General features: G+C 47.4%; 2 protein-coding genes across 4 annotated transcripts; one reads left to right on the forward strand and one right to left on the reverse strand.

The window, feature by feature from the left end:
- Positions 1 to 11,437: 11,437 nt before the first annotated feature.
- DPYSL2 (dihydropyrimidinase like 2) lies at positions 11,438 to 102,689 on the reverse strand. 3 transcript variants are annotated; one of them, XM_069485109.1, is made up of 14 exons: positions 102,336 to 102,689; positions 69,423 to 69,511; positions 67,542 to 67,726; positions 35,170 to 35,334; positions 32,873 to 32,934; positions 32,244 to 32,324; positions 31,624 to 31,692; positions 28,288 to 28,408; positions 20,050 to 20,206; positions 19,559 to 19,700; positions 18,377 to 18,547; positions 13,744 to 13,923; positions 12,844 to 13,009; positions 11,438 to 11,945 (listed from the first exon to the last, which is right to left on the reverse strand). In XM_069485109.1, the coding sequence occupies exons 1-14, from the start codon at positions 102,687 to 102,689 to the stop codon at positions 11,854 to 11,856; spliced, it is 2,034 nt and encodes a 677-aa protein (XP_069341210.1). In that variant the 3' UTR covers positions 11,438 to 11,853. The 3 variants fall into 3 exon arrangements, with proteins under 3 accessions (XP_069341210.1, XP_069341211.1, XP_069341212.1); XM_069485110.1 differs by lacking the exon at positions 102,336 to 102,689 and adding an exon at positions 72,813 to 73,164; XM_069485111.1 differs by lacking the exon at positions 102,336 to 102,689 and adding an exon at positions 72,813 to 73,164 and having other exon boundaries at positions 12,844 to 13,000; positions 13,732 to 13,923.
- Positions 102,690 to 106,716: 4,027 nt separating this feature from the next.
- On the forward strand, positions 106,717 to 107,811 carry PNMA2 (PNMA family member 2). Its single transcript, XM_069485327.1, has one exon. It carries the CDS (start codon positions 106,717 to 106,719, stop codon positions 107,809 to 107,811), a length of 1,095 nt encoding a protein of 364 aa, XP_069341428.1.
- Positions 107,812 to 144,179: the final 36,368 nt, after the last annotated feature.

Below are 144,179 nucleotides of genomic sequence, written 5' to 3' on the forward strand. Positions count from 1 at the left end.
AATGCATATATTTTTTTTCTAGATAGGGCTGTGGCCCTACACCCTCCTGCCCTGGTGAGTTGGGCTGCACGAAGTATCAGCTGCAAGGACTGGGCATCAGGTGGACTCAAGTCCGAGGCGGACAGGCGATTCCAACAGCAGGAGGCAGCAGGGCACACGTGGAAAGAGCCCCCGCCACGGAATCAGGCACACCTGGTTTCAATCCTAATCACGACCCTCGTTGCATGAGAAAGCAAATCGATACCTTACACTTTCCTCCTCCCTAAAATAAGAACACTAATATTTACAGCATTTTTATGGATGGAATGGTTGTCTTCCTCCAGAATTCGTGTGCTGAAGCCCTAACTGTATTCAGGTGCTATATTTGGGAGCGTCTAGGGAAGTAATTAAGGCTACATGAGGTCATAAGGGGCGGATTCTGATCTGACAGGATTAGTGCCCTTAAAGAAGAGACATTAGATCTCTCTCCCTCTCTCTGTCCCCCCCCCACCCCCCGCCACACACAGGGAAGGCAGTCAGCTACCAGCCAGGAAGACAGACCTCACCAGAGATCAAATCAGCTAGAACATTGATCTTGGACTTCTAGCCTCCAAAACTGTGAGAAAATAAATTGTTGTTTTGAGCCAGCCAATTCATACTATTCTGCTATGGTAGCCTGAGCTGACTAATGCACCTCTAGAGGTACATTAGGAAATTAAATAACACCCAAACCAGCTCTCAGTGTTCAAGAAATACTAGCAATAAGTATTTTAAAATCTAAGTATTTTAAAATCTGGATAGAAATAAATATGCCTTTATTTATTTATAGTAATAAATATGACTTTACTTATTAACTAGGGGATAGAAATAAATAGGACTTTATACTAGTGGGTAGAAATAAATATAACCACTGGAAATAAAGTTACCCAGGATGGAAGCGGATGCCTTGGAGGTACCATTGGCACCACAAAGAATTCAAGCAGGGTCCAGATAACCTCTGGAGAGCTTGTCACAGGGATGGTTCAAGCATCAAAAATTGGATGGAGAATGTGCCTTTTAAGCTCCCTTCAATCCCTAGCGTCTTTGAAAATATGCACTGGGATCTTAAATTCTCTCCACGCTGCTCTAATATTCATTTTCTCTGAATATATCCTCAAATCTACAAAGTGATAATGAATGCTATAAAAAATTATCAGAAAAGCATCCTTATTGAACTAGCTTCATTACTTTTCAATGTGTATTCTTGTAGTAGAGCAGATTTTGCACATCTGCCTGGTGATACAATACACACACACACACAAAATGCCAATGAAAGAGTTTTTCTGTGGCTTTGCCCAACTGTCTCCAACATAGTGTAACAGCCCTTCCAAATCCCATCCTTTTTGGCTTATCACGGGAAACTTCTTCCCCATCTGAGGCACTGAACAGGCATTGAGGATTTATTTGATTAAATGACAACTGAGGGGTCTTAGCGGAAGGGCAGAAACAGATCCTAACGTGTTCCGCATGCAGGGAGCCCCCAGCTTCCCGGCTTTGCGGTGCCTGTGGGACGTCCCACTTAGGACCTCACTCTGGGATCCCCCTCACGGGACACAAGATTCATCAGACTTCTGTGTCCTCCCTTGCCTGGTTTCCTCTGTTTGAGAAAAGCCACAAACAAAACCCTCTGGGGAGCAGAACTACTTCAGTTTTAGCGTCTCTCGCATCTGTAAACTATTTGGAAGTAGCAACGCCTTTGCGCATGTTTGAGTACCTTCGAATTTTGCCAGAGATGAACGACTGTCTGTGTGGGGTCGGCCACTGCCGTGGACAGGTAACTGCACAGGCCCCAGCCTCCCCTGCTAGGTCCACTGGAGGCTGAGAACCATGAACGTGAACCAAAGAACCAAAGAACATGAGCTCCAACACCGAAAAGTCCTAACCAACAGTTCAAAATAGAAGTGCACCGTTGGGAAATTTGAAACCCAGCCTCAGAGAGGAGAATGGTCTACCTGGGAGAGAGAAGCCAACCCGGAGATGCCCGATTCCCGAGAGCAGATTAGTCCCGTTCTCAAGGAGCCCGGCTGTGTCTCATTTGCTCACCTTGGCGTCCTAGGAGAACAGGGGCTTCAAAATCAGCTTCCTCATAGCGAGGGGCGTCCAGGAACACTCAGCTGTCGACCCGGAGTGGAGCGCTAGTGAATTTCTCCCCCTTCCCCCTGGGGCGCTCCTTCCACCCACCCCCACCCACACCAAGGTGGAGGCGCAGGGGAACACCTCATAGATCAGATGCCCCCGTAGGGAGAGAACAGGCCTCCCCACTGCCTGGGTAATTGCTAAGCCGTGAGGATTTACAGCGCTCACATCTGCTGCCTATCTGCTTGTATCAAAGCAGAGCACAATAGAGAACACCTGGTGTGACATGACACGTGTCCCTCAAAGTTTAAGGGATGCATGAAACATGGAGACACGTGCGTGTGTCTCAACTAAATATTTCTGACGTGGGAGGCTGTCCAGAGCCACCCACAGCCGCAGGGAAAAGGAGATAGCAGTGTCCAGGGATGTGTGACTTTCCTAAGGTCCAGTGGACACTGCAGAAGGTACCCAGCCCTTGAGGGGACAGCTGGCATGAAGAGACTACCAGGTGCACTCCAGAAAACAGGAGGTTGGGCATGCAAGATGCTAGCCAGGCAGCACGTCCCTCAGGCCGGGGACATGGAGATAACATTTAAGATTTAAAAAATACTTTTTGATCCCTTTATCTAACCTCTTTTCCCTTCCTCTGTCCCTGAAAACAACAGAAACAAAAAGAAGTGAGAGAAGAAAGAAGAAATAGAGAAAGAAGTGACCATACCCCATTCCCCACCGGGTCCCTGAGAGCGGGCTGAATGGTGCTCTCCCAAAATTCGTATGTTGAAATCCTAACTCTCAGTACCTTGGAATGGGACTGTATGTGGAGATTGGACCTTTAAAAGAGAAACTAATGGGGGAAAAAATGTGAATTATCTGTTCAAATCTGGACAGCAGAATACTCTTGGCCATGGAAAAAAATATTTTCAAGGCATATTATCTCATAAGAACTTGAATCAGAACAGTTTTAAAATCAAAAATCAATAATAAAACAACCCGACTAAAAAATGAACAAAAGGCTTGAACAGACACGTCACCAAAGAAGTTATACAGATGACAAGCCCATGAAAAGTTGTTCAACATCATTTGTCCTTAGGGAAACGCAAATTAAAAGTTAAAAAGGCTGACCTACTAAGCGTAGGTTAGGGAGGAAGTAACTGGAACTCTCTCTCGTACGCTGCTGGTGGGAAAGTATGATGGTACAACCACTTTAGAAAACAGTTTGGCAATTTATTTTAAAAAGTGAAACATACATTTACTATCTGATCTCACCATTCCATTCCACTCCTAGGTATTTATATATGAAGGCCTATGTCCTTGCAAAGACTGTTCAGCAGTTTTTGTTACAATAGCCAAACCTGAAAATAATGCAGATGACTATCAAGTGAATAGATAAACAACTTATCCATGCAATGTAACACTCACCCGGCAAAGAAAAAGGAATGAAGTATTAGTACATGCAACAAATTGGGTGAATATAGAAATAATTATACTGAGAGAAAGCAGCCATCCAGAAAAGAAAGAAGGCTGGCAAAATGAATTATAAATACTGCATTATTCCACCTACATAGAATTCTAGAAAATCCTAGTTAATTAATAATGACACAAAACAAATCAACGGTTGCCTGGGATGGGATGGAAGGTGGGGGAGTGTAATTACATAGAAGTATAATGAAACTTTTTGGGGTGATTGATGTGCTCATTATCTTTATTGTGATGATGGTTTCATAAAAGCATACATATGTGAAAGCCTATCAAATTGTAATATGTATAGTTTATTGTATGTCAATTATACAAAGCTTTTGAATACTAACACATTTTTTAAATCTTTCAAAAATCAAATGACAAATTGGGGAAATATTTGCAAATACATTACAAAAAAAAAAGATAAATATAACCCGTATTACAAAGAGTTCATACAAATCAATGAGGAGATAATCAGTATAATTTTTAAATGAACAAATGGCATGAATACACAATTCATAAAGAATAAGCACATATGGCTGATAAAGAGAAGAAACAACCACCAAATAAATAGGTGACACAAAAATATAATATCCTTGTCTGTCAAATTGGCAAATATTATTTAAAAGTTATTATATTCAGTGTTAGAATACAAGGACAATTGTATACAGACTTTCTGAAAGTCATTTTGAAAATGCAAATAAACGTCTTAAAATGCACATAGCTTTTTACCTAACAATTCAACTTCTAGCAATTTGTAGTAAGGATTAAATCATGAAGGAATTATCTGTAAGTGTGTTCATTAAAAAACTAATTAGAATAGATAAAATGAAAACCATTATAACTACCCCAAAACAGGGAACTGGTCAAATAAGTTATGCTTCCTTAGAATGGAATACTAACCAGCCATTAAAAATGATATTACTAAAAATATCCTTGTACAGTATATATAGAATTCCATCAGCTGGGGAGAGGGAGTATATATATGAGTATATGAATATACATACCAAAATGTGTTTCTTCCCTTGTGTTTTTACTTTTCAAATATCTTTTTTACATTTCACGTATATTACTTTTGTTTTTAAATAGTTATTTGAAAAAGCTTATATGGCCTCTGTTCCATTCACCTGGGGTGCCAATGCTTAATTAGTACAGGTAAATGAACTGGCTTTAGCAGTACACAAGCAGCCAATGTATCACCTGTCCCAGTTACTATAGCGCCTTGACTCACAATACAAACGTACAGAGAATACCTTTCTAACGCGTGACTCTGTAGTGGAAAGGCAGCGCCTTCTGGAGTGTTCTCAACGGCCTTGCACAACCTCATTCTCCCTCCATCAGGCATAAGAAATTCAGGCTTGGGCGTGGGGAGCCAGAGCCAGGGATGGGAAGGAAGGAGGTGAGGCATGGTGAGCAGTTGGAGCAGCCACAGGTAACTTTACAGCACCTGTGTTGACAGAGAGAGGAGGGGTCTGGCGGGGTGGGGGGCAGGGAGAGAGACAGATGCTCTGACTTTAGGACATCAACATAAAGTACCAGAACAGGGGGCACGAGGGAAGCAAGAGCCTGACCCCTATTGTATCTGATTGGCTAATTGACAACACCGCTACAAACCCTGTTAGAAAACAGGCTGCCCCTCCCAGAACACCATCTCCCTCTGAGACTTTGGCCCCTAGGAATCAACTTTTTTAGTGACTCTTGCTAAATCTACACGCCTCTTTGTAGGAATAACTCTCTAAACTCAGAGGCATCCTCATGGACACAGACAAGCCCATACCCAGCCACAGCCGGCTGGTGCTGGTTTAGGGAGGAGTGTTGCATCCTGTTCCCAGGCGGATTCCAGGGCTCCGGAACTTGCTCGCACATAGCACGGGCTCTGCTGCCACCTCGTGGACACACCGCGCGCAGCCGGCCAAAGCCGAGTTTTTCACAGGTTACATTGCAAACTGCTCCACCAGTCTTGCATCCACCAAGACCAGCATTCGGTCTTCCTTCTGTCACCCAGGAAGAAACGGACGTGGGCAGACAGAACCCCTTATGAAAGTGGAATTAAGCAATTAAAGGCAACCAGGCAAAGGGCTATTTTTCCAAGTAAGGACGTGTAGGACAGGATGCCCACTCGGGAACGGCTGGAAACTGCGTGGCGGGGTGGGGTGTGGTGGCGAAGATGGCGATCTGGGAAGGAGGAAGACGAAGGGCGATAACGATTCCAACGGAGTGACCGTTTGTGAATATGATCACATTGCAATAAGCAGCCCAGATCAGATTTGCACACAGTGACTCGCGGTCAGGTCATCAGGGGATGAAAGGCAGGATGAGGATCAGCTGGTCCTCACATACTTTACATAAAAACCTTAAGTCCGAGGATCAGATCGATGCCCTTGGAGATGAAGCTGGTCTGAGATACACATGGGAAGGGCCCGTGGGTCACCTCTCTGCCGTAGCAGGCGTCCCCATTTTTTTATTCTTGGCAAGTCTTGCTTGTGTAATCCTGTGGTTTATAATTTGTCACAACACTGATCACAATCATCTGTTTCCAAGTCTGCCTTCTCCTCTGGACTGAGACCAAATGTGACGGGCCACCTGGGTCCACCTGGGAGCAGTCAAGCGACAGTCAGAAGGTCCTTCACCGTGACGGGCTGTGCCTGTCCTTTGGAGGGGGCGCTCTGGGTTAAGACCGGGTGGTGCGGGGGGTGGTGCGGGGGCTGCTGGCTGCCGGGCTGCTGTGGCGGGGGTCGTTCGATAGGCAATTGAAGGGACTAGCAGGAAAGTCAAAGCGTCTGCCGTGGGGTCCTGGTGGGGTGTAGGGGACAGGCCAGGGAGGCTAAGAGCAGACAACAGAGGGGAGGTGGGGCTGAAGGTGCCGGACGTCAAAAGTGGGTGCAGTGGGGGGCAGGGGATGAGCAGACTGGTCGCAGAGTGGAACCAGCAGACGGCTTGCCCTTCTGTTGTTCTCCGGAGAGACGAAGCTGCATTCTGGGCTGAAACACGCAATGAAAGGTAAACCATGCGTGTCTCCAGCAGAGGGCGCTCAACGCCACGAGTGACTGGCACAGAGCAGGTCTCCCTCCCCCCCGACTGGGGACAGGCTTGCCCCCAGGACTCAGAGGCCTCTTTAGGAGCCGAGGGAAACCTCTGGACTGATAGAAAAATCAAGGGACGTGAGCATCAGAAACGGGAGGCCTCAGTGCCAAGGCCACTGTCCACCTGGACTTCGCTGACTGATCCTAAAAAGCTGTGAGCAGCAGGACAGTCCGTTCTCCCCTCCCTGCCCGCTTCCTCCCAGGGGTCCACACTTGGTTTCCATGAAGAGTCCCTGGGGCTCCCAGAGTCGTAAGATAAAGCTTACGAAAATGAATTATATACATCTTTGTGTGTGTACACACATCTGTAGTTTGTCACCACACCAACACTATTTCCCCAAATCTTGTCCCTGAAGCTTAATACATTCAAATTGTTCTTGTTTTTCCTTCACACTTTCTGTCCCCCCGGGGCCATTTTTCTCCCGGCTCTTTGGGGGTCCTTTGTAGGCTGTCTTGGTTCTTTTTCACCAGCGCCCACGGATTTCCAAATTAGCGTTGGTTTCCTGATGCCACTGTTTTCCTTTTCATCTGCCCACATTTTTCCTCCCTGGGCCTAACTACCTGCTCAATCCCATTCGCCAGTGCTCTCCACCTCTCTGTCGCCCACGCCCTTCTAAACAGGGGCTTTCTCGGGAGAGATGGTGGAATAACAGCACTTAGAAATGTACCTGGACTGCATGGATCCAAAGCCTGGTTCTGGCGAGTTACTTAACTCTCTGAACTTCTGTCTCCTCATCTGAACAGCAGCAGAAACGATGGTACCCTCTGCACGGGTTGCTGCAAAGGTTCACTGAGCTAATAGGCTCGAAGCCCTTGGAACGGTGCCTGGTACATGACAATAAATGTTAGCTATTATCATTGTGACTTCAACCAGCAGGTTGTTCTGTTAATTAGTTGACCACCTCTCTGATGTCTCAGTTCTACGATCGCTGCAGTTCACCAAAGACCTCTGCAATCATCAGTCTGCATCTTCTACTCTATTTCCACTTTGCAAGGAGAGACATTTAGGACAGTTTCCAACAGCTTCCCATTGTTGCTTTGTAGTGCCCTGCTCTGCCCATATTAGCACCTTCAGGACTTGGCCCCAACTCAGTTGGTGGGAGGAGGACTAGATCAGCCTTTGCTTATGGAATGTATGCTACAAACACTTCCCAGAGAATATAACTTTCAACTCACAGCGATGCAAGACCAAACCACTTCCGGAAGGATATGCATTCCACTTACTTTTTCTAGATGCTCTAAAATTTGTCTTTGGAGTAAATCACACCAACCAAGAGTTCTACAGCTGGGCCCAGTGTTTAGCCACGTGGCACTAGCTGTCCTCATCCGTCTTTAGAGACCAGCTTTCTGGGCCCCCCCAGCAAGCCTCTCGCCAGAGGGTGAGGAGTTACTAAGGGGCAGTGAGATGTCCCTAAAGCCCTGGCTGCTCCTTCGAAATGAGCTTTTGCATCTGGGTCCCTGCTGTCCCCTCCTGGTACCTTCATGGGCCTCTGTGCTGGCTCTTGTCCTTCAGAGAGCAGATCTCACAGCTGCTGTGGACACTCCGTGGGGCCGCTGTCGGCTGGGGGTTGGGAAGAACTTGGACATGTGGGCCGGGGTGTCCACAGGCGAGGGCAGGACGCCTGTCTCAGGATGGGTGAAGCCAGGGTGGGAGTAAGAGGAGGGTAAGGCTGTGGGCCTGGGGTCTCCACTTTAACTCTTGTCCCAGGTCCCATCAATGTTAGGGGGAGACTTTTTGCCCCCTCTCCTAGACGGATGCGATTTCACGGGATCACAGTGCTCTGCCGTTGCCAGGCAAGGTAAGGGCTGGTCTAGACACTCAACACTGCGGTTACTGGGAGCCCCAGGACCTGCCCTCAGGGCTGAAGACCAGGATTCTTCTGAAGGACTGATTATTTTTAACTTGTCATTCTAAATGTTTTGTGTATTTGTTGCTAGAACACTCCGGGCTCCCCAGCAAGTCCCCAGCCTCATGGCTGGCGTTTTGCACTAACCCCCGTGGGCCTTATCTTATTTATCCTACTTATTTCCCCTTCGCCCACACACTCTTTGTTTATAAAACCTGGGTATCATGTATATGTTTCTGTAGGCCACCTCATATCCTGTTAGACGTGGGGCTGGGTAGAAAACAAAAAGGGAAGGAAGGAATGGAGGAGGGATGGAAAAAAAGGAAAAGACTTTGTCAGCCTCAAGACTGGCCTGGGGCGCTGGAAGCACACACCCTCCTCGCTCATTGTCTTCAGAACCAATAAGGCTAGTGCCGGCTGACACGGTAACCATGGAAACCAAGCAGCCAGGGCTGGGGCGGGGCGTGGCTCCTGCCCTGGCTGCATTCTTGACAGTTGGTTGAGCATGGAAGCCGAAGCCTGGGCATCCCAGTTTCCTGGGAGCTCCTTGACTGCGGTATGGATCCTCAGCCTCATCTGCATGCGCCAATGCTTGAGGATTTTCCAGGGTGAATATTCTGGAAGGAAGCAGAGAGCCCACAGGGGTCACCCACATAACCTCTGAGGTCCCACCTAATTCCCGGTTTCAAACTTCGGTTTGCAGCCTGACCCCGGAGGCTCGCACGGCCTCTCCAGGGCGGAGCCTGTGGATTCCCCACACTCAGCTTGCCATGCACCTGACTGGACCTCACCCTATGGCGTGGACACAGCAACCTGCGACATGGAGTTAAAGATTCTCGAATCGGTGCAGCCACCAAACCGGAGCTCCGTGAATGCTTCTGGAGAGGGAGTTTTGTCGGAGCCCCGAGCCAAGCAGCCACCTCCAGAACATCTCAATACAGACACAGCCCTGAAACAACCACATTTTGCTTTATTAGGCGTTCCATGGTAATATAACACAGAGTTTTTAAGGAATAATAAACACGAGACTTGTTTTTTACCATAATTATTTTGCCATTAAGACAGTGGTTACAAAAAAAAAAAAACAACAACAGAAGTATTCTGGCTACACACTTTATCAGCTTTAGAACTGAAAGTTCCTCCACTCATGGGTCACGATCACAATTTCAAGGATTAAAAACCATCTATTCTTAAATCCTACACTGTTTTAGAGCATCAAGTCACTGCAGTTATTCAGTTCTGAGACACTGTCGATTTATTTTAGCATTTACATATGACATTCATTTAACAGACACACAAAGCAAGCCAACAGGTAAACATGCTTACACAGCCTGCAGAAATCATCAGGTTTTAAATTTTTTTTTTTTTTTTTACCAAAACAATCAAAACAACCAAAATGACCATGACCTGGTACAGGAAAAACAGGAAGACTCAAGTGAATACTAAAGAGCTGCAAGTGTTTCTTAGAATTGAAACAAAAAAAAAAAAAAATTTTTTTTTCCAACTTGTTCAGATTTCCTCTAAGTGCAGGTGAAAAAAAAAAAAAAGCAAATATATTAAGTCAACCAATTATTTTTTAAAAGTGCAATTTACCTTTAAAATAACAAATAAACAACAACAACATAAACCCGAAACCCCAACCATAACCCCAAAGGCAAAACGTGTGGAGAGAGCAGGGTGATGGTGTGATGAACTACTTTTCTGATGTTAGGCTTTACAGAAACAGATTTGGTTTTATAAAAGCCTTGCAAACACAACATTGCTTAAGAGAATCTGTAAACACGTTCGGAATGAAATGCGACACGAGTTAGCAAGGACAGGAACGGGCACAAAGGAGCCAGCCCGTCAGTGAGACGAGCAGAGGGAGGGATGGGGACACAAGGTCACCTGTGGTCTCTGAGGTGGCCACATGTTTAACTTGTAAGGTTTTTGCCCCACGACAGCTCTGACATATCATTCATAAAACAGATTTTTTTCCTCTTGCAAAGTAAAATGGACTTTAAGTCAAATTTCCCAATGATTTTCTGAGTTTACAGGGCCTCCCTATATTGCATTACATCTCTTGAAATAATTGGATGAGAAAAAAAATATGGATTTTTTGCCCCAAAGTGAGAAGCCCCAGTGTGTTCTAGAATCCCAAAGACCCAAAAAGAGCAGGCACTCGGGCCAGTTGGCCTGCTAGGGTGACGGGGGCGCGACTGACAGGTTGGACTGTGTCTTTACCCAGACAGCCCGGCCCAGGGGAAGTCTCCTGCTCGGCAGCCTCAGACTTCTTCAACATCTCAGCACTGTTTGCGGGCCCATGCTGGGCCCACGTGTGACAGTGTGGGTGACACCGCTCAGCCCGCCCCTGCACCTGGCAAGAGTGCACAAGCTCAGGATGGGTGGGCAGCACCAGTCCCACACACGCAAGGACAACACACCGCCATGGTTGCGATGGCGACGCTCGAATCCTTTGGGCGGGTCCTGTGACCACGGTGAAATGGCAGACCTGGCAATCTGAAAAGACGACAGGGGAAGGTGGGAAAAACCCCACTGTCTCAGAGACAAGGGCTGGAGGGAACACAAAGAAAGAGGCAGACACTTGAAAATATTCATGAGCTAAAGAGAGAGAGAAAGAGTGTGCAGAAAAACGGTGAAGCGATTTCACCTCCAGAGATTTCATCTGCAATAAAATCTAGGTCAAAAAAAGCAACTCTGCCCTTTATCGACAGGTGACCCGGAAGGCTACGGAATGGCTGTGACGTGGGCATTTTGGAGCCTCTCAGGATGGATGTGATGAGTTTGCCAACCACCCTGAATCAGCGTGACGGCTACAGAATTGCATCATTAGGATGTCCAGTTCAAACCCCTTGTATTAATAATGAGTTAGACTTTCCAATTTAGTATTAAAAAAAAAAAAAAAAAACTCTCCCCCGCCCCCGACCCCTCCCCAGCCCCCACGAAGAAAACTTGTTTAAAAAATTTAAGAAGAAAAGAAAAAGGCAGCTCTGGGCAATTCACTTTCTCTTCCCCGCATGAAAAGGAAGATGCTAACGAGCACAGAGGTTGGAGATGAAGAACACCCTCGCTGTGGTCTGCTGTTGGCATGTCTGGGTGTTGCGTGCGGTCCGTGTGTGCGGTTGGTGGACAGACTCGGGTGTGGTGTTCGCAGATGTGTAGGGAAGTGGGTGAACAAAATCAGTAACTCTCGGTGAGAGACGGAGTGCGAGGCCCAGGAGGGGACCCCGTCGTGAACTGGTTGCCCCACAGTAACTATCACAGGCTCTTAAAAAAAAAAAAAAAAAAAGGAAGGAAGGAAGAAAGGAAGTCTCAGAATGTCCTCAGCTGTCTCATCCCCCGTCCCTAAGTGCACGGCGGGGCCGGGAGCTCTAGCCCAGGCTGGTGATGTTGGCACGGCCACCAGGGGGAGCCACGATGCGCTGCGTGGTGCGGCGGGGAATGTTGTCATCGATCTGAGCGCCTGCAGGAAGGAGAGGAGAGAGGGTCAGGGACTGCCACGTGGTCACAGCAGCTCCTGCTTCAAATCAGAATCACAAAACCAAAGTTCGTTGTTTTTAAATTTCTTGAAAACTGGCAATCCATGCATGTCATATACGGTAACTTTCTAAAATCCGGTACATCTGACAAGACAAAAACTGTCTGATGAACTATTCCGTCAACAGGCCGCAGGAATGTGGGTACCCAGCTGTGGCTGTGGAGGCTGGAAAAGTGGGATATTCTAGACACGGACCAGATGAGATATGGGAGGTTTCAAGGCAGGAAACTGAAAAATGTGGACCCTTTCTTCTCACCAAGGGGACATCACGTATTTTATCCAGGAGAAAAGCTAACAGTTCTCAACTGTAAAGTTCTAAGCACTTTACAGAGTATTAGCTCATTTAATCCTCACAGTCAACCTGATGAGGGAGCTACTGCTATTATCCCCATTCTACAGGTGAGGAAACTGAGGCACGGCTAGGGCTGAGCTCCGAAGTTGGGCTGTTCAAACGCCAGACTCCACAAGCTGAACTATTATGATATACTGTAGGCAGAAGAGAAGTCCTGAAATACGACTATGCCCTTTTTCACAAGGGACATAACAAACTGAAAAAATGTCTTAATATATTAGGTATCACACAGAGGAAGGGCATCACAGTGTTATATGTGATGTAAACTGATGTCAAGATTCTGAAGCCCAAGTGGTCATTTCCTGTGAAAACACATCCCTGGTGGCATCAGAATACGGTACTTCCCACTTTGGGGAGAATGAGAATGTCATTCCCTTCCGTGTCTGTCCCCTTCCCAAATGCCACTGCAGGCTCCCCGGCTCCAGTGAGCTGGTCCCGCAGGACGGGGCCCCGGCCATGCCACAGGCGTACCAGACAAGCTGAATCCAGACTGGTGCAGGTTCCGGACGGGTGGGGCCTGCTGCTTGGCAGGAGACGTCTTGGCCGAGGAGGCTGGAGTGACTGTCTTGGGCGTCACAGATACCTCGCACACGGGTCCGTCGTACAGGCCGCGAGGAACCCCTCTCAGCTCGGCCAGCTGCAAAACACAGGAGCCCCCCGAATCAGACCACAGCCATGGAGGACACCTCCTGATGGGGAAGGACCAGAGGCCAGGACGAGCCTGTGAGATTTGGGGACGGAGGGCTTTCCTTATAGACAGGTATGGCAGGGACAGGTGGTGTGGGGCCAGCTCCCTTGGCCCTAAGCCAAAGCTCCCCACAAGATGGGTCACTGATAACTGATTCCTCCCCCAAAACTAACATTTCTTACCATTTTTCTCCCAAGGAACTTCAACTTTAAACCCTACTAAGATCCCCTAAACACACTGTGAGGAAGACCTGGTATCAGGTTTAAGATCTGGCCCCAAACTTTCTATCCAATCTCCCTTTAATTCCCTTATAGCCCAACCCTTCTTTGCCTTACAGTCCCCATACCAGGGATGTGGACTGTTCACCATGCCCTGAACACACTGCACGTTTTCTATGCTCATGACATTCTTTCTACCTAGTTCCCCATCTTCCTTCTTTGACTTGACAAACTCCTACTTAACCTTCAAAACCCAACTCAAAATGCCCTCTCCCCATGATACTCCCCCCCCACCCCCCGACTCTGAAGCAGTGGTTCCCTCCTCTGGGTCCTCACCCCACCCCTTACCCTTGTCATCCCCTGTATTCACCTCCATTATTCTGATTCAAAGTGCTTAGTAAGTGTTTGTGGCATTGAACTCAATCCATGATTTAAAAAACAACTCATAAGAACAAAACCACTCACCCTGCTCCTTGCCTTGATACGCTTGTAAACAAAATCAGGAAAGGGCTTCCGGGGGATGTAGCGCCCAGAGCCTTCGGTGACATGCAGGGTGCCATCCTCCAGGACAATCTTCCCCTGGCTGATGACCACCAGCGGAGAGCCGCGGCACTCCATGCCTTCGAAGATGTTGTACTCGAGAGCCTGGAGGAAGAGAGCACAGGAGACTCAAGAGAGGCCCTGCCACCTTGCGGGACCTAATCAGCCCGGCAGCACCACTGCTCTAACCTTCTGTGGACAGAGGAGAGGCCCAGGGACAGGGCTCCTGTCCTGGCTGGCCACCCCAGCAGGCACTTCATTTCCTGTGTCTTCATATGGAATATCCTTTCCTCCCTCTCCAAATTTAGAAGAACAATAATTGAACAGAAGAGTTGCATTTGAAGTGTGCATAAATGCTACACAAATATAAAGAAAAGGATCCCTCCTGTGAGAAGGGGCGGGGCTCCCACCAATTCAAGCGCCACTCAGGTTGAACTCCAAAGGCCTTCTCTGACCAAGTTCTAAATTGCACCTTGAAAGGGGCCATCCACAGGTAGGTTCTCCTACTGCCCTGCCTGGTTCTCCAAGCTGTCAGCCGTGTGGCTAGACCGCAGTCCCTAAATGAAAGGGACTGTGGTATGTGAAGAGACATGCCTGGGGTGAAACGCCCGAGGGTTGGTTAATTTCCAAAACTACGCAGCTATCCTTTTGGTGTCAGATTTTCCAGGAGAAACAGTGTGAACTCTGGATGCCGTCCTGGGAAACAGGTGGGGTCCCTGTACGAGTTTGAGTTTGTTGTCGGGAATAAGGTGACAGAACAGAGGGGGCATCGTAGCCTGACAGTAAAAACTCTACGTGTCGGCGTCACATCTTGTAGCTTCGGCTGCCCCAGATCCCGAGTGCCTCCGCTTCCTCCCGCCTGCCCCGTTCCCGGCACCAGTGGCCGAGGCCGAGCCCAGGAATGGAGGATTAAGAGGCGGCTCTGGCCACAAACAGCAGCTTGGGCTTCTGGTGCGATTCGGACCAGGTTGCCAGCACTCAGGGAGCCGGGCCCGAGCAGAGAGCTGCGCCAGGGCCCCGCAGGCCGGGAGAGCACCTGCTTGGTGCGGCGGTGGGCAGCACAGAGCGGCCACGGCCAGCCTGCCAGCACGCACTCCGCGAGGAAACGCAGCGCCGCCGGACGGACGCGGCGTCGACTGAAACAGCAGTGAGGGCTGTCAGCGGGCTGCTCTCATCTCAAAGGAGTAATTCCGAAGCTACCAAAGGAACCGCAGCGGAGCGGCACCTGGGGGCAGGGAAGAGGCCTCTACACGTGGATTCTCATCCGAGACCAGTGTGGGTGGAGTGCACAACTCTTACAACTGTCCTTCGTCCATTCTGAGACACTCGTCCCTGAAATCAATGTGTCTCACAGCAGCCAGAGCTGTGCCACTGCTGTCAGCCTGGACTGAAGTCAAGCTCTTCCAGGGGGATCTGGGTTTGCTTTGGCCCCTGGCCCAGAGGGTGGGGGCCTTTCACATGAAACCCTCAGCTTAAAGCTGTTCCAGACCATCCGGGCAGTGTGAATTCAGACCACAAAGGTGCAGAAGCACCAGCATTTGGTTCGAATTCTCGGGAGAGACATTTTTCCCTCCCGGCACCCAATGCCAAAGTTGAGGCATGGAAGATTTCCTGCCACTCCTTTCTGCACAGAAGTTCACTTCCCACTGGGCCCTTGGTGGCCCTGCACATTTTTACAGGAGTCTCCTATGAGATGCCTCATCTTGGGGTGTTCTCTTTCATCGCAGTGTCTGATCTAATGGAAAAGCTTAAAATCGATGGCATCTCAGATATGGTATAAGCCAGACGTTGTGTGACTCTGGGCAGGTCACCCTAATCCTGCCGCAGAGCTTTGGTTTCTTCATCTGGCACCTTCCTGAGGCTTATGTGAGGATGACAATACAAAAAGTATCATCCCCTGTCATCTCCGAGGTAACCTTTGGAAGGGAGTGAGTCGGCCCTCAAGACCTGGGTCAAGCCTCAACTCCTCCACGTCACCCACGGCTCTGCCCCGACAACTTCCTCTTGGACCTCCTGGGGAGAGCACAGGGCGTGGCCTTGGCCACGGAGCTGTCTGCCCTGGGTTCACAGCCCAGGTCTGCGATTCACCAGCTGCGTGTCCTGGGACAAGTCCCTTACACTCCACTGAGCCTCAGTTTCCTCTTTTATAAGAGGATAAGTAGAGCCCACTCCGCAGGACTGATGCCAGGATTAAATGAAATAAAAGGAACGAACGCATCTGGCACCCTCCTCGGCACACAGCAGGCATTTAGCAAATGTTCGCTCATTCACTGTCCGGCTTTTTACTGCACTTGCTGACAAGACTGCAGGGTCTGAGGCATCTTGCCGTGCGTAAACTGAGTCTAGCTGCCTGCAGATGAACACCCGCTGAGCTCTGGGGCTACCTCCCGTGTTAGAAAGACGGAGGAACCAGCCCCCGACTCTTAGGTGACTTAAAATCGAGAAGTCCAAGGGTCGGATCACAGCCCAGGGCACTCAGAGCCGACCCTCTGGCAAACCGTGAGGCAGGGAGGCTCGTGGCTCACCACGTATAGACATTTTTAACCTACATCCACACGGGCTCCCCAAAATTACTCATCTGGCTGGATGCCTGGAAAATGCTAGCAAAGGCTTAGCAACAGGGCTGTCAGTACTAGTTAGCTGGATGCCCCAGATTAGAGCCAATTAGCAGGAAACACTATTCCACAGGGAAAGCCTCCTGTGTGCATCTTCCCGGATGATGAAAGCACAGGCATGCTTAGTGCTGGCTCTTCAGAACAGGTGAGGACGGAAAAGCAGCACTTTGAAAGTCAGCATTTCTTACAGGGGTCACCCGGAGTTAAAGGCAGGGCAGGTCTGGGTGGAAATGTCTTCCCGAATCTCCACTCCTTCCCGTCTTCTCTTTTTCTAGTCTAAGAGGTCCAAATGCAGGCTCCCCGGCTAGGTCACGTGCTGCTCAAATAAGGAGCCCAGTCTGCCCTTAATGTTAGTATTTCCTCGGAGGGGGGAGGGGACCCTGCAAGGAGGGAAAGCGTTTTCTCCACCCGGCCCTGACCGGGAAGCTGCAGGCTGGCAGGGAGGAGCTCTGAACAATTTTGGGTTCTAATTCGGGCTTGACCGCAAAATCGCTATGTAACATTAGACTGGTTACTTAAGCTTTCTAAGCCTCCGTTTATTTATCTGCCCAATTGGGATAATAATACCAGTCCCTTTATTGAGAAGGTCAAATAAAAGAGTAAAAGGGGCTGTGACATTAAATACATATGAATTAGGAAGGTCCACCAGGCAGGGCCCTAGGACCCCTGCCCATAAAGCAGCCGGTCGGAACCTCCACAAGGCTGTGATGTGCGCTGTAAGTGGGTGCAACGTGCTGCCAGGCTAGGCCAGCCAGCGGGGAAGGAGGGAGAGAGTCAGCTATAAATATGGAGGTGAGCGGCCACCGCCACCCTGGTACCCGCAGGTGCCAGAAGGAGCCAGAACTGGGCCCGAGCTCACTGCAGCCCAGAGGAGAGAGGACTAGGAAATGGCAAAGGCCCTGGCTGTCTGGAGAAATGCCAGAAGCGTGCCCCTGTCCTGGCGTGGTGACACGTGGCGGGTGGCGGGGAGGTGTCAGTGCTTGCTGGCGCAGGCTGTGTGGGGTGGGCAGGCTGGAACCCTGCTCCCTATGGAGCCAGCTTGCAACTGAGAGCTTCGCAGAGAATAATGTCCCCATTCAGAATTCACTCCAAGATTCAGATGAGTTCCTGACACAAAACACTTCTGCCTGGGGCCCATTTCTCTTCCAAAGCTCTCCCCTTGTCTATATTCTTTCAATTTCACATCTCTACCATTTTGTCTGCGGGCAATCGGTGGTGTCTATCGGCTCTGCGTAATGCACGCTGACCTCACAGAGTCACAGGACGCTTGGGGACCTCGTCTGAGCCCCTCACTCTCCACTGAGGAGCCTAAGACACCAAGTCATGTGCCCAGGGTCACGTTAACAAGAGACATGCCCCTAAGCTCCACAGACCAGACCCAGAGGCAAGAGAAACCCCAAACCTGCAGATCCTAAAACTGTGAGCGAATGGCTGTGGGTAACTTCCTCTCCTAGGGAGAAGGCAAAGTCAATCGCTTCTTTCAGGACAGTAAGAGGGACTGTCATTCCGGTTTTGTTCGGCAACACTAACATGAGAAAACAATGGCTCAAGAGAATAAAAGTGCCCAATGGGCATCTCAAAAGAAGACATCTGACTGTTTTATTTAGGTCCCTTGCACCAAGCACCACGATGAGCTGCGCCAAACTATGAAAATGGGATGGTGCCTGACTTCTAGAAGCTTCTTGGGTCCTGGCATCACTTTGGAGGATCTGGTCTATGGAATAAGAAAGCCGTGGTACTCCAAAGTGATGATGAGGTAATAGTCTTATTGACCTCACTAGAGAAAATGAAATAGCTACTTTTATTCCCCATCAAATTGCAAGTTTTAACAGGTGCCAGGGAAAAGTCCACTCCTAACAGCGAGTTCTTAGAAACCCTGGCACTCTCCCTTCCTCTGTCTCTCTCTGTGACGGGGTCGGGTCTGCACGGTTAACAGGCCTTACACTGTTGTGTGTCTTGGCAGAGATGGTTTTCACGCTGTCGGGGTCCCAGATGACCAGGTCGGCGTCAGATCCCACAGCGATGCGGCCTTTCCGGGGGTAGAGATTGAAGACTTTCGCTGCGTTGGTGCTGGTCACGGCCACAAACTGGTTCTCATCCATCTTCCCAGTGACCTGAGGGGCACAGCACACACGCGGGCGCACACATGCACACAACAAAAGCAGGTTAAAAAGCTGAGGGGTAGAACATTACTTTGCAATAAAAAAGGAGCAAACTATGGATACATCTAATAACTTAGAGGTCAAGCACATTATTACGCCAAGTGAAAAAAAAAAACCAATCTCATATATATATTTTTTTTTTCTTCTTTTTTTTTGAGACAGGGTCTCACTCTGTGGCCCAGGCTGGAGTGCAGTAGCAAGATCATAGCTCACTGCAACCTCAAACTCCTGGGCTCAAGCTATCCTCCTGCCTCAGCCTCCCGAGTAGCTGGGACTGCAGGCATGCGCCACCACGCCCAGCTAATTTTTTTATTTTTTGTAGAGACGGGGTCTTGCTATATTGCCCAGGCTGGTCTCAAATTCCTGGACTCAAATGATCCTCCTGCCTCAACCTCCCAAAGTGCTGGGATTATAGGTGTGAGCCAGTGTGCCCAGCCAGGATGTATTATTTACATGATCTAAAAAATTCACTAAGAAACAGAAAACCTGTTCTGTTAATATATTTTAAAACATTAAATATACATTAAATCCCAAAGATCTCCTAAAGATCAATGTATGTTTAAAGCAGGCCCACCAGAGGCCAGTAGTGAGTAGGATGCTAAATAAACCCAGAGAGCCCTAAAAGACACTTCTAAGGAAAATGAGTCATTTCCAAGAGCAGAAGAGGATTCACTGAGTGAGTCACCAGGTTGCTAAGGAAGCTTTTTCCTACATGACTCTGAGAGTCACACTGAAAGACTATGTATATAGTTTCCATAGATGATAAAGATTAAGAAATATATATGTGATGTTTGGGAGGAATGATCTATAATGAGTGATCTTGGATTTCAAACCTAAGAAATATATCACACAAGTACCAGCTTCTAGAATGTTCTCAATTGTCACATCAAGGCCTCCAGGAGCCCCACGGCCCCGGGAGGAAGAGGCTGAGACGTGCCCGAGAGCGAGGCCACTGCTCCTTACCACAGCCTTGTCCCAGATGATGGACATCCGCTCCTCGGTGCCGTTGGTGCCCTCGGGGATCAGGGTGAAGTTGTCCTTCCCCACGGCCTTCTGAGCAGTGTTGAAAGTACAGTGGGCACTGCCAGTGACCTGGAGGTCTCCGCTAGAAGGAAAACGTGTGACGTGACGCTGAAGCTTCACGAGAATACTCTGTCCCTAAATCTACTGGGCAAGGTATATCCTGGGTGACGCTGCCCCAACCACGGTAGAGTCTGGACATCTCGGTCACCCCTGTGGCTAACTTTCAAGAAGGCCCGGGTTTTTATGCGAAATTCCCTCCCAGGGTGGTGTTGGAAGGATAATCCCGTTCCCGGTTAACGATCCTGGTGTGGTGAACGGGGTCCACCTGTTTGCCAGCCTGCACTTGGGACCACCGCGTTGTCACCTACTGGGTCAGTTTGGTCGGAGGAAAGACCGAGAACGTGGAGTGTGAACAAGTCGCTGGGACTCACCAGGACAGCAGGGAGTTGAGAAAGTCTGGAGTCGTCGGATCCGGGCTCAAGGGTGGGGAGGTGACGAAGGCGGCGGCCTTGGCCCAGTTCTTGCTCCAGTAGTGGGAGCCGTCGGTTCCCAGGCTGGCGGTGATGGGCTCGCCATACACAACGGTTCCTGGCAAACAGAACATGTGAGGCTCAGCCCGAGACAGTGAAACAATGAGGAAGGAAGGAAACTGCCCTTCTGAGGAGCCACCACCTGCCGGCGGCACACCCAGGGCTCCCGCCGTCCCTCGTCTCACAGACGACGCCTGGGGAGGTAGGTACCTCGGCCAGCGAAAGTCTCCCAGGAATGTGTGTTCCCTGAGCCTTCACCTTTGGCCCCTGCTCTTCCAGCTCAACACACTCTCCCCAGGGAATCCCAACATCCTGAAGGCTTCCCCTCCTGCTCTGTCCATTCCCACCTGTTAACAATCTCCCGCCCAGGCGTCCCAGCACCCAGTGCCAGGTGCCATGTGGACTCTTGCTTTTGGCCGATCCGTGGCACCGCACAGGCAGCCGTACTGTTCGGCACATGCTCGCTTGGCCTGCGGCTCCCAAACCCTCCCAGTGTCCAGCTCTGACCAAAGTTCCCTGAGAGGAATCACACGTGACATCACCAGGCGGAAGGGTTTGAGAGCAAATCCAAAGCCCTTCAGATCTGCCCAAGAGACAGCTTGGATCCCCGCGTCACCCCCAGAAGGGGGCTGCCCGTGACAGCCACCAGAGTCACAGTTGACTTCGTGAGAGTGAGAAACAAACTTTGCACAGTTACATTCCTAAGATGGCAGCGTTTCCGGAAGCCCAGCCTAACTTAATTAATACAGTGTCCAAGAAACAATGTCAGCTCCCTAACGCCCAAATTGTGTCCTCTTCCCTGTCCACTCGGGGGTAAGCCATGAAGTTGGGAATCACTTCAATCCACCGAAGGCCAGTGCTTTAGTGACTTAAACACCAGCCTTCCTTAGACCAGGCCCTGTCATTTCTCCCCGGCTCACAACTGCACCCACCAGTTAGACTTTAGACTTAGGTTTTCCCAAACCCCCTCCCCACCTCCACTCATTCCCCATGACATTTCCAGAGTGGCCTTCCTAAAACATTATCTTTCCATGCTGTTCTCTTGCATAAAATCCTCCGAAGGAGCCCTTCTGCCTTTGGGGATTAAAAAAAAAAAAAAAAAAACAAAACCTTCCTCACTGAAGCATCTGATGCCCTTGGTTATCCAGCTAATCTCCTCTTTAACCTCGTCTTAAACTCAACTCGGTGTCACGCCACCCGTCTGAGAATCGCATCTTCCACTCCCGATTGCCAAAAAATGACGTTTTGACTCTGCACTGGATGGAGACACACTGGAGATCATTTACCTGTCTGCACATAGTAGGCACTCAGTGAATGTGTGTTCAGTTGATTAAATGGTCTAATATTTTATTAGTTAAAGGCATCTCTGGCTGGAATGTGATCCCAGGTCAGCGAATTCACCTCCCGTCACCTCCTTCCCACAATGCTCGAGCTTCCCTCTTCTCCAAACGCAGGGCCCTCAAGGCCAAACACCCCGCACTCAGCAGTGTGTTTCCCTTCCCCTCACGGCCTCCGCCAGGGCCTTATCGCTAGATAATACACCAGGCACCCTCTCTGCAGGCCACTCGGAGAGCTGGCTCCGCACGGCTGCCCCCTCCTGCCTCAGGAATTTCACAAAGGACTCGCTGTTCAGCCAGGGAGTGCTGGAGGCCGCTGCAGGCCGCTCACCCGGGCATTCGGTGACAACACCCCTAACAACGCCCTGACCAACACCCCTGACAACGCCCCTCACCCCAGCAGGAGGACAGGCTCCAGACCCCAGGGAAGTCTCGCCCAGAAGGAAGCCCCCAGGAAGAGAGGGGCCAGTGCCCAGAAGGTCTGCAAGTGTCCCCTGGGCTCCTGACCCACTCAGAGCCCCCGAGGCAGAAGCTGGTGCACCGAGCCAGCCGGGTGGCTGCACAAACCGCTCCAGCAAAAGCGTTGCCAAGTGGAAAAACACTGCATAATGAGCAGGCCCTGGATGTGCCAAGGGCCTTTATGAATGCGAATGGCTAGGCAGGACCCGGGACAGCCCACAGTTCTCAAAGGATCCCGGCTCCAACTCCCGGCTTTTGGTTCGAGCTTCAAACAGCTCTAACGAACCCTAACTCTCCTGACCCCGCCGGGCCTGCAGGTCCTGCTGGCCACTGTCTGTCTGAGCACAAAGGTGAGGTCTGTACAAGTCACAGGAAAACAAAGGATCGGGAACCCTAAAGGTTTCCTGGTTTTGTCCACATGAAAAAGTTCATGACTGCAGAGGTGCCTGGAGAAAAAGAATGGCTGGACGCCCTCTGGAACACCTTGGACAAACATAAAAACATTTTCCTGGCTTTCCTGTAACTTGCTGTCACTTGTCCTCTGCCTGACTCTGCCCCCACCCCCGTCCCACCTCTGGAAACGGGTGCCACCAGGAGGGGCTTGTTCATAAAAAGTGGCCCGAAAACCGTGAGCGTGAATGCTGTGGACTGTGGGCTCGGCTCTCCCTGCAGAGCACGACTCAGGCCGGGCTTGGGGAGTGGCTCTGCGAGGGGCTGGATGGAGCCCCCCTCCCTCCATGCACGGGAACACGCGGCTCTCCACAAGACAATGAACTTGGCCTTCAGCCTCTGGAAAACCCCAGAACAGGGTCGGAGCGTCTAAGACCACAGCTGACCAGAACCTGCCTCTTAGACCAAGGTCGAGTAAGGACTGCTGGGCCGGGGCCAGGCTAACGCAAGGACACGCAGGGACAGGAGAGGTGGGCGCCGGAAGGAGGGAGGCATCTGGCAGCCCATTTCTGCTCCACTCTGTTGAAATTCCCCGAGGGATTCAGAGGTCCTTGCTGTCTTTCGGCTTCATTTCTTTCTTTAGCCCCAAAAGACAAGGCGGGAGATAAACCATCACGTACAAGGCCTCCGCCTCCAGGGGGGCTCTGCCTCCCACCACGGTGGACGGGAGCCCCCGCCCTGGGCCCCGTCCCCACTCCATAAACATTGCGCATGAGGGAGCCGTGGAGGAGCTTCCGGAGCTCAGTCGGGCCACAGACACCACTGCAGTACGTGCCAGAAATAATTACCACTAATAATAATAAACCACGGAACAGGCTTAATTGGCCTTGCTGCACTCCTCTAAAAACATCGCTGACGCTTTCTTGGCGGTCGGCAGACCTTTGCGATTTTCTTCTCCAGGGAAAGCCGACACTGAGGGATGTGACCCCAAGCCAGCCCTTAGCAGCCTCTATAGAAAGGCCAGGAACTGCAGGGGACCCGGGGGTGTTGTTTATGCACAACCCGCCCGGGGCCTGGGTGCATTCATGAAGAATAAACGGGAGGCTGGGGTTTAGAGACGTGCGACAGCTCCCAGCTCTGATAGTCATTTCCCATGAACGAGACGTAGGAGGACAAATCCAGAGGAGGAATAGTGGGAAACCATGTCTATGCAGCTCAATATGTAGCCACAAAAGCAGAGTGAAAAACCCACCAGGATGGACAGACACACAGGCTTCTCTCCCTGCAGGGAACCCGTGCCAGACCCTAACAGCCTGGGGCCCGGGCTGTCACGTGTTGGTATCAGGAGTGGTTCTTGAGGAACAAAATCTTAAGGTTTTTAGAATTAATGCTGAGGTTTTTAGAATTGGTTCTGAGGTTTTTAGAATTGATGCTTGAATCTGATTAGATTTAACGGCACTAATGATCCTAGTTCCAACAGTAAAGGGAACACTGATCGTCCACGGCATGATGCGGTGACAGAGGTGCACAAAACGTCACCACTGGGTAAGAGGCAAGGGTTTGCATGACTGTGTATTTGAACCTTAGAACACGTCTGTCAAATTAACAAGCATAATGAGATCGCTCAGTTGCTCCTAATTGTGCCGAACAAAGTGGGAAAAGGAAAGAATGGGTTCAGGATTCAAATTCCCAGCTCAAGCAGCACATAAACAACCCCAAAGTTTCCATGTCTGCCTTGAGAGAGACCCTTTCGTCTTACAGATGCAGGGTTGAGATGGCTGAAAACCAAACCCAGATCTCATTCCTCGAACGGCTGAATCACAATGCAAACTGAATTCCCAGCCTCACGAGGTGTCTGCCGAGAAAGTGAGGCACTGATCGGACGGGAGTCTGTCTCCGGACGGCCTTGGGCCTTGAGTGGCAACATCAACTCTTCCCTGAGCCTCCAGTCTGCTGGCCCCACCTGCAGATTTCAGACTCGCCAACCCCATCATCACGTGAGTCAATTCCTTCAAATAAACCTGTCTGCCTGTCTCTCTCTCTATATATATATATGTATATTCCATTGTTTCTATTTATCTAGATAACCCTAACATGGATTTTGGAGGGATTTTATCATATTCATGACACAACTGCCACTTTCAATCTCAATTCTAGGTTCAAGAATGGTACATTGTGTATTAGCTCGACACTAAGGATTCATCCCCAAATTGAGGGGGTCCTCACGGGCCCCATGACACCACACGACCACATGCTCCTCATGATGCTGGGGTCACTCCTGTTGACCCACAGGGCGTAAGACGCCTCCTTGTGAATTTCAGTTCCCAGAGTTTAATGTCCCTCGGCAGCCACAATTGTTCTGAGCTTTCCTGCATCTGGATTACAGGGGAGGAGTGGGGAGGAGAAGGATGGGAAAAAATGTCCACCAGCTAAGGTCATCAGGCACTGCCCACGCCGCCACGCACACACGGAAGGCATCAGCAGCCACGCCAGATCCCACACCTGGGCAAAACGCAGTCCCAGGGAGCCCATCTGGAGGAGAATCCCCACACTGGGCCCTCGGAGGACAGCGAGCTGGCCAGGAGTCCGGAATCTCGGTTTCCATTTCCTGCAGGCTGGATGGTCAGGGGCAAGATGTTCAGTTTCTGCCTTCTCATCTCTATTCCATGGAATGCGCCCACTAAACTGACCAACGTCTACGTTCTCTTCAAGAGTAAAAGCTTGTCCCAGGTCTTCCGGTCCTGGCTCCGTTTCCGTTCCCTTTTCTGCCCCGTGGGGTTGATGGGATGCCGACTTGCTGAGCGGCAGACAGTGGGGCAGCATGTCTCTCGGGGAAGACGGGATGCGGTCAGGCTGGGTCAAGTGGGCATGGGAACATAGTTCTCACTCACGTCTCATCTCATATCCTCACTTCCCTAAGCTTCTCCTGGCTTAGCGTTTGGACCAGCAGGTCTCTGGGTGGGGGAGACCCATGGGGGGCATTAAGAGAAGATGTGACTGTTCCTCCCACTAGGAGGATCATGATTTTTCAGCAGCTCACAGTTGTAGAAAAATTTCGAGTCCCCTTACCCAGCCCGACCCCTCTGAGGCTCCCTTCTGTGCTCTAACTTTACTGGCTTGTTCCTCTTGCCCTAACCCCTGCCCACTGTGACTTTGTCCCTCCCCTGCGAGCAGAGGAGATGACTGAGGGCCAGGACCATTTCTCGTTCCTGGTGCACAGCCCTGAAGTATCACAAAGCAAAAGTTCACTGAATGAATGGAGAATCTCTCCATTTCACAGAGAAGGAAACGGGGCAGCAGAATGTTGCCACTGCCTCACGCTTGCCTCCAGGTACGAGAACCGCCCACCTGAAGCAGACAACAGTCCTGAGCAGAAAACCCTGGCCTGGGTCAGGAGGTGTCGTTGCTCTTTGCTTTTCCAACAAGCTCCAGGTTCAACCAGCCCTTCGTTCTCTCTCTGTGACAATAGTCGGTCACAGCTATTGTCCCTGACTTTGCCTGCATTCTCGCATCTGCACATCATCATGGCCCTGCCAGGTGAGTCACTGTTACTACCCTCCCTCGCAGATGGAAACAGGGGACGTGGAGATGACGAGGAAGCAGCCCGGCATCACGTGGCTGGTGCACCGCGGACCTGGGGTTTGATCCAGGACAGGACATTGATCCCAGAGAGCAAACACTTAATACCACCTTCTATCATTTTCCTTCTTGGTCATTTGGGAATCCTTGCTGGCATGGCATCCGTGCCTCTGCTGGGTGTCGGGCTCCAGTTTCTACCAGGTTTGTTGGGAAACTAAGCCCCAGCAGATACAGGTCACGAGCGTGACCATATTAAAATAATTTCAAAGCATGAGGTTAAGTCAGTCAAACAGGAATGCGGGTATTTGTGGCCTGAAGTCGCAATTCCACTATTCATTAGTCCTGAGCTTCAGTTTACTCAGCTGCAAAGTAAAACAAAATACACAAATTCCTGCCTGGGCTGCCTCCCAAAGTTGTCATGAAGTTCCAGCAAGATGGGAAAGAGCCTTGAGAGCCTACGAAGTTAGCTAGGCTTTCTCATTTTTGCACGTTAACACCTGAATGCCCTCAAAATTCCTTTCCGGCAGCTCAGGTTTATCTACAGCTAAGGCTTTCAAGGACTAAAGGGTGACAGTTTGAATGCAAATCCCACCCTGGGAACCCCAGTAGGGGCACAGTTGGACTCATGCCAGAAGGTTCTGGAAGGAAACAGACTGAAGTCCTCTCTTGGTGTTCACCCACCAAGACATACACAGGGTCAAAGTGATAAAGACAAGAGAGTCAGGTGCTGGAGCGAACTGGACGCTGCAACCACACACACAAGCTCCACGACTCCCAGGGATAAAGCTGAGGCCGGGAGAAGAGGATGGCGGTGGCAGGGGGACTGGGGGAGGCTGGACCCCTCCATCCTCTCATTTGGACAGGTAAGTGTTTGCATATGGGGTAAACTTTGGTCAAGCAGGCCTCGATCCAAAATTATACTGAAATGTTAGCCTAACTCGTTTATCATACTTGTCTGGTAAAATGCATAAAATAAGCTGCCTCCTTCTTTCCATTTTCAGACACAGCCCTAAGGATCCCCCCACTACGTGGAAGCAGCAGTGCTATGACTGGCCTGCCGTGCTGAGGCCGATTCCCACGCATGTGTCCCTGCGTGACACAGGGCCACCGACTCAGTGGTCATCCACAGTGTCTCCTAGAAAAACAACTCAAAGCTGATTCTGAGTGGGTTACATTGTTACAGGTAAAAGCTTTCTTATTTCAAAAAGGCAATCCCTTCAAGATGCCAGGAGAGGGCAGGTTTCCAAGAAAGCTGTAAGGCAGAAACCACTGGCTGCAAACCCAAAGGACAGAGGCCCCAGGAGAGCTCCAGAGAGCAGGGCCAGGCACGGCTTGGTCCGTCTGGAAGCCATCACCTCTCAGGACAAACTGACTCAATGGGCATTGAGTAATTTGCTCCAGGGCTTGCAGCGAGACACCCACCAGGGAATAAAAAAATCCCACGGCCCTTCTCGATCCCTGTGGATCACTCCCCAGGGAGCAGCAGAAACTGAGCCGCAGAGGTCAGGCTGCTCCCTTCCCAGTGGGGAAGATAGGACAGAGGGACAAGGGAGGGACAGTGAAAGAGACAGAGTCAAAAGAAAATGAGAGAGAAACCAGGAGAGAAGGGAAGAGGAGACAGGGAGACGGAGAGAGGTAACGGGAAGAAGGGAAGGAAGGAAGGAAGGGAGAGGCCTTCACGGCATTCACTTCCCATCAGGCTAAGATCCGCCACCGGAGTCAACTGCCTGCTCCCAGGCTTTCTGTGCCAGGAGACCACTCCCAGCATCAAACGTGCTGTGACTGTCCGAGTTCACAGTCAGCAGCAGGTGACAACTGCGTTTACAAGGCAGAGGGAGCCCCAGTCCTCTCGAGGAAGCTGCACTTAGTAAATTAGTTTCCAAGAACCTTTTCAGCGGACCCCGAGTAATCCCAGAGAACCAGCCTTGGCCCAGAACGCACCGATGGAGTTTACTGAGTACCAGAAAGACTGGACGTGACAGTGTCCGGGGCGAAATGCACCCCTGCACCCCACGAGGCTGTCTTACTCACCCCAGCCGAAATCACTACCAGCCTCGCGGGGGGGACGCATGATGCAACATGACGTTCCCCAGAAGGACTCTGTGGCAGATGGAAACTGACGTCATCTGTGTATGTGCCTGGTTTATTTAGACTGCATCAAATCAAACCCAACTTCTCTACGGGGTGCGGCTGCCCACCCCGTCCTTGCCGTGCGCGGCTCTGAACAGTTAGTGGAACAAAGGGAGGAAACCGGAGCTCCCTGGCCGCGCTCGGCTGTAATTAGGTTAATGCCGGAACGTGGTGCGAGTGGCCCACTTGGCATGAGGGGCTGGAAAAGGTGCCCCCCCACCCCCAACCCGGCCGCAGCACTCACCCTTCTTCCTCGCCTGGGCGATGACCTCGGCCGAGCTCTTGCTCATCACCTTGGTGACGTACAGGGGGCAGTTGGTCTGGTTGGCGATGGTGATCGAACGGTTCACGGCCTCGGCCTCGACCTGCGGAAGAGTGGCCGAGCGTGAGAAGACCGCTCAGCCCACCCCCTGAGCCCCGTCTTTACCCCCCACCCCCCAAGAGAGGCTAAGACGCATGAGGGGCTGCTGGGTCCCCAAGGTTCCACCCCGAGGGGCACTGCAGGGGGACGTGACTCTCCCAGCGTCACTCGATATCAGTGTGGTTGAAAAGACGGGGTGATTCCTTCCTGACCCTTCTCCAGGTGTGGGCGGCAAGCCAGTCGCATAAGCACGGGCCCAGAGCTGTCAGACATGCAGATTCTCAGGCCCTGCCCCCGACCCACAGGCTAGGAGCCCTGGGTGTGGGACCCAGCAAGGTGGCTCTGAACCCACGCTCTGCGATTTCCACACTTGCTAACGTTCGAGAACCGCCACTCCCAGACACTGATTGCTCTCAATTCAGTACATTCATTCCACTCCCATGGTCCTGAGTCAAGACATTCAGTGATGTGGTTTTGGTGTTTGATGCTCAGGGACAAAGCCAGCGTCACCCACGAGACAATGCGGCCTCACAGGGCTCTGGGAATGGGGCGGGCGGCATCTGTCCACACCAACGGCCCCCCGTGTGTGAAGCATGAACATGGCCAGCCAGCCACAGCCTGGCACGACCTCTGGCACAAGACGGGCGGACCGTTCTCACAAATAAGCTCTTTAAAGCTGAGGCGTCAGTGGATGATGTTTCGAGGACCCTGCAGGACGATGCTAAACACCTAATCAGGATCAAGTTCTATCTGACGAGGAACCAGCCATGGTGTTTTTGCGGGGCCAGCAAGGGAACAGGTGAAATGACAAAACAACAGAGCTCAAACGTCACTGGCTCCCTCCCCAAGTCCTGGCAAAAGGCTGTGGCTTGAACTCGTGGAGGGAGGGGCTGGGCTTACTCTTTGTTTTCTATCCTCCATGCCCCACCCCAATAGTTCCCAATGTCGTGCCTGGTACCCAGCAGGTGCTCAAAACTGTTTGCCGAACAAATAAATGACTTCATTTCATACTCATGGTCTGTCCCAGAAAGAGCTGTTACTTATGGTAAGACGTAACTGAGCTCCCGGCTGAATTAACTCAGCTAGCTACTTTGTCTCCACCAGAGCTCGGCCAAGAGATTAGGCTCAGTAATTGCATTAGCTGGTAATCTAATTTAGTGACGCTGAGCCCACTTCATTCACGGTTGGCCTTCAGGTGCCAACTACGTGAAGTGAGATGCCCAAAACCCACAGGCAAAGCAGAGGGCTCTTGAAAAGGCTCTTTAAATGCCCAAATGACTCTCATTCCTGGGACTGCTGAAGGACAGGCCCCCCTCCTCCTCGGCCCCAGTGACAACAGCAGTGCCCCTGGTCCGGGCGGCACCGGGCGGGGACGTCCCCCATCTCTGCAGCCACCTCAGAGGTGTGACGTGTGAGGACTCCACTCGGATCCTCAGCACTTCCCAGAGATGCAGGTGATGGCCTGATTTACCGTCCTAGCATGGACACTTCTGGAAGTGCAAGAGGCACTCTTGATAATTCTGTAACAGAATTATGGAATTCGCAGACCAGACTGTCCTGGGCAGACTGGAATGTGCAACTGTACTAATGGGGGTGACACGAGCACAGTGCCAGCCCCATGGGGGCTCTACCCTCACCTGCCCTCACCCTCAGGCTGCACCAGCCCACCCTTTCAGCTCCCGGCAGGCACAGGGAGGCCGGGTGGGTAGAAGAAGCCCCAAGTGCCTGGCCTAGAGCAGGGCTGCACAGTTCTGAAAATGTCAGGGCTTCTGTCCTGTCACCTGGGGAGAAGAAAACATTCTCAGGAACTGAGATGGAGATGAAGGCATCTCCTAGGGCATCTGCGTGTGTGTCTCTGTCTCTGTGTCTGTGTCTTCTGTGTGCCTGTGTTAGTGTGTCTACATGCCTCTGCGTGTCTGTGTGTGTCGGTGTGTGTATCTGCATGTCTGTGTGTCTGTCTGTATCTCTCTGTGTGTGCCTGTGTCTGTCTGTGTGTGTAATCATGCATGCAGTAACAACAAAGAGTAAAACCTTCAACGTGTGCAAAACATTCCAGAATGGCATCGTCTCCTTTTCCCCGCCTGTCTCACCTGCTTCTCCTCTTCCGGCCTGGCCCTTCCCCTACAGACTGAAGGAAGAGGCCACGGATGCCCAGCCCCCGCCCCAGCCCGGGGAAGGCCCCGTGGATTTCCAGCCCTCTTGAATCCACCTTCTTATGAGGGAGCAACTGCCCTTCCATCCCAGTGCCAATATGGACACGTGGACGCAGAGGGAACGTCCTACTGCTAAAACCCTGTGACTTGGTGGCCCAGTCCCCTCAGAATGTGCTCGTCAAGCACCTCCCTCCCCCAGTTTCTGGAAGGAGACCCTCACTGTGAGCCCACACCTGGTCTTGAGCTCATCCCTTCTCTACACCTGCCCCTTTCTGCCACTTTCTCCCACGAAGGAGAAAGTCTGGTCGTGTCCACGAGACTCCGTCACCGTCCTCCTCGCTCAGCGCTGTAGATACTCCTCAGCCGGGGCTGCAGGCCCGACCGCGAGCCTTTCACTCAGAGCCTGATTCTGAACCGCAGCTACAGCCAGAGTCTAACTCAGATGAGCAGATTCTCCACCATGTGAGACGTGAGCCGCCTTCTAACTCACACTCACCAAGACGGGGCCGCTCCACCTGCCAGCATGGACCCCCGCTCTGAATCCCCCCACAGTTTTAAAGATTCTGTCTACCAAACTCTGCCAATATTATGTGCAGGCTTATCATGGAAAAACTTACAATTCCCTTTATGCTCTCTAGATGTCTAGAAGAGCTTTTAGATCTCCCTGCTATATTTTGGTGACTGGCAAGATTTTGGAGACCACATATAAACCCAAAAACCTTGACTGCAGGATGCTAACAAAGAACTGTGTGTGTCCACCCAAGAAAGGGCGTAGAGAATCAGAGACAGAACGGGGAGTCTTCAGGCTACACAATCCACACTGCCTTACCCTCAGGTGCAGTCCGACATGTCACCTTCCTGCGCAGACACCACATACACACACACACACACACACACACACACACTCGCGCACGCACACGTGACCCACAGCTGCCCAGAGAGACCCCGGTCAATGTAACCACAGAGAAGCCACATTCTCAACAGGACAGTAGGAAGTGGGTTCCCTGTGGCTCTGTGCAGCACCCAAGGGACACCGATTCACGCATTCCGGTCCTCGGATGTTCACCTCCTCAGGTCGACTCAGCACGTGTCCCTCAGGGCCCGTGATGCCCAGATCCAGGATCCTCTGCTGTTCCTGGAATGTTCAAAGAAAGCCAGGCTGTCAGGGAGAGCTGGACTTCACCCAGCTGTGGTGGGGACAGAGCTGGGCACACGGATCGGGCAAGACGGGAAAATGTCACTGCTGACTACCCGCCCTCATCCCAAGACCTCACTGCCCTGTTCCCGGTCCTGCCGGAGCAGGATGGACCGATGACAGCCCCCAGCACTGCTCAGCTGTCCCCCCGGATGCTGAAGGCAGACGCATTCCTGGCTGTGACCACAGTGCACAATGCCTGTGTGTGGCGATGGCACTCCCATACCCCACCCACGGCAGCTGCATTACAGCACTGAGAGAAACAGCCTCTCCGTGGAATGGAAACCAGCCCTATGTCCTGCCAGACACACTGAGAGGCACGTGTGTCACGGCATTCATGCCACCAGGGAGACCACGAGCAGAGCCCCAATAAGGGAACACCAGGTCCCCCCGGTTTTCTGCCTTCGAGTAACGCTGCAGAAGACGTCTCACTCTCCTGAGCCTTCCTCCTGCCCTCCAGGTGATGGAGAAATGATGAAGAAAGCCCCTACCTCTGCGATGATGTCGCCGTTTTCTGCGTGGACTTGGGCTATGGCACCAATATCCCGGATCACGCTCAATACTTCATATATCTGAGAGAGAGGAGGGTGGGATCAGAGATCAGGACTTCCAGCTCCCTGACCACAGGGACAGCCGTCGCCCCGCCAGCGACATGCCTGGGATGAGACATGGTACCCTCTCCTCGGCTGCTTCTACGGAGCCCGACATGACTGAGGGTAACGTCTCTGGCCACCTGTCGTGCAGGAAGACCCCTCAGTAGTGACCAGGGCAGCGCAATTCAGCGGGACACTGATTAGGAGTGAGCAGCTCCTAGATGCCACCCCAGCTCCACACTGGGTTTGCGGAGGAAGCTCCACGTGCTGCTCTGGGCCACGCCGGGACACGGCAGGCAGCTCCGAGGCTCACATCCAGAGCCTGGTGGAGCTCCCGTCCCAGGGGCCAGGGCACTGGGTTCACACTCTCCTTCAAGGCTAAATTTTCCATCAGTCACCTAATCCACCAGCCATTGCTCACAAAGCTAAGGGAGGTACCTACTCTGAAGACTTTTTTCCCAGACCACAGCTACAGACCGAATGTACCAAGTGTCAGTGAGACTGTTCAGAACAGCTGACCTTCTTACCTGTGAATCCGTTAGCTGGAAACGATCTTTGAAAGCCATGTACACGAGGAAGGAATTCACCCCTAGTGGACAGACAAAACAGAGAGGTGGAGACAGGACTTTTAACAAATAAACCAAAACCAAATAATCTGGAAGGGAATAAGACAATGATAATGCTATACGCATGTGTGCGTGCAGAGGAAGAGAGAATGATGAAGCAAGCGGGGTATAACCAACTAGTGAATACGGGGGTGAATACTAGTGAATTGGGGTGCACATGAATCCTTTTTAGTATTCTTATAATTTCTCTGTAATTTTAAAACTACATCAAAATGAAGAGTTTCCAGTATTTATACACCCATGTTCATAGCAGCGTTACTCACACAGCCAAAAGGTGGAAGCAACTCAAGTGTCCATCAACAGGTGAATGGATAAACAAAATGTGGTCTATTCATAAAATGGGATAGTATTTGGCCTTAAAAAAGGAAAGACATTCTGACCCATGGATGAACCTTGAGGACATTATACTAAGCGAAATAAGGCAGTCAGAAAAGTATGATTCCACTTGTAAGAGGCACCTAGGAATCAAATTCATAGACAGAAAGTAGTATGGGGGCTGTCAGGGGCTGGGGGCAGGGGGTATAGGGAGTTAGTGTTTAATGGGGACAGATTTTGGTTTTGCAGGGTGAAAAGAGCCCCATGGATGGACGGTGGTGATGGCTGCACCAAAATGTGAATGTATTAATACTTAATGCCACTGAACTGTCCACTTAAAAATGGTTAAGACAGTAAAATTTTATGTTATATTTATTTTATCACAGTTAAATTTTTTTAAAAGCTACCCCCAAAACCGAGTCTGTTGTGACTTTAATAAGAAAATGAATTAGAAGTTTCTGTCTTTGAAAAATGTGCAATAAATGTCTTTTCTTTGGCAAACAGACTGCCTTCCATGCTGATACTTATGAAACGATTTTTTAAATAAGAAAAGGTTCGTTAGTTCAACAAGCAAATGTTGCAATTCTCATCCTGGCGTCTCGGAGTGCTTGCCTCCCGAGGCACCAGACCAAACATCCCGGCCCAACATCCATCACAATTTTAAACAATTGTCCTGACAACCTCACAGCCTTGGAGCTTAATTCAAGCCACCTGGGGGGTGCTGGAAGCTGCCAGAGTTAAATGTCTCTGGACATCCTAGCCCTTCTCTCGTTGCCAGGCAACAGTTACTATGGTAACCCTCCTGCCAGATTTGAAGTAGATTCATCCTAAGCATCGAAAGTCAAATCCATTAGAGTCTTGGTATTGTCAAAAGTGAGAAAGGTCAAAGGTTACCTATTTTTCTTTTATGTGGAAGCTTCATGCTGGAAAGAATCTTAGAGGACATCTAGTCCAACACCCTCATATGAGAGATTTTTTTAAAAAATTGAGACCCATAAAATTTAAGTGATTTATTCAAGGTCACACAGCTTATCTGTGGAAGAGCAGAGAATTAAACCTGAGACTCTAGCTTTTCTTTCTGGGTTTTTTTCTGCCATATCCATGCCTAGAAATTTCCCTCCTACCATTTTACTCATAGCATGTGGTGTTTCTGGGCCCGTAAGTCCCAGAACCCTAAAGCAGGTATTTCCCTGAAGGTTAAGATCCAGTGTGGTCCACAAGAGACCCCAGGAATCTAGTCTCTAGCCCAGAGAGACCCGGGAAGATGATGTCACCTGGCTCTTCCACCTAAACCCCCAAGGTCCCTGTTGACAGAGGTGCCCCAGAGGCACCACGAGGTGGGAAAAATTCCCCCGCCCCCAGCCTCCCTGTGACTCTTTCCAATCCCTGGGATCTTGCTCCCCAAAATAATTCTACAAAACAGAAAAGACCCCTCAGGCTGTCTCATTACCATCAAGTCTATCTTGGATTCTTCCAGGTTTGTAGGAAGAGGCTGCCCAGAACGCTCACTGGGATGTGCACCTGTTACCCTTTAAGGGTGAATCGCTCTCAGGGCAGTCTCAACTCCCTGACCAGGATACAGAACACAGATCACTCAAACCAATAAGCTGCGAGCAGCTGTTTTATAAGAACAGGTCCCAGCAGCAAGGCTCGTATTCTCTTATCAATGCAGGCTTATGTTACCACACGGGGCAGGGCCACCTCCAATTAGCACAAGCTGCAGCCCAAAGCCCTCTCCCCTTGCTAGGGGCAAGCCCAGGCGTGAGATGCAAATGGGATCTAGAAGCATTATTTGCAGAGCCATTTCTTCCTAGAACTGTGCCCGCTTATGCATTGAAATGGAAATGTCTGCAGAGGGGACTGAGTAAGTCTGTGCAACCTACCGTGGTCCTTCACCAAGGCTTCCATCTCTTCCTGGATGCCCTTATGCCACTCGGTGATGTCCACATGCAGAGAGTAGTCACAGCAGGACTTGCTGTCGGCCCATTCCCTCCACTGATCAAACGCGGCCAGCAGGCTGGTCCCGGGCTCAGGAACAACATGGTCAACTGGAAAGAAGCATACATTTGCCGTCACCACCATGAGCCTAGAGGGCCGTGGGCCAGCAGGTGTTTTCCCATTTGAACCCTGAATAAGGCTTCTTGGGTTCAAAATCGAGACAGTGATCTCTACAGCGAGCTTCTAAGGAGCCACTTAAGGTAGCTGAGTACCCAAGAGAGAGAAAGCAGAAACTTGGCATTGGACGATGGCTCCAGTGAAACCACGCATGAACTGCCGGATCTGATTTCCCAACTCCAAGTCCCTGAAAGCACAAGCCTTGGGCATATTTCACCGACAATGAGTCCTTACGGACAATGGCAGTGTCAAATGGCCCAGCAGGGAGCCGCCAAACCCTTCTTTGTGTCGATGTAGCTCCAGAGACGCCCCCATCAGACAGCAAGAACTCGAAGGTGCTGGACTACAGCCACACAGACCCGGCCTTTCAAAAGTTCCCGGGCATACCCGCTCTCGCGTTACTTCTCATATTTCTGCAGCATAACACCACTTTGTAATTTAAGGGATATCTTTCATCTAAAGAGTTCAAAGCATTTTCTAACTGCAGTTGTTGTGATATTATTGAAGTAGGCTGATACAGAGGACAGAGGATTCTGGACTCAGGCCGGCCCGAGTTTGTTTCCTGGCTTCATTGCAAGGTACACTTGGGTAAATTAGTTAATCTCCACTCCCCTAAATTTCTGTGCTGGTTAAAAATGGGTATAATATTACCTAGCACATACATTTGTTAGATATCTATCAACCTTACGGCACTCCTCTATTTAAATCATCCAATGGCTTCTCCTTGCTCTTCAGATAAAGATTAAAGTCTCCCAAAAAGGTCTGCAAGATCCTGCCCAGCTTGGCCCTGGCTTACCTCTACAACGTAACCTTGGACCATCACTCCCTTGCACTCTGCTCTCCAGCTACACAGGCCATCTCTCAGTTCCCACAATATCAGCCTGCTCCCTGCCACCACAGGGCCTTTGCACCTACTGTTACCTCTCCTAGATCTTGGAGAGCTCTCGCCTAGTTAGCATGACAACAGGAGGATTACTAGAACTATTATTATCCATCTTCTGCACAGAAGCACTAAAATACAAACTGATTTGTCCAAGGTTAAATCAAAGGTGTGCAACAATAAAGATAAAACCCAGGACTCTTGACACCTAAAGCAATGAATCATTCTTCCTAAATAAAATATTAGATTTTCTGCACCCAGGTAAGCAGTTCTGAGCTAAGAAAATGCCAGCCCAGGCAATGCTAGTGAGCTCAGATTTCTGAAATGGATCAAATCTTGCAGATGCTGCTAAATTGTGATCAACTGAGCTTGGCTTCGTATATGCGAGAAATCTGGCCATCTAGGCTGAATTCTCTATTGACAAAACTTATTTTCTTATAAGCCAGGTGTGGTGGTACATGCCTGTAGTCCTAGCTACTCAGGAAGCTGAGACAGGAGGATCGCTTGAGCCCAGGAGTTCAAATCTAGGTTGGGCAACATAGCGATACCTCGTCTCTATAAAAAAAATTAAAAATTTACTTTTTCATAAGTATTATTATATATAATTACATGGGCACATACATACCTGGTATCTATAACATAGATAATGTAGTCTAAAGCAAAGATGATGTACACTTTCAATGCAAACCTGTTCCATTGGTAAAATGCTAACATAGAAATCTTGACAAAACAATTCCAGTTTTTCTTCTTAAATTGTGTGTCCCCCCCCGCCCCCGCCCAAAGAAAACCACAAAAATATCACTTTATAGCAATCAGGTTGGACACAATCTTCGCAGCTGCCATTCCCCCAGCTGTCATCTAGTCGCCTTCCAAACCAGCCTTCCTAACAGCTAGAAGGATCTTCTTAAACCTTTCATCGGATGAATCAGATGCTGCCGTCCCCCGATTAAATCCTTCAGTGCTGCGCGCTGTCTTCAGAGCAAAATTGAAACTCCTTCCCATGGTCCAGCCAGACCTAGTCCTGCCTGGTCTCTCCACCTTACTCTCTCACCGCCAGCTGCCACCCTGGCCGGTGTTCACTTTGACCTGCCCAACTCCTGGGCACCTGCGGCCTTTTGCACAAGCAGCTCCCTCCCTCTGGAAATCCACTCCCCTTGCTCTTGACCCGGGCATGGCCATCTCCTCCTCATCCTCCTCATCCAGCCAACATGTCACCATCCCAGGGCTGCATCACTGTTTGCAACAGTTTCTGTACCAGTTTCACTGATGTAAACTTCCCCAGAGCAGAGACTGAATGCCTAGATCCAGGAAGAGCTCAGGAGATGCTGTAAACAGTGAAGGAATCCCCCCTGCCAGCTCTCACATCCCCTGCGCAAGGGCAAAGCAGGCAAGGAGATGCTCGCCCGGAACCCACCCGCTATTCCTGCTGCAGAGCCTGGAGGCCCCTCTGCCTGACACTGCCCTGCCAGACCCTCACCCTCGTCCGTCTGCCAGGAGGAAATGCATTCCTCTTACGGGCCAGCACGGGGTCTGAATGAAAATACGGATTTTTCTGATGATATAGTTTTGTTTTCAGTGGAAAATTTTAAAAATGTAGAAAATTTTAGGGAAAATTAATAATCCAACTACCACCATGCCCCTCCCAATCAACCTACTCAAATTTGGGTGTATTTTCTCTAAGTCTTTTTTTCTATATATTTTACAGTCCATGTTCTTCCCCCCAGTGTTTTAAGGTGGTATATAAAGATGCATAAAATACAAGAAGATTTGATAAACCAGAAATAGGAATAAAAGATGAAGTAGAAGAAACATAAAATGAAACCAGGAACGAGGCATGTATATTACGTGTGTGTGTACACATGTATGTGTGTATTTGTGTGTGTGCATGTAAAATGTGTGTATGCATGTGTACATGTATATATGTGTGTGTGTATAGATAAATAACATTTAGTCTTATACAATGGCTAAATTTAGAGTTAGACTCTCCAGCCAACGTAAACAAGGAAGCCTATGTTCAACATATGTTTCCTCTGGGATTAACAAAACAAATCCCTTCTCAGAAGAACAAGCACTACTGATATAAGAGCCACATGCTCATAGTTATTAAACGATCCTTTTCCCCTTTTTGATTTATGGTGACTTTAAAAAAATATTACTATTAGATAAAATACCTAATAATATTTTAAATTCGTGCACATCTTACAGAGAAGTAACACCAGGTTTTGTTCTGGTTATTCTGCTCCATTTATCTCTGTCTGTACTAAATATAGCAGCTTTTCGATACATGGTAATATCTGGCGGTAAAAGTTCTTTTTTTTTTCCCGATTTTTATACGAAAAAAATTCATCTTGCAAAAGCTCATTTCCTCCATAAGATTTCCTTCCCTCCTCCGTAGCCTGTGAAATCTGAGACTACAACATGCAGGACGCCCATTCCTATTCCAAGTGGCTTGCACAAGCCACCCAATGTTGCACTGCCTACACTGGACCTTGGACAAGGCGAGGAGGGTCACGGATGAGGGACAAAGACCACCTTAGACTGGCAGCAGGATCCATGACCCCAAATCCCGAGGGTATGTCAGATCATCTGGTGCTACACTTCTCAGACTTCAGGGTGCACAAGAATGATCTCGAGGGCTCATTAAAGCGCAGGTTCCTGGACCTCATGTCAGAGGTTCTGATCTGATACGCTGCACTTCTAGTAAGCAACCCAGGAGCTGCTGAGTCTGCCCTGGACCAGTCTGAGCATCACTAACGGAGTGCAAATCTTTTCCCACCGACTTTCCCTCCGCCTCCATTCACTCCCGCCCATTTTGCCAGCAGGAGGCTGTTTTCTCCACAACAGCATCATCGCACACCAAAACTATCAGGTTCCCTGGCTGCACGACTGTGGCTTCCCTCCACATCCAAAACCAGTTCCTAGACTTATGAACCCTTGAAAACTCAGGACCCAGACACAGTTGGGCACGTCAGAGAAATAAACATGTTTCCTCCGAGAGCTGATGACACTCAGAAACGTGTCCACGAAAAGCCTCCACATGTTTTCCCACAGTTCTGTTTCCACCGAAGCTCTCCTGGGAGGAGCTGCTCCAAGGAACAGGGCAGAAGGTCGCAGTCACTTCCGGAGGGAGCACAGAGCCCCCACTGAGGACACAAGCCTGAAAACATCTTGCACAGAACGCACAGGCCTTTTCTCTGGTGACCTTCCTAAGCTATCTGGCCCTGCAAAGCGACAGCTCAGCAACTCAGCTATGCGCCGGCAATGAAAAGACGCTGGGCGTGGGGTTCGAATTGCCCAGAGTGTCCCACATTCTGCAGTACTCCCTTGCTGGGGGGGGTTATTCTCTGGGACCTCCATTTCCTCATCTACGAAACATAGGCAGGAAACTGCTCACCATGCAGGGCTGCCAGAAGTTAACATAAGAAAGTGCAGGCAGAAGCATCTGGCAAAATGTCCGGCACCCCCTGGGCTTTCTTCCCCTTGGGATGAGCCCCTGGAAATACCACGTGCTCAGGTGGCAGGCCTGTGATCCTGGTTGGTTGATGAGGGAGCCAAGAACAGGCCCCAAGACAGTGGCCTGAATTTGCAAGTTATTATACAATTCGTCTCTGAAAGTGCTTTAATCTAGACAACACCAGCTATATCCAAACGACAATTATCAACCTCTATTAAAACGGTCAAAGGACTCTGCTTTTTAAAACGGTTTCATTGAGATACTGTTCACATACTATGCAATTCAACTATTCAGGGGGTATACTGCAATGGTTTCTAGTATAGCCACTCAACTGTACAACCATCACCACAATCTAATTTTAGAACATAACCCAAAAAAGAAACCGGGTACCCACTAGCAGTCACTCCCCATTCCCTCCAACCCGTTACTCCCAGCCCTTGGCAACCACTAATCCCCTTTCTGTCTCTATAGATTTGCTTATTCTGGACATTTCACATCAATGGAATCTATGTGGTCTTCTGTGTCTGACTGTTTTCACTTAGCGTAATGCTTTCAAGGCTCATCCATGTTGCAGCATGAATCAGGGCTTCATTCCTCTTTCTTGCCTCCAGTGGTTTTGGTGTCCTATTTTTATGCTTATTGGACCTTGGCAAAGTGTTAGACACAAAGTAAACAAGCTGTTCCCTGAAAATTCAAATATATTAAGACCCCTTTGGTCTTTTTAGTATTCAAAAGATTCTAAATTTTTTTTAACCTTTTTTTAAAGGTTACTGTAGGCTCACACGCAGCTGTAAGACCCTGTGCCCGGGTTCCCCCAATGGAAACATCTTGCACAACATCACAAACAGGGAGAGACACTGATATAATAATCCAAGACCCCCAAGTTTTTGAAAGGCCAGACATCAGTGTGTCTGAGGAATTCAAGGGGCTCTTCCTATTTAGGATCCTGGGAAAGCCATCACTGCAGTCCCTGTTCTGGAATTGCTGCAGCTGAGCAGGAACCGCATTCTGTGAGTCTGCTGGGGGTTGTGCAAGTGGAGCAGCAGGGAGAAGGGAGGGCAGGGAGCTCCCCGCCGAAGGCGGCCCCGCCAGCGGCCCGCCAGACCCTCCAAAGCCTCAGACACCATGGCACATAGGGGCAGATCTTAAAACTCCTGCTGTGAGCGCACACACCTTCCCACCCCCACTCCCCGGGATGTTTACGCTTTCAGAACCGCCCATCTCCAGGATCTTACGCCAAACAGTCATGACCTCATTCTCAGGCTTCAGTGACCGCTTTTAACTGTGTGTGCATCAGCTTCTCCCTTCTTCATCTCGGATACAGGGATCGACTGGAATGGAAAGCAAACCACCAGGGAGACGAGGACACAAAGCACCCCTGGCTTATCGACGTGGCTTTCCCGAGTTGGCATGTACTCTGCAAAATGCTGGGTGACCTCATCAGCCAGGCAGGGAATGGCTTTTGTTGGTGGAGAGATAAGAGCCTGTGTGAGCGGGGCCTTCCAGTTAGGATAACACAACATTGTTCCGGAAAAAAGGCGTAAAGGAAAGAGAGAGCACCTGTCCCTGTGAACTTAAGGGGTACCCACAGGAGAGGCGGCAGTGAAAGACCAGAGCCGGATGCCTGGGTTCCAGGACAGTTCTGCCACTTACTCACCATGTGACTTTGGGCAAGAAATTCAGACACTCTTGAGTTTCAGATTCCCCATCTGCGAAATGGGACTAATACTTCACTCACAGGGTTCTAGTGAGGTGTAAATGAGTGAATATGAGAAACACTTGAAGAAAGCTTGCTATGGAGATGTGCTCAATAAACACCAGCAGGAGAAGGCAAAGCTGTGCTCCTTTGTAAGAAAACCTCCTCCAAGTAAACCCCTGTGTAGCATTTAGGTGCCTCTAAAGCACGTGCCGACTTACAGGGTGAACTACTTGCCTTGTGCAAATATACTATTTCTCCCGCAATGCTAAAGAAGCATTTTCCTGAGATCTGGAACTATCCAGAATGTTTGTGCCTGTTTTCTCATCTATGAAACAGCAACAATAACATACCTCACAGCATTTCTCGTGCATGTTCAATAAGAAGGTGTTTGTAGACTATCAGAGGCATAGTTCAAATATAACCAATTAGCATCCACATTCTCTTCTGTCTCCCGCAAAGCACCAAGCCGGGAGACTGGCATACAGCAGGCGTCCAATAAGCACAGGAGAGACCAAACATCACGAGGCCTTGGCCAGCTCTAGCACTGGGGTACTGGGGAACCTCTTCCTCCGGGGAGCCTGGCCACAGGCTACAGGACTGAATATGCCCAGGTGTTCCACCCAAGTCTTGGGGGCACCGCTCTCCCACCATCTGCCACACAGACTCATCGTGGCTGGTTTTTAAACCCCAGCCGTCCTGAGTGGTGGTGAGGGGCCACCCCAGCTAGCACGGGCCCACGAAACAGTGACTAACTTTAACGTAAGTCACATGAATCGGAAGATGGGCGTAACAGTGAAAGCAATTCGAATTTATTCAGCACTTTTTATGCGTCTGGTACTACTCTACATACCTTCCACGATTATCTCATTTAATCCTCACGACAGCCCCCTGAGGTTGGGGCTGGTGTTGGTTCTACTTTTCAGCTGAAGAAGCTGAGAGACGGTGAGATCAAATAACTTGCTCACGTTACTTAAAATGCCCCGCGCAGAGGGCCGTGCCTTCGGAAGCAACACCCACACCTCCTGCGCCTCCACCGAGAAGGGCCCCTGGGAGAGCCCTGCAAGGTGGGGAGTAATGTGGCCTTGGCCAGCGCAGCTACGGACAGGTGGAGGGGGAATCTGACGCTGGGACCTGAGGTCCAGACCACTTGCTCTCAGCCATCCCTGCCCAAAACAGCACAGGAGGGTGGTTAACTGAGAAGGGAACTGCAGTCTCGTCCCTTCACATATCATAACTAAAGCAAGTGACCCGATGCCATAAACAGATGGGAGGGCTGTGTCCTCAGCCTACGGGGTGCAGAAATATGAAAACACGCTCACAGCTGCTTCAACTGCGAGAGAGTTCTCCCAGATCGTCCTCTTCTTCTCTTTCCCGAACTTTCTTGACTGCAATTCTGCTTCAAAAATGAACCAAGTGTCTTCATATAACCAAGCTGAGCCATCAGTGACTGTTCCGCACCCAGCAAGCCCGCTAGAAGGATGAAGCCAGAATCTGGCGGGAATGAGGGTGGAGGCTAGATCCAGGGCACCATGTTTATAAAACAAAGCACCTCCGTAAGCGATCTGCCAGCTTCGGAGGAAGCAGAGAGGCAGGAGATATAAACCGCACCCTTAAAATGTTGACAGTCCAGGTGGGGGATGCAAAATCACGTTAAAAGGCACACACATGAAATGCTGCTGCTTGATCCTAAGGCCACTGCCCGGTCCCTGCGCACTCCTCTCGCCGCGCTCCAGAGAGAGGTGAATGTTGCTGACGCCCTACTCTCTCGCCTCCCGTTCCCCTCGGCACACTGCACGCAGGCCCCCACCCTGCCAGGGCCCAGGAACCTGCCCCTGTTGCATCCCAGCCCTGTCCCCTCCCTGTCCACCCGGCTTCCGGACAGCACTCTTGCAAGTTTGCCTCCCATGTCTGGGAAGAATATTTCCCCAGCTCCCCTTCCTCCAGCCACATGTCAATGCTGGTGTCCCTGGGAGCTCCGTCCCACCTCATTAGACTCCACGCACACCTCCGACGTTGACTCAGAAGGTCCAGAGCTGGGGTTCTGAGCAGCAGGTCCCTCCCTGGCTGATCTGCAAGGGGCTCCTTATCTCTTGCTCTTGTCTGTCTTTTCCTCTCTCCTTCCTCCCACCGTCCCTCCTCCCTCTCTCCTGATCTCCTTCCTCCCCAGCCCCCAGGCTTCAGTCTTCCTCATCAGCAGTCCCAGCCTCAGCTCTCCCTGGTGGGTCCGAGGCAGAAGGCCTCTTCAGTGTCTCCAGCAAACCCCGCGACGAGCAGCTGAAGCAGGTGGGCCTCACACAGCACCTGTTGGGGAGGGCACCTGCTGCATGAAAGGAGCTGCACTTCTTGAAACGCAGTGAGCACCTGGAGCCAACCACACCTGCAGCCCATGCCGCTGTCCCCCAGACTTCCTTCCCCACACCCCGGCCCACTGGAATGAGACCGCACATTCTTTCCAGGCTGTTGGACCATGACTCTGGGAGATCAGGAGTCGGGGCTGGAAACTGAGGGTGGGAAGCAGGGCAGAGAGAAGGCCCAGATTCCAAACCCACTGGGATTTCGGATCCTAAAGACGATCTTGGAAAGTCATCTTTGGCCTTTCACCCCATTTTCATGGATGCACACAGGTACCACCACAGCTCCCCACTTAGGGAAACGGATCCACCCCTCCTCTTCGGAAAGTTTCAAAAATGAGGCTGGGACAATAGAACCATTTTCTAATTTCATACCACCACTGTCTGCATTGATCTGATTGCAATAGTATCAACCTCACATGGGTATAGCTTTTTAGCGGTTCACAAAGTGCTACTACAATCCTTCCTGACCTCGTCTGATGCTCACACCAGGTGGGCAGGACAGGCTTATGGCCATCGCCATCACAGATGTGGAGAGCGGAGGCCACGGGACTTGCCGGCTGTTGTGCAGAGAGTAACTCAGGGGATCGAACCCCAAAGGGGAGGCGCTTGGCAGCCTACCTTGTTCCACGGTCTTTACTAACAACCACCTCCTTGGCATTTCCATGAACGGAAGCCACCTCACCTGTCCATTCCTAAAGCTTTTTCTGTCATTGAAAACACATGCAGGTTCACTTGAGTGGGCAGTGAATGAACTTAACCCAGTGGGCAGAGGGGGAGTGTCCACTGTGCATTAGCGAAAGCCAATTTAGGGCGTCAGGTGGAGAGGCTGTCAACGTTTCGGCACCTCCTAAAGCCCTTTGCTTTGAGGCTTGGTGTAGCTTGCACATGGGCTCCTTGCGTCCCAGATCAAAGGCCAGTCTAATGAAATCTGCATGTGGTGCTGAAGGGTCATTTATAATGTGTGAATCCTTTAAGAGTGACGCACTAAAGGATGAGCAGAAATTCCCTCCTTAACTCATCGGAAGCAGACGTGGACAGGGTGGGAGCCCTGGAGCTCGAGTGGAGGCAGCACGGGGCCAACGTCCTAAGTACGGGCCCACCAGAGTTACCCACGGGGCATGGGGACCCACTTCGCCAAGATGGCTTTGCTTCAAAGCCAGAACGTGGTGGCTTGCTCTCCACTCACACAGGATGGTTGTGCGAGGTCTGAGTACCGTCTGCAAGGAAGGTTTTATCAAACTATGGGTCGTGAGCATGAATCTGTAGGAGCAATGTTTAACCAACAGAAGGGTTTCAAGGACTTTGTTTGTGTACCACGATGCTACTGATTGCCCGTGAGTCTAACTTATTGATACATGCAAGTCTGGCAGATTCTACTTGAAAACGCTATTTGTGGCTGGTGTCAGGTTCATTCAGGGACCCTCAGAAATTATTCTATCATTTCACCGATGAAGTCTCTAAGTCTCAGGCAAGTTTCAAGAGTTGCTAAAAGATACATAATCAGACGTGGCAACACCAGAATTAAATCCATGTCTGAATCCCAAATCTGTATTGTTTCCTTTACTTTGTTTTATAATAGGAAAAAATATTACTTATAATCCTACCTCCCAAATAATAGCTACTAATCTTTTTCTGTATTATCTTCTAGATCTGTCATGTGCTATATATTTTATATGAGTATAATCACATGCATGCTCACTTTTAATCATGGTTTTTTTTTTTTCTTAATACTATGTTGTCTTAGAGTCTTCACAATTCAGTTTTTAATGAGAGCTATTTTGAGGGGCATCTATCATTTTCTTAACCATTTCCCTACGGAACAATCTGTAGATTTCTTCCAATTTTCCTCTATCATACATAACGTTCTTAAGAACATATTAATGCAAATAACTTTCCCCGTATTTTAAATAGTTTCCTCTGGAGAGAGCCCTGGAGCTGGGATTACCTGGATGGACTATGGTTCCTAAAACGGTGACTACGCCGTGTCGGAAAAGCGTCACCACTTTACTCTGCCACCAGCAATCCACCAGGCTGTCACCCCAGACAGCGCTGGTATTTCCATTTTCTTTGCTTATGATGTAAGGGAGTAAAACACAAAGTTCTTTTCACTGTACCAAGCTGTCTCTGTTTCAGATAAATGGCCGCCTTCCAAGACCCAACTAGGGGACTGAATTACACATGAGATCAGGTCAACTGCAAAGTGGCTGACAATTTCACAGGAACATGACTGAATGGCTACATCTACCATCTCAGGTCTAGTGCCCCCTCAACCCTTCTCCCCGCTTTTCAACCTGAACCCTAAGATGATTCCCAGCCAAGACCACCTTGTTAGGCATCCACGGACCAGGCAGGCCTGCAGCCCCCAGGTGCCTGAGTCCTCATTCTGGGTACAGGGAGAAGCTGTGCTTTATCTCATCTCCCTGTCTATGTTCACAGACAGGCACTTGATCGGAAATGCCATCCCCAAGGCAGGATGATGAAATTGTGGCCCGGGAAGAAGGCAAGGAGAGCCAAAGGTGAAAATCCCAGCCAAACTCGTGACAACGCAAAGCTTCAAACTTCAGGTCCATGTAGGATTTCTCCGAGAGATGTTGAAATCGTTGGCTCAGTGTGGGGCATTTCTGTTTCCTGTAATTAGACAGGCATTCTAAATCGGAGTCTGGGGAAAAAGCCACGTTTACGGCATCTCTTATCCCTTCACCGGAGGGAGAAACGCGAACTTGTTTTCCAGTCAGTCAATCCTGGAATTCCTCTAAGCATTCCAAAGTCCTGAGAAGCGACTTCTCCTGGCCCCACCATCAACCCGCTCTCGGGAGACCTCGCAGGCCCACAAGCCTGCTGCTCCCAGATGCCCAGCTCAGATGACGGGGCCTCAGCTCCACCATCTGAGAAGCTGGGCTGAAACATTCCTTCATTCATGAACGAAATGTTGCAGAAGCAGTAACAGACAGGGCGTGTGCAAACAGCGCCCAACGCCATGAGCATCCACACTGAACTCGCTGGGAACAGGAACACGACAAAAAGACACAGCGAATCTACCACAGAGGCTCAGGGCTTTGGTTCCAGTGGCTCTGCCACTGACTAGTGCCAGGACCCTGGCAAAAGTACTTAACTCCTCAGTGCCTCAGTTTCCCCATCTGCAAAACAGAAATAGCCACAGTGCCTACTTTATAGGACAGGGGTTAAAAGCATGAACTCTGAAGTCAAACAGCCTGAGTTTGCACCCCAGCTCTGCCATCCACTAGTTCTGTAACCACAGGATCTTGTACCCTCTCTGGGCCTTAGTTTTCTTATCTTTGAAATGGACATAATAGTAGTTCCTACTCACAGGGTTGCTCTAAAACAGTATTTATAAAGGGCTCACAACAATTAAGTCCTATATAAGCAAGTGTTAAATAAAAAGTAATTTAGGAGTGCCTTGAGGATATAAAACTTCTTGACACAATTCCTAGCACAGAGTTTAGTATTCTGCAAACGTTCCAGCACATTCCAGGGCTTGTAGGGAGATGAGCGGCACCCCTCAGTGGCGTGGGGAGGGGGTAGACTGGGGAAGTGGGAGAGGCTCAGGCAGGGGACCCCAATGGGGAATAATGGGGTGTAGGAAGGGATCGGATAAAGATGTTATTGAGAGAAGGAGGGCGGAGGCCTCCGGGACCCTGAGAAAGGCAAGGAACTTTGAGTCACTCATCTAGCAGAAGAGTTTTCTGCATAAAACTGAACACAACCCAAATGGACAAAACAAATCTGTCCTGTTCACAGAGCAAGTAGGCATTAATCATAAAATAAGACTAAATGCTGGAGCAGGAAGAGTCATGGAGACCCTCTGTCAACAGACATAAACACAGACTGTTCACCGCCCAGGGCACCCCCGAAGCCCAGGACACCGTAATGTAAATGATCTTCCTATCAGATGGAATGCATTAGGAACAATAAATTCATTTCCCATTTTATTAGGAATCAAATGCAACTAAAACTGCCAATCAGAGCAGACGACACAAATTATTCCTCATTAATAGACTTCATATCCTTCCCATCAAAAGCAAAGAAACCTGATCCTACAGGTTCCTACAGACTCCATGAAGCATCACTTCGGTTAAATCTCCATCAGGCTTTGAACAGACTGAAACTATTTACAGTTTCAAAATCCCGTAGGGACTCAGGGAGCCCAGGCTGCAGTGGACGCCCTGGTTCTCCCTGTGCCCTTCCCATGTGTGTGGGCATGTGTGCGCCCATGAGTGTGCATGAGTGTGCATGTGTGTGCCTGTGTGCGTGCGATAGGGGGAGGCCAATTTCCCTGCTCGACTTCCTGGGGCCTTCAGGCTGCTTTAAGGAAATAGAGACTTCCCAGTTTTCACCACAGAATCTGCCAGAAATAAATTCCAGACTATGAACACGTTACAGGAAGAGTGCAGAGAAGTAATGATTGACAGGGATCCTGGGGGCCAGGGGACAACCTAAAGGTGCTTCATATGGGGGCCAGGTCAACCCCGGCCCAGCCAGACTGAGCTCTGAGGAGCCCCGCCTCGTCCAGGGCCAGCAGCTGGCCGTGTCCGGCCAGATGAGGTGGCCGGAGAAACATGTGAGTAATGACACTTCCTCTGTTTGTCTCAGCTTTTGGTTGCCCGGGGCTACCAGACCACAGATTCGGAGCTGGCTTGCCAAAAATAAGAGATTACAGGGCTGTGCCGAACATCATAAAAAAATAAAAGTCACACCACAAGCTTCCACGTGCAAAGACTGGGTTTGACTCCGCTCTCCTTCCTGTAGGTTCCTTATTGGGAAGGGAATCCGACTGCAAACTTGAGGACTCGCCGCTTCCCACACAAGTACATGTACTTACACATATAATGTGCATAACTACATTAAAATGTTCCAAAAGCCCAAAGGCCATTGTCAATACCAAGAAAGAACAATGAGCAAATTAATGAAAAGGGTCATGTTTACATTCTTATTAAAGGCTACACGCAAACAAACCCTATGATCTGACCGCAATAATCCCGGGAAAATATGGATTGAAATAAACAATGTTGATGCTCACACCTGTATCTTGGGACATCATTTAGGGGCAGACAATACATAACATAACAAAGACAAGAGTGCCTAGTTAAATAACAACGAACATGTACACAGGACTCTAATCTGCAAACGAACCACGGCCCCCGCCTGTACAAAAGCGGCCACCACATGGTCTCACCCTGTGTGATAAAGAACAGACCAGCTACGGGATTGGAACTGAACTCAGACATGCAGAACCCGAGGAGTCGGGTCTCTGTTCTGTTTATTCCAGTGTTGCACAATTCTCGCATCCCCTCCAAATAAAGTCCAGCGGGGAAGGAAGAGCCAGTGATGTCATCTGTTGACTGGGATCAATCTAGAGCCAACATAATTTGATGGGTGTTTTCCTCCTAGGAACCTGGACTGCATTCAAAAACACAGCACAACATCTCTCGAGTCTGAACCACGGCCATTGTCCCATCATGTGCTTCCCATCTCAGGCCGAGGGCTAATTGTTCAATGGCTCCTTTTTGTCCCCAGTTGATTAGTAAGACTCTGAATAAAAGCCAGTGTATCTGGACAATGAGGTTTAAGGCTGATAACGGACCTGTTGTTCAGGGAGCCTTTAATTAGTCTTTAGACGGTGTGGACAGGGAAGAGTCCAGGTTGCACACAAGCGCCAGCCCGGCTCCACTCTACACAAACGCAAGCACTTCCTCACGGGGTGTTCTCTTCCTCCTCAGCAGTGATGAGAGTGAGAGATAATTACTCAGATGCACAGTATAGCTCCAAGGGGGCTTTTCTTTTTTATAAAATGCAAAAGTACTTCAATGCCAAGAACTTGAAACAATGGAAAGAATTGAGACAAAAAACAAAATCTTCCATTATTCATCCAATCATCCAAAGGAAATCACTATTAGTATGCCGATGTGTGTCTATTACAATCCTTTTTGCTACCCACTTTGACACACACATATATATTTTTATAGAAGTAGCATCATAATGTCCCTATGTATGTAAATTATACTTCAGAAAAGCTCTTTACTAAAAAAAAAAAAAAAAAAAAAAGTAGTGATCACGGCCAGCTTTTTTCTGTCGGTATATTGTGAACATGTTCATATTAATAAATATTTTTACAATGGTGTTTAATGACTGCATACCACTTTTTCCTAGAGGTGGCCATAATTTACTTAACCAACCACCCATTTTGGTCATTGAGGTCGTTTCTCATTTGTCCTCATTACGAATAATGTTATAATAAACATCCGTAGAGCTAAATTAGATTACATAAATTATTCTGGGTTAAAGGGTATGAATCATAAGTTTTTAAAGCTCTAGTTAGCTGTCTTAGTACACTCCAGGAAGACCATGCCAATTCAAACACCTATCAGCAGTTTACAAGTGCCCATTTCACCACAATCTAGCAAACACTGGGTATCTTAACTTCTTTTTAACTCCTTTTATTTTTCCCCCTCAGAATTGATATTTATTAATAATTTATCATATTTGCCTCAAGTATTATTTATATAAAGGAAATTAAATAAAACAGATAAAAGTTCCAATCTTTTTCTTTTTTGCTTACTTAACTCTTTTTAATATTTGAAAGTGTCTGATTTCTGCCTTTGGTAAAATATCTAAATTATATGACTCTTCATCTGTATTTTCTTCCAGACTCTTCTGACTTTGCTGTTTAAGTGTAATTCTTTAATCCATCTGGAATATATTTGGGTATATGAACTGAAGTAATTAGTTTACTTTGGTTTTCAAATAGCTAGAGAATCCAGCAGAATACTGTGAATATTTTATAATTTCACTGTGAGCATGAAATGTTATCTTTCTCATCCACTAAATACTTAGATACAATTGGTTCTCCTTTATGGATTTTCTACTTTACCCTGTTGATGTAGGTGTGTCTTCTGGAGCTATTACTATACTACTTTAATTACTATATTTTTATAATTTGTTTTAATATCTAGCCAGTAGTACTCGCCTACCCTTCTTCATCATAACCTTTCTGAATTTTTTTTTTTTTTTTTTGGGCTCTTACCACCTATTTAATCTTCCACCTGAATTTCAGAATCATTCAGTCAAATGCAAAACAAAAAGCAAACAAAAAAAAATCACCTTTTTGAGATTCTGAATTTATAAATGAATATCTAAAGAATTTGCTTCTTCACAGTATGAGGTCTTTCTATTCATTAACATAGCATTCTTTAAATTTATTTAAGTCTTCTCTTGGATCCCACATGCAAGAATGTATTTTCATAATTCCTAGCAATTTTATAATTTTGTGTGGCTATTGGGAATAGGATTTTTAAATCATATTTTCCAACTGCTTATTTATGGCATACAGGAAAGTTATTCATTTTTATACATATTTTTAAACAGGCCATTTTAATAAACCTTCTTAGACTGAGTATTCTCTTCAGTCGATTCATTTGAATGTTTAAGGTCAACCAGCTAAAAAAATGGCAACAATTTTATTTTTGCTTTCCAATATTTTTTACTTCTTATTTTTCTTATTTTATTACACTGGCTAGAATTTCTAGAACAATGTTAAATAACCGTGCTAATAATGTAGATTCTGGCCCCTTCCTCTTCAGGGAAGGATACACTGAGTTATTTGCTGGGCCATCCTGATGCTCCTACCGCACCCCACAGCCCAGCTCTGTGCTTCCTCTCCTCTCTCACAATGAGGGAGGCAGGTCCCCCATGCTTTCCTTCACCTCCTCTTTCTGCAGCTGGGGTCATTACGCCCTCCTCCAGGAAGCCTTCCAGAACCATCCAGATGGAAAACGGCCACTAGACCTTCGGGCCTGGCAGAATAATCATCGGCTTCCACCTCCTCCCTGGCGTGACTTCCTGGGACCCAAAGACGCCTCGCTATCCACATCTGGCCATCTGGCTCCTCACTCAGATTCCATAAAACTGCTAAAAAGTACCTCCATTCGGTCAAAATAGGAGTCGCTAAATTTCGCTCAGGGAGGAGCGATTACAGATTCTCCCTCCGAGCCTATATCTTCCTCCTTTCACACCATTTTGAGGATCTTGGGCATCTGGTCCCCAAGCTGAGGGAAGACTTGAAACGTGAACTCAAATGAGGGAAGTGACAACCAGGCAGGGACACTAACAGCAAGATGAGAACTCCAGAGAGGACGGGAAGGGAGGAAGTAGGAGAATGACGGAACGCAGCCAAGTCCTGCCAACAGCTAGAGACCATCTGTGGGAGCTGTCAAAAGCCCAACGCTTTGAAGGAGAGCCTGGAGCTACAAGGTAGATCCAAGAGATAACACTGTGTCATCAAGGAAGTCTTCAATTGTGTTCCTTTCCCATCACTTAGAAAAACCATGCACTATCTTTGAAGAGGTGTTCCTCATCAGAATAGTTAAAAGTGCTTTTGCTTTTAAGGAGTAAGTTTTTCAGGAGAAGGTGGAAGGGAGCTTTCAGGAAGGGTTACGTAACACTGATCAGGTGCCAGGCACACGGTTAGTACTTTGTATATTCTATCAAATTTAAGCTGCACCATAGCCCCGAAACTGTATTACAAATCAGAAAACTATGGCTCAGAATTGTCATATGATCCAGCAACTCTCCTTCTGGACATATACCCAAAAGAGTTGAAAGCAGGGACTCGAAGAGATATTTGCACACCCTTGTTCACAGAAGCACTATTCACAACAGCCGAAAGGTGGAAGCGACCCAAGTGTCCATCGGCGATGACGGGATAAACAAAATGTGGTCTGTTCATACCGTGGAATGTTACTCAGACTTAAAAAGGAAGGACATTCTGACACATGCTGCAACATGGATGAACCCTGAGTTATATGCACATATGCTCATGTGAGGTCCCTAGAACAGTCAAGTTCCTAAAAACAGGAAGTAGAAAGGTGTCCCCGGGGGCTGGAGGGAGTGGGGATGGGGAGTTCGTGTGTAGTGGGGACAGTTTTGGTTTGGGAAGACGACAAAGTCCCACGGATGGACGGTGGTGACAGCTGCATGACAACGTGAACGTACTTAATGCTACTGAGCTGCACACTTACAGACGGCTAAAGTGGTACATTTTATGGGATGTATGTTACCACAATAAAATAAAAAAGAAAGAAAACGGGGGCTCGGAGAAGTGAAAAACAGCTTGCCCAGCTAGCAAGCAATGAAGGTAGAACTCAAACACCCTGTGGCTAAATCAAGAGTGCAACAGGTCTCCCCGCCCCACCCCGATGTCCCCACACAGGTGCCCGTCCCCAAGGCTCACTCTCCTGAGGATCCGCCCTCACACGACAAAGGCTTCGCTGGCGATGCCATGTCCTGCCCTCCGGGAACGTACAGTGAGAAGGGCCCTCGGCCCTGACTCCTGGCACCATCCACCACCTGCCTTGCCTGCCGGGCCCCACTCAGTAGCACCTGTGAGAGGACTAGCTGATCTTATGAGTTTTATACGGGGTAGTGTTGATAGCAGACAGGAGAAGCTGGAGCCTGGAGAGGAGCTGAGGAAAACAGGTGCCACGGCCTCATCTTCAACCGCAGACAGCAACAGACAGACAGCAGCGTCTGCTGCTCCGCCAACGGGACTCACCCAGGGCGCGCCAGGCCCGTCCCCGCCGGCCGCCCGGCAGCAACACTGACTTACTGGTAAACTCTAAAACACACCGGACTCTCGCTTAGCAAATTCTTCCTCACATGCCTCTCTTCTGGCTGGATGTCTCCTGCCCCTGCCCACCCCACGATCAGACCCCAGGGCAAAATGCGATCCAGCCTTCGAGTGTCAGCTCACGCAGGAGCTGCTGGGTGAAGCCTGCCCCACTCTCCCTGAGCTCCTTCTCTGTTCCCCCTGAACCTTACTAGAGCCATCATCTCGTTTCATTTCCATCTATTCTCTGTAGGCATCCCCCGACACTGCACATTGTTCTCGAACAGGGACCTCACCTGTACCTCTACTGCCGAGCCCAGGGCCTGCCGGATGGCTAAGAAATGTCCGCTGAATGGGTGAATGAATGAAGGGATGAATGGGTGAATAAATGAAACCACAGTGCCAACCCGCTTTGTATAAACAAAGCAATGGCTGTGACAGTGCCGGGAAGGTGACCACATCCTTCCTTCTTGTCACCCCTCCGCCAGCCACATCAGTGCGGCCTCAGGCGTCTAGCACAACAGTCTCAGCTCTCGGCTCTGGGAGGGGCTATGCTCACCACTGTTACATCAGAAACATCCGGAAAGCAAGGAGGGAATCACTTCAAACCCAGCACAGGTACTAGGACCTCGCTTCACGCCTCATGTCTCCTGATGACAGAGGGCCCAGCAACCTGCCAAAGAGGACAGGTACTGGCCAGGGAGCCAGAGGACCAGAGTCTGAGTCCTCGTTCCACCTCACGTTGGCTGTGTGGCCTTGGGTGAGTCCCTCAGCCTCTCTGTTCTGCGATCCCCCTGTGGATAAAGTGTGGGGGGCATTTCCCACCCCATCTACCTTACAGAGTGAGCGCAGCATCCAAGGACAGAGCAGCTGGGAGCAAAGAGCCCTGAAACTGCAAATGTAGGAGGAAATTATCTGTATAGCTCTGGCCTCTGGAGGCGGCATCTCCATCAGAGACAGGAAGGGACTGGCCCGGGAGACGCCTGGTCATGGCCAAGAGAGCCTGAGCCAGGCAGGCCGCAGCCCCGGTGCAGTATGCTGTGTCATTAGGGTGACACTGGAGGAAGAGGCTGCAGGGCCTCTGCCAAGTTCCCTCTCGGCACGGCCCCACCCACCTGCCCACCCACCGGAAAGCAGAATGAAGATGGTCACAAAAGGCGGCAAAATAGGACTCACTGTGGGCGGCACAGTGAGGTCAGAGCAAATCTGGAGGGGCGGTGGCCATTCCAGCCAGAGACGCTGAACCCCGAGGGAGGGCTCCGGGGCTGTCGGGGGGATGCTGAGAGGCCAGATCTTCCGGGGCGTCCCTGGTTTCAAGTCTGCCGTCTCATCTCTACAAACTTGTCACATCAGACGTGCCAATGCAGGGTCAGCGAAACGTACCCTAAACCAACTTCTCACATCAAAGACCAGGAAAAGTTATATTTTCAGACATAATCATGGACAGAAAATCTATCAGTCACTGGAGGCCACCTTTACCTGGCAAAGTGACCGTGGAAATACAGGGTTTATGTCAGGGAAGCCAGAATTTTAAGTAGAATGTGGCCTCTGGACCATCGGACTGTCTCAGCACCAAAACATAAAAGAGTTCAACTGCCCGTTCCCCCAAGCCAAAGGACCCCGGAAACACAGCTGACTGGGGACTTTCTGTCCTACATAACAGAGCCGATTTCCCTCCTGTGTATCAGCCTTTTCAGTCGCCTTTCGTTAAAAGGCCTTGCCATTGAATGGAAACGCACGTTTCAGCGCCAAGATGGATGATATCACCTTTTCTGGCTCGTCTCTGCAAAGCGAGCTCTCTCTTAGGGTCCAGCTTCTGCACGGTGAAGAGCTCCTTGTGACAGCACTCACCGTCGGTGTGAGCCGAACACACCCGTGGGAAGCACCTGCGTGACCGAAAGTGCGCACCACAGAGAAAAGACACGGAAGCGGCCACCGTCCCGCCCAAATGCCACCCCCTTCCCGGGGGGCTTTAGTGTGGCCCCTGCAAAGTGAGAGAATCGCAATGAACAAGTTCTAAGTCCAGACCCAGCCCTGCCCTGGAGCCTGCCATCGGCTGTCAAGCTCCCAACTACCCGCCAGGAACAGAAAGATTTTGGTGTTGAAGCTTTAACCTGCCCTCTGAGCCAACCGTTATTTAAAAGCACTTTGTTCTATAATCCAAAGAGAGAAAACGATCAGACACCTGAATCTCCCCAAGCAGGAGGCCGCGCCCACCGGGAGAGATGCTCACCGAGGTCAGGGTGCACTGGGTGTCTTCTGTTGCTTTCTGCCGGCACCAACATTCTACCATTTAAAATATTAAGTTCAGCAACATAAACCCTTCTTTTCCAAAGTAAGATGGAAAATACGTTTCATAGAGGAGAGGGGAAAATTCTCCAATGAACAGAGCGGAATGCTCTTAGCAAGAAAAGAAATGCAGGTGACAGTGAGATGTGCCTCTGGGACATCAACAACAACAAATAAATAAACCATTCTGGAGCCATGCTGACCATCGCAGTTGATTCTGGATGACAGAAGAAGGAGAGAAGAGGAGGATGATGAAACAAGAGTGCTGCTGAAGGCAATCGCCACAGAACAAATTCAGCCATGTGCCCCATAGCCACGTGTTCTTAAAAAAACTTCAACTGTCAGAAGCAAAACTGGGCTGAAGGACCTTCTCCCCCGACGCCCGAGTCCTGCCATACCCACAGTCTCCCTGAATCCTCCCAGCAGCCCTATTAGGCGAGACAAGCTGATCCAGGCGCTCCTGACAATTGAGAAAACCAAGACAAAGACATGGGGCACCGTGCCTGGGCTAGCAAGCAGCAGGGTCAAGACCGGAATGAAGGTCTCCCAGTTCCCAGCTCCGTGAAGATGTGTCGCCAAGAAGGTTAGGCCTCAAATTCTTTCCGTTGCACCTCATGCTTCTCCTTGGATTATCTCCATAAAGCAAAAAAAAAAAAAAAAAAACGATGTTCAGAGCAGCACTTCCAGCTCGGAGAAACTGTTTGGTTTTCCTCCCTGGCCCTGCCCCTCCTCAAAGCATGCCATCTGCCCGAGGCATCTCCCAGGCAGACCCGGGAAGCGCTGAGCCTGATGAACCTCGAAGGGGGCCGAGCCAGAGCACTTCAGAGGAACCTGGAGGGGCAGAGCCAGGCAAGGGCAAGGCGACCTCTGGGCAGCCAGTGTGACAGCAATCAGCTCAATCTGGCCCTGCACACACCGGGTTCCCAGGTCTCCCGGAAAAGGCACTGAGTTCAGCTGATGAATGCCTTGCATCAGTGACCCCTCTCAAACTCGCTCCAAATCCCACCCTCAACCTGGGATGTGGGGCAAATCTAGGGCACCAATCCAGGACCTCTGCGAGGACACCGGAGACACTCGACACACCAGTGTCTTGGTGAGCACCTTCCCCACTGGGTGCAGCCTCCCACCTAGTGGGAGACGTATACTATCTGATCATTTTCTCCCTTGACATTACAGAAAAAGGACTTTTAAATAATGGTTGGATCAAAGAGCAGGATCAAGCTTGAACAATAAAATCTTTCTGTTCCTCGGGACTGGGCCGTAGCCCGACACCTGATGGCAAATTCAAGGTGGGGGCTGTGTCTGGGATTTCTGTAAAGCACCTGGCACGGTGCTGGGTGCAGAGCAGCGTTCATGAGCACACTTTTTAATTGTTAAAAAGCAAACATAACCCTTTTATTCTGTGCCTGCAAGTGCTGTGGGCCCAGAGCTTGGACCAGAATCCCAGCCCTAACACCTGCCTGCTCTGTGGCTTTAGGTAAGTCGCTTGGCTTCTCTGGGCTTCCCATTTCTTCATTTATAGCATGAGGATAAACCCTCCTACCTTCAGAGATGGCAGAAGGACACATGTATGCAGAGCTTGCCTGGCACACATTCCCAGTAAATAGCAGCCAATATCCGCTCCCTCCAAATTACCTCACCTTCTTCTAACCATCTCTAGTGAAAAGGACAGAATAACGCAGCTCCTGCCACAACTCCTGGCAGGTTTGTGGAGGGGTCTGGAGAGCAACTACTAGGTCAACTCCTATTTCAAAGCTCATCAGAAGACAAGAGAATCCAACACAAACCCCTCAGAGGTAGAGTGATGTGTCTGGGTTTGCCTGGGGCAGCCTGGTTTACACTGTGTCTCGGGAACATTATTAGCAGGACATATAAGTTTCCTACAAAGAGGGCCAAAGCCCCATCTAACTGTGAAAACGCTGAAGCAAAAGTTAGATTTTCTCCCAAATATTAAGTCCCCCTTCACTGGCCTCAGAGTAGTTCTGAAGTATCCTCAGGGACACAGCTTCCTAACCAAACTCTCTGCTTGCTTTAAGAATGGATCTGCTCTACCTGCTTTTTTATCTCCTATGACTTGTGTAGCTAATGAGCTAAGGCAAAAAACAAAGAAAGAACAATAAAAAGACTCCCAGCTGAAGCAAAGAAGCATGCGATGTGCCTGGCCACAACCAGAACTGGCCAGTAACAGGTCATCCTGCACTTCATCTCTGCAGGGTCCATGCTGTCCCTTGGTTTGATGCCACAGAAGAGAAAGGAAGCCCTGGCCACGCCCGTCCAGCCAGTAGACAGCTCTGCACCCTGCCAGGCCTCGCCCAAGCCACACTTCTGTGCATGTCAGGCCCTGCGTGACTAAACGCTTCCTTAGCCAAAACACCCATTGGGGAAGAATTTGTCACCAGTGATGCCAGAGGGACAACCCAGCGGTCACGCACTGGATTCTCTGGGAGCTCAGGGCAGTGGGGCGAGGATGGAGGTGCTGGTTCACTGTGGAATGCAAACCCCCTTGCAGACACTGCAACGAATCCACCAAGAAAAACAGAGGGGGCTCGGGCATTGCACGGCACAGCAATGAACAATTATAAAGTTGGGCTCATGTGATTTCCAGAAATGGCTGAAATTTCAAATCTAGCAAGTTATCTATTAGATGAGTTGTTTTCTGGTGACATCACTTTATACCTGCAGAGCCAGATATATCGTCAGGAAAATTTAGACCCTAAATTTCCCAGAGATTATTGGGAGGGGGGAAAAAAGTGAAAAGTGAAACTTCTATTTTTTTGTTTAAGCCTTCTTATAAGGACTGCAAGCCCTCTGTAGTCCTACAAGAGGACTTCTTATCCAGAAGATCTTTCCTGCTGTGTTCAAAACACAAGCTCCTTTACGTGGGTATGAAACAAGCCTTGAACCTTCTTCCTAATCTCATCAGGTGACAGTGAGGTAAGATGGCCCATCGGGAATCAGATTACCTGCAACTGCATCCTTGGTATAGAAGAGATGAAGGGACAATTGATAGATCAATAGATTAAATAATAGACAAATAGGGTGATTGATTGATAGGTAAGTAGATGGACAGACAGAGTAAGTGAGCTATGGTCTAAATGTTTGTATCTTCCCCAAAATTCAAATGTTGAAATCCTAACCCCCAAAGTGATGGTACCAGGAGGTGGGGCCTTTAGGAGGTGATCAGGTCATGAGGATGGAGCCCTCGTAAATGGGATTAGTGTCCTCGTAAAAGAGAACAGAGGGAGACCCCTCCCCACTTCCACCATGTGAGGACACAGTGACAAGGCACCATCTGTGAACCAGGAAGCAGGCCTCACCAGACACCAAATCTGCTGGCACCTTGATCCTGGACTTCCCAACTTCCAGAACTGTGAGCAATAAATTTCTGTTGTTTATAAGTAAGCCACCCAGTTTACAGTATTTCGTTATAATAGCTCAAATGGACTAAGATAGTTTAGGCAGATAGATACTAGTTTAGACAGATGAGAGACACAGATCTATTTGCACATGTACCAAAAGTGTCACAATGATCATTTTTAAATAGTATGGCACAAAAATACTCACTCACTCTTTACATAGCCCTAAGAAGTAAGAATCTATTGTCTCCATCTTACAGATGCAGAAATTGCTATCTAGAAATAGATTAGGATGATTGCTCTAGTACTCAAACAGAAAATGCTAGAAAGGGAATTTAAACTTAGATCTGAGTCTTGGCGCTCTCCCATCCCTGTCTTGCTGGGCTACTTACAATCTCATCCTCTGAAGTGTGGTCCAATAAATGGCACCCAGCTTCGAGAGAGGGGCTGGGACAGGAGATCTGAGCGGTTGCTGAAAGAGTCCATGATTCTATGTTATTACCGGGCTTTGTTGATTTTTTCCCCACAGACTCCCCACAGGGAAGGATTCCAGTCCTGATCTGTCATTAGGGGGAGATTAGGTCATAAACACCACTGATTCAACCCAGAGACTGCAGGGTTTTCTCAGGGAAGCCAGCACAGCAGGTGGCCCCCGGTGCCGGGGACGGCGGTCCATGTTCCAGCTCCACTCTGCCTGCGGCACCCCCATCCCACCAACCAGACCTGCTCTTGCTCGTGACCATTCACCCCAAGATCTGACTAGTGCCCTATCAGGGACTTTGCCAAGCAAAACCGCCCAGGACACCAGGGACAACATCTGAAGAAGGAGGCTCTTTTTGGTGACAATTAGCTCAGCTCTGCCCTGTTTCATAAGCTTCTGGAGGGACCCTGGCTGTAGAATCTGCTCAGCCCAAGTCACAAGAGGGTGCGTCCCCTTCCCTTCGTCAAGACGACAGGAGAGAGCAGGGAACAGAGGGCAGAAGGCATCTCTAGCATTTGGAAAACCTTGGCAAACGTTCATGCAGTTGCAACAGAAGTCCAGCTGCTGGAGTTAGGCACTTAGACCCACGGTTCTTAACCCCGCTGTCACCTGAAAGCTTTCAAAACCACCAAAGCCAACCCCACCTGGAACACTGAAGCCAGAAGTTCTCGTGTCTGTATTTTGTTTAAAACTCCCCAGGGGGTTCTAACGTGCCGTCAAGGTTTGCAACCACTGCTCCGGCTCCTTGCGAAACTCCCTTTCCTGGACAGCAGCCTCGGCCACCGCGACCCAACCCCCAGCCGCATCCCCTCTGTCATTTGGGGAACATTTAGTCACATTCAAAGAAAGCTACCTCCCAACTGGGCTAACCAGAAAGAACTCTAATTCCTACTCGCTGTAATCCCCCTTTATCATTACCCACGGCAGTTAAGACTAAATGCAAGGAATTCGAGTAAACGGCTGTACCCAACAGCAGCGGCAAGACAGAGGCAGAGCCCTCAAAACCCAAAGAAATAAGTAATCATTTCTTGAGAAGAAACAGAAAGGTCCGCTCAAAGAGGAAAAGGGGGGAAAAGAAAAAAGGGAATGATTTAGGGCCAGCGCCGTGGATGGTAAATTAGAAATCACAAATCCCTTGGCCTGCCACTTCTTAGGAGAGTTAATTTCCCCTTTAAAACTCTATGTGCCATTAATTTTTTAAAGAAGGGCGGAATGCTCACCTATTATGGGCTCTCATAGGAAAAGCAATGGAAACCCACCCCAAAGCTAGGCAAGGAGCGAGAAATGGGCGTCCTACCCTAGCTCCTGTCTCGAACAGAGGGAGGGATATTAAACGAAACCACTGAAAACTTAGTGTGGTTAGGAGTTTCTTTAAGTGACAAAGTGGGCATGTCCCTGCTTATTGAACACACTTTCCCTACAACTCCACACGGAAGCTTTGTCACATGTGGGCAGGAAGGTGGCCGTGGGGAGGCAGTGCTGGGATGGGGGTTTCCACACTGTGCCTCCCCGGGCCCTGGGGCTCTCCAAGGGCGGAGCAGGGGAAGATGGACAGGTAGGGCCCACCCACCCAGAGCAGCTCTGCTTCCTCAGTCCCCTCCGTCAGATGGACGGGGCCCCACGTACGATGTCACATGAGGACAGCAATGCTAAAGCCAGAAGAGTGGAAGGATCACAGGCAGCCTATCAGGCAGCCAGCACGGCCCTCAGTGCATGCTGGGGCCATATGCAGATACTCCTTGTGTGTGTGTGCCATGGAAGCTCTCATCCAGGAACAAGGCAGCCTGAGACCTGGCCACTGAATGCCTATCCTACACGTCCGAAGGTTAGGAAGACCTCACTGGAGCCCGGCATCCCCACGTCCTCCACCACCCACCTCTGCTGTCATTCTGGCCAACAGAAGCGACAGGAAGGTCCCAATAGTCTGAATAACCCGCTCTAGGGCAAGTCAGAGGATAGGCTCTGGGAGCAGCTGAGTGCTGGGAATCCCCAAGCTCTTGGCTCAACACACACAGGCAGAGTCGGAACTGGGATTGAGGAGGATGAAGACACCTTGAGAGATGAAGGCCCATGTCCCAGTTGAGCCGGGCTGGTTTCCAAAGCCGTAACTGCCAGCTCTCAGGGCCAGGGCCCAGGCAGGAAACCTTGGGGGATTGCAGTAACTGCCACAATGTCTATGGAGCATAGTCTAGAGACCTTTACAGGAATGCCCCTGCTTCTGGAAGGGCCCAGGGGATCCTAAGCCCCACTGGCCCACCCAGCGAGCTGTCCAAGCCCAACCCAACAAGAAAAGCATTTGGCCAAGTGCACGCTGGACCTTCAGAAAGGGCCATGCCAGTTCTCGGAATTCCTCATGGTCTTACTCTCTTTTCTGCTCTACTTGGCACCAGGCACTAGACGATCAGCCCAGACTATCCCAGGGAGCGGACGGAGTCTTCCAGTCCAGCCGATCAAGGCAAAGATACCCAAAACGATGCCCCCAGGCCCATGGAATCTGCTTGCAGAAGGCACCCGTGTCCTTAGGGGAACGTGTGACCTCACCCACGTGGGGCCTGGGGTGGCGAGGGGAGGAGCACAGACACCAGCCACACGGACAGCCTGGATAACGTGGCTTCTAATCGCCAGGCCATGGGCAGATTTTGTGGTGACAACTTCAGTCCTGGACTTTGAAACTTTGGTCTGATGTGGTCGGGTGTTTTTGTAAACACTTGCTAACCCTAGTCAAATGAATGCTGCAAAGGGAATAATCAAAGTATCAATTACAGACACATTCACATTACAGTGAGTGTGTGTTCACACATGTGTGCCTGTCACAAGCGGGGAGCAAACCCAAATGCCACATGGATGAAAAAATGACCTCGCCTCCTCCTAGCCCTCCTGCCTCCATAGGGAAGGCTCGCTGGGAAGAGCTGGGACGAGCCCAAGAGGTTTCAGGGTGACAGCTGAGTCTGCCACAGTGCTCAAGGCCACGTGACTTCTCTAAGGCGTGACCCTCCGTACTGATTGACAAGCTCTCTCCCAAGAGGACCAGTATGAGAGCTGCTGTCCCCACCTCCCTGTGAAGAACAGCCCAGGCAGCGGGAGCCGTCCCTGTCCACAACCATCCACAACCACAGGCCACGCTGGGGCTCTGGGCGTTCCCCTCCTACCATCCTCCCCCACCACTGCCACAGCTGACCACAGAGACTGGAGGTGCCGGGGCTGCAGAAAGGAGGGCACCACTGAGGAAGCAGCTGCTCCCGCTGGGGTTGGACACAGAAACCCTTCTTCCCTCCCCACGACACTCCATCCTCTGGCGTCACTCGGACACAGCAGGAAACCAAATCAAGTTGGCGTATGTATCCATCCGCTCATTCATCCACCCTCAGGTGGGCATTAATGGGGTGTCTCCTAGGAGAGAGACATTGCCCCAGGAGTGGAGAATAGGAAAATGGAAGAGGCAGAGGGCCTGGCCTGAATCGCAATGCAAGGCTGAATGCCACAAGGGGCACGGGATAAACACCCAGTGTTTGCCAAGGTGCCAGGCAGCCGCCAGAGACTGCAGGGAGGGGGCAGCGGAGCAGCTCCAGGAAGCAGGGGGCACCCAGGCTGGGCTGCTAAGAGTAGCAATATTTCTGGAGGCAAAGAAATGAAGAGAGGGTGACAAGGTGAGTCTGGCATGACTGGGCCCGTCGTGGAGGGCTCTGACACCTGGGCTGACTTCTCTGAGCAAGAGGGAACCACTGCAGGCTTCAGAGGAGATGGCGCGATCAAAGCCGTGCTGGAGAAAGAACCCGGCAACAGAGACTGGGGCACTGAGACTCCTCAGATGGCTGGGCAAAAATCCAGTAAGAGCCAACAAAGGTCTGGATCAGTAGGGTAAAGAAACGGGTGCAAGAGATAACATGGAACAAAAGCAACTGGACGCGGCATGCGAACAGGAAGACGCCAGGATGGCTCTGTGGGTTCCAGCCAGCACGACCACAAGGGCAGCCTCTCCAGGCCCTGGCGCTGGGAAGGCGGCAGGGATCTGAGAGCAGAGGCGGAGTCCGACTGGGGACAGGTGGATGGAGGCGCAGCCAGAGAAGTGACAGGTCTAGAGTTCGGGAAGGAGGACCCCTTCCAGCCCTCGCAGGGACAGCACTCCTCCCTTTCTCCTGCTCCAATCCTGATCTCTGCTGCACCAGGAAGCCCCCCGGGGTGTGCTGTGCCCAGAGCTCCACGTCCTCTAGGGAAAGCTTGAGTTCAGGTGAGCAGAAAGGACATGCACAGCAGTGGCTCCCAATATCCCTGGAGGTCCAGAGTCTGTAGATCTGGCACCGACCCCTGAGACCTACCCTGTCAAACAGTTCCCAATACTCTGGACCAGCGCCGGATTAAAACGCAGATTCACAGGCTACACCAGCATATTTCCTGCTTTAATAGCTTGGGTGAGGCCAGGAAGTAGAATGTTTTAAGATGCACCTCCCGGGGACACCGAGGCATGCATGCCGCTACTGGCTGCGCCAGGAGAACTCCTTCTCTTGGGGGAGCTCAGGCCCGGCCTCCTGGCAGCTAAAGCCTCTTTCTCTGGCTCTGTCGGGAGAACAGAGCTCCAAGGAGTGTACCCGAGATGGGAGGTCACGGTACCCAGCACAGGATGGAATGACAGTGACCACCACACCTGAGTGCTCACTACCAGTCAGTTGCTGTTCTGATGCCGCCGCAGTCCGTCTTTGTAACAACCTTCCCCATTTTGCAGATGAGATAACTGAGGCTGAAAGCAAAGGTGGTACAGCTGGGAGGTCATGCGGCCAGAGCTGCAGGTGTGTGGTCCACGCCTGCCACCTGCACCGACACACAGGGCAAGGGTTGGCAAGCAGTGCCTGTCCCTCTGGGCTCAGGCTTCCCCTCTGTAAATGGAGGTAACTGTTCCCACCTGCTTCCTGGAGACTCTGGGGTCCTAACGCCTCTGATGACCATAAAGCCTCTGCAAAGTCCATAGTGTTTTCTCCGGGCAGCAACCCTGCCACCCCCGTAATCCCTCAGCCGGGCTGGATGCCGCCTACAGGGTATGTCTGGAGTCTCTGCCCACCCACCACTGGTGGAAAGGGCAAAGGGCATTCCTCCTGCCCCGCAGAGTCCCCCTCACAAAGCTCTCATTGTGTGACTCTCAATACCAGGCTCTGTTTGATGGCAATAATATTATTTTCTGCTGCTGACGTGCCATCTCCTTTTTAAAACTGGGAACATTTTTCCTCTGCGGGCAGTGCCATCTCAGACAGAAATGGAGCCTCCAGAGCCTGTGACCTGGGAAACACACAGCCAGCAGGGAGGCGGGTGAAGAATCAGCCGTGAGCGCAGGGGACACGGCCTGGAGCAAGTCAGAAAGCCAGGAGGGAGGAGGGCTTGTTTCAGCAAACAGCAGTGGGCATGTGAGGCGGTCACTTGAATCTGTTCAAAGCGCCCTAAGCATTTCTTTCTAGACTCGATAAGCATCAAAGAAGCTGCTATCTCATTGGAGGGCAGGTGGTAGCTACCAACGAAGTTGCACCAAGTGATGTCTCTTTCGTTGCAAGGCCTTCTCTGTGAAGCCCCAGTCACTTGCTCATTTGAAGCAATGCGGAATGCACGGCCAGCAAGCAGAAAAAAGACAAAAAATTTCTAATTTCCTCATCGGTGTCATTACTGCTCACCTCTGGAGGGAAAGGCAGGCTGGCAGAAATTCTACGAGGGCAGTAACCATGGCTGGTTATTTGCCAGAGTAGTTAATGTTTTTCTCAGGCTACAAAAGCAATGGAGTTTGGGTGTGACAACTGACCACACGTGGCCACCTCTGATTACTTTTATACTTCGAGGTTTGCTCATTAGACAGCCCCACCCCACTCCTCAGCCTGACTGCATCACAGAGCACACAGGAAGATGCCACCGCACTCTGTCCGAGTCCCCTTTCCTGACCATCTGCCCACGAGGCCGTCTGCTGACTATTCTGGGCTCCCTGGGCCAGGTGTGGGACTCATAAAGATGTGCCTCGCCCCACACAGAAGGAGCCCACATGGGTGAATGGGGAGAAGGCCACAGCCACTGTGAAAGTCGGGGTGGCGGCAAGAAGGCTGTGCCCCATGGCAGGGGAGGGAAGGCAGGGAAGGGTTAAAAAGCAGATGGAGGGGCCGAAGCATGGGGCAGGTGCGAGGAGTGAAGAGGCACATACAGGGGCACAGGAGAGGAGAAAACACACTGACAGGGCCTTTCAAGTAAATCAGAGAGAAAAACGGCCTTTCTGCATCTGCTGAGCAAAGTGCATTTGATCAGAGGCAAAATCTCTCTTTGAGTTCAGTGAATGACTGAATGTGGGAGCCAGGAAGGACTTCCCGGGTCATCTAATGCAAACCCTTCATGGGGCAGATGCACAGCTAAAGCACAGAGAAGTGAGGTGACCTGCCCAAGGTCACACAGCAAGTTAGTGTCAGACCAGAACTCCCGACTCCTGGTTGGGGGCATTTCCTCCTCCAGTGATAGACATCACTGACCACTCACTCAGGAAGTGTTATTTATGGCTACTGATCCCCTGTGACCAATGCAGGGACCTACAGGACCTCCATATGAACTCCACACTGAGGCAGACTGTCACCTTGACTTGGCCTTCCCAGCTGACACCAAGCAGTCTGTGCTCCCAAAGCGTAAGAGTCGTTATTCCACAGCCCGCCCTGGGGTGGGGCAAAAACCCCTACAGGTGCCAGGAAGTCCTGAACAACTGACAAAGGGGCAGGCTGGTGCACTAGCCGGGTCCCAGGGTGAGCACAAAGGGCCACCCTTGGGAATGGCACCCACCAGGTCAGAAGGCAACCTGTGCAGCAGGACAGAAGTCACAAGGCTCATGCTTGGAGGCCCCTGACACTTCAGACACTGAAGACCAGAACAGGGAGGACCCAGAGGGTGAGTGAGTGACTTACAATGCAGGGGAACTCTGACTGTGGGGGGAAAGGGGGACAGGACAGCGTTCCTCTAGCTCAGGCAAGATAAAAAGAAAAAAAAGAATCTTCTGGAAAGACCCCAAAGCCACAGGTAAAAAGACCATCACTCTGAAAAATAACCAGCAAGATAGGTTTTTCTAAAACAGAAATAGCTGAGTTCCTTCTACTTAGACCCTCTTCTGAACCAAACTTGTTAGCTTTTTGTATATGACAGACACTATGTTGACTTTCACTCTTGCATAAAATCTATTTTTTAAAATATATATCTGATGGGCCACTGTGCAGCTTGTCCACCTCCTCAAAAACAAAATGACATTTGTCAAAAGGACAATCCGTAGGCACACTGGAATCAGACGGTTCACAAGCAAACTCGTAGCATGTGTGCTGTGTTCAGTGAATATGGCTTACTTAGATTTGGCTGAAAAAAAGCACAAAGCCCTCAGTGCGATATTTAAGGGGCACCCGGGGAACCCAGCTGTGGGTGTCGGAGTTTCGTATCTAAAGGACAGTTATTATCTGTAGATCCCCCTCCAGGCAGGGCTGCCCAATTCCTTTTACATCCAACCCAGGCTAGAAATATCCCTCTTCCCATTGGATTTTTATATCCATGGGACAGAGGTTCCTGGTTCAACAATCCATTTGCTGCACCCCATCTCCCTTCTGAAAAGAAATACCCTTGGGAATATTTTTAAAAATCAAAATCAAATACCTATGAGCAAAGGCTCAAAACTAGTAGCCTTGAAGATGACTCCAAATGCTGTGTTTTCACAACCCAATCACATTTGGGGGCCAAGGAAAATCCTCAAGCAGAGAAAGCAAGAAGCCAATTCCTCTTATCCTACCCAAATTTCCTAGAACCCGATTCCCCAGTTCAGCCAGAGAACTTGAAATTTGACGGCAAATGAGCATAATGAAATAAGAGAAGTGGCTGACACATCCTCACTCCCTTATTTGGTAGGTCAAAGCACTGCTCACTTCAGAAACTTTCAGAAGGAAAGAATCGAACAACACAGACTGATTTTCAAATGACCACAGTTCCTGAGCACCACAAAGGTGATGCGTGAGACTCTTACTGATCATGGTGGTTCCCCCAGCCAGGGCTGCCTTGGTTCCTTGGAAGAAGTCATCGGCAGACGTCATTCCCTGGTCGGGCATCTGGAAACGCGTATGGACATCAATTCCTCCGGGGATCACCATCCGGGAATGGGCTTCTATGGTTTTCACCCCTCCTGGCACAATCAGGTTCTCGCCTATTTGCCTAAATAAACAGGGTTGGAGATAAGGGTTATAAATGAAACATGGAATAAAATGGAATCTGACAGCTACTTTCACTAACCTATCACCCATTCTTTGATAGGAACCATGGGCTTTTCAGATTACTGTTATGACTCATAACAGAAGCACTATCCACTCCCTACCCCAACTAAGAGGCAAAGCAGAGTATACCAGAAAGCAAAATTTAAATAAGGTATCAGAAGCCCCATTCAAAGAGATTTAGTTACCAACAAACTCCTAAGATCAAATTATAACCAAGCCCCAAGATATTTATACAAAATGTCACTAAACTTTCTTTACAACACACACAGTGGAGCTAATTATCCTACAGCAATTTTTCTCCAGACCTGGCTGTACTTTCCAAACATTTATTTTCATCATATCCTTTTTCACTTAGAGGGAAGATAAGATACAAGGGTGGGGGTAGAACAAAACAAAGCCAAAAAAAAAAAAAAAAGAACAAGAAGAAAAAGAGAACACTACGATTGCAATGATCCAAAATTTGGAAGCATTTGCTCGGCAAGTTAGATAATACAGGCAGAAAAATGAATATTCATTATGTTAGGGGAGATGATTTATTTCTAATTTTAAAAAATATTTTTACTATATATTTCTCCCAATTTTTTAAAAAAGAGTATTAATCAAGGAGGAGTTGGTAAAGTTCTAGAACAAATGAGTGATGACTAAAAATAGCATACAAGCCTGTGAGAGACATTTCTAGGCCAATGTCTCTCTGCTAGACTTGATCATCTGCCTTATAATTGGGGAAAATGGAACATGAAAGTCATGGCAGTTGAGAGCCCAGAGCTGAGACTGTCACAGCAAAACACACATGGAGAAACCATTAAATGTGGAAATGTTGAAACCTATTTTAGGTTCATAAATCAGGGCGTGAGCTTCCAGAGAATAGTCCTATCCACCCCAGTTTTCCACTCCTCCGGACTGGTTAGCTGCTAGCACTTGATGAATGCTGCTTATTTAAAAGATGTCATTTGCTGCAGTGTTTGTCTTTAAACAGATGTGCTATTTCTCCAGGGCCTTGTAAGCCATCCCAGCAGGCAGGGCACAAGGATACTGGTATGTACTCAGCTCACTTAACCCTCTAGGGTCCCAAAACACCCAAAGTCAGTAACTGCTCTGTTGTTTGTCCTTTGTAACATAACACACAATAAACACAAGGGCAGTCTCATTTGTGCTAGTTGCCACTTAAAGAATGAAACCTAAAATTCCTCCAGGATTAAGCAGTAATTTGTCTGTGTTACTTGGTAATTAACTTGGTATCCTTCTTTGGCCTCTCCAACTTGGATTCTTGATGAAGAAAGCAGATGTGCTATCTTAATAGAAGAGGCTGTATTCCATCTCTGTGTCCTATGATTGGGCAATCCATCCCAAACAACTACATTCTAGGAAATCTTTAATATATTCAACATATCACAAACCAAGGAGCTGAGCTGGCAACAAGAAGATACTGTGTCACCTCGGTTAAAAATAGTAAATTACATAATACATAATGAAATGGGTGTGCATATAATTGTTGCTTTGAATTCCCTAAATCTAAGCTTTCAAATTCACTAATTTTAAACAGATATTTAGCTGGTCACTCTTTGATGTCATTAAAGCTTGATACTGAGTTACCGGCAGGTGTGCGAGTATGTCTCTATATCAAGAGTTACACTTACTTGATCAACCCATCTTCCATGTATATGTCTGCATAGAACGACTGGTCATCATTAACAATTTTACCTCCTTTGATCAGAAGACGATCACTCTGAAACAAAGAGGTAGTAGTAAGGTCACAATGCATAACTGACCCATGAGAAACACCAGTTACTAAGATAAATAAGCTAAGGATACATGGTTACTATTCAAAAGTGATGTTCAAAATGAGCCAATATTGGAAAGGTTCATGACAAAGGTAAACTGCTATGTAGCAACCCATTCACCACTTGATGAATCAGAACACACCGGCAAAGCCTAAAGCTTTTCCTAGATAAATGAACATCTTTTTCAATTATACCTTAGACCTGAAAGCAAAAAAAAAAAAAAAAAAAACCTCCCATTGATGAACAGTGAAAACATTTTCTATAAAGAAAATAATAGCTAATACTTCTTTAGCTTTTGGCTAAACCTCATCTAAGAAAAAAAAAAATACACCCACATATAGGAAAGACACATCTTGGCAAGGTTTGTGTCAAAGAAAATTGACCAAAAGTCTGTTGTCATGGGATACACTGCACAAATATACTTGGTTCAAATGCAACAAGGTTTCAGTTCAGTATGTCCTTTATATTTGCATTAGTCTGTGAAGTAAATCACAGCAAGAGTAGCAAAAAGAGAGAAAAAAAGACTACAAAAAATACACCATTTAAGTTGTTAAGAAAAAGGTAACATTTTATGATAAAGTATATGAGATGGCACATTCTAAAATCTAACACCACCATAGATTGTTGATGCACTTAATATTTTAATTGGTGATATTTGTGCAAAAAAATAAAGAGCAGGCAGTACATAAGGGCCAAGAATGTAACAGAAATGCTACATTATGACTCATCAGTATTCCAAATGCTGCTGATGGAATGCAATGTTAAGGCTGTTCAGTAAATATGCACCTGTATTATTGCAGACTGGGTTTAAACCTTACAAGCTGAACCATATAGTGTCATTTTAATATGCAACACATTGCAGAGAACAGCATTCATATTGACAGTTTAAAATTCAGTTAGAAAACAATATTCTCAGCAAATGCTACTTATATTTAGCAGCTACCAAGAAAAGGAAGTCACTAAAAATCTTTTAAAAATATATACGCTAATGGACAGCAAGGAACAAAAAAAAAGACACTTTTACACATAAATGCACACACACCTGGGTTTAGAAAGTATTTATTGTTCTCTAACATACTGAAAAACAGTAAGATCATTTCAATGTGTACACTGTTGGGTCCTTCATGCTGATGCAGACTTTGGAAAGCCACATGGGAATAGTCAACAATCATTCCTGCACCTGCATAATGTTAATGTAAATGTAAAGACCTTTACAAAATCCTGCCGTGCATATCATGCTATAGGAGCCTCAAAAACGAATCTGTGAGGTAGATGTGGCCAGATTCTATTTCCCTGACACATAAGGAAACTGAGGCTCAGAGAGCTTCAGCCACTTGCCCAGGTCACTTGACTCAGTGCACCTTCCTCTGTCTACAATGATTCTCCCTTTTCTTCCAGATCTCTGTGCTTCTTACAGGATAAATGTCACCTGGGAGGCAAAGAGAAGCTGTGCCCTTCACCACCTGTCCCCATTAGTCCTTAAGGTACCTGGCCCAGCCATCACCTCGAATCTCCCCAGCCAACATCATGCCAGGAAAAAAATCGAAACATCATAGTCGCCTTCACTCTAGTGCCTTCCAGAAGGCTCTTACATAAGAGGCTGGCCCTGCTGGTGGAGGGAGAGACACCATGCTATAGGTCCTATGATAATGCAGCCAGATTTTTTAAAAAAAGGATGGAGGGGGCGCTCTTTTAAAAATTGCTGTTGTTGATTGTTTGCTTTTAAAAATTTTTTTTCTTCCCCACACTGTCAAAATGAAACTGCTTCGTTCATTCACGAAGACAGCAAATCTGCCCCCCTCCCCCTTCTTCCAGCGCGGGGAACAACTAAGGTTGGGTCCCCCGTGCCCAGCCCTTTGGGATCTTGCGTGTTTTGCCTTCGAGAAAGAGCTAATTACCCACCCTCGCTGCAGAACCACCCCGCTCAGGCTGGAGATCCTGCGAGCACACGCCCGCTCCCCTGCGCATTTGCTCCCGCACCTTTCTCCTGCGGGTGTGCCCTTCTGCAGGGGGGGGTGGGCCGGGGTGCCCGTGGCTAAAGGGAAAACACAAGCGAAAGCCCGCCCTCCAATCTAGCTCTAAAAATACATCTTGACTGTGTGAGAGATTCTTTCAATCTCTGCCTCAGCCCCCGGCTGCACCCGGGAATCAGCCTGCCGGCTGCAATCGGATTGCACATCATTACATAACAATGAATTTCCCCGCGTCCCTCCCTGCCCGGGATCTCGCCGGGGATGCAGAGACGAGGACTGGCGAGATGCTTCAGGAAAAGACGGGGAGGGGAGTGGGCGCGAGCAGCGACGTTCATCCCCGAGGCACCGCGAATTCACGGCACAGATGTTGCCCCCGTGATTTCCAAACCAACAAGCCCAGGCCCCCGAATATCGCCGACCCTTGGGCCGCTGCGATCATTGTCTGGCCGGGCCGGGCCATCTGCTCGCGCGTCGCGCAGCGCCATTACCTCCCCGGCGCCGCTCCCGCGGTCCCCGCGCCCACCCGCCAGCGCTTTGTATGCGCCGACGCGGACGCCTCCCTGGCGGCGGCGAGGCCAGAGGGGACGAGAAAGCGAGCCCAGAGCCCTGCCAGGGCCCCAGCCCCAAGCCCGAGGGCGAGGACACCAAGAGGGCCACCGAAAACCGACCCCCGGTCAACAAAAAGCCCTCGCCTGGGCCCCGCCTCCTGCCTCTGCTCATCTGCGCGCCCGTTTTCCTTTCCCGTTTCCCCATCGTTCCGGTACACCCTGCTCCTTTCAGCATCCCTCTGCTGTCATCACGCCTCCAGGCTGGGACCCGCTCCTTCTTCTGGGGAGCCCCGGAGAAGGCTCCAGAAAGCCCTTTATGGTGGGGGCGGGAGACGCGGGGAGGATCCATCCCCACTTCCCTGGCTGGAGGAGTCGGGCTGAACAATATCCGAGCTCCGAGCGTGCACGTTCAGTCTGGCTTCCATTTGCTCGCGCCCGCGGGCAGCGCCGCAGCATCTCGCAGCGACAATGGAAGGACACGGCGGATCTGGCGCGCTACCCACGGCCACCTCCGCGCACGCACGCCCTGTTTCAATGCCTTGCAAAAATACGGTTTATGATCCTTCCTCACTGCGTTCCCGCCACCCCATCACCACCACCGTCGCCTCCGTTAGGGACAGGAGAAAAAAAAAAGTTGGGTCCCCCTCCCTCCTTCTCCTTTTAAGAAAATTCTGTGCCACAAAAGGTCGCTGGCCCGCCGCGGAGTTCCCAAGTACCAAACTCACCGTGATGCGTGGAATGTTTTTCTTCCCCTGATAAGACATCTCTCTCCTGGGAAAAAAAAATTAATTTCAAGAGGGCAACTGCAAAGCAAAAATTGCCAGGAAAGGGGACGTGGTATTTTTTTTTTTTTTTTTTTTTTGCAGAATTGAAAAATGTGCAACCGCCTAGCTGGTCTTGCTGGCAGCAGATTTCAGGAACGTAAGAGACAAATGCAATCCTCTGTCTCTCTTTCTTCCTCTTCTCCAACACAGCCCCAGCTAGGGCGGAAAAAAAAAGAAAGAGAGAGAGAGAGACAGAGAGAGAGAGAGAACAGGAGGGAAGGGGGTGGAAATAAACTACAGCAATAAAAGCCTCGGTTCAAGGCGGCCACCGTGGCGCATGCGCCGCCGGCCACTCCCTTTCCTCTCAAGCAGAAACCATCCGCTGCGAGAGAGACGGGCCCCGATTGGCCGCGGCCGCGGGATATGCAAATGAGCGCAGGCGGCAAGGGGAGCGGCGCGAGCGAGCGAAATGCTGCAGCAGTGGCTGAGGGCGGCGGTCGCCGCGTGCGCCCGCGCGGGGCGCGCGCCTTTCGCGCGCTTTCCTCTGGCCCAGGCGGCGGGGACTGCGGCTGGCGGTGGCCCCAGACGCAGCATCCGCCCCGCGGGGACAATGGAGGGGTGGTCGCTGCGGACTGGGGGAGGGGGCGGCACCCCGAGACGGCGGGGCTGCGGTGAGGCACGCGCTCGCCCGCGCGCGCGCCAATCCGCGGAGGCCGCGCTGCAGCCCCGCGTGGGGTGACTGCGCCGAGCCAATGGCCGCGCTGGCGGCGAGCGCGCGACTGCTCCGCCGGCCGGCGCCGCGCGGCCCGGGAGGGCGCCGGGGAACGCGAACGGCAGCGCCGGCCACGCCCGGCCGCTCCAGCCCGAGAGGGGCGGCTGCCCCGGGGGCGGGAGGGGGGCGCGGGCGCCGTGGCGTGGCTGCTGGAAATGAAAGCCCGAAGGAAGCCGCTTTTAGGGAAGGGCGGCATGGGGTATGGGGGGGGGCTGCTGGTATGGGAAACCCCTCCCTGAAACGTCCTTTTGTGCCTTCAGGCCACTAGGAACTTGGCGGGAGGGGACACAAAAAACGGCCTAATCTGGGGGTCCCGTTCGCGCTCTGAAACAGTCGGGCCCACCCCGACCACCGCGGGGGCGGGCCGGGGGCGCGCTTCGCCGGTGCCCGCAGATCTGGCGCGGGAAAGTTGCTGGTGTTACAGCGCCCAAAGAGCCCTAAGAATTGAGGGTGTCAGTAGACGTCAGCGAGCACATGAGCTGGGAAGAAGAGGAACGAGAGAAAAGGAGAGATTATAAATCCCAAAGGAAAGGGAAACTAAGTCAAGGAGAAAACCTCCGGAATCAGAGTTAAAAACAACACGAGATTCCTGAGTCCCCCCCCCCAGTGTAGTCATTTAAAAAGGCATTCAAGGCCTCTTCGTCGTCCTAGCGATCCAACAGGCCTGGGAATCCTTGGCCTTGCCCATCCAAGCCATGTCGTGATGTTCTAACTGCAGAATCCCTGCAGAAGAAAAAATCTGGCCCAGCTGATCGTGGGGAATCTACCAGGAGGGGGGATGGAGGAGACCCCTTTGGAGGTAGCCCAAACAAGTGCAATGACGAACATCTGGACTGGCCCATGGCTTTTGGGCTTCTCTGCTTGAGATCAGACAGTACATAGAATCCCTACATAATCTAAGCCATGGGACAGCCATAAAAAAGGAAAGAAGAATATTTAATTGGTTCACACCTGCTCGGCAAAGATTAACCAGATAAATACAGAATAATTCTGTAGGCTATTGTGGGCTTGAGTTCCAGGGTCTTTCTGCACCTGACCACCCTGGCCACTTTGAGAGGTTGTGTCTTTCAAGACTCAAAGATGGTGTCAAACTGACCCTTTCGCTCCTATACCTGTAAAATCTAAAGTCCCAGAAAGGGATTGTGCGTTATGCAGTAGGCTTCAGCACTGGTTAATTCATTCAAGTTCGAGTTAGCTGTGCATCTTGAAAAGGTAGCAGAAGCACTTCCCCCTCCAACTATCTGATGTGCGAGGAGCAAAGTGAGTTGATGTCAGCAAGTATTGGTGTCAGCCAGCAAAGGGTAAAGTCGCAAGTCTGAGACAGCATAAAATGTGCCTTCCTACCTGTGAAAGCCAACAGTAGGTTCCAGCCTGGGGGAGGGAGTGTCCTATTAGATCATAAGAAAAATACCACTTGGCAAGCAAGTACATAGTGGGACTCAAATTAATTTAAAACAAAATAACCTCTAATTATATTGTTTGTATTCTTGTTATATTTTCCTGTTCCTAAGTTGCTTGATCCTAATGGATTTAAGTATATCTCGTTATTTACCAGTTTGCCATGGAATAGTTTCTTTCGTAATAAAAGCTTGCAAGAGCTTTTGTGTCAGTTTCATTTGCCTTGGTCTTAATTCTGTAGTCATTGATAGGATGTTCTTGGCCCATGATAATTGACATTTCCACTCATAAATATCCAAAGATGTGAGGTTTAAATTGATTTGTCTGTTCTGACTAGAGCCTAAGAGAGTATTTGGCACATAGAGTATAGTTTTAATTGACCAAAGAAAAGAACTGTCTGCAATCTGCATTTCTTACCGTATTTACCGCTAAATGCAATTCAGAAAAGTAAAAAGGGGTTGGGGGAGTATTTTCCATCCACTCTGCACTAATTAACTTGTTAAAAAAAAAACATGAACTATATTTTTTACACTCGCTTTAGAAAAACTCTCAATGAAAATGTCCTGTAAAGTTACAAATCATTATTCATGAACCTAATATTTGAATCTTTTCTCGGGGTGAATTTTTAAAAATTAAATGTATCCAACATGAAAAAGCATTGTAAGATCGTTCGTAACCCCTTCCAGAAGCCCCACCTTCCCACACTCCTCCCCCAGCACCAGGAAAGAGCAAGATATGATAGATACAGTCATTGCATGACATGGTAACATCCCGGGCATTCCGGGTGGTCCAGGGAGATGTGTGAACAGGAGTGAGTTCTAGCCAGGTGCTGTATCAGAGTCTGACTGCAGCCTCCTCTGCAGCTTCATCTACCATCCCTGGACACCCACCCTGTCCCCGTGTTCCAAAAGTGCACACAGGCACACACACATACCCACAGCATCAGAGCAAACCTTTCACTGCCCCATGAAACTGTGTGCCTTGCCCTAGGCAGGTCTCTGTAACCCCTTCCCTCTAAGACTGAGCTTAAATGTCACCTCTATGAAGTCTTCCCCCACCCTGCCCTGCAAAGCCTTGAGCACTCCTTCCTGTATTCACCTCTATTACAGCACATGCCCCGTCATACTGTAATGATTTGCCCATTTCTTCTAATCAGATCATGCCTCTCCTTCCAGCAGCCAGCACACTGCCTGGGCCCTGGCATATGCCCTCAACATTTACTGCATAAATAAGTGCTGTCCTCGCTATTATGAGAACAAAAGATTCTTGCACATCGCCACCATGGTAAGTTTTGATGTCAAAAAATCCCTGACTCAGGCCTCTGTCTTAGCCCTCGTAGCTTTGTTGGGTCTTCCTTCTGGGCAGCCAGCCCCCTTCTCCAAGCCCCTGAAACTGCAGAGAAATTTATTATATGGCAGCTTGTTATTCTTTGTGAGCTGTAGCTGCCTAGATTTTAGGCTACACCTCCCCTAGCAAAACTGCCATGTACCACCAAGCCTGACATGACACGAAGAGAGAGCACCCAATCCTACAATAAAAACCCCAGAATCATACACGGCGTCTCTGGTAATTTTTTCTTGGCACCATTTTGAAAATTGTTCTTTTCTCTGCCCTCCCCATAACTCTTTGTACATGTGTATTACACCACTAGATCACATACTCTGTACAATGCTCACCTACACCTTAACTTCTTTTCCCAACTCTTTTTCCCATTGTATTAGTTTCCTAAGTATCATTTTTCTTCCATTCAAAATTTGAGCTCATGGAAAATAAAAACTCTTTCAATAGTCTTAATCATCCTTACAGAGGGCCAGACAGATGTGGGGACTCAAGAAGGACTGGACGCAGGGTGGACAGACAAGTGGTGACACCCAGGCAGGATGTTTAACATGTTGGCATCGTACAACCTGCCGGGAAGTGGGGGTGGGGGAACGAGATGTCACTGCGATGCCGGGTGCCTGGTCTGCTTTCAGTTCCTCAGCATCTGCCCAGCCCAAGCTCTGTCCCGGGCCAGCCCCTAACTGCTCTTGGTTTCATCTTCCCCCTTTGGGAGGCAGGAGTAACCATTTCTGCTTCTGTGGGGCCCCTGTGCCCCTGTGGATGTGTAATGTTCAGAATGTCACCAGTAGGGAAACTCCAAAAGAGAAACTGCTGACAGGAAGAACAGAGCTTAGGGATGCCAAAGAGGAGCTAACCCCAAGCGCCCGCACTGCTGCAGTCTGACGCCAAGGGCTGCGGCCTCGAATGCAGCCTGTGGAGCAGGGTACAATGAATGCAGCAGTGGCGAGAAGGCGCCAGAATCCTTCTTTGCCAAAAACGAAGGGCATTGACTAGGACGCTTGAGCTGGAAGTGACGCCTTCTTCGCTGCAGATGGAATCAGGCCATGAGATCGTCGTCTTTGTGTGTGTGACCCTGAAGGGCAGAGACTGCAGAAGGAACGGCCAAGAGCCAGTGGCCCAGGACCTGCCCACTGCCTTCCCCGGGGGGTGCACCCTTCACCAGGGGCGGCCGCCGAGGGTCAGCACCGACCGGCCCTCTGAGCCGGGCGCTGCTTCGGCCAAAACTGGACGGACTGCTGCCGCCTCTGCTGGGCTCTCAAAGGGTCCTGAAGACATCCTCACTGCGCAAAGACAGGAGGCTCCTCTGGCCAAATCCCACCAGACAGCAGAGCACGGAGGAAAGCGCGCACTTCTCAGAATCTAGTCGACTTGGGTTTTTCCTCTGATGACCAGTTAGCGCACATGCCTCCCAAGGGACCCCCACATTAGCCCCTTGCACCCCATTCTCTGTGTAATTGCGGATTTCCCCTGGGGCCTTTGCCCAGCTGGAGCAGAGGGCGTCTGCTCTGGCCGACGCGCCTCAGGCTCGCCCTCTGGTGGCGAATGAGGAGTGTGCACGTGGTCCCCTGCGTGCTGGCTCAGGAGCATCCGGGCTAGAAGGGGCCTCAAAGATCACGTTCCAGGGTTCCCAAACTCTCAGGCTCTCGGGATCATTGGCAACCCAGCTCAGACCTCCTGAACAGAATCTCCAAAGGAAGAGGACAGGAATGCTGTTTTAACCAGTCTGCCTCTGGGCGCTCAGCTCCAGATCCTGCCCACCCCACTCTCTCCTTCTAGGGGACGAAGTGAGGAAAACGTGGGCTAGGAAGAGGGTCCCACTCCCTGCCTGACGCTCTCCCACTCCCCGAGTGCCCTGCTCGTGACCTGGTGGGAACATTTTATGAAAGAGTGGTAAATATCTCTATCAGTCTACTTGTCTGCCTTCTAGTAACAGTGCAATTGTCTAAAACATTATATAATATAGTTGGTAAAGAGGGAGTTAACATTTATGGAGCACCTACTATAATCGAGGCACAATGCTGACTGCTCTAAATACATCTTTAATCTTCCCCCAAATCCTACTAGTTAAGTCTTCAGATCCTGATTTTGAGGAGAGTGGAGCGAAAGAAACCTGCTGTTCCAGTCCCACCTGCGTGCAAGAGCAAGAGCAGGATGCCAATCCAGTCTGCCTGACGCCAAAGCCCAGGGCCCAGTCCCCACAATTATGAAGCACTGGTTTTAGAAAGTAGGACCCGCCTTGTGCAAGAGGCAGGCACAGGTGATCTGCTGTCTCTTTCTCCACCCCTTTCACTGTCCTGGGTCCTCATTCCCTAGACACGCCCCCTTGTCCCAGAATCAATTCTCCATCTTCTTCTTTCCAAATCACCCAGAGGAACTCAGCTTCACTCAGTGGCCCAAGCCCTCCTCTCGTGGGAACCATGACAGATGAACACCAGGCTTTAAATGATGATAAACGCTACTCCTCTCTATCTCAGCATCTCTCCTCAATAGCAATGATCACAACTTGGAAGTGTTTTTGTGCATTTGTTTACCTGGATATCCCCAATCTGTCTCTACCTCTCAGCTGCAAAGCCCCTAAGCCACCTTGCTCTCCACCCGACCTGGCAAGGACCTCACCACATTCAACAAACAGGAGCTGAATGAACAAATGAGCGGCAGAACCTTCCCAAGGACACCACGCAGGTCTCCTCCTCCCGTTCTCCAGCCTAGGTGACCCAGGCCTCACCTTCCACCTGCTGCCTCCCTGACGTGCACCTGCCACCTCTAATCCTGATTCACCCAGGTTTTTAAAAGACCAGATGGCCAGAATTCATCTCAGTGGATAAGGTCCTGGGGCCTACGTTCTAATTATCCACGGCAGGGCATGCAGATGCCTTTCCCATGGGGACCTGTCTCTCAGAAGCATCAGACCTAACATTTGTGAGGCTCGGCCACGCCCAGAAGTCCAGCAGTAGTGACAGTGGCTGGCCTCCTCTTCCCAAGCCCACACTTCAGGCTCACGCTCACCACATGCAGGAAATACAGCAGATCCCCACCAATTGGGCCTTCCTTGACTCAGAATCTGTGTCAGTTCTGAAAAGGGACAGGGAAAGAGTTTACCTACATACCAGGCAAGTGTAAATAATATTTCTGGAGTTTTAGTCTCTTAAAAGAACCAGCCATGATCAAAGCACTGAGAACTGCTTGCTTTTCTAAAAACACTGCATAGCTCTTGGCCATCTGTCCGTTCAGGTTCCCTAGAGGCCTCTTTGGGGCAATTTATTAGCTTAGTCTATGAATTCTTAGAAGTAGTCCATTTGGATATTGTAAAGATGTAATGAAATTCTGAATTTTCCCTTGATCAAACTGGTATTTTTTCCCCTTTCTCACTGCCTCTGCCCCATTTGTTTTCAAGTGGTGAAAGTTCATTACTGGCCTTGTGTGCCAGCCCTTGGGAGACCAAGGGAAATTGGGAGCTGTTCACAAGCTGCTCACACACAGTCCCCTCCGTACGGCACAAGGTGTGGTGCACAGAGAGGCCAAAGGCTAACGGCACGTGTTGCTGCACACCCAGAGCTCTGCCAGCTCCAGACAAGCTGGGCCCCTTTGCCCTAGGCCTGGGCTGGGGGCTCCCCACCCTGAGTGTCACCAACCTGAAGACTGTTCTCCCTCCAACTTCTAAGCACATCCAGTGTCTCTCAAGAAACCAAACAGGACCCTTTCGGGACTTAAGCAGATAAGGAACTCACTGAAAGCAAAACCAGCCAACTGTAGTTGTGCTTTGAGCATCTGTCAATCTCATCTGTGGGCTTTAAGCTAAATTCTACATCTGTGGGTGCCCTTTAATCCATGTAGGCACTGCAGTCAAACCAGGGAGGACACTGGGTGCCCACACACATCCACGGGGCTCGGGAGTTCCCTTCTCTTCCTTTAGGAGGTTAGAAATGGAGTTAGGTCGGGAGAAAGGCCACTTTAAGATGATCAGGCACTAAAGGAAGAAAGGAAACGGGGGGCAGGGGGGGCGGGGGGGCCCCAGGGCTGGAGAGACTAGGTAGAAGGTGATACCCTTCATCCCTCCTCCCTTGTCCAAGGCCACTGCCTCATTGGGTGTCATCTTCACATTCCCCAGAGGTGTCACGCTATTTGTAGCCTCTGTGCCTGTGCTCACATGCCTGCCTCTCCCAGAACACCCAGGCCCTCTCTGACCCCTCACACTGCCACTCCTCTGTGCAGCCATTCCCACGCTCCCAGGTCGAGCTGGCCACTCCTTCTCTTGTACCCCATTGGGCCCTGTTCACACTCCTGGCAGAGTGACTGAAACATTTCCCTGCTCTATTTCTTTATGCAGTGTCTCCTTCTCCTAGACAGTAAGCTTCTGTGGACAGAAACTGTACTTTATTCAGTGCCTACCATATAATAGCACCCATCCATCTCAGAGTCTTGCACATAATAGGGAAACAAATTCTGAAAAGATGGACGGATGGATGAATTGATGGATGGATGGGTGGGTGTGTGGATGGATAGATGGATGGATGGATGGATGATGGATGATGGATAGGTGGGTGCATGGATGCAAGAATGCATGAATTCATGGATGGATGAGTGGATGCATGGATGGATGGTTGAATGGATGGAAAGATGAATGAATGAATGGAGGGACGGATGGATGATGGATAGGTAGATGGATGGATGGATGAATGGGTAGATAGGTGGGTGGATGGATGGGGGGTGGATAGATGGATAGGTGGGTGGCTGGATGGATGGATGAATGGATGGGTGGATGGTGGCTGGATGGCTGGATGGAGGGATGGGTGGATGATGGATAGGTAGGTGCATGGATAGATGGATGGATGGATGGATAGATGGGTAGGTAGGTTGGTGGATAGATGGATGGTGGTAGATGGGTGGGCAGATGAAGGATGTATAGATTAATAAATAAATAAACACCTTACACAAAAGTCTCAGTTATAAAACACAGTCACACCAGGACTTGAGTCTAACATAATCTTCCAAGGCACAAAATTTACAAGGGAGTTCTGTCTTAGGCCTCATCCAGTGGTGTCCTTTCAGGTCACATCCTACTTCATTTTTTTCTGCCTCTGACAATGTTGGCCATCATACACCTTTTGAAATGTCCTTCTCTCTCCTCCCTGTCTTGACTTTTATAACATAAATTAACATAAAACAGCCATTTACTAAACATCAGCAAATACCAAACCCTGTACTTTTCTCCAGTCCTCTGGGCTAATCTGAACGATGCTATGGAACAGAGGTTCTTTCTCTCTCTCTTATGTGGCGCCAGAGCCCAGATTAGTTACCACCAAAGCCCAGAATTAAATAACTGATTCATCCCAGCTCTAGATGGCTCCAAAATCAGTGTTCTTTCTGCCACATTCCCTCCTGCTATTGGTGCTGCTCCTCTGGCAGCTTCTTCTTAATCTCTTTTCAGGCCTCTCTCCTCCTGCCCACCCATTAAAGGCTACTCATTCCCACAATCATGTTGTTAATGCTCTTCATCCAGCCTACACATTCTCCCTGAGTGACTTCAACTAGCCCATGGCTTCAAGAACCACCTCCTTGCCCATGGCACCCCATCTCTACCTCCTGCCGCCAAATCTCTTCTGAGCTCACTTCTAGCTGGCTGGCAAAATTGGGAGGCAGCCCCTGCATATCCAGGAGTGTTACTGCTGGGCCCTATGAGAACATCCACGAGCTCCTGAGCTGCCCTTCCAGGGGATTTAAGCTGGGATGCCCCTGTGTCCTCTTCATATCCCGATTTCCTCTGCTGCTTCCTTATTTCACTTTCTACCCTTGCTATTGTCTGAATGTGTCCTCCAAAATTCATGTGTTGGAAACTTAATCCCCAATGCAACAGTGTTGGAAGGCGGGGCCTTATGGAAGGTGCTTAGGTCATGACAGCAGATAATTTATCCATTATCACTAATAATGGATAAATGCTGCTATTGGAAGGACTTGCAGAAGTGGGTTCACTTTCTCTTGCCCTTCTGCCTTCCTCCATGTGCAGATGCAGCAAGAAAGCCCTCCCCAGATGGCACCTTGACCTTGAACTTCCCAGCTTCCAGAACTATGAAAAAGTAAATTCCTGTACTTTGTAAATTACCCAGTCTCAGAATTTGGTGATAGCAGCACACAAAAGACTAAGACACTCCTCAGAGCTGAGTCTGACAACCCCTTTACTTGTGGTCAACCTTGGCATTTCAGTATTCATGACCAGCAAATAAGGTCTACTTCATTTCTTGACTCACTCATTAAGTTTGATATTTGACTGCTCCTATTCTGTAACCAACCTTGGTTTTGAAATTGTGCTATTTCACTTAAAGCCATTGTGTGACATCCACATAAATGTCTTGCAAGTACCTCACACTCAAAATGACCAACCCAAAGTTTATTGGCTCTCTCCAAACCTGCTTCCCCTTCTGCACTGGATCATGAATCTCACTTTATCCAAACTGCAACTTAGAGATCTTCAAGTCCTCCTACTTCCTCATCACCACCCTCCAACTCAGAATCTCTCACCAACTCCTTTATCTGGATCCAATCACCTCTTCCCATCTTCACCGCTCTCACTCATGTCCAAGCCACCATCACCTCCCATGTGACATGTTGCAGAAGTTCCTACCACTCTCTGTGCTCCCCCACCAGCCAGAGTAACCCCTCTCAACCCTAAGTCATATTATGTCACTCCACTTAGCTAAATCCTGCAGGGCCTCCACCTTTTAATCTGAGTAAAAGCCAACATGTGTAACATGGCTCTTGGGCCCCATCAGACCCTCAAAGAACAGGTGGATCTAATGTTACTTAAACCATTCCAGAACAGACAGAAGAAAAGCATCTAAATTCTAAAAGTCAGCATAACATTTTAATAGTAAAACTTGGGGAAAGCCCATATAAGAAAAAAAGAAAACAAAAAATAATGTCACTTAAAAATATTATAGGGAAATAGAAATTAAGACAGAAACACCACCATCGTCATTAGCATCTTCCCTCTGCAAGCTGTATAATAAAACTCAAGCATCTTAGCACAGCCTCCTTGGCCCTCCACTGGCCTCAACATACTTTTGCAGCTTCATTTCCTGATGGTTCTCCCTTCCCTGCTCACTCCTTCCTCATCTTTCACCTTTTAGCCAGACAGATTGTTCTTGTCAAATAACATGCACCTGCTCAACACCACGCCTTTGTTTATTCTCTTCTTTCTGCCTCCCATGGTCTTCCTCTTCATGACCAGAAGTTCTACTCTTATTTCAAAGCCAAACTTAAAAATCGCATTGCCTATGTTGAAAACCCTGACCTCAGCCCACCTCTGTCCATCCATCCATTCAATTAATCCAACAAAGGTATGAGCATGTCCATGTCCTCTTTGAACAGGAAGTTCAAAAGTCAACAAAGGAGACATGGCTTCCGCCATCAAGAAATTTATGATCTAGGGGAGGAAGACCAATATTAAATAAGTAAATAATAACAGCTACCATTTATGTAAACTTCCTGTATACCAGGCACCGTTTAAGCCCTGAACATCCTCACGACAGCACCCTAAGATGGGGCTATTTGTACATTAGGTTAATAAATGAGGAAACCAAGCCCCAAAAATGTTAAGTAACTCTCTGCAGATCAGCAGCAGAAAAGTGGTGGAACCTGCACTTGAACTCAGTTGGTCTAGTTCCAAAGTCCATACTCTAACTCCTCCCAAGAACATCAGGACAGTGGCTTTGAAGGAAATAAACAGAGATGTGATAGAAAGTAACTAGAGGCTGGGCACAGTGGCCCTTGCCTGTAATCCTAGCACTCGGGGAGGCTTAGGTGGGAGGATCACTTGAGCTCAGGAGTTCAAGACCAGCCTGAGCAAGAGCAAGACCCCATCTCTACCAGAAAATAGAAAAATTAGCCGGGCGTGGTGGTGCATGTCTGTAGTCCCAGCTACCCAGGAGGCTGAGGCAGGAAGATCACTTGAGCCCAGGAGTTTGAGGTTGCTGTGAGCTTTGATGATGTCATTGCACTTTAGCTGGGTCAACAGAGCAAGCCTCTGTCTCAAAACAAAAAAACAAACAAACAAAAAAAGAGTAACTAGAGGAGGATGAGAGGAGTGTCACATTAAGACTGTAGTGTCCAATACAGTACAGTTTCCACTGGCTACATGTGGCTACTGACCACCAGAAGTGTGGCTAGTCCAAACTGAGATGTGTTGTAAGTATAAACAAAGCACATATCAAATTTCAAAGACTTAGCATGAAAAAAGAAAGAATGTAAAAGATGTCATTAACAATTTTGTACTGATTACATATTGAAATGACAATATTTGGGATATATTGGATTACATAAAATATATTATTAAATTTAATTTCACACATTTCTTTATTATTATTATGGCTACTAGAAAGTTTAAAGTTCTATGTGAGTTTGCAGTGTGACTCCCACCATATTTCAACTGGACAGTATTGCTGTAGATAAAAGAAAGCCTTTTTAGGGGGCTTTCTGCAGGAAGACTTCCCTGTCAAAGTGACATTTACATTAAGACCTGGAGTATAAGAAGGTGCTAGCCATGCAAAGAGCTGGAAAAAGGACAATCTAAGCAGAGGAAGAAACCATATAGAGATGGAATATGAGAGGGATTGCCAAGTTTAAGGATGAGAGAAGAAGTCTGAGCAACTACATCCTGATGAGGAAGGGGATGAGCAATGTGAATGAGGTTGGAGAGGAAGGACGGGGCCAAACCAGAAAAAGCCTTTGGGAATCTAAACCTAAACCCAGGACTAGTTTAGGCAGAAGAATGTCACAATCTAATTTGCATTTGTTTAAGTATCACTGTAGCTGCTGTGTGACAACTGCATGATCATAGCACAAGACTGGGTCAACAGCAATGATGAGATGTTGCTGTGGTCCAGATGAGACACGATGGCAGCTGGGACTAAGCTAAGAGTAGAGATGGGTGGAGTCATTGATTTGAGGTATTTTGCAGATAAACCCTACAGACTTGCTGATAGGATAGACATGAAGGATGAGGGACATGCATGAGCCTTGTAATGTTGAACTTGAGCAGCCAAGCAGGTTGGTGCCATGCACTTAGGAAGACTGGGAGATGAAATCAAAAGTTCTTCTTTGGGCATGTAAATTTTGAGATGTCTATTAGATATATAAGTGAAACTGTTGAGTAGGCAAGTAGATAAGTTTGAGCTGGAGATAAAAATTTGAAGTCTTTTAGCACATGTATTTGAAGCCATGGCATTGGATGACATCATCTAGGCAGACAGGAGATTTGAGCCCTGGTCTGAGTCCTAAGGCTGTCACTCCAGCAGTTCTTAAGGGGAGGTCTAGGAGATCAGAATTATTAATATTATCATCATAATACTAACATAATTTGTCTTTCTCAATTTCATTCTCTCATGAGTGTACAGGGAAGTTTTCAAAAGGCCACATGATGTCTGATAATATCATGGCTCCAACAGCTAATGAAATATCTCTTGTGTATTCTTATGATTTCTAGAATTTTCTAAAGCAATAGGTTTGGGTTATACATATGTGTGTTTTAAGAGATTAACTCTGTTCTCAGGACTTCTATTCTGCTCTTACCAGCTCTCTTTTACACACCTGCTATAATTTCCGTAGTCTCCTTGTCATCCAAAAAACAGTTATTTTGAAATTCTAGAGTTTTCTTGAGGCTGCATGGAAGCATAACTGGAACTAAGTTAGAACAACAGACTTTGTTGTCTTGTTTGGCAATAAAATTTTTTTAAATTTTAAAATCTTTTCTAAATTTTTAAATTTTATCTCAGACTTTTTATTATTAACATTCTATTCTAAAACAAAAGAAAACTGATTTATCATTTTTCAATAGTTAAGGATGGATTGTTAGCTTTTAAAAAAAGTGAATGGAAGACTCAATGTCTAAACACATAGTTGTACTGTCTACACTTAAAGATGAAGAAGAAGATGAAATGTACATATTAGAAGGTCCTTTGAATCATTTTTCATTTTAAAATATGTTAACTTATAATGGGTTTATTGCCATTATTTTAAAATGAATTAATAAATATTTTTTAATTTCCCAGTTTTCGATTTACAATATGGCAAATAGAGAGAGATATAACCCACATCAACAAATGCTCTTTGGGGTCCTCAATAATTTTTAAGAATGTAAAGCCATCCTGAAACCAAAAAGTTTGAGAACCTCTGGTTTAGAGGACAGATGGAAGAGTGTGAGTCAGCACAGGACTGCGGGAAATGCTGTTGATTAGGAGGAAAACCAGTGTGGCATTACGGAAGTCGGAAGAGGAGTGTTTCAAAAATAAGGATGTTGTGCAAATGGGCTAAAGAGCGCCCTGTGTGTCGGCCCCTATGTTTTCTACTTCTTCACACAGACTAGGACTGTTGGCTCAAAGCCCACTGGCACCAAACTCCAATTTTTGTACATGTAATTGCTCTAAATATAGCCCAAATGAGCATATTTTAAGCTATTTAGAGCCTTCTTGCTTTGCATACTTCACAAACTGCACCCAACATCTGTTAGCCATGTAAGCTATGCAGCTATGAAAGACCTCAACCCACTGCTGCCCTCAGAGCTCTGGGAACCCAAGACTCCCCATCATGTGCTGAGTGACATCACCTAGACACATAAGCCCCCACCTAAGGTGTCAAAGCACCACCCAAATAAAGCTTGATGTGTCTACCGCCATCTCATGGTCTTGTTTGTTCCCTGACCAGCCCCTATGTCCTCAAAGCCACCACAGAGGGCACGGTCATAAACTACTGGGTTACAAAGTAAGATAATGACAAGAGAGGAATTGGTGAATTCCCTCAGCACAGATAGAAGCCACATTGCAGTAGGTTGCAGAGTGAGATGTGGTGTCTGAAATATATAAACAGCTCATACACACCAGCACAAAAGGACAAACATTCCCACAGAAAAAAACGGTGCAGTTCACAAAAGAAACCCTATAAATGATCAGTAACCATATGAAAAGATGCTTCACCCACAAGCCCTGGGAAAAGGCAAATGAAAATTAGGAGAGACTGTTTTTAACCCATGTGATTGGCAAATATTTAAAGTTTGATATCAAGTATTGGTAAAGTCGTGGGAAAACAGGTATGCTCTGCTATGGCTGATAGGTGTGTAAGGTGAATAGTCCTTTTTAAGGTGATTTGACAATATCTATAATAATGTTAAATGTCCTTGGCCAATGACCCAGCAATTTCACTATGCAGTCTCTGCCACAGAGAAATACCCACACTCATGGTCCCTGAAGCATTGTTTATTACATGTAAAAACTGGAAACAACAAAAAAATGTCTATTTATGCTATGGTATGTTCCTACTATAGAACAATGTAGTGAGTAAATGAGTAAGAAATACAGACTCTGGGGTCAAATGCCTGATTTTATATCCTGACTTCATCACCTACTGAGCACATAATCTTAAACAAGTTACTTAGTCTATTTATGCCTCAGTTTCCTCATTAGATAGAGATAATAATACCTACGTTCCAGGGTCATTGAAAGGCCTAAATAAATAACCACATGTAAAGCAATTAGAACAGTGCTTGGGACATGGTCAGTGCTCAATAAATATTAGTAATTGTTATTAGTATCGGCAGTTAAAAGATAATTTATATGAAATAATATAATTTGTATATGCTACCATATACCTCTGAAACACCAAAAGAGAAAAGGGGCAAGTTGCTGGCACAGATTGATATCATTATGTAAAACACACACAGATATAACACTACACATTTACCCCAAGGACATACACCTGTATAAATAAGTAGGAAAGAGGACAGAAGGATGCAAAGGATAAACCTTGGTCACCTCTGGTTAGGGGAGGGGACAAGAAAGGAGAGCTTGGTCAAAGTGGTGTTAGCCTTATCTCTCCATCCAATAATATATTCCTGTGTCATATATATAAAGTTAATTTTTAAAAGCATTGAATAGGAGATGAAGAAACAGAGGCCGTAAGTATAGATAAGTCTTCAGAAAAGTTTGCCATGAAGAGGAGTAGAGAAATAGCAGGATTTTGTGAGTCGTGTTGTTGTGTTGTTGAAAGGAGATGTTAAGGATGCTCGTACGATGGCAGCAGTGAGCCAGGAGACAACAGTGACGGGGGTGGATGGTTTCAGGGGGCAGGAAGGGACGGTTCCCAGGGAATAAGGGGACAAAATGGCTGTGCACGGAGCAGGGACCTTTCTGCTGTGGGTGACAAAAAGGAAGCAGAAGGTAGTACCCACGCTGGAGGTGATAAGTTCGGTGGTAAAAAGACAAGTGGGTTCCTCTTTGTGCCCCATCCCCATAAATAAAGTGAAGTCATCCACTGAGAGAAGGCAGATGGGAAGAGTGTGTAAGATTTGAGCGGAAACGAGATGTAAAGTGTTTGTCTTTGGACTGGAAAGCATTGAATGTCCATTTGTAGTTTGTGGTCATAGATTGTTAACACAAGAGAATAAACCCTTCCCACCTTACACCCCAGCCATGCTTCCCTGCCTGTGCCTAGGCCGTCATCCAATGGTGCCTGATTGCTTACATACATCCCCATCACCTCATTCTGCAACAGTAACAGCTGCGGCGACCGAGCCCCTCTCAGACCAAGCATTTCATATTCAACACTCAGTCTTCACAATAACCCCATGAGGTCATTATTTTGATGCCCATTTTGAGGAAGCAGATCTAAAAGAAATAGGCGATTGTTAAAACCACCATCTGGTCTAACACAAAAGCTCGCTATGACTTGTTAAACTTCTCCTAATCTTTTGTACATTAGATTCTCTAGGGACATTCAAGGAAATCTCAAGAATTAAGCTTGAAACACAACATTGGACAGAAGTCCATCTTCTTACCCAACCATATGGCCAGAAGAACAGATAAAGAATCAATTGGTGAGAATGTTACATATTAAAGGGTCCTAGAGACAGTACAAAGCCCTATGGGACCTGAGAAGTTTGTAGAATGTCTCCACATCGCTCCATATGATTCTAAACCCAGATGATTCCATGAAAGGCTCCATTTCCGAATGCTGCATGATAATTTCAGAGTCTGCACCAATGAGGATGCAACCAAAAATGCCACAGACCAATTAAAGGTTACTATAAGAAATAACATCACAAAGATATACTTTTGCTGGTGTACTGTCGTCAGGCTAAGACAGCTCCGACAACACAGTGATTACAGTGCCCACGGTTACTGGATGAGCTCGTGGGCAAATGAGGCCACGCTGATCCTACCTGGAAACTCTGTTTTTGCTAATTCTGTCACTGAAGTTGGAGCAGACTTTAGTGAGCAGAGCTGTAGATGATAGTTTTGTTTTAAGTTGATTTTATTTCTAGTCATCTTGACTTCACTACCAGCTTTGGCATAATCTTATGCCCTGTAAGAAATTTAGTTCATTTGCAAAAAAAAAAAAATTTCAAATTTAAAAATTCGGCAGTTTAATGGACAGGTTTGGCTCCATTGCTTTTAGTGATGTGACTATAACTCTGAACTTACATCAAGTTTTTAAAAGTAATACTATGGATTTATGATTTAAAAAGCAATTTGGCTCCAGATACAACATTTCAACTAAAATAGTAATGAAGATCATAAAACTCTAAAAGTGCCAATAGTTCTGTAAAACTTAGACCAACAGACATCAGGACCAGAATCTTGTAATAATCTTAGGTTTACCACGGCCAGCTAGTATTGCCATATGAATCATGCCTTTTTATTTTGTTTTTCTGATGCTTTGACATCTGGGGCTCTGCTGACCCTAGAAAGAATGCCCTTTCCAGGACTAGCCAATTCCTGGATAGTAAAATTACTGTCCTGGGAGCATGCCTTTCGTGTGCAAACCAACCCACCCAGAGCCCACACCTCCATTCTCCTTCTTTATGAAGCTCTTACACTCGGCCCACTACCTGCCTGTCCTAATCTCCCCAGGTATCGTAGCAGATAACTAGGGACAGCTCTATGCCCCAGGGCTCACCAAAATTATCCAAACTAGCGATCCTAAACCCGTTTACACTGCCTCTCCTATGCCTGCCCAGAAACCATAAAACAGGCTCCTCTGCACACGTTTTCCCTTTGCTCTCTCTGTCCCCCGACCGACTTGGTGCTTCCCCGTGGTCCCTGCATGGCGGGCGGTGCCTGCTGTTTCTAGGATCTGTGAGTATGAACTTTTTCCTCCATGACAGTCGTTTCCATACCTGTGTGCCTTCCCACACCTGATTAAAATAAATCCCAAGTACGTTTTGAAACAATTGCCCATGCTGGTCTGCAAGGGACCGTGTCTCTTTATCCACCAGAGGTCACAGCTCCAGCAAAGGGATCGTGCAGGAAAAGGGATGGGGGGAGCAGCAAGGAGGGGTGAGAGAGGCCCCTCAACTAAAGCTGACCCGGCAGCTGACACCAGGCTGCCCGAGGCAAAGCGTTCACAAATCTGGGTCAAAATGAGAGAAGGACAATACACTTCACTTTTCATAAAGCTCAAGTTATGTATATTTTTAAAAGTTGAGGTTAATTTCCCTTTATGGTTTTGGTGCTAAAATGTCCTTTATTTTATGAGAAGATACTAAATGGTAATTTTTTAAGTGTCCTTATTTGGCAACATAAAAAACTGGCAACCCTTAAGTTGTTCCCCAAATTTATTCTTGAAACGTGACTGGGGTGTATAAAGCCAAAATTTGACACTGCTGCAACAGAGAATGGAACTTGGACAAGAAGCTGGTGCTTCAACTGACTGGTACGTGTCATCGGGATGGGGGCCAAAGACAGGACAATCCACACACTTCTCTGCTGAAGACAAGGATTCTGAAGGGATTTCACCTGAATAGAAGATAAATACAGGTGCTCATACCTGTAATCCCAGCACTGTGGGAGGCCGAGGTGGGAGGACTGCTTGAGCTCAGGAGTTTGAGACCAGCCTGAGCAAGAGCGAGAACCCATCTCTACTAAAAAATAGAAAAATTAGCCAGGTGTCATGGCGCATGCCTGTAGTCCCAGCTATTCAGGAGGCTGAGGCAGGAGGATGGCTTGAGCCCGGGAGTTTGAGGCTACAGTGAGCTATGATGATGCCACTGCACTCTACCCAGGGTGACAGAGCAAGACTCTGTCTCAAAAAAAGAAAAGAAAAAAAGAGAAATATATTGAGCTTACAAAAAATCACTACAGAGCAAGGAATAAGAGATACCATCCTTAAAAAAACAACTTTCAAGAAACTATTTGGCATCTTCAGTGGAGGGTACGAAGATATCTCCAAAACAGAAATGGAAATATGACAGAATATTAAGAAACAGAAAAGTTCCCGGGGCCGATCTGCCACTCGCAGTAAGAGCTGAGTGTTCACAGAACACCAGCATCAGACAAGGCCACTCTTGTCCAGGATGGACCAGGGCAAAAACAAGACCATTCCCTTGTCATGTCTAATAACATATGAACATTTCTCAAGCCACAAAATGCCGAACTCCCTCATCCTAACTAAGATGCATGGCCACTTCTTCTTTCTCAATTGCAGCTCTGGCCTGAGTCCAATCTGCCGTCCTATAAGGATGTACTGAGACACCCAGTCATAGAATTGTTCCTGCTTTCTGGCAGCACCCAATCCAGAGGAAATCCTTGCTTCCTTGGACCCCCAAAATCACCCAACCAAAGCTCAAGTCTCTCTCTAACACCTTCCTATAGAGACACCCATGGTTCCCCATGGCGTTATATTCTCCCTCACTGTAGCAAGTCGTAAACCAACTGGTCCAACTACAGGTGTGTTCCTGGTGGTCACTGGCTGAAGGACACTGACAATAAGCTCAAGTAGGAATTAAAAGATGATTCCCTAACATGATAGAGAGTATCTCTCTCAAACAATGATGAAAGAGTAGAGGCCTTCTCCTTAAAGTCAGGAATCAAACTGGGAACCCTAATATTATACCATCATTCTAGAAGTTTTAGCCAACATAATCAGACCAAGAAAAGAAATAATGAATAAAACCATTGACCAAAAGTGCACAAGTGTGTTATTAGCCACAGATAATAAAACCATCCAAAGAGAATCAATGGAAAACTATTAAAACCAAGAGTGAGCTTAATAAAGTGACCTATTGCTAATGTAAAACCCCAGACCAAGTGTAGTGGCTCACACCTGTAATCCCACCATGTTAGGAGGCCAAGGAGGGAGGATCGCTTGAGACCATGAGTTTCAGACCAGCCTGAGCAACAGAGAGAGACTCCATCTCCACAAAAAGTTTTTTCAAAATTAGCTGGGTCTGTAGTCCCAGCTACTTGGGAGGCTGAGGCAAGAGGATCACTTGAGTCCAGGAATTTGAGGTTGCAGTGACCTATGATGATGCCACTGCACTCTAGCCCAGGCACTCCTGAGACCCTCAAAAAAAAAAAAAAAAAAACCTCAGACCAGAATCTCCCAGAATATAAACTATTATATAAAGTATAATGGAGAAATTTCCCCATTCACAATAGCAAGAAAATATCTGGGAATAAATCTAACAGGAAATTTCACAGGAATAAAACAAAATACCTGAAATAAGTTGCAAGACATAATATAAACAAATGTAGAAAAGCTGTCTATCTTAAAAATAAATATGTCTCATAATTCAATATATATATTTAATATAATTTTGGTAAAAATCATAATAGGTTTTTGTAATTGTAAATATCTTTAACAGAAAATGCCTTTGAATGGTGGGGAAAATGAAAAGTAAAGCTATTAAAAAGCTACGGTAAGTAAAGCAGTATTGATCCACCAAATCAATGAAACACAACAGAAAGCCAAAAAACAGATCCAGGCATATAAAGGTTAAGCATATTTTTTAAAAGTAGGAAAAACATTGATTATATAATTTCTAAATGCCATTAGAAAATGTGGCTATTTGGAAAATTATGTTATATCTTACTTCAGGTTAAAGGCAAAACTTAATTACCAGATTAAAATGTAAGTAAACATGAAATCCAAAAAGGTTTTAGGAGAAAATACAGGTAAATAGTTACATAATACTGAAATCAGAATGACAATAAAGGCAGAAAACATATCAGAAAAGATAAATGGACAACTATGTAAAATTTAAATTTGGACGTTAAAAAAAATAAGTCATTAAAAAATTAGAGGCAAACTAAGTTGAGTAACACATGACATTAAAATGGATAAATTTTCAATATATAATTTTTACAAATTGATATTTAAAATATGAACACACATAGGAAAATAGGCAGACAGCAGGACACCACATTTCACCTATAAATTTGGGAAATAGCTCTAAGAACTGTAATATCCAGTGAGTTAGGAACACTGAAAACAGTAATTCCCATTTATTTTTGGTGAGAGTATAAAGATTGGAAAATATAACACAACAAAATGCTATTGGTGTTTATTTCTAGGTAGTAATATCAATGATTTCTTTCTTTTTAAAAATTTGCTTATTGATGCTATCTATAATAAACATGGTACTTTTGTCCTGTTGTTCCTAAAAAACGGAACAAATTAAAAATGAATTCAACATTTCTGTGTATCAAAGGACACAAGTGAAAAGGCAAGCTATGGAAGGGGAGAAAATATTTGCAAATCATATATCTGATAAGGGGTTAATATCCAGCATAAATGAAGACCTACAATCCAACAATAAAAAAATACAAACAACCCAATTTAAAAATGAGCAAAGGACTTAAATAGACATTTCTCCAGAAAAGATATACAAATGGTCAAAAAACAAATGAAAAGATGTTCAGCACCACTAATCATTAGGAAATGCAAATCAAAACCACAATGGGATACCACTTTACACCCATTAGGATGGCTACTATTAAAACAAAACAAAACAAAACAAAATAACTAGAGTAGGTGAGATGTGGAGAAATTGGAAGCTTTGTGCACACTGTTGATGGGGATGTAAGATAGTGCAGTCACCACAAAAAAAGACTAGGTGATTCCTCAAGAAGTTAAACACAGAATTACCATATGATCCAGCAATTCCACTTCTGGGTATATACTCAAATGACTTGAAAGCAGGGTCTCCAGTAGATATTTGCACACCCAGATTCATAGCAGCATTATTCACAATAGCCAAAAGGTGGAAGTATATATGAATGGACGAATGAATAAACAAAATGTGGTCTATAAATACAATGGAATGTCATTCAGCCTTGAAAAGGAAATTCTGACTCAGGCTACAACATGCATGAACCTTGAGGACATCATGCTAAGAGAAATAAACTAGTCAACAAAAAGACACATACTGAATGATTCCACTTATAAGAGGTACCCAAAGTAGTCAAATTCATTCAGATGGAAAGTAGAATGGTGGTTGCCAAGGCTCAGCGGGGAGAGGAGAATGGGGAGTGGTTATTTAATGGGTACAGAGTTTCAGTTCTGTAAGATGAAAAGAGTTCTGGAGATTGGTATCACAACACTGTAAATATACTTAACACTACTGAAGTGTACCCTTAAAATTCTTAACGATAGTAAATTTTGCTATGTGTATTTTATCACAATAAAAAAAATTCAATTGAATTCAATTAGTTTCCCAAATTTATTTGCTTTAAATTCAGCTTGTTGGCCGGGTGTGGTGGCTCACGCCTGTAATCCTAGCCCACGAGTTTGAGGTTGCTGTGAGCTATGATGAAGCCACTGCACTCCACCTGGGGTGACGGAGTGAGACTCTGTCAAATTAATTAATTAGTTAATTAATTAGTTAATTAATTAATTAATTCAGCTTGTTGGCTGCTGCCTCCTTCATCCCTGTGACTCTCAAATCACTGGTTTGAAAAGCAAATTTTTAATTTTATTAAAAAGCATATATATATAGACACATATGTTTGTGTGCATATATATGTGCATACATAAAGAAAGAATTTTCTTTATATGAACAGGATCATGAGACAGAATAATAAGGCTTATTCAGTGCACAAAACACAAATGCTATTCTAAATGAGTTTTAAAGCTCCCCAAGGATTTAGTTATACGAATATGATTCTAGGAAATGAGTTCCCGGAACTCCCTTGCTAGATTCCAGTTGATCCAGCAGTTTTAAGAACAGTCAGCAACAATGTAACACTGAAAGCACAAGCAACAGAAGGGAAGATAGATAAATTGAGCTTCATCAAAGTCAAAAAACTTTTGTGCACCAAAGGACACTATCAAGAAAGTGAAAAGACCATCCACAGAACGGGAGGAAATATTTACAAACCATACATCTGATAAGGGACTAGTATTCAGAATACATAACTCATACAACTCAACAAGACAAATAACCAGCTTTAAAAAAAAGGAGGGGCAAAGATTTGGATGGACATTTCTCCAAAGAAGGTACAAAATGGCCAAAAAGCACATGAAAAGATGATGATCAACATCATTAGTTGTTAGGGGTGCAAATTAAAACCACAATGAGATACCAATTCACACCCCCTCAGATGGCTATAATCAAAATGAGGAGAATTACAAGGGTTGGGGAGGATGTGCAGAAACTGGAACCCTCAAATATTGCTGGTGGGAATGTAAAATGGTGCAGCCACTGTGGAAAAAACCTTGGCAGTTCCTCAAAAAGCTAAACATAGAATTATCATATGACCCACCAATTCTACTATTCAAGAAAATGAAAAACATATGTTTAAACAAAAACTCGTAAAAAGAATGTTAACAGCAGTGTTACTCATAATAGCCAAAAGGTAGAAACAATCCAAATGTCTGTCAACCGAAGAATAGAAAAACTGATGAATGTGATATACACAAAACAATGGAATATGATTTGGCCATAAAAAAAAAAAAAGGAAGTGCTGATCCACCTGCTACAAGGTGGATAAACCGTGTAAACATTACGCTAAGTGAAGGAAACCAGAAACAAAAGGCCACATATATGCTTCCATGTATATGAAATGTCTAGAATAGGCAAATCCACGATACCAAAAGCTGGTTCGTGGTTGCCAGGAGCTGGGGGTAAGGAGTCATGGGAAGTGACTACTTAATGGGTACAAGGTTTCTTTTGGGGGTGATGGAATCGGACAGTGGTGATGGTGATACAACATTGCAAATGTATTAAAAGCCATTGAATTGGACACTTCAAAATGGTCAAAATGAAAATTGTTGTTATGAGAATGTTGCCTCAATTAAAGAGAAAAGAAGAAGGAGAACAGCCAGGCACAGGATGGTTTACTTCCAGAGTCTCCAGTGGAAATGGGTAGGAGCCTTACAGATTCCTAGGCCAGCCAGATGGCAGCCGCGGTCTAGTGACTGAGTGCATCGCACAGCTAGTGAACGGCAGAGCTGAGCTTCCCAACTCCCCACTCAGTCCTTCCTGCAGAGCTCCTTCGGAATCAGAGCCCATACGGGCTGTTTCTATGTGCTCAAAAACAAAGCCAAACCACCTTCAAGACCAAGCACTTGCACCCAAGACTGTTTCTGTGTGCAGCTTTTGACCTATGCTACAAGGATTTACCAGGGGCTGCAACCAACCAAACTGAAGTCCATCACCCACCTGCCAATGCTTTTATTGTTCACTGCCTCGTTAGTTTTATTTGCTTGTAGTTCACTGTTGTTATGGACTTGTATCCTCCCCTCCAAAATTCGTATGCGGAAATCCTAACCCCCCAATGGGATGGTATTAGGAGGTGGGGCCTTTAAGAAGCGATTAAGTCAAGAGGGTAAAGCCCTCATGAATGGGATTCATGCCCTTAGAAAAGAGTGCCCAGTGAGCTCCCTCACCACGTGAGAACACAGCAAGAAGATGGCCATGTGGAAACCAGAGAATGGGCCCTCCCCCGGTACCGGATCTGCCAACGTCTTGATCTTGGACTTCCCAGCCTCCAGAATGGTAAGAGAAATGTTTGTTGTTTAAGCCACCCCATCTATGTTAATTTGTTGTAACAGCTTGACTTACTAAGACAATGATTTATATCAAGTAGAAAAATCATATTGTCATCGCATTGCTCTAATCTTAGAAAAGCATGTCATTCATAGTGTCAGAGTTGGCTTGTGTCCCAGTAATATTTGAAGACATTTTTTGTGTTTTAAAAAAAAATAGATAGAACATTAGCAGTTTAGGGCACATGCACAAAGACAAATCAGGAAGCCATTTTATATACAAATGGCTTCAAAGAATACATTGCAAAAAAATAAAAATAAAAAATAAAGCAGGCACTCTGAACTTTTTTTGCAAGAGCTAGTTCTTGCAAAAAAATGAGATAAAATGAGAAAAAAAATTAATATACAGAGCAATACAATGATTAAGAGGCTTTCTAGTCACAAGTCCTGGGTTCAAATCCTCCTTCTGGCTTTTCATTAGCAAGTTGCAGTACAAATTTCTTTTATGTTCAGATGTTTCTTTTGCAAAATAAGGACAACAGTAGCACCTTACTTTATTGAGTCATTTTAGGATTAATAAGATAGTGCATACAAAACATTTTATCACACACCTTAACCCATAGAAAATAGGGAGTTTAATGGGATATAAAATATTTTGCCTGCAAAACTAAATTGTACCTTTCTGTTTACTGCATATCTCTGGCCATAGAACTCAGAGGCATAGAATTCTTTGTCGGAAGAAATATGGGACTGGATTAGGAAATCTGGGTTCAAATCCTAGTTCACACACTTACTAAATAGCAAGACCCTAGGAATTAGGTCAATAAATATCACTAAATCTCAGTTTCCTTATTTACAGAAAGGAAATAATGCCTATATCAGAGGGCATCGGGGCGAGGTTTTAAAATCATATATTCTAAACATTCTCAAATGTATTATCCAGAATGTAAAAGCACATTCTGGAGTTATATAAATGCTACATAAATAAGTGGGCTTTCCTGGTACAGGACTGCAGTGGCAGCGGACTGAGAGCAAGAGACCTCCATCCCAGTCCTAGGACAGTCACCTGGGTTCCCAGGGACGAAGCAGTGCTCTGGGCGTGCCTCACTTGTAGAGTAAGGCAATGAAACAATCACTAGGTCTCTTCAAGCTCTGACATTTAATGGTAGTATACATTGGAATCCATGATCAATTCTGACTTTCCCTTCTTTCTTAAGAAAGTAGAGAGGGACACTTGCACCAAGCGACCACTAAGAATGACTGGCCTGTCTTTACCAGGACTGGGAAAATGGCCCAGCCCAGCCCCAGTTCCCACGGCACAGAACCATGAGTTTGTGAACTATGCAACATTACATATGCAACTATGCAAAGGTCCTAGCCAGGTATTGTCACTGGTGGTTCAATGACAGCAATTCTCCTCTCCAACCTTAAGCTACACGGGGAAAGATGATAAAAGCTGTTTAGCTGGTGAGAGTTTTCCTCTACTCAGGCCTAAGTCCCCAGGCTGGGGAAGCTCATCTCATCCCAGGTGGATCTTAGGTGTTTTGGGATCCTGAACACACAAGAACACACAAACGATCATATTTGTATTTCCTCTTTTGAACCAATATGACCTCTAAAGTATCAAAGGTATCAACCTCTAAAGCCTGGTTCTAGGCTCCCAGCCAAATCTCAACCACATATCCCACTAACTAGACATTCATTTCGTTTCGTTTAATGGGCTAGTCTATTATCAAACAGGTATCCCCGGAGACAACTTGGGTATCAGTCATTCACAGAGCAGTAGATAACTTTAATTACTGGGATTCCTGTATAACTAAAATTAACACAAGGAAGGGATTCTGAATGGGAGCAGGGAGGTCAAAGATGGGAAGAGTGATTTTAGAGCCTGTTGCCCTTTGGGGGAAGAGAGATCTAGAAGGGCCATCCTGTGGGGATGGCGGGGACGGTGTTGGACAGTAAGGAGGCAGCAGAGCACTGGGCACCCAGGGCTGGAAGACACTCAACATGGGGAGCGGGGATGGGGACACAGACGGAAGGGAACATCAGAAGGCATTTCACAGACTCGGTGATGTCGCCAAGTTCAGCAGCACTCTGCATCGTGCACTCACTGGCACCTGCCCTGGAGAAGAGGAGAATCACTCTAGTCTGTGCAGGGTGTTTTGCTGCTGGGAAAAGGGCCTGGAAGCCCTTTGGAAGGAGTGCTCATGATCCAGTATCCCTGGCTGAGCTGCTGGTTCTGGCTAAACCTTGTCTGGAGTGGCATGGAGAAGGCTGAGGGACCCAGGGGCACTGGCGAGGAAGAATTAGGCCAACAGAATTGCCCCTCTGCTCTCTGTTCCAGGAAGCTCAGAGTCCTTCACAGGTGGTCATCAACAGAACCTCACTGCAGCCCAAAGCGGACTTGTAGGGAAAAGAAAGGAATGTGATAGAAGCTTTCCTCATTCACATCCACTATACTGGCTCTTTCCGTTCCCCAAAACCTGACATCCCAGGTCAAGCCACACCCAGCTTTCTGGTGCTGACCTGCTCACACTCTGCAGCACGTTTCATTCCGCCAGTGCAAACGCATGCACTCCTCTCCCTCATCTCCCATGGGCCATGTGGCATCTGGGCTAAGGAAGCCTGTTCCCTCCCTTCCCAAAACCTTGCTAGAGGACCAGCAGGACTCCTAGCACAACAGGTGAGCAAAGCCACTCCTGGCCATACATTAACAACACTTGTAAATACAGATGCCAGGGAGAAGGGAAGGTATGAGTCAGGGGTCCTGGGACCTCCTCACTCTCTTCTCCCCCCGCCTCTCTCTATGCCAGGGCTTCTGATAGGAATGCACAGAGATGCTGGCAGCCATCCGGCTCATTAGCTGAAAACTAAGTAGTGACTTCTCAATGCAGTCAAAATGGTGGCCCCCACTGCGCTTTTGGAAATCACCATTGTTATACACACATGTACACCCAATACCTTTTCCCTTCTGTATAGACATGAAATATTTAAACATTGCAAGCACCAATCCAAGCAAATGCTCTTAGTCAGAAATGACAAAATGTCACAGAACAGCCCTTATGTGATAAGCCCAGATTAAATGTGAAAATTCAGGGGACGCTGCAGAAAGACCAAACCAGAACAACTAAGCAACTGAGGATATGTGGATTGCAGAGGCTGAAACTGTCTTGTTTTGTTGAGTTTGGTTGGGTATTTTTTTTCTTTAAATCTCTTCCTCTATGTGCCCTAGGTTTACAATTTAAAATTTCTATTAAATTCAGGGAGTGTTCAAACAAGTAGCTCCAATGATCAAACATCTAAGGCTTCTAAATGGACAAGAACAGAGATGTATTATTTAACCCAGTGAAATTACTTATCTTTCAAACGTGAGTTTTAATTCACTGCCATCATGATAGGATGGCCATTATCAACCCTTATCCCTGATCTGCCATTGTTTACACCATTTCTTTTTTATTCCCCAGTTGTTTTTCTGCTCCCTCTAGGACATTAGAATTACCAGCACAACTTGCCATACATGAAGCTACTCACTCAACCATGATGCTAAACGATCTTGGTTTTCACCCAATGTATTCACGTAGGGAAGCATTTCACACCCAGCTTTCAGTATGTTACATCATTAGAAATTTTCACTTCAATTGTCCGATCACTTGGAATAAAGCTAATTTTTTTGGATTGAGGTTGTTCTTGTTGAATCCTAGTGAAATATGGATATGAGACACTCCCCTATAGGAATAAATTAGAGGACAGGGCAGGGAGGGTGGGTATCAATTAAGTACTTAGTTGTCTCACCTTTTGAAAATGACAGCAAATGGTTTTATTTTTCTCAGTTGGTCCTATGAACGTCAAAAGCTGCAAAACTGCCCTGTGATGCATACTATGTCAAAAAACTCACATCATGCCCCTGCTGTTATCACCAACTCTTAATTGTTCTCTAATGCTATCAATGCAAGCACACAACCTGGATGTTGAATAAATGCTTCCCAGAACCCTCAGTGAATATGTACAGACCACTCCCACCACTTTGGAAGCCCTTTGAAAAGAAGTGACCTCTTGAACTTGTTATAACTAACCTTCCCCTGCCCTACAAGGCAAGGCACACAATAGATATTCAATAAATAATCATTCATTCATTCATTGATTTTTCATCTTCACCAATGGGTGGGAGAGAGAAACCACAAACAAGCGTTAAAATATTTTGAACTGTAAAATTATCAATAGAGAAATTAAGGATGTGAAAAAAATTGCACCAGGATAAGGGTCACCCAGATAAGGAAAAAATCGTGGAGTGAGAAGACCACTGCACTTACAACGCCCACTGCTCCTATTTCCCAGACGGTGACAAACATTTTCTAAAATTAAGGTTAAGCACATGGGCCTTCTTTGTTTCCCCATTAATACAGTATGGGGGGTTAATCTTCTTTGATTAAATGTGAGGGGCTGCCCCCCCCCCCTTGTTCCTTTTACCCTTTGAACACAATCCCGGTTCCCAAAGCGTCTCCCACATAGCGGCAGGGGGAGCGCTCTGGGGAGCCCTTGCCGAGACACTTAGCGGAACTTTGTTCTCCACATGGGCTATTTAGGAGCGTCCTGGTTTCCTCGGATGACTCCACGGCCTCCCTCGCTCTTCTCAAGCTGCGAACAGGAGTCAAGGGTGGTGAGATCCTCCGAGGCGGTCCGGGGAGGCGCTGACCGTGGTGCTGGCCTCGGAGCTCGGGATGTGCGCACAGAAGGCGCCAGAGGAGGTGCGCCGGGAGCGGCCTTCGGAACCCCGGCCCCTCCCGACCCCCGGGGAGCCCGCGGGCCTTCCCGCAGACCCTCCCCTGCACGCTGAGAGCTGCATCAAAAAAGGGTGGGGCACCCAGCCACAGCTGCAATCGGAAGCCGCCCGGGAGGATTTAAGAAGAATGGAACCGCGGCCCACCCCTTCCCAGGCGACCCCCACCCCCAGCCAGGGATCGGCCCGTCCTTTCCGCCCACCCCCCACCTCCCAGGCTCGGAGAACCGCGGGCCGCCTTTGTGGGCGCACGGCCGCCCACCGCCGAGCCCGAGCCTCGCCGCACCCTGCGCGAGGAAGGGGCGGGCAGGGCGCGGTGCGCGTGCAGATGCGGGAGGCGACATTCAAGGCGGGGCAAGAAGGCGGGAGCGCTGGGGTAAGGGGGCGAGGGAGGGGCGATCCCCGCGCCTGGTCCTTCGTCTCCACCTCCCAACCCCATACCAACCTGGTCGTAGATGTTCTGCAGGGCTTCCTTGCCAGAGGCCCGCCGGATCTCCACCTTCCGGGCCGATTCAACAGATGGCTCCCCGTTGGCACGACGGCCCTGCCGGGAGTACGGCGGCTGCGGGTCCGGGCCCAAGTGGGCGACGTCCCGCTGCTGAGCCACCACCTGCCCCGAGCCCCGGCCCACCGACAGCGAGTCGAAGTCGATGGTCTTGTTCTCCGAGGACCCTTCCACCGGGCAGAACATGCCACAGAATTTCTGCCGGGGCTTGGGGCTGCCCGAGCCCAGGTTCTTAAAAAAGGCAGGGACCTCTTCGTCCTCTGCCGCCTTCCCAGATTGCTTTCTCTCGGCCATGGCGCGGGGCTCGGGGAGGGTCGTCTCCGTCCGTCCGTCGGTCTAGGTCTCCCACCCCTAGCTGCTGCCGCGGCTGCCGCGCTCTGCCTACCGCAAGGTGTACAGAAAGGAAGGAGGGCTGGCGAGCCGGCGACCCACCCTCCCGGTCCCTCCCCCTGACCCCGCTTTCTCCCCTCCCTGCCCACGCCCCCCGCGGCCACCGCGCGAGCTCGGGCGAGCGGCAAAGTTGGGTCTGGGAGGGCGGCCGCTGCGGCAGCGGAGCCGAGAGACTGCCAGTTCCCGGCAGCGCGGGGAGGGGGAGGCGCGGGCGGGGCGGGGGCGGGGCGCGACGCCGGGGAGCCGACGGGAGGGGGGACCGGGAGGGGAGGGGAGCGGTGCGGAGGGGAGAGGAGGAGAGGGGGAAGGAGGGGAGGGTGGCGCCACCCCGAGCCCTGCGCTCCGGAAGTGAAGCGGCCAGACCACCGGCTAATGGATGCGGAGCGGAGGGCCCGCTGACCGCTCTCGGCGCCAGGGTGAGTATGGGGTAGGGTGGCGGGAGCGAGGAACGAAGGGCTCAGCCCCTGGACCCCGCGCCCCTCTCCCCTACCTGCCCGGCCCGGGCGCCTTTCCCCCACCGCATTGCGGACGTGGGCCGGGGGCGAGTGCACAGGGTGCATGGGGCTCCCGCTCCCTTACCCTGATAAAAGCAGATGCAGGGGAAAGGGGGACAAACTGGCAGTCGCCAGGACAATCGGGGGCTGGGAAGGGGGCCGGCCCTGGGGATGCGCAAGGGGTGATGCAGGTAGCGCGGACAGAAGGGGGCCAGCCAAGGCGCGGGACACTAAAGCTTCAGTTTACCCACGCGCCTTGGTGGGCTTCGGGGAGCAGAGACTGAAACTAGGAGGTTCTCGCTTAGTGCACCCACGGTGGTGGCGGTGGCGGCAGCGGGGGTCGCACAACATGGCGGGAAGTAATGCAGAGGGGCGTAGCAAATCCCAGCCCTACGCGATGACTTATCGAGGGTGCAGACCCGCTATATTGCCCGAGGGCGCCACATACAGTATCTGCGCCACTGCGCCCAGAACAGGCCAGGAGAGCGTCACGATTTAGTATCTTCCCCATACACCCACACAAAAACAAAAAGGTGGGGAGGAGAAACAGATTGAAGCCCACTACCCAAATCGCCATCATTTCCCCGAGCCCTGGGCGCCCCGCCTCGTCCCCACCCCCGCCTGCGTTGCGCACTGCGCCACAGCCGTGAGGTTTCCCAGGTTGCCAGATGCCGCGGGCCTGGGACACAAGTGCGGGCGCGCATTGGGCAGGGGGTAGGAGGTAGGGTGCCGGCCGGGAGCACCGTGAATTGTGGGGCCAAGCAGGGGAAAGGTGTGTGGGAACTTGATGTGTACGTGCAGGTAGTTCAGCCATGGCCACCGTGTTAGCGAGTGTCCAGGGGCATTTTGATTTGCGTAGGTAACGCGATCTCTGAGAGTCCTTCATTGCCTATTCCCATCTCCTTGTCCTTAGCTCGTAGCATTCCCTGCCTCTGGTGGGTTAAAGCCCCGCCTCTCTTTACACGGTGGCAAAATCCCGCAGAAATGATGCCCATCCTTTGGTGGCTCGGGAGGGCGGTCTGGGCATGCTCAGTAACCAGGGTGGGTTTGGGCTAAGAGAGGCCGTTTAGCGCAGGGCCATGGCGCAGGGCAGTGCGACCAAGGGTTTGGTCCCATTGTCAGCCCTTGCCCCAGGAAGGATTAAATGCAGATACCACCCCCTCCCAATTGTGAGGGCTACTTTGGTGAACAGAGTTAAATTTGGAGGTTGAACAGGTTGAAATCTGAGAGAAGGATCTCCGGCTAAGAAGGGGAGAAGGAAGACGGATATACGCGTGCAGGTGTTGAGAGGATCCCAGGTTGGTTTTTTGGACTTATCATCAGATGTGCTTCGCGTTTGAATAAAGCGCTTCCACGTGAATTACATCATTTCCTACCCACGGCAGCCCTGTGAGATGAGTGCTTTATCCGCAGGGCTTTCCGGGTTAGGAAAGTGAGATTTAGAGAGATTGGGGTGCATTGCCTAAGGTCAGGTATTTATTACAGTTAAGTGACCCAACAATTCCAGTGGGGGTCCTACACCTCAAAGTCTAGCTACTTTTCCAGCTTGTGCTGTGGCCTCCTTTATGAGAAAATACAGCATTCTTACTTTTTTTTTCCATATCCAAATATTTCCATCCGAGGCCCTATTATGTATCAAGGGCATCTCACTTGCCATCTTTTTATTTGAAGGTCGCATGGCAGGTAGGGATTGCCTTTGGGAGGAAGAGCCATCTAAAAGTAGCCTAATTTTAGCATGACAGTTATTATGTAGACCTTAGACATGTTTCTTCCTGGGCATTCAATGCCTTTATACATCCCATGTTTCCTCTAAATATTCCAAAGGGAAGGAAGGTCTCCTCCATATTTTGGAAAGGAACAGTCAGAAGTGAGCAGTCTCCATCCCTGGGGCTGCTGGCATGGGGGGAAGCAGCATTTTGTCCTCCTGACCCTCTGCCACCCCTGGAGCCTTCCGCACCTTCCCAGAAGACCCGAGAGATGTGCCCACAGCAGCAGCTGCTGCTAATATCCCTACAGGTTGGCATCTGTGGCATAGGGACCCCATGCGGATTGATGGGGATTTTCATTCAAGGGGAAAATGGTTGTAGCCCCCAGCACACTCCACAAAGGCACCAGATCGTCCCTTTTCGCGTTTTCCCAATCCCCACAGGCCCTCCAGAACCGGCTCCTTAACAGGTGTGTTTCCTCCCTTTTTCTTTTTCCTCCAATGACCCATTCAAGTTCAAGTGCTGGGAAAAAGGTGTTAGCAACTTACCATTCACAGCAAAAGTAGCACCTAGTTGTGCATTTGCAAAGCCTCACCAGAACCATAGCAAAAGAGAATTAATTCATAATTCCAAATTTAACTTATTTGGCCCTGAGATATTTTTTCCTAATTGATATACCCCTATTAAATTATTTTTAAATGTTTGAGTGATTCTTAATTATATTTTTTAATCAAAGTGAAGCAGTTTAATATTGTTTAGTGGAATTGTGAAGGACTCATATTTTCAAATAAGTGAAACATAAATACATGTTACTATTTATTTGTGTGTAACAGGGCACGTGGCTTGACTGGAGCTGATGTGGACATGCCATTGTGTGGAGGTGGGTGACATCTTCCTGTGCTAGAAGCTGAATAAATAAGCTTCTTGACTCTCACGGAACATTCCAGAACACCTGAACAGGTATCTAGCCACATCTCCTGATTTCATCTTTCACATGGCAAAGACCTTAAATCCTGTCCACAGCTGGGGCCCAGACGTTAATCAACATGTCTGATGAGCACATGGCAGGGAAGCCAGATTTCAGTGGGGTCCCCAAGTGAACAAAAGTCACAGTAAGCAGGGAAGGGATCTGACAGAGTGGGATAGACACAGCACAGTGTGAGGCAGGACCCCCGGGGCTGTCTCCAGTCCCATCCCAAACTACAGCTCTGATGCTTCTCGGGAAGGAGGGGCTGTGTGGTAAAACTGAACATTGTCTTACTAGGGCCCCAAGCCACCCTGCCGGGAGGCTTCTCTGCAAGAGTTCCAGGTGCCAGAGTGGAAGGCTTCTTCCCACCAACTGGAGAGAGGCAAAGCATCGGAGACCAGGAGATTGTGCGGAAGGCAGCTGTCCCAGGTGCCTCGGCGGATGGTCAGAGCAGGGTGAGCATACGTGGCTGCCAGTATCAGTGACACAGACAGCACCAACCAGACTGCAGAACCGAGGCACAAGCCACCCACCGTGGGTGAGGTCTAAAGACATACTGGGAAGTGCTGAGTTCTTGCCACTGGGAAGGCAAGGGTCACTGGTCCAGAAAACTTGAGACTGCCTTGGAGTGACCCAGCCTGGGACTCACTCACTGGTGGGTGATAGGCTTAGAAGCTCATCCAGGGTATTTGTGGTCCTCAGTGCATATCGGCACCACTAACTGACTGGTCCTATAGAGTCAGAGTGAGTGAGGTCTTGGGACAATGGCGCTGGCACTGTTGGAGGACTGGTGCAGGATCATGAGTGTGGATGAGCAGAAGTCGCTGATGGTCATGGGGATACCGGCGGACTGTGATGAGGCTGAGATCCAGGAGGTCCTTCAGGAGACGTTAAAGTCTCTGGGCAGGTATCGACTGCTTGGCAAGATATTCCGGAAGCAGGAGAATGCCAATGCAGTTTTACTAGAGCTTATGGAGGACACTGATGTCTCAGTGATCCCCAGTGAGGTTCAGGGGAAGGGGGGTGTCTGGAAAGTGATCTTTAAGACCCCTAACCAGGACACCGAATTTCTTGAAAGACTGAACCTCTTTCTAGAAAAAGAGGGGCAGACAGTCTCTGGTATGTTCCGAGCCCTTGGGCACGAGGGGGTATCTCCAGCCACGGTGCCCTGCGTATCACCAGAGCTGTTGGCCCATTTGGTGGGGCAGGCAATAGCACACGCCCCTCAGCCCCTGCTACCCATGCGATACCGGAAGCTGCGAGTGTTCTCGGGGAGCGCTGTGCCAGCCCCCGAGGAAGAGCCCTTTGAGATCTGGTTGGAACAGGCCACCGAGATAGTCAAAGAGTGGCCAGTAGCAGAGGCAGAAAAGAAAAGGTGGCTGATGGAAAGCCTGCGCGGCCCTGCCCTGGACCTCATGCACATAGTGCAGGCAGACAACCCGTCCATCAGCGTGGAGGAGTGTCTGGAGGCATTTAAACAAGTGTTCGGGAGCCTGGAGAGCCGCAGGACCTCGCAGGTGAGGTATCTGAAGACGTACCAAGAGGAAGGAGAGAAAGTGTCGGCCTATGTGTTACGGTTAGAAACCCTGCTCCGCAGGGCGGTGGAGAAACGGGCCATCCCTAGGAATATAGCCGACCAGGTGCGCTTGGAGCAGGTCATGGCGGGCGCCAGCCTGAACGAGATCTTGTGGTGTCGGCTGAGGGAGCTGAAGGATCAGGGCCCGCCCCCCAGCTTCCTGGAGTTAATGAAGGTAATACGGGAAGAGGAGGAGGAAGAAGCCTCCTTCGAGAATGAGAATATTGAAGAGCCTGAGGAAGAGGCTGGCTATGACCGCTGGGACAATGAAGGAGACAACTAAAGATCACGTGGGAGTAGGACCCCCTCCTTGCCCCCCGGTCAGCCTGGGGGACGTTCACTCTGCTAGGCTAAGATCCTCTCAATACATTTTTCTTTAATACATGAGACTGAAATCAAGGCATTCTAGCCAATTCTTGATTTTTCTTCCTAAGAAAAAAATACTTGGGAGTTCTTAGACCCTAGATAGATTATTAATAAACAAAAGATTAAATTCCAAACATAAGTAAGCCTGAAAGGAATCTAAAACACTACATACTTCCAGTTTCCTTTAATTACCCCCAAATAGGCCAAAGTTTACCATACCATAGAAGAAAGAATTGACATTGGAAAAAAAATATCTTTTGTAACTGTTTGACAAATGAAGCTGTTCAACTTGACAGGTATTTTCCTTTCTCCAATCAGCAAATTTTCTGAGTACCTAGCATTGTGAGACACCGTAGGAGGAGTTACAGACCACAGCTAAGATCTATGGTTAAGCAGCTCTAAACCTACAGAATGGGCCATGCCCTCAGGGAGGTTCCAGTCTAGATGAGCGGTTGGCCTAGACAGGTGAAAGGGTAACTCACCCTTTGTGTAAATAAGTTCATAACTCACACAGACGTGTCATCACCCAGTGAACAGGACCATCACTGCCTGTAGGTTTCTTTCTTCTCTTACCTGGGAAGTGTTCCTCCCGCCCCCGCCCCCTGTAGGTGTCAGATAGATGGTTCCAGAGCTAAGTGCTTTGTCAGGCCCTGAAGACACAAATGACTTGGCCTAATGTCTGCTTTCAAGAGGTCCCCAAAGAGAGGGTGGACATGAGAGGACAAGCACGCATGGGAGGGGGGATGTGCGGGGCAAGTTTGATTTAGTGAATGGGCCAGCCTGCTTAGAGAGGAAGGTTTTAGTGGCGGCAAAAGGGAGAGAGGAGAGAAAAAGAACTCACATTTATTGAGGGCCTACTATGTGCAAGGTGTTTCGTGCATATCCCATGAGCGTGAGATACACAACAGCAATCCTATTGTGGTGTAATTTTGCTCTTTATAAAGCGAAAGAAACTGAAGCTCAGATGGGTTAAGTGGTCTCAACCCCCAAATGCTGAGAAGTGGTAGAGTCTAGACAGAAACCCAGAACTCTAACTCACACTAATCCACTCTCAACCATCATAATGGCTTTCAAATTGTGCTCCACAGTTCTGCAGAGATTTTTCATCAGTGTCATCTTCAGAATGTATTTTAAACTCTTTAAATCTCTAATAAATAACAGGTAGACTCAAATGTGCTGACAACCAAATGTTAACATGCTAGTATTCAACCAACAGGTTTGCTTTTATTTCCAGATTGACTCATTTTGTACAGACCTTGGAATAAAGCTTCCCTTATGGTATCTGTGCACGTATCCACACTACTCTTAATTGTTCATAGATTTAAAAAGTTGTAGCACCTCCTGGGTGTTTAAATCCAGCCTGTGCATGTCAAGTGTACTAGCACAGCATAAATGAGCACCATTCAGTTACGTGATAGGCAAAGCTCTGACACAGTCGACATATAGTCTCCGTGGTAGATTTGTGCGTACTATAAACAAGTTGCTTAGCTTCTCTAAACATCAGTTTCATCATCTGAAAAATTAGAAGATGAGAGTACAGGGTTGTTATTAGGATCAAATGACATGGTGCCTTTTAAGCACTTTGCATGATGTCTGGAACAGAGAAGGCTCTCGCTACGTTGAGGCTCTTACGGTTTTCATGATGCTTACAGTCCGCACAATGCATGCCCTCTGTATTCTGACAGTTGTGTAGTCACAAGTAAATATGAAATCTTCCAGTCAAGTTGTGATACCATTGCATTAAAAACCACGTCAGCTCTTACTGTAAATTTCAGCGCTTGTTAGTCTTTTATATTTGTGATAAGTATTCCAGCAGTTGATGATTGTTAGAGATTGGACTTTGAAACAATAATTTCTTCTTTCTGATTGTGGGTCAGTTTAACCAGAGAATACCCTGCGATTGTAAGAAAAGCATTTTTTTTAAAAAAAGGTATCATTTGTGATCGTTTATCTTTCTAAATTATATTTTCAATACTGTTTGGCCAAAGTGATGCAACAACTGTTGTCCATTACACCAATTTAATGTGTTTTTCTGTTTGTGACAATGGCCTCATTGTTGTCATTTATTGACAGTATACAAAGTAAAATGTTTTAAATGTGAAGTTATAAAATAAATATATGCTAATAAAATCCTGAGTTTTTTCTCATTCCTATAGTGTGGCCTCTTTAAGCTATTGCTTGAAGAAGGAACTTTTCATTACTAAAAAATTGTGAGAGATAAGTTCAGAAAATCAAGCTAAAGCCAAAGAGGTCTTGAACTTCTCTAGTCAAGAAATTGAAAGCAAAATGCTGGAATGAGAGTACTTGGGCTATGTCTCCAGGGATAAGAGACAGCTCAGTCCACCCATCATCGATTTCCCCTTTAAACACACAGAGACAACAGATGGAGACCACTCCCCTCAGAGACTGCCAGTGCATTTGCTCAGGAAAGCAACTGCACAGATAAATTTCCCAGCCTCTGTTTGGCCAAAGGTGAAATGACCTAAAGGTTGAATATTGTGTTTCTGGGCTGAAGTGGCCTTTATTATATAGATGTGTAGGGGGGAAATGCCTCTTGCATTTGGGTCACTGGGCCATACACACTGCAGACCAGTCCATTAAACAGGAGTGTCCCAAGGGGTGCTCAGCACCGAGGGTCTCCCACTCGCCAGGGCAAACCGTCTTGGGGGTGGTCTCACCTTACACTTCATGTCTCCAGTGCTGACCCTCAGAGAGTCTCCAGGGTTCTCACACCACTGCTGAGGATAACTTTCCACCAGAGCTCTCTGCTGACAATTGCAGACCAAGCCATCAGTCTTCTGTCTCTTCAGGCCTGAGGTGTCTGTCACCTGACACTTGCACTTGCACGAGCCACACCCACCAGGCCTCACCTCCTACTGTGTTCTGCTTCCAACCTAAATGCAAGACTCCATCAGCAGCTCTTTGCCGTTTCCACGCTGTGCTGTGCTTCCAACTCACCTTCTAGACATTCCAGTGTCCTAGACAACCTAGCCTGGTCATCAGAGTGTTTCCTGAATTCCTTGTCACCATATTTTTTCACGGAACTCCGGTCCCCTTCCCAGTGCTCTGTGGCCCAGGTGGCCCCTTAAGAGGAGGCAGCTCAGTCTCCCCACCTCAGGCAAGATTGGAGGGTGGTGGTAGCATTTCTTCCAGTTCACTGCCATCGTGTCCCCACTTATAAACACATTTGCTCCTCCTTGGCATAAGCTCACCCACTCTGCCCCACCACCCTCTGCGGAGTGGCCTGATTACCCTGGATGATGACGATGACGGAGCAATAATAAAGCAAGCCAGTGCAGAGAGGGGTCCCTTTAGGGCTGAACCTGGCTGGGCATTACCTAAAGCAACAAAGAGTAGGAAGCACAAGGTAATGACTATGAGCCGTGTCCAAGGGCATCCTACGAGACTGGGAAAGCGAGGAGGGTTAGAAGCTGGAGTTCTGAAGGAGCAGGGCCCAAAATGAAACACGGAAGTGAAGCAAGAGGCTCCGGGGCAAGTGTTATCAAATGTGCTCCATGCTTGGTTTAAGGTGGCCACCGGCAAAATCTCTGGATGGTCTGAAGACCCAGGACAAGGGCAGATCTCTCTCCCATCCCCTCTCCGACAGGGTGGGCCAGGAATTGTCTCCGAGAGGAAGATGGTGCTGTGGGTGGGCTTCTCAGAAGCACCTTCCCACTGTCCCAGGCCCTGGCGTTGTCATGGTCCAGACCTGTGTGACACAACGCCTTTGCCAGCCCAAGTGCCCCTTGACCTCCCAGAGGGATCCTTTTTTGAAAATGAGAGCAACTCAAGAAGTGTATGCCAAAATCAATTTTATCATAAGGAAAAAGGTGTAGGATTTCAGTTTTGCTTTCAGGAGACCAGCTGGAGCTGTCCGTTAACTGTCCAGGCTGCTTTAAACAACAGCTGAGGCTTTTCCCCAGTCTGCTCCGCTCCCCCAACAGGGGAAAAGTTACCAAAGGGGAGGAGTCACTGGACTATGCATGGGGTTGCTGAGGCTGGGGGCCACTGCAGGCAGCCCCAAGGCAGGTAGGGGGAAGGATGGTGGTCCCCATCCCTTCCCGCCCAGCCCCCTGCACAGCCTGACAGTTCCATAGAAGGCTTTTCCTAGATTCCTGGCACAATAGCTTTCCCAACAAGCTCAATGACTAAAATAAAAGCTGTCATGAACTAACAAGCAGTTGTCACAAAAATAAACTTTATATTGTAAGTGAACATAAGCAAGACAATGGAAACCAGTTTGGTAAATGAGAGAGGCTGAGTTCTGCTGACTAGCCATTGTTTTCCACTCCCTGGTAACAATCCCTTCAAAAGTGTCAGCCTCTGATGATGCTCATGGAGCCTGGGGACACTGCTCACTGTTTAGGTAGTGGTTAGTGGACCTTTTAAATGTTCTAAATAGAGATCTTGTGTATGCGATTAAGGCCATTGTAAATCTCCACAGCTGGGTGTGCTGCCATCTTGGGAGAAACATCTACCAATCCAGAATGGTCAGGGCCATTTCCAAGTCCAAGGTGATTTATGTCTCTAAACCTAAGGTAGTAATTCTTGGGACTCACAGGCCCTGTCACTGGTCTGAGTTTATGGCCTTCAAGTGGTATTGAGGGATGAGAAATAAAGTTGTAGAGGTCCACAGGCCATATCCAGGGCCTTGTACGGGCTTCAGTAAATTACTAATGGGCTACTTGTCAGAGGCATGGAATCCTGTGTCTTATTTCCTCACTGGGACCACTGGGTTTTATCAGCAGCTGAACTATGTGGGAGCTATTCCTCCTTGACCAGGCCTGTCCTCAGGTTCTTTGGTGCTTCAGAATTCACAATGGCATGATCTGAAATGTGTCCTGCTTGGAACCGGAATATATTTTGGCTCAACTTGGGAATCCATCAAAATTGCAGTGCAAGGGATAAGGCTGAGCACGTCTACTTCCTCTGGCACCTGGGGGTGGTTATAGTTTTTTCCAGGAGTGAGCAGGTTATACCTGACCTGGGCAGGTATACTCCATTTATGAGGTGGTCGGAGCACTCAGACAAGGGGTAGGGATGGGAATTGATATGGATTGAGGACTAAGAAGAGATGCAGAGGGGGCTATACCTAACATCTACTCACCCCACACACTACTGGCATATCCAGCCTACTCAGAAACAAAGGATAGAACAACAGAAATTAAAACTTAAATGAGAAGCAGAATAAAACATAAGGATGGGAACAGACAACCCCAAGCAGAATAAATATAAAGAAAATCTCATATAGGCACATCACAGTCAAACTGCTCTAAACCAAAGATAAAATCTTGAAAGCAGCCAGAGGAAAATGGCATATTACATACTGAGGAGTAACCATAGGAATTACTGCTGACATCTTACAAGAAAATACGGAGGCCAAAAGACAAAGTGATAACATCTTTAAGCCGTTGTGTAAGTAGGGATTATGTTTCAGCCAAGATTTATTAAAAGTGCACCTTAAAAATCATCTGAACCTGGAGGTGAATATGGAGATAGTGGGGGCAGTGGGGTGGGAGGACAAGTGGGGGGGAAATTCTAACTAGTGATTGAATAGAATTTCCTTCATGGTTATTGGACTACTTAGGTTTTCTATTTTCTTCTGGAATCAATTTTAATAACTTGTTTTCTAATTTTTTTAATTTTATCTAAGCTTTCAAATGTATAGGCATGTTTGTCAGTGTTCTGTTCAGATGTTTTAGTAATAAATTATTAATACTTCTGTAGTTATGGCTCCATTTTCATTCCTAATATTAGTAGGGGTTTTCTCTCCTTCTTTTTTTCTTTCTTTCTGGGTTAATATTTCCAGAAGTTAGCTACTTATTGATGTTTTCCAGAGAATCAGTTTTTAGATTTTGTTATCCTCTCCATCATTATTTTGTTAATTCCTGTTCTTATTTTTATTATTTCTTTCCTCTCACTGTGTTTAGGATTAATATGCCATCTCATTTCTAGCTTCTTGAGGATTGTTTCTTGTTTTCTATGTTTCATGATTTTTCAACAAATGTATTTAAGCATAGAAACTTATGTCCAAGTACCACTTGTATTACATCTCACAATTTGATATGTAATATTTTAAGTATTTTCATTATGATTTTTGTCATTTAACTATAAGTTAGTTTTGGGGGGAATAAGGTAGTTAAAAATATTTTATTTTAATTTATTTCCAAGTAATCGCATTGTGATGAGAGAACATATTAATTTTCTGAAACATGTTGATGCTACATTTGTATAACATGTGACCAATTTTATAAATGCCTTACGTACTCCTGAAAAGAATCTATGTTCTCTATATATTGGCTGTAGGGTTTTAAATTAGTAATTTATTATTCAAATCCTTTATATTTTGATTTTCAGCTACTTTATCCATCACTTTCTAATTCAGCCATATTAAAATTCCCTACTATAATTGTTTCATTGTCCATTTATCTTTATAATTCTTGAATTTTTCTTTTCCTAGCTCAAGAGATACTTACTAATTATTTTCAGGTTCAAATACAAGTGACAAAGAATTCAAAATAATAGTGATTTTAAAATCTGATGGTCTATGTAATTTAATCAATAATTTAATCCATTTACATTTATTTTTATTAATGATATATTTGAAGTTATTTATGCCATCTTTGGGTGTGTGTGTTATGTGTGTGTGTTTTCCATTTACTAGTCTTTTTCTTTCCTTTACTGATTTTTCTCCACTTTTCTTCCTAGATTGATAATTTATTCTTTTTTCTTCCTCTGCTAGTTTTGAAGCTATAGTATGCCATTCTATTTTTTTAATGGTGATTCACATTTTATAAGGATATGCAACTGTAAGTGTTTTCTATTTATCTAGTGTTATTCAACCTTTCACTCTCTCTGACAAACATGGTAAGGCTATAGTCAATGGTCCAGCATTATACACCTTCTATTTTTTCTCTACTTCCTTTCCCACTCTCTGTCTTTGGGAGAGACTATCTTCCAAAGAGCAACCATTTCATTTGTGAAACCATTAGAGTATGTGCTTGTGCCAGGAAAGATCCAGGAAGAATATTTATGTGTTTAAATAGATGATTTAGGTATATATTCATATATGTATTTATTGCCAAATTTCTACAGAATATATGCAGTGTCAAACTGAATGAAGATAAAAAACAAAACATCACATATATAGTAAATTCCTTGGGCACAAATCATTCAATCACAGTGTGAAGCAGGATCACAAAAAGACTCTTTAAAAGGGCAATGTGACCCTAGGCATGTAATTTATGGATACATGGTCCACTGAGTTGTGCATCTTAAAAGGAAAAATTTGTCTGTGACTTGATACAATTTTCTGTGGGGTTCAGATGTTTTGTGTTACTTGTCCAAACCAACCCAAATTCCTAAAATTGACTGTACAGAAACTCTATTTCTTTTTCCTGTATTGGAAAATCCCAAACAAGATTATCCTAAGTACCACCAAACAACCAATATCATCATAATAAAGCAATTATGGTAAAGCCTTTGAAAAGGTAACTTGTTATTATTAATATTAATGGCATCATATATATCAGTACTTTGGAGTATAAAACTATTTCACATATTTTTTGGTTCTCCCCAAAACCCTGTGACATATTCTTTTCATGTCATGTTAAAGATAAAGAAACAGGGGCTCTGAAAGATTGAAATAATTCCCAAAGTTGTATAACTAATAACCAGCAGAAGCAAATATCCTAACTTCACATTCCATGGCATGTTCAGTAGACATTTAGTAGTCTCAAGATTAATATATTCTATTAAACGTTAGCTGCCTAGATATTCCACAGGCTTCTCAAACTTAGATATTGCTTCAGTTTGCTGAAATTCACCAGTGAAGCCAACAGGACCGGGAGATTTATCGTTTTCTCTATTTGTTCATCTTCTATCTCATTGATTCCTGCTTTTACCTTTATTATTTTCTCTTTCCTACTTACTTTGTGTTTAATTTATTCTTCTTTCTTTAACTTCTTATAGTGGAATCTAAACATTTAAAGCTATAAATTTTCCTCTGTGAACTTCTCATCTGCACTTCATAAATTTTGGTATATATTTTATCAGTCATTTCAAAATATTTCCTAATTCCCTTTGTGATTTCTTCTTTGATACATGAATTATTTAGTAGTATGTTGTCCAATTCCAAGATTTGGGTTTTTTCAATGACGTTTTCATTACTGCAAATTCAATCCTTGTTATTCATCTTGGCTGAAGACAGAAGTCCTCTGTGCTTAATTTTCTTTTAAAGAGATTAAAAAATGAGAACGAATGTATTTTATATTTACTCACATATTTAATATTTCTTGTACTCCTCATTCTTTGCATATATTCAAGTTTCTGTTTAGTTTAATTTTCCTTCAGCCTGGGGAAATCCCTTTAATAATTTCTTGTAGTGCTAGTCTGCCAGCAATGAATTATCTTAGCTTGTTTATATGAAAAATATCTTTATTTTATCTCTACTTTTAAAGAATATTTTTACTGGATATAGAACTCTAGGTTGGAAATTATTTTTTATTTCAGCACACATTAGATGTCATTTGTTTATCTTCTGGCTTACACTGCTTCTGACAAAAATTTAGTAGTAATTCTAATTTTTTTCCCTTGTATATAAGGTGTCTTCTTTGTCTAGTTTCCTTAAGATTTTCTCTTTTTCACTTGTTTTCAACAATTAGATTATGGTGTGCTTTGATGTGACAGTTTTTAATTGCTTTTGTTCCCTACGAGACATAGTCTTATATTTAACTGTAAAGGTGGTTGTCATCTCTGTTCTCCTGGCACAGTTCTACACACAGTTGCCTGTGTAGTAAGTTTACTAAATGGCAGAGTAGAAAACCCCCTAAACTGGGGTTCAGGAGACCCTGGTTTTAGTGCTGGTTTTAGTGCTGGTTTTCCCTTTGTGTGCCTTGGGCAAGTCACTTCACTTCTCTAAGACTCTGTCTTCTCTTCAAAAGAATGTTAAGAACAAAACACCAGCAAGGTCTCTATTAGCTTTAAATCCTGAAGCTTCATGAAACTCGGCTAGACTAAGATTCACTAATTTATCAGACACATTTATTAAGCACTTTCATGTTAAGCACCTTCCCAGGGGCTGGCATACAAAGACAACCAAGACAGCATCCCAGGCTTGGAGAACTCCATGATGATATGGCACATACATTAAAAACATGGAAAAGATGGGGGAGTGGAAGAAGCAACGACGCATCCAGTGATGTCTCCCCAGCCTCACTGAGCGGAATCCCTCAGACCTGTCTTCACCTCCTTTTGGCATAAATGATGGACAACTGGGCCTCCTTCACTGACTTCCCAGAACACTGTGAGCATCCGGTGAGAGAACAGACCTCCAGGCATGTCTAGACACAGGCATTCCATCCCTGGCAGTGGGTGTGCCCGGCACGTTTGGTGGAGCCCATCCCTCTCTGAACAGGACTGCGGAGTGGAATGATTTCTACCTGACTTTCCCAAGCCCAGGCCTGACAAAGGGAGTCTCTGTAGCTCCGAGGGCAGCTGTATTAGTCTGCTCAGGCTGCCATGAAAAAATTCCACAGACTGAGTGGCTTACACAATGGAAATTTACATCCTCATAGTTCTAGAGGCCGGAAGTTTGAAATCAAGGTATCAATAGGGTTGGTTTCTCCTGAGGGTTCTTTCTTTGCAGATGGCCATTGCTGTAGACTGAATGTTTGTATCTCTCCTAAAATTCATACATTGAAACCTAATCCCCAAGGTGACCGTATTAGGAGGTGGGCCTTGGGGGTGATTAGGTCATGAGGAGGGAGCCGTCACAAATGGGATTAGTGCTCGTACGAAAGAGGCCCAAGGGAGCTTATTCACCCCTTCCACCATGTGAGGACACAACGAGAAGTCCTTGTCTATGAACCAGTAAGTGGGTCCTCACCTGACACTGAATCTGCCAGCACCTTGATCTTGGACTTTACACCCTCTAGAACTTTGAGAAATAAATTTCTGTTGTTTATAAATTACCTTGTTTATGGTGTTTTTATAGCAGCCTGAATGGACTAAGACAGCCTCCTCCTTGCTGTGTCTTCACATGGTCTTTCCTCTGTGTGTGTACCCCTGGTGTCTTTCTATGTGTCATAATCCCTTCTTATAAGGACACTAGTCAGTTCGAATTAGAGGCCACCGTAACTACCTTATTTTAACTTAATTATCTCTATAAAGGCCTTATTTCCAAATACAGACCCATTATAAGGTCCTGGGGGTGAGGACTTCAACATAGGAATTTTGTGGAGTACAGTTCAGCTCATAGCAGAAGTCAAGCCTGGGGCACCCACTCCTTAGCACAGCAGAGGACCAGGATAAGGACCAGGGGACAGAGTCCACTCCCCTTTCTGAGGGGAAAACTAACTCTGCCCATGTGCCACAGCTGAAAACAAACAAGAGGAGGAAGCCAGCAGCCTCCACCACTGCTCAGAATGTGAGAACATGGCCCTTTTCCAAAATTAGAGTGTTCTGCGCTACTGTGTTGCTCTAAATAGTGCCTGTTGACGCTGCTGTCAGCTTTTTTTCAGACCTCCTCTCTGGCATATTTTAACCCCTTGGTGAGCACCAGCATGGCCCTGAGGAGAGAGACCTTGAGAGCTGCCCCCTGGGCCAAGGAGAGCCTCCCGCCTGCCTGCCGGCTTCCTGGTCAGAATGTTCTCTCCTTGTCTCTTTCTCATTGTCAACACTGGCCATTACTCCCAAGGAGAGAGAGGTGGGGGTCTAGCACACTGAACAAGAAATTATTTCAAAGAAAGCCTGTTGCCATAGGAACTAGTTGTCAAATGCTTTTCTGTGCGGGAGGTGTCAAGAGTGGGGCTGCAGGTTTTGCTAAGGACTGTTCACATTTCTCTTCACTTTGTGACAAGAACAATGAATGATCAGAGATGGGGGTGGGGAGGAAAGCACTCATCTGTCAGAAATTCACTCTGAGAGTAAGCCAGTGGCTTAAGAGATGGCCGCGAATGGAGCCTTCAAATTGCAGTGCTCAGGGGACAGGAAGGGGAGGCAGTGAGAAGCCAACTTAGCTGAATCAGACAAGGTTCCCAAGGCTCTTACTCTGTGCTCAGCCCCACGCTGGGCTCTGTTGGTATGCTGAAGTCAGACACAGTCTGTAGCTTTGGGAGCTAACAATTTCTTTAGAGAAGTGGAACCAACAAACATAGAAGAAAAATGACACAGGCCAATGTGCAATATTGATTGAACTGTGTGGTTACTATAATGATGCCCTTGTCTACGTGTGCGATACTGCCTAGAATGGATACAGGCTCTGAGAATCTCGTGCATGGTTCACATCCTTGAGTGGGTGTTTCCCGTAGGACCAAGGCTAACACAGCTGGCATAGGGATGCATTGCTCAGATCCTTCTTCAAGGACACACTGGCCCAGTGTTAACATCCAAAATATATAAGGAACTCAAACAATTCAATAACAAGAAAACAAATAACCCGATGGAAAATGGGCAAAGGATCTGAATAGACATTCCTCAAAAGAAGACATACAAATGGCCAACGGATGTGTGAAAAAATGCTCAATATCACTAATCATCAGGGAGATGCAAATCAAAATTATAATGAGATATTATCTCACACCTGTTAGGATGGCTGTTATCAAAAAGACAAAAGATAAGTGATCTCAAGGACATGGAGAAAAGGGAACTCTTACACACACACTGTTGGTGAGAATCTAAATTAGTACAGCCACTATGGAAAACAGTACAGAGGTTCCTCAAAAAATTAAAACCAGAGCTCCCATGTGATCCAGCAATCCTACTTCTGGTTATATATCCAATGCAAATGAATTCGGTATGTCAAGGAGACATTTGTACTCCCATGTTTATTGCAGCAGTACTCACAATAGTCAAGTTATGGAATCAACCTAAGTGTCCATCAATGGATGAATAACAAAAGAAAATGAGTGTATACACACAATGGCATATTATTCAGCCTTTAAAACAAAGGAAATCCTGTCATTTGCGACCACGTGGATCAACCTAGGGGAGTTTATGCTAAGTGAAATCAGCCAACCACAGAGATTATCTGCATGATCTCACCTATATGAGGAATCTAAAAAGTCAGACATACAAGTAGAGAGTAGAAGGGTGGTTGCAGGGGCCGGGGGGTGGGAAGATTTTGGTCAAAGGGTACAAAATTGCAGTTAGACAGGATGTATAAGTTCTAGAGATCTAATGTACAGCAGGCTGACTATAGTTAATAATATCGTATATGTAAAATTTGCGTAGAGAGCAGATCTTAAAGTGTTCTTACCTTTTAAAAAAAGGTAACTATGTGAGGTGATGCACGTGCTAATTAATTTGATTGTGGTAATCATTTCATGATGTATACATATATCAAAACACCATATCGTACACTGTCAATATGTACAGTTTTTATTTGTCAATTATACCTCAATAAAGATGGGAAAAAATAAAAACTGAAAGCACTGTTCCAGCTGCACGGTCAACTGACAAGAGTCTGGGGTTAACTCCTTCGGGTCCACCTCAGCTCTGGGGTCACATTTTTCCCAGGGCAGCTGAGACAATGACTGAGCACATTTGGCACAAGTGCCCGGCCTGCCACCCACCCCTCGTCCAGTAGACACCTGTTCTCAGGGCTGCACCAAATGTCTTTTCACACATGTTACCCCAGTCAACCTTCCCACCCTTAACTCACCCCAGTGTCCACTTCCCCAAGGACCCAGGTAGCAGAGCTAAATTTCCACTGGTCGCAAAGTAACTGTTGGAACCCACAGCTAATAATCATAGACTATAAGACCTTTGGAAAGGTCTTACAAACGGACATGCTTATCCTTTTGGGCCGGGGGACTCTTGAGAATATAGAAAAAAGCTATGTATCTGTGCTGGCAATGGGTGGGGGTGGCAGGGACCTCTAGGCAGTTTGTGGGGGCAGCAGAGGCAGGTGGAGTGTCCAGGCTGGGGGCAGTGGCAGGGCGGGTCCTCTTGACTGACACCCCCTCCACCCACCCACCCCCACCCCCTGTGCCAAAATCCCTTACTCAATTCCCTTTCTTTTTTTGCAGGGGGGCGGGGAGACAGAGTCTTACTCTGTTGCCTGGGGCAAGTGCCATGGCATCAGCCTAGCTCACAGCAACCTCAAATTCCTGGGCTCAGGCAATCCTACTGCCTCAGCCTCCCACGTGGCTGGGACTACAGGCATGCGCCACCATGCCCGGCTAATTTTTTCTATTTTTAGTTGTTTGACTAATTTCTTTCTATTTATAATAGAGACAGGGTCTTGCTCTTGCTCAGGCTGGTCTCAAACTCCTGAGCTCAAGGGGTCCTCTGGCCTCGGCCTCCCAGAGTACTAGGATTATAGGCGTGAGCCACCGTGCCCAGCCGTACCACCCTTTTGGTACCTGGATATGTTCACCCACCCAGCAGCTCGCCAAGCCTCATTGTCCAGAGCTTTCTTCAAGGTTTCATGACACAGGCCTGATTGATTAAACCATCAGCCACATGATGGAACTCAATCTCCAGTCTCTCTCCCTTCTCTGGAAAGTTCCCACCCTCCAATCACAGGGTTGATTTTTCTGGTGGCCAGTCCCTATCGGACCCTGTGAGGAGTCACCTCATTAGCATAAACTCAGGTGTGATCAAAAGGGGCTCATTATGAATATCAAAAGACATTCCTTTCCCTCAGGAAATTCCAAGGGCTTTGAAGCTCTGTGTCAGGGACCAGGAACAAAGACCCTATTTTTTTTATTGTATCAAAGGGGCCACAAAGGCCAGCATGCCTTTGTGCTTGTGAAGGGCAAAGGGCTCGTGAATGTCATCGTGCAGGCCCCTAAACTGTGTTTCCAGAGTCTGGTGGGGTCTGTCATCCTAACAGTCCACCCCTAGCAGAAGGTCACAATGGCCCAAATCCCATGGTAAAAGCATCACTGCAACCCCCCACATCTAAGTCAGTGTCTGCTGTTCCCTGTCCAGCCTCCTGCGTCGTTCAACAGTCCTTCCCCCCTTGAGCCTCACGTTGGCTTGGGGGCTCCCAGTGTAGCGCCTCAGCTTGTCCCCTCTGTCATGGTCCAATACGCTCATGCTGACTTCCCAGTATCTTGATCTCCCAACCTCAAAGACACGCATGAACTGCCTCCACGGAGCTCAGGCCGCCCTCCTCCGCTTCTGCCCCAAAGGGTCACGCATGAACACGGTCTTCCTAAATAGTTTCCCCACGTTGGAACCTCTTCTGTCCTTTGTCCACATCACTCCCTCTCCTGTTAGTCCTGCGGTTTCTCAGGTCCATGCTGTCAGCTGGCCGTCTTGAGCCAACAGCACAGAGAGGAACTCCAGGAAGGGACAAAGTCACCAGGCCTGTCCTGGCTCCCACGTGTTTCCTATTGGCCATCCCAGGACAACTTATTCTATTGCGTTTGCCAGGAACCAAGACATTGTAATAAGGAAAGCAAAAGGGCAACCTTCTAATTTTGGAACTTCAGGCACTACGACAGTTGGTGAGGAGGGATGTTTGGGGGCAGATGATGTAACTGAAATCACACCTCTCAGGAGGCTGCGCCATCAGCCATCAGCCCCGACCCCAATCCCAGATCCTTTCAGAAGGCAGAAGTGAAGTTCAATGCAGCGCTTGCTTTCTCTTAAAATTAATGACCTTGTAAATGTGGAGTTGAAGGCTTTATAGACTTATGTGTTGTATACTTGCAGACTTATACATACTGAGACTCAACACAAAGGGGAATGGAGTGGTGAGATCATTTAGGGAATTAGAAGAACATAAATTATCAATGCAATCAAATTCACAAGAGAGAACAACTTGCTTTTGCTGGGCGGGTCTGTCTTCTCAACATACTTTTTCCCACACACTTTATTTCTTCAAGTTCCCTCATGGGAACCTCATCCATTGCCTATTCTCTTACAACAGAGTAGAGCAGAGGGGAGTTGGGGGGAAGTTCTAAGATGCAGAAAGCAACCTATGGGACCAGCGAGAGGGTGGGGGATCCCACTCTGCTTTGGGGTTGTATTATTCAGGGCTCTCCAGGGACAGAGAACCAATAGGATATGGATGGATGTATATATATTATATATGTATGTACGTGTGTGTGTGTGTGTGTGTGTGTACACACACACAGAGAGAGAGAGAGAGAGAGAGAGAGAAGAGAGGGGAGTGGATTTATTATAGGAATTGGCTCATGCAAATATGGAGGCTAAGAAGTCCCACGATCTGTAGTCAGCAAGCTGGAAGACCCAGGAAAGCTGATGATGTAGTTCAGTCCAAGTTCAAAGGCCTGAGAACTACAGGGGCCAATGACGTAAATCCCAGTCCAATGGCAGAAGATGAGGAGAGATTCTCTAGCCCCAGCAGTGAGGCAGGAAAAAGAGGAGTGAATTCCTTCCTCCTCCACCTTTTGTTCTATGCAGGCCCTCAGCAGACTGGATGGTGCCCACTCTCCTTGGGGAAGGTGATTACTGAGTCCACTGATTCACATGCTAATCTCCTCTAGGAACACACCCAGAAATAATGTTTAATCTGGGCACCTCAGGACCCAGTCAAGTGTACACATAAAACTAAGCACTGGGGGGTGCAGTAGAAGGAAGGTGCAATTCTGCAGGTAACTCTGGGTCCCAGGGAGCAACAACAGTCCCAGGTCACAGGCAGCAAACAGTTGGCAGTAAGTGGGAGGGGACGGGTATCTCAGAAGCAGTAGGGAAGGAGGCTAAGACATACTTAGCATTTTACAGATGCCAAAGTGCCAGGAACGTTACAGATATTATTTCATTTAACACTCAAACAGCCCCATGAGGTATTCCCATTTTATGGGTGAGGAAACCAAGATTGAAAGGTCACCCAAGTAGCAAATGACAGAGATAGTTTTGAGCCCAGATCTGTCACTCAAAGTCCACAGTCTTCCCCTACCACACTAAGCATCTGAAAAGCAGCTGACAAGAGAGCCCTGAGGACCACAGGGGATTCGTGGCAGGGTCCCAATCCTTAACAGGTGGTCTGGAAAAAGAAAGGCTCTCCTCTAACTGTCGTACCAAAGCACTCCAGAGTGGCCAGGGCAGAAAGTAAAAGGCTGACCATTAGCAAAAGCATCTTGATGGTTGAGCTGTAATATGTGGGGCTGGATCTGCTAGATCCCTCCTGCTTTAGGTCTAGATTCACCTGGAACTTAAGCCTCTTCCACTACTTGTCTTTCTTACTGGGCTATGAGTTCCTTGAGTGTTCCTTGTGTCCGCCGCTGATGCTGCAGTACCTGGCACTGGGTAGAAGCTCCATAAATCATGGTTGAATATGTGAATGAAAGAATGAACGAGCCCTTAGCTGAGGATCAAACTCTCTCTGGTGTGAGCCGCCCTGCAGAGGCTGCTAAGTCAGGTGTTGACTGAACAGATGAGGTGTCAGAGAAGCCTGGAGAAGCCTCAGCAGCCCCTGGCTAGAATTCTCTCCTAGGACTCTTCGTACCTCTAAGCGGGTTTGACAGATATGAGTTTTCAGACTGCGCCGCCCGCCCCTCCCCCAACACACACACACTAGGTTTATTAAATAAGCACAAGGGAATTTTCTTCTACATATTAAAAGCCGCACAGACCTAATTTCTCATTCCAGCTGCGTTTTTCATGGGGGGGGGGGCGGCTTATAGACACTGTGAGAGAAGGAAGGTAGAGAGAAGGTTCTTGGATTCTCAGAAACATCCAATGCATTGTTTATCCAAGGCCACAAAGAGCCCAGAATCCTAGCATCCTCCCGAGATGTTCCCATGGAAACCAGGCTTGTGCTGTGCATAGGGAAGGGCAACTTCGAGCACCATCAGCCCTGGCTCCTGAGAGAATGTGGCACCTGAGGTGGGATCCTGCAGACAAGGCATCACAGTGGGGGGAAGCAAAAACTGCTGCTCTGCAACCAGAAAATCCACCCTCCTCCTGCTCCGCTCTCCCCGCCACCGATGGGAAATGCACCAGCCCCTCAATCACGTTGAGCACAGGCCTCCCCTGGCCCGAGTGACGGATCAAACAGGCATCTGCCTGAGAAGGTTAGGATGTTAATTGCACCCTGTCATGTCAGAGGAGGAAATGAGGCAGGGCTGAGAGACAGAGGAGGAATTCTGCACGGGGCAATGTCTTTGATGCAGTCTACATCATGGACAAATAATGACCAGGTGTAACCAGGACAGGAGACACAAACGCCGCTGCTTCCCTGCACAGGGAGATGATGGCCGCCCCAGCCATCTCCCCGCATAGCACCAGATTGTCAGTCTTTGGGGCAGGAGCCATTGGAGTTGCCATCTTCGCTTCCAACGCCAGCTCCCTATTCACTTCTGTGCCACCTACAAGTTATGTGACCTTGAGACACTGAGGGACCTCTGAGAGTCTCTGTTTCCTTGTCTGTCAAATGAAGATAATCAGATCTGCCATATAATGTTGCAATTCTAAAAAGAGATGATCCCTGGGAGTTTCCTAGCACAGTACCAGGCTGGATTCAGCCAGCGCCAGGGCCCTCGTTCCTTTCCATCTACACAACGACTTCCAGTCTGTCGGGACTGGTATTTCTTCCCCTGAAATGTCTCTCAACGTACCCCTCCTTCCTACCACATCTCCATCTTGTTTACATAGAATACACTCAAGGACAAATTAGAACCTCCTGGAAGGATAAAGGGGCATCTCATGGAGTATCCAGATGAGAAGCACATCCAGGCCTCATGAGGGACTGGAACCAGGGACCAAGGTCACAGTCTTCATCTTGCTGGGACCAAATGGTCTCTTGTCTTCTTGTGCCTTAGCCTCTCTGTCTCCCTGGGTGTCAGCCTGCCACCTCTCTGTGCCTGTGCAAGGAATGGTCGAGCCCGCCCTGACTCCATGTAGCCTCCTGACTTGTATGTTCAATACAAACTGACAGAGTCTCTGTGCCAGCCCCCAATTCCAGGAAGGCCATCTCATTTACACACATTCAGTCAGGTGTCCCCTGTGGTCCATCAGCTGTGACCAGAGATGGTGCCCTCTTGCAGGAAGGATTTTCAGAGAAGGACACACGGCATGAGCAGGCATCCAGACATATTCTTTGGTTCCCAAAGCCAGCCATAGTGCATTTGTTCCAGAATTTGTGGGCAGATGACTCAGTAGAAGTTTCTGTGGTCCGAACATTCTCCCAACACAGGCCTTGCCCTGGATGAGACAGGTTGCGCGTTCCTGGGAGAAATAGAGGTCCTCATCTCTGGCAACCTCATCCCCATGTGAGCACAGGCACAGGGCCGAATTCAGGCACTTCATGTGGCAGGAAATCCAAACCTTACAGATGTGTCCAGATTTGCACAGCTGGAATACTGAGAGCTTTCCTTGAGCCCCAAGGAAATGGGAGGATGTAAAATACAAGCTGAACTTCAGACATGGCTGTGTGCTGAGAGAAATGTCATTTCCTTCTACTGGATCCTTTCCCAGAAAGTCAAAACCCACTCTCCATAGCTGAATTTAATAGGATTCATCTGCTCTAGAGTCACTCAGGCTTCCGGGCTGTTTTTTTGTCTACTTTATTTTGCCAGCCTTAGAGGAAGGCAGCCGGGAGGATCAGTCCTATATGAGGGTCCTGTAGGGACGTGATTTATGTAGTCACGCATTCATCCAACAAATGTTTATTCAGTGCCTATTGTAAGTCTGGCAGCATGTTAAGTACTGAGGATAAACGGTGAGCAGACGTAGGCATGATCCCCTACCTCACAGAGCCCGCAGTTTCATGGTGAAAGTGGGCTCTCCCCAATTGGCACAAGCCGCATGAAATGGCCACCGTGCCCGCGTTCCTCAGGAGAAAGAGTCTGTGCGTTCGTAGGGAGGTTTGTCCCAGCCCGAGAACCAGCTTCTCTTTGTGGGAAGTGTAGCCAAGAAGTCCAGTCCCATGAAGCCCAAGTGTGCGTTGCCTTTAACGACACGGGGTCACTGTTGAATCTATCAGGCACTGTTGGGGCGGTGTGATGAGCAGAAAGCTAGACTGGAGCTGGTTGAGAAATGTGTGCAGCAGGAGGAAATGCACGCAGAATGCGTAAATGACGCTTTCAAGAAATGTGGCTCCGAAGAGGAGCAGAGAGAAGGAAGATGAGGAGGGTTGAGTGTAGAGTTTTCCATTAAACCTTAATCTTATTAATGTAATACTTACACGTAATGTAACATCCGGTAGTGCTATAATCCATGAATTCCCCACACCCCAACAGCAATCTCCTGCCCTAACCCATAGTACTCCCAAGTTCAAATTCTTTCAACCCCTTTTGGTTCTGCTCCACCCTCCCCCACCCCCAATATCTACCCATGGATATTTACATAAAATGTTTATCCTGCTATTTCTTGATCTTTAAAATTACAGATATTACCTGTTGACCTATACTTGGAAGGTTTAGCTTTTCAGAATACCAACCCACTCACCCCATCCTCCCAATGTATTGTCTCCCAATTTTAATTCATTTCAATTTCAATTAAATAAACATTTAACCAAATTTTAATTAATTGAGTTTTCAATGGTCACTGTAAATATAGCATGGGTGACAGAATAAGACTCTCTTAAAAAAAAAAGAAGTTAAAAAAAATTCTAAAACTCCTCTCTCATGGTCCAAGATATCTAGAAATCTTTCTGATTTTATTTATTTATTTATTTATTTATTTTTGGAGACAGAGTCTTGCTCTGTCACCCTGGGTAGAGTACAGTGGTGTCATCATAGCTCACAGCAACCTCAAACTTCTGGGCCCAAGAAATCCTCCTGCCTCAGCCTCCTGAGTAGCTGGGACTACAGGCGCACACCATTGTGCCCAGCTAAGTTTTCTATTTTTGGTAGAGACAGGGTCTCGCTCTTGCTCAGGCTGGTCTCAAACTCCTGACCTCAAGGGATCCTCCTGCCTTCGCCTCTGTCTTTCATGTTACATGCATTCTGCAAATATCCAGGAATCTTGGCTTTCTGTACTGGGTGAGAATGAGGCACTAAAATACTGACTGAATGCTCTGGGGGCACTGTCAAGACCTCTGACTGCGGGACTTTGCCACGTGGGACAGATAGGTAACCCAGCCAATGTCAGGGTTAGGTTTTGGAGGTCTTTTTCCTCAGATTGCCCCTCTTCCCCATAGAGAAATCCTTTACTCTCCTGCCTTGGGATGGAGCCAGGCCAGAGAAGGGGAGATTTCTGCAACACAAGTGTGTTAGTAAGGGTTCTCCAGCGAAACAGAACCAATGGGATGTTGTCTTAGTCTGTTCTGTGCTGCTATAACAGAATACCACAGTCTCGGCAATTTATAAACAATAGTAATGTATCTGACTCACAGTTCTGGAGGCTGGAAAGTCCAGTATCAAGGTGTCAGCATCTGGACAGGGTCTTCTTGCTGCGCCATGACATGGTGGAAGGCTGAAGGCGGAAGACAAGAGAGGTGAGAGTGAGAGGAGGCCAAACTCATTTTCATGACAAACCCACCCCTAAACAATGAACCCACTCCCGAGATAATGACACTAATCCATCCATGAGAGCAGAACCCCCATGACCTAACCACCATTTAAAGGTTCTACCTCTCAACACTGTTGCATTAGGGATTAAGTTGCCAACACATGAACTTTAGGGGACACATTCAAACTACAGCAGATATGGAGAGAGAAAGAGAGAGAGAGAGAGATTGATTCATTGTAAGGAATTGGCTCAGATGATCGTGAAAAACTTTGCATGTCAGGCCGACAGGCTGGCAGGTTGGAAACCCAGGGAATAGCTGATGTTGAATCTCAGGTCCAAAGACCATCTGGAGACAGAATTCCTTCTTCCTCAGATCTACAGTCTGTCTTTTAAGCCCTTCAACTGATTGGCTCACCCATCTGCTTTACTCCAAGTCTACTGATTTAAATATTACTCACATCTAAAAACTGCCTTCACTACAACATCTAGAACAATGTTGAACCAAAGATCAGGGTACTATGGCCTGGCCAAGCTGATGCACAAAACTGACCATTCAACAGGTGCACTCACCTTCCGTCTCCCCAGGACTGCGGGGCATCCTCTGTCGTGCCTGTCCGAGAACCTGCTCCATTCCCTTCCACATTGGGCATGATCCTGTTTCCTACTTTGCCATGCTGATGAATGCGAAGAGACAGTCATTGTTTTAATTTGCATTTCTGATTACTAATGAATTTATGCATCCCTTCAAATCCTCGTTAGTCATTCCCTTTTCTCTTTCTGTGATTAACTCTTCATAACTGTTGCCCATTTTTCTATTTAATTTTTTGTCATTGATTTGCAGATTTGCTCATATATTCTGGATATCAGCCCTTATGTTTTAAATGTTGGAGATGCCTTTCCCAGTCTCATACATTACTAATGCCTACTTATGTTATCCTCTGCTAAAAAAAAAAAAAAAAAATCTTTATTTTGATGTACTAAATCCATCATTGTTTTCCCTTATAGTCTGTGCTTTGGGTTTTTTTTTTTTTAAAAAAAAAAGACATCATTTCCCTACCACTAGGCCACAAAGGTATTGTCCTATATTTTCTTCTATTAGTTTTACAGATTTGCCTTTCATATTTAGATTTTTAACCTAATCGAAAATAGTATAATATAGAAATTTCAATTTATGTTTCTCAAAATGCCAAGCCAATTTTCCTAACATCTTTCTATCTTTGCCTCCTTGATTGGTAGTGCTATCTTTATCTTATATCATCCACCAAACATATTAATATAATCCCACCTAGACTGGGTCTGCCCCTGAGCTCTCTATTCTGGTCTGCCAGTCTATATTATTACTTACAGTATGTCTTAATATCTGGTTGTGTAGGGACCTCTTTTGCTCTTTTTTCCAACTTGATATAGCTATTCCTAGACCTTCATTCCTGCATGTAAATTTTAGAAAAATTTTGTGGAGGTCCTCAAAATATGTATCTTGAATTTTTATTGGGATTGCACTGAATTTATAGGTTAATTCAGAAAGAAATGTCATCTTTATAATGTTTAGTTGTCCCATCCATGAAGAGGAAATGTCTCTCCATTTATTGAGATCTTCTTTTGTCTTCTTCAATAGAGATTTAAATCATTTTCCATAGAGGGCTTGTGTATTTTTTTTTTGTTATCATAGTCATATACATAAAATTTGCTATAAACATTTTTAAGTATACAGTTCAAAGGCATTAAGTATATCTACATTGTTGTGCAACCATTACCACCATCTCTCTCCAAAACTGTTTCATCTTCCCAAACTGACATTCCAAACCCATTAAAAACTAACGTTACATTGCTCCCTCTCCCAGGCCCAGGCAACCCCCCTTCTACTTTCTGTCTCTATGAACTTGACTGCTCCAGGGACCTCATATAAGTGTAATAATGCAGTATTTGTCTTTTTGTGACTGGCTTATTTCACTTAGCATAATGTCCTCAAGGTTCATCCATGTTGTAGCATGTGTAAGAATTTTCTTCATTTTTAAGGCTGAATGATATTTCATTGTAATGTATAGAGCACATGTTGTTTATCCATGCATCCTTTGGTGGACATTTGGGTTGTTTCCACCTTTTGCCTATCGTGAATAATGCTATGAACATGGATGTACAAATATCTGTTTGAGCCCTGCTTTCAATTCTCCTGGGTATTGTGTATTCTTCAGTTTCCAGAAACTTTATAGCTTGTTTGCTATCATGAATCACATGTCATTTTCTATTTTCTAGTTCGTCACCCTTGTCTCCTCTCTTTCTCTTATGTCCCACACCCAATCTGTCAGGAAATGCTGTCATTTCTACCTTCAGAATGTGTTCTGAATCTGGCCATTTCTCGACCCCCCACCAATCGCACCAGTCTGAGCCACACACCCCTCACCTGCGCTATTGCAGTGGCCTTCTAAATAGCTCCCCAACTCCACCTCTGTCCCGACACCCTCTTTCCCACAGAACAGTCAAGAGCTCCTTTCAAACACACAAATCAGCTTCGTGTCACTCCTCTGCTCCCGCTCCGGGACTCCCATGTCACTCTGAGAAATCGGAGTCCTTAGGAAGGGGTCACAAGGCCTGTGGGGTCTGCCCTCCTCGACATTGCCGGGGCCTTGGCACTGGCTGTTCCTCCCACCTGGGACATGCTCTGCCCAGAGGGCCAACACCTGTCGCAGGTCTCTGTTTGGCTTTGCTCGCGTTCCCCAGAAGCAGAAGGCAAGATAAAGATTTGCAGGGAGAGACTTACCATGAAAACCGCGTAGGGGAGTGAAGCACTGGTCCCGGGAAGGAAGGAGGCAAACGAACTCCCCAGCAGTCTTAGGTAGTGACGGATTCCCGGTCTCCTAGGGACCAACGCAGGCGCCGTTGCGGTTCACCCCAGGCCCGGGCTTTCGGAGAGGCTCATGGGAGATCCGCATGCGCAGTAAGACTCAGGCGCGTAAGTGTCCAGAGTGGTTCCGTGGTGACGCCTCAGCCACGAGGGGGGTCCCTCTCCGGCCACTGTAAAACAAGGCCCAGACCATAACCAAGACCTCCTTTTTTTCCGTTTTTTCTTTCTCTTTTGCTTTGACAACGGCTCGGGTCGCCATCTGTGGCGTATTTATCTTGCTCTGTAAACCTGTATCTTTCTCTCCTCAATAAACCTCATTTTCCTACTTGCCTTACTTGGGTGGGTCTGGTCATTCTTCAGTCATGAGCGCACCAAGAACCGACATTTCAGACTGCGACCCCACAGCAGGTGACTGTGGCCCGGCCACACAGAGGAGCTCCAGAAACAAGGCAAGGGCTCAGGGGTCATGAGCACGGGAGGTCCGTGTCCTTGACCGCTGAGCCAGGCACTGGTTAACTCATGTGCTCCTGGGGCAGCCAACGTGCATGGACGTGGTGAGGGGATGGAGGAACAGTGTGTCTCCCTCACCATCTGTGAGACCTTCCAGGGCTGCGTGACTTAGAGCTGGCCTCTCCCCACCCACCCTCAGTCCCCGGGTCCTGGTGTATTTTCCCCACTGCACATACATGTCCCAGCAGTCTGTGTCATGCACTTGTTTGCATATCATCTCTCCCCCAGCTAGAATATAAGCTCCCTGAGGGCAGGAATTTTTATCCATTTGGTTTGATGTGGGTCCCCAGCACCTAGAAGAGGATCTGGCAAACAGCAATTGCTCATAAATAATCATCAGGGAAATTACTATAATTGGGCATGTCTAAAGGCCTGTGGGACTAGGCATGGTGGCTCAGGCCTGTGATCCCAACACTTTGGGAGGCTGAGTCAGGAGGATTACTTGAGGCCAGGAATTTGAGACCAGCCTGCACAACATAACTAGACCCCATCTAAGCAAAAAAAAAAAAAAAATTAGCCAGGCATGGTGGTACACGCTTGTACTCCCAGCTACTCCAGAGGCTGAAGCAAGAGGATCTCTTGAGCCCGTGAGTTGGAGGTTGCAGTGAGCTATGTGACGCCACTGCCCTCATGCTGGGGCAACAAAGTAAAACCTTGTCTCAAAAAAAAAAAAAAAAAAAAAGAATAGAAAAAGAAGAGAATTTGTCACTCACAGTTCCAAGAGGAGGGGGCGTCCCACTGCCATGCAGGGCCACATAGGGCAGCACCAGTGTGGGAGGGTGGGTGGGAGGCAGAGGGGGCAGAGGGGAATGTGGGCAGGAGCTCTTATCGTGGCTTCCAGGGAGGAACAGGAGTGGCAGATGAGCAGGTTTAGGATTGGCTAATTTGAATAATTTGACTGGTCCCTGGGGTGTAGGCACTGCCCCTAGTTGCATAGTAGCAGGTTCTGGGAGATCAGGGCAGGGGAACAGTGACCAGAGTGTCAACAGCCTGATAAAAGAAATGGTGGGATGCAGGCCATACATTGGTCGGTTTGCATGTGAAAGGCCTGCTCCCAGGAGAGTCCTGTATTACCTCTGGGAACTGGCTAGCTCTGGGAGAGGCAGCCCCTCCAGTGTCAGCAAGTCCCCAAGATGTCAAAGTATCAGAAGGAACAAACATGCTTAATACTCTCATCCCCTCACTAACCAATGAGCACCCCTCGCCCCACACCCTGCTCTGAATGCCCACCTTCCTGACTGATGCAAAGTTGGATGTGATGGGAGCTCCCCCACCCAGGAGGGATTAGGAAGACCCCACACCCCAGTTTCATCCCAAATCAAGCTCCTGGATGCAGCAGCAAAGACCTCAGACTTCCCACCACTTCCTGGCTGTGTGGACTTGGAAACATGAATGACCTCAGGGCAGCCAGAGATAATGGTACGCACTGACCTCCCAGGTGGTTGGGATAATAGCTGATTTCCTCCTTCCGGCACTTAGGGCTCCAGCCTTGGAAAGAGCTCTTTCTAGCCTTGGAGTAGAAAAACCTTCAAAAGGTCCCAGCTTTGTCACTTCAAAGTTTTGGGAGTTGGGACAAGTCATCTAATCACCCTCATTTTTAAAATGGGCTTATTTTAAAAATAAGGATTATTGCCAAGGGTTATTGCCAAGTCCAAGTGAGATGGTGCGTGGGAAGGCATTTGCAAAACACTCAATACTTTAGATGTGTAAAGAATGTCAAGCACTATAAATTCCTTCACGTCTATGAGTCTTTCCTTCTAATCTAGTCTAAATTTATCTGGGAAAGGCATTAGCACTTTCGCAGAGCTTGGAATAAGGGATTTAATAAGTCTTATCTGACTTTCAAGGGACTAGAAGACCTGAACTGTCACCTGGGTTACACACTTTATGAAAAGAGAACAACAGATGGCAAATAAGCATAGAACAGATGTGCAACACCCCATGTTATTAGGGAATTGCAGACGGAAACCACAGTGAGATACCAGTACACACCCCTAGAATGCTGACATCCCCAAATCTGACAATCCCAAATGTTTACAGAGCAACAGGAACTCTCGTTCATTGCTGGCAAGGAATGTAAAATGCAAAATGATATGGCTACTTTGGAAGACAGCGTGGCAGTTTCTTACAAATTTTAAACCTAGTCTGACCATACAATTCAGCAATTGTGCTTCTAGGTATTTACCCAATTGAGTTGAAAACTTATGCCCATATAAAAAACTACACACAGGTGTTTATAACAGCTTTATTGGTAATCACCAAAAATTGGAAACAACCAAGATGTCCTTCAGTAGGTGACTAGATTAAACTGTGGTACATCCAGACGATGAATACTATTCAGCACTAAAAAGAAATGAGCCCTCAAGCCATGAAAAGATACGGAGGAAAGTAAATGCTTATCACTGATGGAAAGAAGCCAATCTGAAAAGCCTACAAACTGTATGCATCTAACTACATGACATTCTGGAAAAGGCAGAATTATGGAGACAATAAAAGTATCAATGGTCGCCAGGGATCTGGAGGGGCGGTGGGGCAGGAGGGAGAGCACAGGGGATTTTTAGGGCAGTGAAATTATTCTGTGATATTACAGTGGTGGACGCATGACATTATACATTTGTCAAGACACATAGAACTGTATAACACAAACTGAACCTTAATATAAACTACCTGACTTTAGTTAATAATAATGTATCGATATTGGTTCATTAATTGTAACATATGTACCACACTAATGCAAGATGTTAAAAATAAGGGAAACTGCGGAGTGGGGGTATATAGGAACTATCTGTGCTATCTGCTCAATTTTTCTATAAATCTAAACCTTCTAAAAGATAAAAATCTATTAATTAAAAAAAGAGCAAACTGACAATGTTTATTGCTTTGTGATGGAACTATGAGTGCCATCCTTTTTGTTTATATTTGGCTATAATCCCAAAATTTCAACAGTGAGGTTTTGTTTTTATGTTTTGTGCATTTTTTTAGATCACATGATTGATACATTAAAAACTTCCTTATTGAAAAAACCGAGAATGCTAAAAAAGTACGTAGAGTGAAAAGTCAATCCCATTTCATTCCTGAGCTGTAACCCTACATACAATTTGGTGTGACTCATCACAAACTTTCTGTCTGCATTTACATAGATGTACCTATACCAATATGGGGTCGTATCAGTTAGGAATGTGTTCGTCTAGAAGCATTCACTAAAAGTGACTTAAGCAATAGGTATTTTTATTTGACTCAGAATCCAAGAATTCTGAACTTAAGGAGATCCAAGAGTTAGTTCTGTAGCTCACTGATGTTTGGTGGCCCCAGTGTCTGGATGATTTTCAGGGACTTTCCTTCACGTTTGTGACCTCGTGGCTACAAGATGAGTGTCCCCCTCCCGCAGTCCACCTGCTACATGCCTGTGTGTTCAAGGCAGGAAGAAGAGGAAAGGGCTGCTGTCTCCGGCCCTTTTATCAGCAAAGCAAAGATTTCCCAGAAACCTACTAACAGACTTCTGTCTAAGTTTCGTGTGCCAAGTGTGTCCTGCCGCCCCCTCTGGTCCCAGGGAAGCTAGGAAGGGAAGTATTTAACTCTGTCAACCACCAGAGGGAACAGCACCAAAGAAGGCAGTTGACAATTGCTTTTGAGATGGCCAACAGCTGTATCTGACAAAACAGCTGCCTTTCATTTGTATATGTTTTCAATTAACAAGTATGTCTTAGAGAGTCCCTAAGTCAGTACACAATTCTGCATGATGTCCCATGGTATAAATAGATGATCATTTGTTACGAGTTGATAAACATTTAGATTGCTCCTAATTTTCTGTGATTTCAAACAATGCTGCAACAAACTCTTTGCACAAGTTTCTTCAACCAGATGTGAAAGTGTTGCCGAAGAATAACGATAAGTGCAGTTATTCGTCAAAGGATAAATGTGTTGGAAACTCTGATAGATTCTGCTGAATTCCCCGCAAAAAAATGGAGCAAATTATATCCCCACCAACATTATATACATAAGTGTCTATTTCTCGCATCCCTATCAACAGTGGAAAATCTAAATTTTGTCTAAATAAGGAGCAAAAATATCACATTGTTTTATTCTTAGTTATTGGATGACTGGGTGTTTCAGTTGATTCTGTAGGTTGTTTATAGTAGATAATTATAGTAACTGCAAATAATAGTCTTATCTCTTTTCAATGTTTGTACTTTCTATTTGGACTAGCGCCTTTCTTTACTTTGGGGGTGGAGGGCGGGCTGAAAAGCCTTTTTCAGTTGAATGCTTAGTTCACTTTTTTTGCGTTTATTATTGTCAAATTGGTGCATTTGAGGCTTTCTCATCATCCACAGCTTTTGCTACATAATGATTTTTGTGACTTTATTTCCAAATAACTTTTCCTAGTGTTTTTTTTAATTAGATGAAGAGAGTTTATTATGTGTTCATCTGTTACTTTTTATACTTGTTACTTTAAACAATTCAAAATTATATACTCAATAATAAAAAATTCAAGCAGCTAAATGTAAAAATTCCATACTCATCTCCAATTCTCTTCCCTGAAAGCAATCACTACTAACAGTTTTGTATTCTTAAATTACTATATGCGTAATTTCCCTTTTTTATTTTTTCTTTTGCAGTCTTTTTGTTGTTTTGGTCATCCTGCAATTTTGGAATGTGGATATTCTTTGTGATGCTGTCCAATTTTTATTCATGTATATTAAGTGTGTAAAAATAATACAGTCTCAGCCTGGGGCACAATGGAACCCACTTGTAATCCCAGCACTTTGGAAGCCCAAGGCAGGAGAATCAGTCTGAGGTAAGGAGTTCCAGACCAGCCTGAGCAACATAGTGAGACCCCATCTCTACAAAAAAAAACTAAATAAGAAAAATTAGCCAGCCGTGGTGGCATGTTCCTGTAGTCCCAGCTACACAGGAGGTTGAGATAGGAGGATCACATGAGCCCAGGAGTTCAAGGTTACAGTGAGTTGTGACTGCGCCACTGCACTACACTTCAGCCTGGGTGACAAACCCTCTGTATTCTCCCTTAATTTTTGTTTATTTGTCAATATCTGAGAGCAGTGAATTTTTTTCATCTCCCACTATGAATATGGATTCATACATTCCTCTTGAACTTCTATCAGTTTATGCTTTATTGTTTTGAAGCTGTGTTATTAAGTGCATATAGATTTATAACTATAGTCATGTGCCACATATAAACATTTTGGTCAATGACAGACTACACATATGACAATGGTCCCATAAGATTATAATGGATAATGGAGCTCAAAAATTTCTATTGACTAGTGGCCTAGTGACGTAGCCATTGTAATGGTGCCTACACACAATAGGCTATACCATATAGCCTAGGTGTGTAGCGGGCTGTACCATCTAGGTTTGTCCAAGTACACTTTATGATGTTTGCATGACAAAATCGCCTCATGACACATTTCTCAGAATGTATCCCCTTTATTAAGCAATGCATGACTGAATATTAATATAACTCCTTGGTAAATTGTACCCTGTATAACCAAAAAACAGAACTCTTCTCTTACACTAATTTTCAGTTGGAACTTGATTTTTATCTGATACAAATAATGCTCACCATTCTTTTTATTAACATTTGCTTAAAAATATCTTTTTCATTTTTTAAAAGTTTTATTTTATTTTAATTTGATAAATAATAATTTTGTATATTTATGGGGTACAATGTGATGTTTCAATACATGTTTACATTGTGTCATTCTCTTTTCATTTTTTTTCAACTTTCCTATAACATTTTGTTTTAGGAAGAGCTCCTATAAAATGTATAGTCTCAGATTTCCTTAACTCAATCTGAGAGATTTTAATAGAATATTTAAACCTATTTTCATTTATTGTGATTAATGGTGTACTTAGATTTATTCCTAGTTATCTTTTATATTTTATACTTACCATGCTTTCTTATTCTTCATTTCTTTCCAACTTTTACTAGATTGCATTTTTCTTCTAATGATTTGGAAATTCTACATTATGGTTCTATATTTCTATTTGTATCCTTTAACTTTAAATTCATTGTTATCTACCAATATCTATCGCTAATCAGAATGTACGTTATTCCGAATAAGTACTGTCAGTTGGGTGGTAGGGAACTCAAGACTTTGAGCTTGAAGGGCCTCCTTATTAAAGATATATTTAGATATAAATTCTAATATATTTAGATATATTAAAGATATGTCATTTTATGGAATTTGGGATGGGAAGAGAAACAGATACATGTACTTGGTATGCCATTTTGATCCATTCTCTATTCCTTTATATAAGAGGAAAGTAACTGAAAAAACTTATTTTAAAACAAAAGTACCCAGGCATGGTGGCTCACGCCTGTGGTCCTAGCACTTTGGGGAAGGTGGGCAGCAATTGCTTGAGGCCAGGAGAAAAGTGAGACCCTTTCTCTACAAAAAATAGAAAAATTATCCAGGTATGGCAGCGCACACCTATAGTCCCAGCCACCTGAGAGGCTGGGGCAGGAGGATCCCTTCAGCCCAGGAGTTTGAGGTTGCAGTGAGCTATGATGACGCTACGGCACTCTGGCCTGGGCAACAGAGCAAGACCCTGTCTCAGAAAAAAAAAAAAAAAGGTGATAAGAAAGGAGAGGATGATATTCAAGGGAAAGGGATGATTTGGTGATGGGAAATATTCAGACATCGGAGTGCAGTTTATTTGGTGACTTGGAGTCTTTCTAGACCAACTCAAATTACGCTATGAAGTAATTCCAATCGTGCACTCACCGCTGCTTGTTGTGTCTGGCTTGACGGTTGGCCAGAGAGAAATGAAAAAAGACAGCCTGAAGAGTCAGATGACAGGGTCACTTTTTGGCTAAAGAGTTGGAGCCACCGGCAAGGAGCCAAATCCCACCCTGAGTGCCACCAGGTGTTACCAAGATTTGAGACGAAGAGAGGCGAAAGTTGTTGTAAACTGTGTCTAGGATTTGTTTTAATCAGGTACGATGAGACACACAGACATGAAAATGACTGTCACAAAGGAAGAAGTGCTTTGTGTACATCCCTAGAAACAGGAGGCGTGGCCCGGGCAACAGCAGGGCAGGTCAGGGGACAGGGGGAGCGAGGTTAAAAACACGGGCAAGAGCCTTTATTGTGGTTTCCGTGGGAAAGGCCAGGCAAGGCAGGGTGAGCAGACTGAGGACTGGCTGGTTTGGGTAACTTCAGTGGGCTCTGAGGCTTAGGGGCTGTCCTTAGCTGCCTGGCACCTGGCCCTGGTGAGGTTGGGCAGACGCTGGCGTGTCAGACCTCCATCAGGGAGGCAGCTGGGGGCGTGGACTCTGGCTTGGCTCGTGTGCCCATGGAAGGCACTTGCAGGCAAGTATCTACCATCTCTAGAAATGAGCTGGCCCTGGGAGGGGCAGTCTCTCCAGCATCAGCAAGGCGCCAAATGTCAAATCATCAGAAAACACAGAAAATAAAACAGCATGATTAATACAAAAGTCTCAGCTCAAAGTGGGGACTCAGGATCAGGAAGCAGGAACAGGATCAAGATGTTGGCAAATTGGAAGATAACTATTTATATGGGGACCTACCAGCTCTCCAAAGAGGACCTCTGGGATGCTTTCGGAAGGCTGCCCGCCGCTCTAGCCTTCTGATGTCGTACGTCTGATGTCCTAACGGCCTACCTAATGGCGATGCCCGATGTTGCTCAGAAAGAGAAAATTGTGTCCCCAGCTGGAACGTCCTGCCTCTCAGTCCCCCACAGCTCCAGTAACACAAAAATGAAGGCAAATGTCTGTGCAAAGGATTTTTTTTAAATTAGTGAATTTATATGAAAAACTTTACAAAGATATACAATTTAAATCACATTTAACTGTCACATTTAGCAGTTCATCTCCATTCCAATGAATAAAATAACAACCATCTGAGCTATTCCAGAAAAATGCAGAATTCAGCCAGTCTGTTCCTGTGGGTGCTGGGATGTCTGGTCTCCACTAGGCAGTCGATGATGAGTCCAGCTCCCTGCCGCTGAGCTTCCGAGGAGAAGGCAGGCAGGAGAGAGGCTGCCAGGCCAGCAGAAGGGCACACGTACAGGATGGCAATGTGCAAACCCACCCACGAGGACCAGCCACATTCCCTGCCATCTCCAACGCGGCCAAATCCAGCTGAGACATTAAACAGAGAGTCCGTGGTGTCAGGAAGCCAAGGCAGCCCAGAGCCAATGCCTCGGGTCTAATTGAAAAGGCCTTTGGCCGGGGGCACTAGAGGCAACAAGTACAGTCCTCTGCGACGACAGCACAACTCTTTTATCCTCTTCCTCTGCCGTCCTGGCAACCGCACTTGCTCCAGCACGAATGCTGAAGCGGCAGGACAGCTGTGACCCAGGGGTTACCATTCATAGAGGGCAGGAGGAAGAAGGGCTCCATCAGTTTCCTCTCCGCTTCCCATTGGGGAGGGGGGCGAGGAAGCCTGTGGCTGTGGGTTCTCACCCATTTTTATAAACATCAACCATGAGTGCGCCCCTCCCAGCCAGGCCCTGGGCAACGCACAGTGGGAGATGCAAAGAATACAGCCCAGGCTGCCCTGCAATAAGGTCAGCATCCAAGACCCGGGCAAGGAGGGCACGGGAGCAAGGAACCCCTAAAACCAGGAACTACCACCTCCTGGTTGGACTGGACTGTGGTGGGATTGGAAAGGAGACACACCCTCCCCACCCTCAGGAATTCTAGTGCGAGAGCAAGGAAGGAACCCAAACAAACAGTTCTGAGCCAAAGCAGAGTAAGGTGCTAGGAATACGTAGTGAGCACAGAAATAGCAGTGGGGCATTTGAGCTGGGAAGTACAGGAAGGATTTCGACAGAGCAGAGAGGAGAGAAGGTTGGTGTTCCAGCCAGAGGGAGCAGTGTCTGCAAGGGCAAAGAGGCAGGATGTTCAGCGCATACCCAGACTGGGTGAGCAGGTGAGGACAGCTGGAGGGAGGCTCCGCAGGGCCACGGTGCAACACCAGGTCAGAGCGACCAGCGGTGGGAGGGTCCTGAGAGCCAGGCCAGGAGGTTAGATGCAGTCGGTTCATCCATCGGTCATTTTTGAGTGGGGGTACGATGAGGTCCGAGCGGCACTTTGGGGGATCCCTCTGGCAGCGTCAGTGAGATAAGGCAGACAGCTCCAGAGGCAGGAAATGGGGCCAAGGCTTTGGTAGTGGTCACCCAAGAGGGAGGGACTCCTGACCAGGGGTCGTGGCAGAGGAAAGGAGGGCCAGGGAGAGGGAAGAGCTAGACATGACTGGAGTGTCAAGCACAAAACACTGAGAAAATAGGGATACAAGGAGAAAAATAGGAAGGCAGGAGGGAAGGCCACCCACGGGAAGGTTCTAAGTTGTGACAGGTGCCCGAAGGGGAAAGGTCACTGGTAGACGCAGGGCAGGTGCCCCGAAGGGAGGTCATGGCAGGGGACAATAATGACACTCATCTCTAGGGCACTTTATTCACATGATCCCCTGACACGCTCATGACACCTGATAAAGTCAGCCGGGCAGGTGAGTGATGAGAAAACAGGAAGTGCAGATGACAGACAGGTCGAGGGCACGTGCCTGTCAGACCCAAAGCCTGGGTAAGTTCCTGAGTCTGGTTCTGGTCCAGCTGCCTCTTCCTTTCCTGAGTTAGGGAGACTTGTCTCGGACCGCACAGAGGGGCCGGTCAGCCATTCATTCGTTCATTCATTCGACAATTTTTTTTTTTTTTTTTTGAGTGCCAGGCAGTGTTCTGGGTGTTGGAGATTCACCAGTTAACAAAAGAGATGGGCGTCCCTGCCATCAGGGAGGGTACATTCTAGTAAATGGTAGAGCAGAGACAGACCAGCTGGGCTTTTGGCAGTTTTCCTGGAAGCCCAGAGAATTCCCCAGGAGAAGTGCCCCACGGCAAACCTGCGCCTCACGGATGAAAGCTGTTCTGCTACGACTGTCATTGTAACTCAAGCTGGAAGCCTGTGCAGTCTTGGCAGATGGTTTTCAGAACAAGAGCAGAGGAAAGCATTGTCTAGAATGAGCGTTTAATGCATAGGCACATAGGCTGACCTGTAGGGAGAAATGTAACATTCTTCTCTGTTCTCTTTCCTCCTATTCAAAACTTGCCAGCCAAAATCTTTATTCTTCACTAAGCACCAACAATTGATGTCCACGAAGGGGGTCTCCCGCACACCTATGTTTACAGTAGCACTATTCACAATAGCCAAAAGCAACCCAAGTGTCCGCCAACAGATGCATGGATTAACAGAACGTGTTCCACCCCTACAATGCTACAGTATTCAGCCTTAAAAAGGAAAGAGGTTCTGACACATGCTACAATGTGGACGAACTTTGAGGACATTCTGCTAAGTGAAAGAAGCCAGACACAAAAGAACAAATATCGTATGATTCTACTCACACAAGGTCCCCAGAGGGGTCAAATTCACCGAGACAGAAAGTAGAACAGGGGTTGCCAGGAGCTGGGAGGAGGGGAAATGGGAGTTATTTAATGGGTATGAGGTTTCAGTTTAGAACGATGGGGAGAGTTCTGGAAACGATTGCATGACAATGTGAATGTGCACTGTCCACTTAAAAATGCTTAAAATGTAAATGGTAAATTTTATGTGTGTTTTATTACAATATTTTAAAAAAAAATAAAAATAAAGGGAGATTTCCAGGCTGCCAGGAGGGAAGAGTGAATCTCTTCCCCTGTCTGGTCCTTAGTGTCATCATCTTTAATAAGAGGGGTCGGACTAGAGGCTGCCGGATCTGCAGTCTAATGTTTCCATGGCAACCACAATAAGCAGCTGCCTGGCGGGCAGGATCTCACGCTCCTGGCCTCCCTCCCGTCCCCTCTGTTCTCTAAGCTGTCACACAGAGAACTCACATCTGTGTCAAGTCTCGCGCCTCTCTCTGCATCTCCTGCCACCACCCAGCAACGCCGAAGAAGCTCGGCTGTCCAAGCCTGCCCTGCCATGGTTTGTCTCCAGGCAGCCACACATGCCCTTCTCGCCGTGCTAGACCCCCCTCCTTCCTCCTCTCACACTCGCCCCCAATCTTGTTCTTTTTCCGGCTCCTCCTCTTCCTGGGCATTCTTCAGGGCTTAGCAGGAATGTCCCTTCCTCCAGGAAGCCTTCCTTTCCTGACTGCCCAGATGATGTTACATCCTCCGTTACACACTCCTGAGGTACTCTGCCTCCTCCCAAGAAAGACAGCCACAGAACAAACCACTGTGAGGGTGAGAAATTTCAGGCTGCGGGAGAAGGGAGGGTCCTCCCAGATGCCTTTTATCTAAATTAGAGAGATGCTTGCAAGCACCGACTTTGGACAGAACCCACAGGACTGGAAACCCCAGCTCCCCGGCTCTCCAGCTGTGTGCCTTTGGGCAAGTTATTTAACTGCTCTGAGTCTTGCTTTCCTCCCTGTAAAGCTGGGATCAAATTTCCTAACTCTGTAGGGTGTTGAAAAGATAAAGGGTGGTGGCATAGGAAGAGAACACATCCAGGCAGCTCGGGACATGGGCCACGTTCCCACCTGTTTGTCCTCACCTCTTCCTACCTAGACTCCCAGATTTCAGCCTGCGCCCTGCTTTCTCTCCAGCTAACTTCCCACGTTGCAGCCAGAGCAGCTTTGTAAATTGCACGTGCCATAGGCCCCTGCTTGCCTCTAGTGTACTCTATTAATTTCAGGATAAAATCCGCATTCATGGCTTGTTCCCCACTGACCTCTCACGTCTCTCTATTGGACCCCACGCCCTCAGTTTGAGCCAAAGTCTCCTGCCTGAGAGTCTGTGCACACACGTCTTCTTCCATATGAAACACCATGTTCTATTCTACCCTTCTTTACCTGGCAACACTTACTTGTCCTCTTGGTCACCTCTTCTGAGAAGGCTCCCCTGCCCCTGCCCCTGCCACCTGCATGCACAGCCCTATCTTATGCCCCCAGAGAGCCCAGTGGTTTTCATTTTCCTGGCCCTTATTAATTGCATTTTTTGGTGTGCATTTAATTGTTTTTAATTTTGGCTTTAGCAGCTTTATTAATGTATAATTGATGTACAATAAACTGCACAGAAATATACAATTTTATACATTTTGACACACCCACACACCCGGGAAAGAATCACAATCAAGATAATGAATTTGTCTATCTCGCCCCCAAAATCTCCTCCTGTCCCTTGGTAATCTCCTCCTCCTTCCTCCCATCCTATGCTGTAATTCCACTATGTAAAGCTATTATCATAATTTTTTACATTTAAAAAATCATGGTAAAATACATATAAAATTTAACATTTTAACTATGTTTAAGTGTATAGTTCACTCGCATTAAGAACCCGAGGCAAGGAAAAAATAACTTCCTCTCTGTCCTTCATAGTTCTTAGTTAGGACAGATCTCTGTAACAAAAGACAGATTAACAAGAGAAAAACAAATAAAAGTTTAATAACATGTATACGTGAAAGATGACCGGAGAAATGAGTAAATCTCAAAGAGGTGTCTTAGACAATCGGTTTAAAATGCCATCTTCACTGAAACAACGAAAGGAGGATTTGGGGGAGGCCGGATACGGGGAGATGCCCAGGAAAAATACAGTAAACAGGGCTTGTT

The sequence above is a fragment of the Eulemur rufifrons genome, chromosome 12 (assembly GCF_041146395.1).
Source record: "Eulemur rufifrons isolate Redbay chromosome 12, OSU_ERuf_1, whole genome shotgun sequence".
Taxonomy (NCBI): domain Eukaryota; kingdom Metazoa; phylum Chordata; class Mammalia; order Primates; family Lemuridae; genus Eulemur; species Eulemur rufifrons.

Coding starts and splice junctions, on each gene's coding strand:
- DPYSL2 (XM_069485109.1), bottom strand. CDS start 102,689: ATGGCCGAGAGAAAGCAATCTGGGAAGGCGGCAGAGGACGAAGAGGTC. Junction 20,207..28,287: donor CGCCCAGGCGAGGAAGAAGG/GTGAGTGCTGCG, acceptor TCTGTTTGCCAG/GAACCGTTGTGTATGGCGAG. Junction 19,701..20,049: donor CTCAACTCCCTGCTGTCCTG/GTGAGTCCCAGC, acceptor TTTTCCTTCTAG/CGGAGACCTCCAGGTCACTG.
- PNMA2 (XM_069485327.1), top strand. CDS start 106,717: ATGGCGCTGGCACTGTTGGAGGACTGGTGCAGGATCATGAGTGTGGAT.